General features: G+C 40.2%; 4 protein-coding genes and 2 pseudogenes across 5 annotated transcripts in view; 2 read left to right on the top strand and 4 right to left on the bottom strand.

Annotated features, from left to right (window-relative positions):
- The window catches only part of RIMS2 (regulating synaptic membrane exocytosis 2), a 649,263-nt gene extending 641,870 nt beyond the window's left edge, over positions 1–7,393 (bottom strand). The window contains exons 1-2 of the mRNA XM_029222530.1: positions 7,149–7,393; positions 5,542–5,620 (exon numbers count right to left, since the gene is read on the bottom strand). The gene's annotated coding sequence lies outside the window, so the exon portion shown is untranslated. The remainder of the gene's footprint in view (positions 1–5,541; positions 5,621–7,148) is intronic.
- An 8,886-nt stretch (positions 7,394–16,279) lies between these two features.
- On the bottom strand, positions 16,280–40,976 carry DCAF13 (DDB1 and CUL4 associated factor 13). Its single transcript, XM_029223282.1, has 11 exons — positions 40,807–40,976; positions 38,869–39,068; positions 38,186–38,293; positions 34,614–34,703; positions 32,879–33,034; positions 29,069–29,146; positions 26,878–26,960; positions 23,689–23,853; positions 19,745–19,880; positions 18,313–18,476; positions 16,280–16,453 (listed from the first exon to the last, which is right to left on the bottom strand). Exons 1-11 carry the CDS (start codon positions 40,874–40,876, stop codon positions 16,366–16,368), a joined length of 1,338 nt encoding a protein of 445 aa, XP_029079115.1. The 5' UTR covers positions 40,877–40,976; the 3' UTR covers positions 16,280–16,365.
- Positions 40,977–41,207: 231 nt separating this feature from the next.
- Positions 41,208–90,594, top strand: SLC25A32 (solute carrier family 25 member 32). Its single transcript, XM_029222418.1, has 7 exons — positions 41,208–41,550; positions 76,954–77,104; positions 78,937–79,022; positions 80,311–80,471; positions 80,844–80,957; positions 81,280–81,425; positions 89,269–90,594. Exons 1-7 carry the CDS (start codon positions 41,397–41,399, stop codon positions 89,402–89,404), a joined length of 948 nt encoding a protein of 315 aa, XP_029078251.1. The 5' UTR covers positions 41,208–41,396; the 3' UTR covers positions 89,405–90,594.
- Positions 69,848–72,034, bottom strand: LOC114895209 (annotated as a pseudogene).
- A 19,972-nt stretch (positions 90,595–110,566) lies between the features above and the next one.
- On the top strand, positions 110,567–116,551 carry LOC114895320 (annotated as a pseudogene). Its single transcript, XR_003793515.1, has one exon. The product of XR_003793515.1 is annotated as a histone-lysine N-methyltransferase SETD2 pseudogene (transcript).
- An 8,567-nt stretch (positions 116,552–125,118) lies between these two features.
- CTHRC1 (collagen triple helix repeat containing 1) lies at positions 125,119–137,404 on the bottom strand. The gene is made up of 4 exons (XM_029223022.1): positions 137,099–137,404; positions 131,855–132,076; positions 129,685–129,901; positions 125,119–125,655 (listed from the first exon to the last, which is right to left on the bottom strand). Exons 1-4 carry the CDS (start codon positions 137,372–137,374, stop codon positions 125,513–125,515), a joined length of 858 nt encoding a protein of 285 aa, XP_029078855.1. The 5' UTR covers positions 137,375–137,404; the 3' UTR covers positions 125,119–125,512.
- Positions 137,405–144,179: the final 6,775 nt, after the last annotated feature.

Below are 144,179 nucleotides of genomic sequence, written 5' to 3' on the forward strand. Positions count from 1 at the left end.
GAGATTATTTTAAAAAATAGGTTGAATAACAATCTGCTTCCTCTGGTTCTATCAGGTAAGTGTTCTGGCAGTGACTAAGTGGCAAGACTTAATAACCAGGTATTTGGGGCAACTTTTCTTTCCTGAGGAGCTACTGGAAACCCTTTGTATTTACTAACATTTCTCTATCTCCTTAAGCAACACTTTCATATCACCACCGTTCTTATTTTCTCCCTCAGCGTTCTACCCTAATAACCTCACTTCTTCAAACATCTCTGTGCATTTTATTCCAAAAGATTTTGACTGGAAAATCTACTCTTCAGAATGGTCGAAAGCATGTTTCCATTTCAAGATTAGTAAAGGCTCAAATTACAGGAAATTGCTCGTCTTTAACCAGTCAGGTTCTGTTGAGAGCAATTCACTGAGACGTCACTATGGAAACCACAGGTGGTAGCAGGAGGTCAATCCAGTGACTCAGCAGGTGGTACTTCCCTTCAAGTCAATAGTAGCCAGTGCCCCGACAAGATGCCAAGCAAACAGCACACTTTGGGTGTTGCATTTTTTAGGTGGTATACACACTGACCTTCACTGGGCTCAGGTGTAACCAAATTTTAGATGAGCCAAAACACGAGCAGGAAAAACAGCAAGAGAGAAAGATCAGAGTCAAGTGGTGAAAGAGAGAGAGAAAAAAAAGAGTAAACTTCCATTCTACTCAGCTTTGTAAATCACTTGAAAGTTGGCCTCAGTGACTGGAACTGATTACTCAGGGGAAGCTGTAAGGGAAGGATGCGCTTTCCTGTTAGGCTCATTCTTATGACCTGCAAGGATAAGATATTGCTAGATGATGATCAGCTTTGTTGCCTGGAATCTTTTTTTTTTCTTAATGAAATATAAACTGTTAAAAATTTTGCAGTTTTGCATTTTAATTTAAAAAAGAAGGATCCCTGGTGGCATTTTGGTAGCAGCTTGGCTAACTTTGACTAAAGCAGGCTCTCTTGACGATGGCACTATTGACATTTTGGACCGGATAATTCTTCCTTGTGAGGGTTCTGTCTTGTGCCTTGCAGGATGTTAGCAGCATCCATCTCTGGCTTCTACTTACCAGATGCCAGTGACAGTATTACCCAGCCCAAGCTCGCTCTGCTCACCACATTACAGGCCAATAAATTGGGAGACGAGTTGTTGGGGGCATGGGATAACGCCTTGAATCGGAAAGCCAGCAGACGGAGAAAATGGCAGACTTCAAAACACCGTCTTGCCTCAGTCCGAATTCGGGCTCCTTTTATACAGAGGAAGGGGAGGGGGAGAGGCCCACCTTGGTGCCAACCAATGGCTGAGCAGGACCGCTATCGGTGGCACCTGCCCCGCCCCTATTACAACAAACTTCTACCCCTACCCAGTTGGTTGTAACAATAAAAAATGTCTCTAGACATTGTCAGATGTCCCCAGGGCAACACAACTGCCCCCAGTTGAGAGCCACAGATCCAAAGGTAAAACGCCTTGCTCCCAGGTGTCTGGGAGCTGTGAATCCAGACTCTTCTTTAACATTTTTGAGGAAAAAAGTTTTTTAAATTGAACTTTAAGCTTCAGTGCCAGAGGAATAAGACTCATTTCAGAAGTTTTCCCCCTCCCTAGACATTTGCAATATATGTGCCAAGTATAATATATATATACTATATATAATTACTTTATACTGTTTTTTAGAAAATGCTTCTGTCCATTCATTTTATCGACCTCTCTCTTTGACTTCAAGTTGAGAACTCCGTCATCATACTTGAGAGTAAGCTCTGTGACCACTCACCCTCCATCATTTCCCTCTACACTGCCCTCAAGTAAACATGAGAAAGAAAGATGGCAAATATGGAAATTTTCAAAAGTGATCAAATGTCTTTTGGATAGGCCAGAACACTGTACTAGTACTAGGGTTTCCATCACTGAATACCCTTGCCCATCACCTTCAATAAGCAAAAAAATCTGTGGTCCTCCTTTATGTTTTGTAAAATTTAAGAAAAAATATAGCACAGTTAAAAAGAAATCAAGCAAAAGGGAAAACTGGGGCTTTGTTTTTTAACTACATGACCGGATATATGTACTCTCATCCCCTGTCCCTTAAGAGTAACGGCTGGGTCCTGTTTCAGTTACTGTGATTACTCTTCAACAGAACAATAACATCAGAAAGGTATCTTGTAAACATCTATTTGGCCTAACTTTAAATATTTGATTGAATTTTGGTATATGGATATATTTTCAATAATTTTAATCAATTATTTCAATTAATTTATTCAAATTGAGGTGTGGTATGGGTGACAAAAAATACCTTGAATATTTTCATCAAAATGAGTTTAACCAGGGACTTCCCTGGTGGTCCAGTGGTAAAGAAACCACCTTCCAATGAAGGGGACGTGGGTTCGATCCCTGGTCGGGGAACTAAGATCCCACATGCCACGTGGCAACTAAGCCCGCACGCCACAACTACTGAGCTTGTGCGCCACACTAGAGAGAAGCCCACGTACCGCAACGAAAGATCCTGCGTGCTGCAGCTAACACACGGTGCAGCCAAAAAATAAAATAAATAAATAAAATGTTAAAACACAACTTACATTGATTAAAAAAAAAGAATGTAACCAGCTATAATGCATAGTTCAATTAATTTAATCAACTTTTTGTTGTATCAAATATAATTTTTATTATTAGAACCATCAAAAAATTGAGCCACATGTTTTTTATTCATGCATGTGGACGATATTTTTTTTTTTTACTATTTCAGGACAAAATATATTTTAAGGCAGCATTCTCCTTACATAGGGACATTCTGCATTCCTCGGCTTATGGAGGACAAAGGCATTAAGGAAAAAGAGCTAAGTCATGAAAATACATAACTAAAATCATAAGCAAATATTCTACCAGGGACCCAAGTTTGGGTTTTATTTTATGTCAGCAAACACTTACTGAGCACCCACTATATGCCAAGTGCTAAGTGTTGAGCTTGGCTGCTTTCTCTCCCACGGTCACTCCCAATCACGTAACAGTTACTTTCACTTAAAACCAATATTAAATTAATATCACTTAAGTGAATATCACTTAAGACAAATATTTAAATAGCACCTTACAAATGAATTGCACTTTCACTTACATTAATTTCAGGATAAGTAAAAAACTTACTGTGCACTTAACAGTGATCTGAGATCTCCTATAGGAAAATACGAATCGGTATTAAATCATAATGACAATGGGAATGAAAGTGGGTGGCTGTAGCAGCCACAGGAATGTGCCACTCAGATCTCCTTCAAGAGAACTGGCAGTGGGGAGCGTCGTTTCCAAGAACCCCAGCTGCAAAGCCTCTGGATCCACCACCAGGCTCCTGTCGAGCTACACTTTCCTGGGCTGTTCCCAGCCAGTGACTGACCACAGCAGGGGTCTTAGTGCTGGCCTGTCATCAAGGGGCTCAGGGCTTCTCTGACAGGCAACTCTATCTCAAGGACTCCCCATTGGCTTGGCTAAAGGCCTCCTAGAGCTGCATTGCAGTCTAAGGCGCTTCCTACTCAGACCTTCTTTCCATCTCCTGTCACAGGTGTCAAGCCTTCAATACAGGTGGAAGGCTCTTGCCACCTACTCCTGTTCCCTCCCCTTTATCCTTCACACACAGTTCCCTCCGATAAATCTCTTGCTTGTCTAACCCTGATTGGTGTCTCTTTCTCAGAGAACCTGAACAGACGCAGGTGATACTGGGAGTGATTCAAGAAAACACATAGACAGTAAGATGGAGTTTGGAAATAGGCTCACTCACTGCCTGGCTGATAAAAACTATCCTGTGGCCCAATTGCTGAAGATTTCAGTGGTGATGACCTAGAAAAATATCCTGATGAAGGAAACTACCATTGCAGGTGTGATGATTCAAGCATCTGAAAGATAGGAGGGGCAAAAAGCCTGTAAGGATTGCAGAGTCACTGGTAATTAAATTGCATTGGTGCCCTGCAGAGCAACAAAGAGGGCCATTAACAATTAAATGTAAGTGTGAGAGCCAGAGACTAGAAGCTTTGCTGGCTTCCAAAGAGGCCCTCAGCTGCTGCAGTAAAAGTGCAGACAAAGCTGAGAAGCAGACAAAGGATTTGATAATGAGAGTTGTAGAGCTCCTGAGACATTTAAATGCTCAGCCAGTGTAGGTCTGTTATGTTGAGGACAGGGCTCTGGTAGAGAAAACAGGATTTTGAAATATGGGGTGGGAGATCTCTAAGGATGTCCCAAGGATTGGGGCACTGCAAACCTCCCTGAATCCCTAGAACTTGGAGAGGTGGTCCACCCAAGGGCTAGCACTTCCCCATATGGGAAGATACTGCAGAGGCTTCTCCCTTGCAACGCAGCAGGTATGGAGCTCTCCCCATCTACACTGCATGCTGCCAGCCCAATAACTGAAGTTAAATTCCAGCATTTCTTGTCTGGGGATATGTTGGCCTTGACAAGAGAGGGAAGAGTTTACACATCAAAGGAGCCATGTGTACACTGGCAGGAGCCAGGGGAGTGCTGCTGCAATTGGATTCTAAGGGGGCTTGATCAAGGCGGCAGGAACATAACACTGAAAAAGGAAGAACGCGTTGAACTGGGGGCACTTTCTTAATTCATGGGATTTACCACCCTGGCAAGGACTCAGGAGATGGGGCAAACGTGTGGCTCTTAGAAGCCTAGAGAAAGTGATAGCCAATGTTGAGCAAAGTGGAAACACCTGTGTTGCTTTGGTAGCCTATAAACGAAGAAATGAAGAGCTGAAGGAAGTTGGCATGCTGGATGGATATATTATTATGTTAGGCTAAAACCGATTATGTTCCATGGGAAAGCCTAGAAGACACACCATTCACCAAGGTCAACAGGAATGTGCTGGTGAGAGGAGCACTAACATCACCAAAATGTTCACTGCTGGCTCTCCTCTGCAGGCCAGAGCTGGGCTCATTAAAATCTATGGTGACCATACCTTTGCCCCCAAATATATACCAGTAATAGAGGTCAGGGCGTGGTGCTTCACCATTAGAAGCCAGGAGGCTGTAATGATCAGCAAGCCTGAGGGACAGCCAAATAGCCTTAATCTGCAGGGAACTGTGAAAACAAGGCATGGTGTCCTTTAGGCAAAACAGATGGGCATCCAATGAGGGTACTCCTTGATGCCTATAACCAGAAAAAGGCAAGACTGTAGGAGTAGGGGGGCCAAGTGTAGTCACAGTAACAAGCGCAAGCTCTTGCTCAGTTACCAGACCTGAGCCGGCTTTCATATCTGGAACCACTGACTAGAGAGGTGGCTGGGTCCCTAGGAGGAAGGACCTTGCGAAACCACAGCAAGTATGTGCAACAGTGGTTTCTCAAAAGGACCTATGACCATTTACTCGGGGAACTGTGAGAAAGGGGGAATAGCTAGATATTGCAAGGACTTTTGGACCCAGAGTTTGATTCCCAAAGACCTAAAGAGTCATCATGACCCTGTTAGAATGGAAGCTCATGAGGGCCATTTAATAAATGAAGATCTATCTAAAGTCTAACTTATAGACTGGGTAAGTTATAAGTCCAAGGACTTACCCAGTTGTCGTTTCCTCAGTTCCCAAATGCATAAATGGGAATGATGTAGCTGGAGTAAACACCATATTGAATCCCTGCCCTGTAAGGTAAGAGGGTAAGGAAAAACAAGTAAAAAACTTCTTAAATTTCACCCCATCCTCCCAACCAAGGTAAATCTAGCAAATAAAAAAAACACTGCATTGGGGGTGGGTAGGATAGGGAAGATTAGTGCCATCATTAAGGACTTAAAATATGGGGGCAGGGGGGCAGGGAGAGGAGCAGGTGTGGTTTCTTTCATATCTGTTTGTCAGTCTGACCTCTGCGCAAACCAGGTGGATTCTGCAGAATGACTGTAATGTCAATGCAAGCAGGCCCAATCACAATTGCTGTGATGGACATAGTACCGTTGCTAGAGCAAATGTGTTGCTAGGCCTCAGGTACATGGTATGCGCTTATTGATCTGGCAAATGCATTTTCTATTTCAGTTTAAAAAGAGGACCAGCAACAGTTCACATTCACATGGAATGAATACTATTCATTTAATTTTGCCCTTGGGCTGTTAACTCTCCTGCACTCTCTCATAGTCCAGAGAGATCTGGACTGACTGGACATCCCACAGAACATTACATGTATCCATTACATTGATGACATTCTGCTGATTGGACAGGACAAGCCAGAAGTGACTAGTACCCTTGAAGCCTCGGTAAGACATATGCAGTCAAGAGGGTGAAAAATTAATCCTATGAAAGTTCAGCGATCTGCCACTTCAGTGACTTTTTAGAGGTCTAGCGATCAGGGGCATGCCACGGTATCGCTTCCAAAATATTGCATTGGAAGGAAGCACTGTGCCTGGCAGGCCCCTTTGAGTTGTGCAGGTAACATATTCCACACCTAGGAATATTTATGCTCTGGCTCATATGTTGGGTAACATGGAAGCCTACCAGCTTTGCATGGGGCCCAGGGCAGGAAACAGTGCTGCAGGAGGCTGTGGTGCAAGCAACCCTGAAACTTGGGCCATAAGATCCAGCAGACCTTCCGGTATAGGAAGCATCACTGGTGGGAGAGATGCAGTGTGGAGTTTATGACAAGCCCCAGCAGCAGAATCACAACACAAGACTCTAGGATTCCAGAGCAAAGCCGTGTCATCTGCAGCGAATTAAGCCATTTGAGAAATAGCTCCTAAAACGTTGCTGAGCTCTGGTAGACACAGCATGCTTGACCATGAACACCAAGTAACCATGTGTCCAGAACTGCCTGTTATGAGTTTAGTCAGACTCACCAAGATATATAAAGTTGTATGAACTCAGCAGCAGTCCCTCAGAAGACAAAAGTGGTACGTATGTGATTGAGCCCAAGCAAGACCAGAGGATACAAGTAAGATGAATGAGCAGGTAGCTCAGACCTACACGTCAATCACAGTTGCATTAATGCTGTTTTCCCCATTTGTACCTATGGCCATATGGGGAGATGGGGTACAACCAGCTGAAGGAGGATGAAGCCCAATACCGGAGGGTTGGCTTGGCTCAAATTGTGGGTGTGAGACACAAATGGACCACGGCTGCATTAGAGACATATAAAGGGGTGGGCCTTGAAAGACAGTAGTGAAAGAAAATCTGGGAGCAAGGTACCTGCTCATAGTTTTATGTAGAAGTGGCCTTAGGTGAGATTCCTGGGAAGTGGTCAATGGCTGGCCCTCTGGTGAGGGTATGGGCATCCACCATAGAAGAGGCACTTTCATCAACAACCAAGTAGATAAAATGATCCCATCATTTGACACTGGCCACCCTAGAAGAGGCAAAATGGGCACATGGATAGAACTGCTTGTGGCAAAGATAGAGGCTATGATTGAGCCCAACAGATGAACTCCCACTTACCAAAGCTGATCTAGCTATTGTGTTTCTGACTGTCCGATCTGTCGGCAACAGAGACTAATGCTATGCCAATATGGTGCTACACCTTTAGGAGAACGACAGACCACTTGGTGTCATCTAGACTACACTGGATCCTTTTGATTCTAGAAAGGCCAGCAATTCAACTTCACAGGGATACCTATTCTGATATCCCCAGATACCAGAGCTACAAAGTCTCAGCCAGCACCACTATTTGGGTGTTAATAGAATGCCTAATTCACAGGCATGAATCCCACCCCAAAACAGTTTTTATCCAGGGGATCTATTTCAGCAAAGGAGTGAGAGTGGGCCCAACCACAGAACCCACTGATCATATCACATAAACACAATTTGCAGTCTCACAGATCACTGGAGTGGTCTACTGAAGACACAACGTAAGCACCAGCTCAGAGGCGACATGCTGAAAGGATGGGGTACCATGCTTCAGGATGCAGTATATGCATCAAATCTCTCGGATACAAGTGATGGCTCCAATTACCATCACTTCCAGTGACCCACTGGAGGACTCTGCTTACCATTCCTAAAACTCTGGGCTCTTCAGGGTTGCAAGAATTGGTCACCAAAGGGGGTACACTCTTACTAGGGTACACAGCAAAAGTCCTACTGAACTACATGCCATTACTGTCACCAAGGTACTTTGGACTTCCTATGTCCAGGGACCAGCAAGCTAGAAGAGCAGTCACCCTTCTGGCAGGGGTCACTGATGTTGCTCAACAGGAGTCGGGGGGATGGGAGAACTATGTGCAGAACACAGGTGACCCGTTTGGTGCCTACTGGTATTCCCTCGCTCCACTGCAGCTGTAAATGGATATGTGTAACAACCCCAGCCTGATAAGGGTGTGATTAGCAAAGGTTGGAACCCCTCAGGAATGAAGGTTTGGGTCACACCATTAGGTAAGCCACCAAAACCTGCTAAGGTGATAGCTGTGGATGAGGAACATTTAAAATGGATGATGGAAGACAGGATGAATATTAGATGTGGCCCTTCAGTGACAGGGGATACCGATGATCCAACTCAACTCCTCCTTAAGCAAAGTACATAGAAATCACGGAGTTGCTCCCCAATCCTGCAAGAAGTGGGTCTGTGGGGTGCAAGGGGTGCAGCTATAGGAATGTTCCGTTCAGAATTCCTTCAAGAGAATTGGCTGCAGGAAGCATAGCTGACTGAGTCCCTGCTGAGGGGTCCTGGCCTCCACCGCTCTGGATTCACTGCTGCATTCGCTGCAAGGCCAGGCTTCCCCAGGGCTGCTCCCTGCCACTGACTGAGCGCAGAGAGGGTACCAGCGCTGGCCCGGTCTTGCACAACATGGGACTCTTCTGACAAGCAGCGTGCGCTCGAGGACACCCCAACAGCCTGGCCCAACCTTTTTCAGAACTGCACTGCAGTCTGAGGCTCTTCCTAGCCGGTGCTCCTTCCTTCCTGCTCTCCTGTCCCAGGAGTCAAGCCTACAGTACAGATGGAAGGCTCCGCCTGCCTCCTCCCGCGCCTCCTCTTTATGCTTCAAAGACACTTCCCTCCAATGAATCTCTTGCGACATGTCTTCCATAGGCATCTGCTTCTTGATGGAATCAAACTGACACAGAAGCTCAGATTTACAGACCAGTATTTGCATTATTTTCTTTGAAACCACACCCAAACTAAGAGCAGTACAGATGCCCCAGAGAACTTTGTTCACCTTGTCAATCAAGTAATTCGAGGCCTACAATAGCTCCTAAGGATTAAAAGGGAAATGGGTGATATTATCAGCCTTGAGAAAAACATGATGAAATATTTAAGATATCCAAGAAAGCATAAAAAATAACAGAATGAACACACAGCTTAAAAAAGAAACCTTATCAGGACTTCCCTTGTGGTGCAGTGGTTAAGAATCCACCTGTCAATGTAGGGGACATGGGTTCGAGCCCTGGTCCAGGGAAGATCCCACATGTCGCAGAGCAACTAAGCCTGTGCGCCACAACTACTGAGCCTGTGCTCTAGAGCCCGCGTGACACAACTACTGAGCCCACGTGCCACAACCACTGAAGCCCGCGCACCTAGAGCCTGTGCTCTGCAACAAGAGAAGCCACCCCAGGGAGAAACCAGTGCACCGCAGCGAAGAGTAGCCCCTGCTCAACGCCAACTAGAGAAGGCCCGCGCACAGCCATAAAGACCCAAAACAACCAAAAATAAAATAAATAAATTTATATATATATAAATAAACCTTATCAAAAGAGTTGAAATCTCCTGTGTATCCCACTCTGACTGTACCCTTCTCCCACTCTCCAGATTTTGATCTTTAACATCGTTGTGCATATTATAATATTTTTACTACAAATATATGTTGTTTTTTGGGGGCTGTGCTATGCAGCATGCAGGATATTAGCTCCCCAACCAGGGACTGAACCCTTGCCCCCTGCATTGGGAGCAAAGAGTCTTAACCACTGGACAGCCAGGGATGTCCCTAAATATATGAATTCTTAAACAACATATTTTTGCTTTGGATTTTTAATTTCTTTTTAACTTATAATTTCCTAAAAATTAGACTTATATGTATTTATAATACAGTTTATTAAACTGATGACTAAAAAAAAACGAACCTTTGTACAAAGAACTATTTGCAATTCAGTGAGATTTAAGTGAAATTATTTAGCAGAAATGGATCAAAGTAACAATGCTGAGAAAAAAGATGTTTTATTATCTTGACTTGACCATATGTTATAAATTACTGTTTATAAAAGTTATATATAAGCTTCTAGACTAGGGCGGCACAAAAGCCATGTGAATGAAAGGCTCTTAGTGCTCCAGCTAGGAGTCAGTGCTGTGCCTCTGAGGTGGGAGAGCCAACTTCAGGACACTGGCCCACAAGAGACCTCAAAGCTCCACGTAATACCAAACGGCAAAAATCTCCCAGAGATCTCCATCTCAAAGCCAAGACCCAGCTTCACTCAACAACCAGCAAACTACAGTGCTGGACACCCACCCTATGCCAAACAACCAGCAAGACAGGAACACAACCCAATTCATTAGCAGAGAGGCTGCCTAAAATCATAATAAGGCCACAGACATCCCAAAACACACCACCAGACGTGGATCTGCCCACCAGAAAGACAAGATCCAGCCTCATCCACTAGAACACAGGCACTAGTCTCCTCCACCAGGAAGCCTACACAACCCACTGAACCAACCTTAGTGACTGGGGACAGACACCACAAACAACAGGAACTACGAACCTGCAGCCCGAGAAAAGGAGACCCCAAACACAGTAAGTTAAGCAAAATGAGAAGACAGAAAAACACACAGCAGATGAAGGAGCAAGGTAAAAACCCACCAGACCTAATAAATGAAGAGGAAATAGGCAGTCTACCTGAAAAAGAACAAAGAATAATGATAGTAAAGATGATCCAAAATCTTGGAAACAGAACAGACAAAATACAAGAAACGTTTAACAAGGACACAGAAGAACTAAAGAGCAAACAAACAATGATGAATAACACAATAAATGAAATTAAAAATTCTCTAGAAGGGATCAATAGCAGAATAACTGAGGCAGAAGAACAGATAAGTGACCTGGAAGATAAAATACTGGAAATAACTACTGCAGAGCAGAATAAAGAAAAAACAATGGAAAGAACTGAGGACAGTCTCAGAGACCTCTGGGACAACATTAAACCCACCAACATTCGAATTATAGAGGTCCCAGAAGAAGAAGAGAAAAAGAAAGGGACTGAGAAAATATTTGAAGAGATGATAGTTGAAAACTTCCCTAATATCACAAAGGAAATAGTTAATCAACTCCAGGAAGCACAGAGAGGCCCATACAGGATAAATCCATGGAGAAACACGCCAAGACACATATTAATCAAACTATCAAAAATTAAATACAAAGAAAACATATTAAAAGCAGCAAGGGAAAAACAACAAATAGCACACAAGGGAATCCCCATAAGGTTAACAGCTGATCTTTCAGCAGAAACTCTGCAAGCCAGAAGGGACTGGTAGGACACATTTAAAGGGATGAAGGAGAAAAACCTACAACGAAGATTACTCTACCCAGCAAGGATCTCATTCAGATTTGATGGAGAAATTAAAACCTTTACAGACAAGGAAAAGCTGAGAGACTTCAGCACCACCAAACCAGCTTTACAACAAATGCTAAAGAAACTTCTCTAGGCAGGAAACACAAGAGAAGGAAAAGACCTACAATAACAAACCCAAAACAATTAAGAAAATGGGGATAGGAACATACATATCGATAATTACCTTAAATGTAAATGGATTAAATGCTCCCAACCAAAAGACACAGACAGGCTGAATGGATACAAAAACAAGACCCGTATATATGCTGTCTACAAGAGACCCACTTCAGACCTAGAGACACAGACAGACTGAAAGTAAGGGGAGAGAAAAAGATATTCCATGCAAATGGAAATCAAAAGAAAGCTACAGTAGCAATTCTCATATCAGACAAAATAGACTTCAAAATGAAGACTATTACAAGAGACAAAGAAGGACACTACATAACGATCAAGGGATCGATCCAAGAAGAAGATGTAACAATTGTAAATATTTATGCACCCAACACAGGAGCAACTCAATACATAAGGCAAATACTAACAGGCATAAAAGGGGAAATCGAGAGAAACACTTTCATAGTAGGGGACTTTAACACCCCACTTTCACCAACGGACAGCTCATCCAAAATGAAAATAAATGAGGAAACACAAGCTTTAAATGATACATTAAACAGGATGGACTTAATTGATATTTATAGGACATTCCATCCAAAAACAACAGGATACACATTTTTCTCAAGTGCTCATGGAACATTCTCCAGGATAGATATCTTGGGTCACAAATCAAGCCTTGGTAAATTTAAGAAAATTGAAATTGTATCAAGTATCTTTTCTGACCACAACGCTATGAGACTACGTATCAATTACAGGAAAAGATCTGTAAAAAATACAAACACGTGGAGGCTAAACTATACACTACTTAATAACGAAGTGATCACTGAAGAAATCAAAGAGAGGAAATCAAAAAATACCTAGAAACAAATGACAATGGAGACACGACGACCCAAAACCTATGGGATGCAGCAAAAGCAGTTCTAAGAGGGAAGTTTATAGCAATACAATCCTACCTTAAGAAACAGGAGGAATCTTGAATAAACAACTTAACCTTGCACCTAAAGCAATTAGAGAAAGAAGAACAAAAAAACCCCCAAAGTTAGCAGAAGGAAAGAAATCATAAAGATCAGATCAGAAATAAATGAAAAAGAAATGAAGGAAACGATAGCAAAGATCAATAAAACTAAAAGCTGGTTCTTTGGGAAGATAAACAAAATTGGTAAACCATTAGCCAGACTCATCAAGAAAAAAAGGGAGAAGACTCAAATCAACAGAATTAGAAATGAAAAAGGAGAAGTAACAACTGACACTGAAGAGATACAAAGGATCATGAGAGATTACTACAAGCAACTCTCTGCCAATAAAATGGACAACCTGGAAGAAATGGACAAATTCTTAGAAATGCACAACCTGCCAAGACTGAATCAGGAAGAAATAGAAAATAGGAACAGACCAATCACAAGCACTGAAATTGAAACTGTGATTCAAAATCTTCCAACAAACAAAAGCCCAGGACCAGATGCCTTCACAGGCAAATTCTATCAAACATTTAGAGAAGAGCTAACATTTATCCTTCTCAAACTCTTCCAAAATATAGCAGAGGGAGGAACACTCCCAAACTCATTCTACAAGGCCACCATCACCCTGATACCAAAACCGGACAACGATGTCACAAAGAAATAAAACTACAGGCCAGTATCACTGATGAACACAAATGCAAAAATCCTCAACAAAATACTAGCAAACAGAATCCAACAGCACATTAAAAGGATCATATACCATGCTCAAGTGGGGTTTATTCCAGGAATGCAAGGATTCTTCAATATACGCAAATCAGTCAACGTGATACACCATATTAACAACTGAAGGAGAAAAACCATATGATCATCTCAATAGATACGGAGAAAGCTTTCGACAAAATTCAACACCCATTTATGATAAAAACCCTGCAGAAGGTAGGCATAGAGGGAACTTTCCTCAACATAATAAAGGCCATATATGACAAACCCACAGCCAACATCATCCTCAATGGTGAAAATCTGAAAGCATTTCCACTAAGATCAGGAACAAGACAAGGCTGCCCACTCTCACCACTCTTATTCAACATAGTTTTGGAAGTTTTAGCCACAGTAATCAGAGAAGAAAAAGAAATAAAAGGAATCCAAATCGGAAAAGAAGAAGTAAAGCTGTCACTGTTTGCAGATGACATGATACTATACATAGAGAATCCTAAAGATGCTACCAGAAAACTACTAGAGCTAATCAATGAATTTGGTAAAGTAGCAGGATACAAAATTAATGTACAGAAATCTCTGGCATTCCTATACACTAATGATGAAAAATCTGAAAGTGAAATTAAGAAAACACTCCCATTTACCACTGCAACAAAAAGAATAAAATATCTAGGATTAAACCTACCTAAGGAGACAAAAGAGCTGTATGCAGAAAATTATAAGACACTGATGAAAGAAATTAAAGATGATACAAATAGATGGAGAGATATACCATGTTCTTGGATTGGAAGAATCAACATTGTGAAAATGAGTCTACTACCCAAAGCAATCTACAGATTTAATGCAATCCCTATCAAACTGCCACTGGAATTTTTCACAGAACTAGAACAAAAAATTTCACAATTTGTATGGAAACACAAAAGACCCCAAATCGCCAAAGCAATCTTGAGAACGAAAAATGGAGCTGGAGGAATCAGGCTTCCTGACTTCAGACTATACTACAAAGCTACAGTAATCAAGACAGTATGGTACTGGCACAAACACAGAAAGATAGATCAATGGAACAGGATAGAAAGCCCAGAGATAAACCCACGCACATATGGACACCTTATCTTTGATAAAGGGGGCAAGAATATACAGTGGAGAAAAGACAGCCTCTTCAATAAGCGGTGCTGGGAAAACTGGACAGGTACATGTAAAAGTATGAGATTAGAACACTCCCTAACACCATACACAAAAATAAAGTCAAAATGTATTAAAGACCTACATGTAAGGCCAGACAGTATCAAACTCTTAGAGGAAAACACAGGCAGAACACTTTATGACATAAATCACAGCAAGATCCTTTTTGACCCACCTCCTAGAGAAATGGAAATGAAAACAAAAATAAACAAATGGGACCTAATTTGACTTAAAAGCTTTTGCACAGCAAAGGAAACCATAAACAAGATGAAAAGACAACCCTCAGAATGGGAGAAAATATTTGCAAATGAAGCAACTGACAAAGGATTAATCTCCTAAATATACAAGCAGTTCATGCAGCTCAATATCAAAAAAACAAACAACCCAATCCAAAAATGTGCAGAAGACCTAAACAGACATTTCTCCGAAGAAGATATACAGACTGCCAACAAACACATGAAAGAATGCTCAACATCATTAATCATTAGAGAAATGCAAATCAAAACTACAATGAGGTATCATCTCACACCAGTCAGAATGGCCATCATCAAAAAATCTAGAAACAATAAATGCTGGAGAGGGTGTGGAGAAAAGGGAACACTCTTGCATTGTTGGTGGGAATATAAATTGATACAGCCACTGTGGAGAACAGTATGGAGGTTCCTTAAAAAACTACAAATAGAACTACCATACGACCCAGCAATCCCACTACTGGGCATATACCCTGAGAAAACCATAATTCAAAAAGAGTCATGTACCAAAACGTTCATTGCAGCTCTATTTACAATAGCCAGGACATGGAAGTAACCTAAGTGTCCAGCAACAGATGAATGGATAAAGAAGATGTGGCACATATATACAATGGAATATTACTCAGCCATAAAAAGAAACAAAATTGAGTTATTTGTAGTGAGGTGGATGGACCTAGACTCTGTCATACAGAGTGAAGTAAGTCAGAAAAAGAAAGACAAATACTGTATGCTAATACATATATAGAGAATCTAAGAAAAAAAAAGGTTATGAAGAACGTAGGGGCAAGACGGGAATAAAGACAGAGACCTACTAGAGAATGGACTTGAGGATATGGGGAGGGGGAAGGGTAAGCTGTGACAAAGTGAGAGAGTGGCATGCACATACATACACTACCAAATGTAAAATAGATAGCTAGTGGGAAGCAGCCACATCGCACAGGGAGATCAGCTCGGTGCCACCTAGAGGGGTGGGATAGGGAGGGTGGGAGGGAGGGAGACGCAAGAGGGAAGAGATATGGGAACAACATATGTATATGTATAACTGATTATACATATCAGTATATGTATAACTGATTCACTTTGTTACAATGGTTGATTCACCATTGTAAAGCAATTATAATCCAATAAAGATGTAAAAAAAAAAGTTATATAAATGTAGGCTGATATCTTTAATGTCTCAAAAAGCCAAATATAAATAAAGCACAGAAAATAAATTCAAATGAAAAAAGTTCTGACATAATTCTTCTATGTGTTTATGAAATCCTAGGAAGAATCACTGCAATAATTATCTAAAGTAATATTAAAAGGTAACAAAAGAGATGTTTGGTCTTAAATGTAAATTCAAACGTAGAGTGTCTAAAGCAACAAATCAAAGCGAAAGTATATCTGCAATTTCTAACAGCAAAAAATAAGTTAGTTTGTAAATACTGTATTCTTTAATGCAGTAAGAAAGAAGATCAGGAATAAAATGTTGGATAGTCTTATTGACCAGGTCACATTTAAAAATAATTTTTCAGGATAGCAAAAATGTGCAACGATTAAGCTCTACACATACAACTGTAACATTTGTTGTTATACTAGAGCCAGTACTTTTATTTGTAGAGTTCACGAATGAAAACATAACAAATACTTATACATCAGTATTGGTAGGAATACCAAATATTATTTCACAACTGCCACTACGCGTTTCTTCTTCTCTGACACCCTCTGCACAGATCCAGGCTTGCTATGTTTGATACGATTCAGTTCCCTAGAAATAAAACAAAATACACAAAATATAAGCAAGTTTACAAGAAATCATCTTAACCAAAGAAAACTTCCTCAGAAAAATCACAAGACATTTTCTTTCACTGGAAAACCATCTATTAAAAAAAAAAGGTTTCACAATGAGATTAGGTAAAAAGCAGCTAGAAATCAAGTTTTGTTAACTTATTTATTAGCTTCTTCTCTTACTATCGGCGTCCTTTACTAACTTTAAAAACCTGCTGCAGTTGTTAAGATATTTAAAAGTGACCCAACCCCAACATCTACCCAAAGACAACAAAATAATCATTTGAATAGTCTAATTAAAAGAAAAAAAGAACTCTGTCTTAGAATTTCTATAATACTTCACATGAATTCAAAGACTGCATGGAGAAGAATATTCCACAGGGGAAATGGTGATGATGGTGGAATGCTACGCTTTAGAGCCAAAATGTTAGATTCCAAATGCTATGATGAAGCATATTAGACAAATTTTTATCTAACAAATGTTCTTCGCCGTCTTTAAGCTGGAAAATACACAATACCTCTTAATTCCAGCTACATTGGAAGTTATTTTTTACAAACATTCTCCATTTATAATAGTTTTTTAGCATGAGCAGAAGCATTTTCTTATTTTAAGTCACTGACATTGTCTGCCCTTTAAACATATGCTCAAAGATAGTTAATGAAAATTCTCACCATGTGAGATGACCATTGCCCCCCCTTTTATCAGGAAAAGGAAAAAGGCCCACAGAAGTATTCAAAAACACCTTTGACAACCCAATCAAAAAATGGCGGAAGATCTAACTAGACATTTCTCCAAAGAGGACATACAGATGGTTAAAAAGTACATGAAAAGATGCTCAACATCACTAATTATTAGAGAAATGGAAATCAAAACTACAATGAGATACCTCCTCACACGGTCAGAATAGCCATCATCAAAAAATCTACAAACAATGCATGCTGGAGAGCGTGTGGAGAAAAGGAAATCCTCCTACACTGTTGGTGGGAATGCAAACTGGTATATCCACTATGGAGAACAATATGGAGGTTCCTTGAAAAAACTGAAAATAGAGCTACCATATGAACCAGCAATCCCACTCCTGGACATATACCCTGAGAAAACCATAATTCAAAAAGATATATGCACCCCAATGTTCACTGCAGCACTATTTACAATAGCCAGGACATGGCAACAACCTAAATGTCCATCGACAGAGGAATGGATAAAGATGTGGTACACATATACAACGGAATATTGCTCAGCCATAAAAGAACAAAATAATGGCATATGCTGCAACATGGATGGACCTACAGATTCTCATACTGAGTGAAGTAAGTCAGAGGAAGACAAATATCATGATATTGCTTGTTATGTGGAATCTAAAAAAAGGCTACAAATGAACTCCTACAAATCAGAAATAGAGTTACAGGTGCAAAAAATAAACTTATGGTTACCAGGGGGGTATGGGGGGTAGGGATAAACTGGAAGATTGGGATTGACACATACACACTACTATATAAAACAAATAACTAATACGGACCTACTGCATAACACAGGGAACTCTACTCAATACTCTGTAATGGCCTACATGGAAAAAGAAACTAAAAAAGAGTGGATATATATATATTTATATATATATATATATGTGTGTGTAACAGATTCACTTTGCTGTACACCTGAAACTAACACAACATTGTAAATCAATTATACCCCAATTAAAAACAAAAAAACACCTCTGATGCACAACAGCACATAAACTATTCCCTTGAAAGGCATGTTTTTTTGTTTGTTTTTGGTGAGACGCAAGGCGGGGAGTTAGAAAAGGGTACTGAGAGAGAGTCAAATGCTCCAAAACATACTTTCGTCGACGAGCTTCTTTCATGATGCGCTGCTCCTGAATCTGACTGTAGATAGATTTTGGTAGATGTCGGTGACGAGAAATACGTTTTATGTGAGGATGATGTTGAAATTTCTCCTTTAATCTCTGGTTATAATCTGTGGCTGCTTTTTCTCGTGACGTAAGCTGAAAAAATGCATTTTGATATTTTAATGAATGGTGTGTTTGTTTTGCTTCAGTACAACAAAGTTAGGAGCAATGTTTCCCCAAAAACCTAAATTTTCATGATGTATGACCAAAATTGCTAATGTAACTATACCCTTTACAAGGTTATGTTAGTGATACCAGGTTTGCAAGCACTGAATCTCCTTTTAGGCAGCATGCCTACAATGTAGATGGATGCCACCAAGTGAAAAAGAGCAGTGCCAAGGGAGCTGGGCTCTGTGGACCACTCTAGGCATAGTAAAAGCACTTAAATGAATCACTCAAAAAAATTTTTTTCTGTAAAAGTAACTTCTGAAACAGAAAAGAAAGCATCTGATGCCGTAATAACTAGCCTTCGTCTAACAACTGTTAAGGATGATATGATTTAGAGGAACATTTAATGATGAGCTGAAACCTAGGCATAGTGTAGTACTTAGTAATCATTAAACCTAAAATAAAACTATCTTTAATTACTACTTATCATATCTTGATTTTCCTTCCAGAGCTAAGTAGAAAATAACCCACACTTAACCTTTCCTTCTTAAACTTAATATTTGTTTCAGTTACAAATACCCTGTATGAAAACATGAGACATTTAGAAAAACATTAAGAACAAACAAAAATCAACCATTACTCACAACCCAGAGGTAGCTAGCCAATGGTAATATTTGTTATATTTTCACTGAGTCTTTTTAAAAAGTCTGAAGCTGTGTATTTTTTTTAAGTGTTTCACTGTCTCTTTGATATTAAAATACCTCACAGAGACTTGCAGCCTTTGACTTGCCTGATTACTATTCCTTTAACAGAAGAAATGGGCGTTCTAAGTTCTAAGCCTCTAGTCCCTACATCTTCTCTCCCCACCTCAAGGAGAATACAAAAAAACAAGAAGGCTCAAATATGATCAAACATTTTAATTAACAAAAGCCTCTGGGGGAATTCCCTGGCGGTCCAGTGGTTAGGACTCAGCGCTTTCACTACCAAGGGCCCAGGTTCAATCCCTGGTTGGGGAACTAAGACCCCAGAAGCCATGCGGCGTGGCCAACAACAAAACAAACAAACAAACAAACAAAAAACAAAGGCCTCTGAAGGTGCCTTTGACATAATAAAAGTAAACCTCAGTACAACCCTGTTTTGTTGCTAGCCTTTTTTATCACAACTAACGCATTTCAAATAAATTCTCTTTATAATATAATGATATTCAATAAATCTAGAAACTAGCTTTATGACAATGAAAGAAAATGGGGTCTTACCACACCCAACTTTTCAGAAGCATTAGCTTTCCATAGACGAATGTTCATTTCATCAGATCCACACATAATGTACTTGCTGTCAGAAGTCCATTTTACACAGATAACATGTTGCATTCTCTTTGTGTGATAGACTTCCCTACAGAAGAGGAATTAAGTTAAAACTCTTAGGATTTTGGTACAGATTTTCTTTAACCACTGCCTATCAAGTATCAGGATAACATTTTTGAGTCATAAAAGAGTATAAAAGAGAAATTAAAATTCATTTAAATGTATTTTTATGGGACCAATCTAACAAGATTCTATTCTAAGTGTTGGGGAATTAAAAATTCCTGCCCTCAGAGATGCTGTAATACAATAAGAAAAATAAGTATAAACAAACTAAGCAAAACTAGACGCCCAGAAAAGATCGCAAAATAACTGAGGGCATATAACACAAATAAAATATGTTGACGCTGGAGTAATTTTGTAACAATAAGGTCAACCACCACACTTTTTTGGGATTTCTTTTCATTGAAAAATAAATGCAATGGCACTCTAAGAGCACATCCTAATACGTTGATCCTAATGTCTGATTTCTGTTTTGGTCAAATTGTTTAAAAAGCTCAATTGGGCTTCCCTGGTGGCGCAGTGGTTGAGAGTCCACCTGCCTATGCAGGCGACACGGGTTCGTGCCCCGGTCCGGGAGGATCCCACATGCCGTGGAGTGGCTGGGCCCGTGAGCCATGGCCGCTGAGCCTGTGCATCGGAGCCTGTGCTCCGCAACGGGAAAGGCCACAGCAGTGAGAAGCCAGCGTACCGCAAAAAAAAATTAAAAAATAAAATAAATGAAAAGCTCAATTAACTGAAGTGAGAGCTGATGATTTACATATGTGAAAAGAAATGGAGGGCTATAGAAGTGATGAGATAAGGATCATTTAATAAATGGAGATGTCAAATATCATACCTATTTGGAAGGCTGTGAAACATACTAAGTAAATTCACAGAAGATACTATATTAGGAAGTGTTAAGCAGGGCATTAAAAAGCAAGTAAAAGACAAGGTCAGAAAAAATAAAAGGATGAGAGTTCTAGAGAAGTAAAGTTTCCATATCTGGATTAAGTGATTCAAAATGCAGACTACTTGAGAGAAAGGAAACTCGCTCAGCAAATTCTGCACAGTAAAAGAAAACCCGTATGTGATGATGAAATCAAATAGATTTCATATATATAAAAACATCTCTGAAGTACACTCACAAAACTAGTCTATTACACTGCTTCTAACAGATACATTTTGAGCTCCTGAATGACCATGTAGCTAGACCATAAGAAATTTATTTCTAAAAGAGAGTATGGTTAGAAAGAACATCCTATTAAAAGGAAAAGTAGATGAGACACTGACTGCTTTTTCTTCTCTCAATGCTCTGCTTTTACAAGACTCAATCCTTATAACCTCTACCTATTTAAGATGTCTTTTTTCCCAAAGCAACGTATTGAATTTAAATATTAGGAAATTCGATTAGGCTTTGGTAACCATTAAAAATAACCTAGTCGGGAGACGCAAGAGGGAAGACATATGGGAACATATGTATATGTATAACTGATTCACTTTGTTATAAAGCAGAAACTAACACACCATTGTAAAGCAATTATACCCCAATAAAGATGTTTAAAAAATAATAATAATAATAACCTAGTCATGTATTACATCAGTTCATGTATTAGACCAGACAAATCCAATGGTTAGTCACTTAACCAACTTAGAATCCTCCTTAATGGTAAACTACACAGGGTTCTTAACTTCTAGATATGTTTATGCTTGTACTTAAAATAGATACATAAAGTTCATTATAAGTTATACTATTTGGGGATAAATACATTTAAAAACTTAAATTCTTTATATACGTAGTCAAGATAAATGAATTGTTCTGTGTGAATGCAACTGAATTTACTTGTTTGCTAAGTAAATACTGAATGAAATCCCAACAGAAGCTTACCTTCAAATATTCATTTAACTGTACTTTTTGAAAACCTACTCAAAATTTACTTTTAAAATACAATTTAACTACTTTAAGATCTTTCAAAGGAAAACATTTTAAAAATACATATCGGGCTTCCCTGGTGGCGCAGTGGTTGAGAGTCCGCCTGTCGATGCAGGGGACACGGGTTTGTGCCCCGGTCCAGGAAGATCCCACATGCCACGGAGCGGCTGGGCCCGTGAGCCATGGCCGCTGAGCCTGCGCATCCGGAGCCTGTGCTCCGCAATGGGAGAGGCCACAACAGTGAGAGGCCCGCGTACCGCAAAAAAAAAAAAAAACAAAAAAACGTATCATTCAAAGCATTGCCTGTGTTATTTGATGTCTGTAATGACAAGAAACTAGAGCAGACCACAGAAACAAACCAGAAGCAGCTTTCAAGCAGACAAAGGTCAGAAGGAATACCATTTATAACTAAACCCAACAGGAAGTAACACATATTAAATTGTGATTACAAAATCTCCAAATGACATCAGGAGGCAATTCCCTGGAAACGGTGTATAAGAACTCCTCACTTCATACAGTTTTGGAATAATCTGAGCTTTTAACTAGACTTGCATTTAACTGCCCACACTGGCTGCAGAACAATTCAGCTGGAGCTCAGCTGCAGGGCTCTTGGGATCATAGGTGCCTAAACATTCCCATTTCTCATCCTCTTCCTTTGTTCTTTATGTCTGTTTATACATCATGTTAGAAAAGTATTGTCCTACTTACTACCTTTGGAGGTCCTGGTGCCAAAAAATGATGGAGGGCCACACTCTCTTGATTCTTAATATTTTCCAGAGAGGTGAGAAGAATGGAAACTCTCAGGCTTGCCTTGGGCCTGACTGAACAATTCCCAACAAACCATTCATGACAGTTTGGAGAATATCAAGTTAGTTGTAACAGCCATATAGGAACCAACCCCAGGAGATGATGGAATGAAGATCAAAGTCACCAGAACACCCACTCACTCAGTATGCTTTTGATTCCAATTCAAGCACTTTTTAAATCATACACATGACGATGCTGACAATTATTTGCTAGCAATTCATGATTATACAAAAAGGTTTAGGAATTAATATGGTTTCCTCAAATTAGAGGGGAAAAAGATGCAACTATCACAAGTAAAAATACCGAAGAGTTAGACAAGCAGATTGGCTATGGCCAAAAAAAGAGCTGTGTGACTCTAAAGAAGAGGCTCTGTGTGAGAGGCCCGCGTACCACAAAAAAAAAATAATAAAAATAAATAAGTGAGAAATAACAAATGTAAGGTATTATTGTTATTAACTGCTCTTAAACTGTATTAGGGAAAACCTTATCTAAGTTCTTCATTATCAAATTAAAAAAAAATTTTAAGTTTACTATATTTTAGGGCAGTGAAAATACTATGATAGTATCATGATGAACATGTCATTATACATTTATTCAAACCCATAAAATACATAATACCAAAACTATGGATTTGGGGTGATTATGATGTAGGCTCATCTTACATTCTGGTGAGGTAACAAAAGTACCACCCCATAAGGAATGTTGATAATGGGATAGGCTCTGCATGTGTAGGGGCTGGGAATATATGAAAAATCTCTCTACCTTCCTCTCAATTTTGTTGTAAACCTAAAACTCCTCGAAAAAAATCAAGTCTTTATTTTTAAAAATTACTATAAAACACTTAAAGATAATTCTAAAATAAAAGGTTTTGCTCTAAGGCAAACACTAAGATTTCATATAAACAAATTATATAAAGATAATATCCTGTTCAATGAAGAAACTGCCCAGTAGGCTGATGTTTTACCCATAGGTGATGCAGTGGAAGTTGGTACCCCAAGTCACAACACCTGGGTGTGAGCTCCATCATATACACACAACCAAATAACCTTTCAAAAAAGATAAATGATAAAGACAAGGAAAAAAATCAAACAAAAACAACTGTTTATCGGTAGTAACATACCTGCTTCTACTTCTGTCCACAGGAAAGATTCGAATAGATTTATCAAAACTAGCAGACACAAAGTCTTTCCCAGTAGGAGAGTAATCCACATCAAGCACCGCAGACACGTGATCCATATGTATCATTACAGGAGTGTCCAGTGCACGCATATCAAAAGTATATAAGCTGTAAAAGAATTTTTAATTATTTTATACAAATTTCTATTAAAAAAAGCATATGTAGTACTAAGAGACACTAGTGAAAATAAGACTGCTGGCTAAATAATGCACATCTAAATAAATAGCTCAATTCTTTACACAGCAGGTAAGGGATAGGGAAAAATATCAACAGTTTTTATTATTCCTTAAGATTACACTTACACACTTTCAACCTTATAAACATAAATCTCATTGTAGAAAATGTGCAAACTTCAAAAGAATATGAAGAGTACAAAACTTACCTTTAATTCCACCACCCAGAGAAAGTCAGTTAGCACAGTGTAATTATTTCTAATCTTTTCACTATACTATTTAACTATGTACCTTTTAATAAAATTAAGATAATACTGTATATAGCTCTATATCCTGATATTTCATGTAGCATATTATGAACATTTATCCATTAAATAATCTGAGAATATTTTAATGTTTTCGTATGTAAATATGAGTTAAAATAATTATTTGTTTAAATAAATCTATTTATTAATAAAGTTTCCAACATTTTACTATAATTAATTCTTAAATGAAATTTTAATTTTTCATATTTAATTTTTAATTGAATGGGGCAGATTCAATTAGATCTGAATAGATTCCTACAAGTAGAAAAGACATGAGCATTTTTAAGTCTTTTGAGCTGACAAATCATTTCCAGCGAAGTTGCAATAGTTTATACTCCATCAGTGATATATAAGGGTGAGCACAGCTTTTCAAAGGGTATATTAAAATTAGAAAACTATACTTTGTGCACAACTGGCAAAAACAATGACTTCATGATTTTCGAGGTTTAAAAATTCTTAATCAACAGCTAAAAAAACAGTGCTTCAAATGAGCTAACATGGATGATGGAGAGTAGTAATAAAGCATTACTGTGACCAAGTTCCCAACATCAAAATACTTCTAGATGTGAAGATTAAGTTTGAGGAGAAACAAGATATCCACATAATTTCAAAGTATCTCCCCAAAGACATGTATTAATTACAAAAGGAAAAAATAGTAACTTTATAGTGGAGAAAACTGGCAGACAGTATGTTAACTAAGTGATCAAGGTTAACATCACCAGTAATATAATAAGATAAACTGACATTATGTACCTCTGATTTGATGCACCAAGAAGGGCATATCAATTTTGTGGTATTCTTGCTAAAGATGCATAATCTCAATGAAATAATGAGAAAACACCAGTTAAGCCCAACTTAAGGGCAGTCTACAATATAATTGACAAGAAAGTCCTTCTCAAAAGTACTAAGGTCATGAAAGAAAAGGGAAGACTGAGAAAGTCACAGAGTGAGCAGGCTAAGGAGACATGGCAATCAAATGCAATGTGGGATCCTGCACTGGATCCCAGAACAGTAAAAGAACATTAGTGGAAAGACCGGTGATGGGATAAAGTCTGTACTTTATAGTAGTGTACCAATCTTAATTTCTTGGTTTTGCTAATTGAACTGTGGGGATGTAAGACATTAACATTTGGGGAAATTGGCTGACCGGTACTATTTGTGTAACTTTTCAGTAAGCCTAAAATTATTTCAAAACAAAAATTAAAAAAAAAAAGACCTAACACTTCAAAAAGAATATTTTTAAATACGATTATTATGAAAAGTCACTGATACTAATGATACAAATTTCCAAATACCATGAAATTCTCATCAAGAGACAAGTCACTGTTCTCTTTCATAATCTTCAAACATACCACAGGATTGTCAGCCAAGGTCATACTGATCTTGGAGATTAAATTTCTGAGTTGACAACTGCTTTACAGTCCCTATCTAAGGCAGTGGTTCTCAACCAGGTTTGTTTTAGAAAATTTTGTTTTTTAGTAAATTCTATTTTAATTTCTACATGAGAAAAAGGCTAAAAAGGGCTTCAGTTAATGTGGTTTGGTATTGCTAGTTAATGAGAGTCCAACTGAGCTTCTTTTTAGTACAGGAAAGTCATAAGAGATGTTTTCAGTTGGTACCACTAAAACATCATGTAATAAGTCCTATTTCTGAGCTAACTTATGCTTTCATAAATAAGAGTAGTGGAAAGAACAAAGAACTTAAATACAGATGATCTAAAGTTCAATCTAATGACAAACTTCCACCTTCCCCAAAAAACATGTATTAAAAATCCATCATATGCATAGCACTACAATAAATGCTTGGATACAAAAAGATAAGACACTCTTTCCTCATCAAGAGATTAAACTCCCTACATCAATAGCCTCATCTGTAAAAAGGGAATAACATACATGTCCTATCCACCTTACAGGGATACTGCAAAGATAAAATAAGTTAGCTGATGACAAATGCTTCAACAAGTTTTAAAGCAGTATATAAGAAATCATAAAATTCCATCTAGGTCAAGAACATAAGGCTTCTATGTCACCTTTACATGAAGTCACAGAATAATATATCTGCAAATATTGAGGTAAAGGTTGAAACTTTATTTTTCCTTTTGTCTTACTGAAGTAATAGTGGTAGCTGATAACATGACCACATGAGTATCAACTACCTGAAGAGCTACACACTTTGTAGGCAGATATTTTTAGTTTCTTAAAACATGTATGATTCAGCCATTATTTATATGGTCTATGTCAGGGATCAGCTAATTTTTTCTGTAAACGGCCAAATAATAAACATTTTTGGCTTTGTGGGTCATATGGTCTCTGTTGCAACTACTCAACTCAGGCATTATAGCACAAAAGCAGCCACATTCCATACAGAAATAAATGTGGCTATACTCCAATAAAACTTTACAGAAACAGGCAGCAGACAGGATTTGGTCCACAGATCACAGTTTATCATCCCTGGTCTGTATCATTTTGAAAACTGAGAATACTTTTTAAGAAGCGCTTCTCTAATTTGGGAAATATTTTTTTTTTTAGCAAAACAAACAGCAATTTTCTAGAGTATATGAAGGAATATTACCTAGGAAAACATATTTATTAGTAAGACATACAACTGAGTTATTTCTGATAGAAATTAAGTAAGTTTTAAAGAGGGAAACTTACTTGTAATCTTCGTTTGCTGCAGTAAAAATGAAAGCTTCCATAGGGTTCCAGCAAATTGTATTTGTTCTCATATCTAAGATGACCTAAGAAAAGAAGCATACACTAACCCATTACTATGAAATTAAGTCCCTCTAAAATGGATAAATTCCCACTTCATTTCCCTTCCTTCTTTTCTCATTTGATTTAAGCAAGTACTTTAGTAAACACCTATTATGTGCACAGTACTTGGCTCAATGCAATAGGAAAAGAAAATCAATAATTGTTTACTGAACACACAGGCAGAGTGCTAAATACTGAAAAATATAAAAATGCTTAATAAATGGTCCCTTGACCTCAAAAAGCTTATAGTTTAGTCAGGAAAATGAGATACACATTAAGAAGAGTTAAAATATAAACAGTGAAGCAGCAAATAATCAAGTATCAAATCAGGGGCAAAATTAATGGTGAGCTTAGGGTTAAAGTGGAGAAGAAAGGTTTCAAAAGATAAGCATGATTTGAGCTGATCTGTGAAGGTCCAGAAATATTATCATGTTTCTCAAAAGGAACATTCTGGGCAGGATAATCTTTTGTTGTGTGTGACTGTCCACTGGAGGATATTTAGCCTCTCGGGAGCCGGCCCATTAAATGCGAGTTAACAGTCTTTTAAATGTCCCTCCCACACTTCCAAAAATACACTTGGTGGGGTGGTACAACCCCTGAATGAGAACAGCTACATTAAGGAGAGAAAAGATAGAAGAAACATTGATAGTCTAGTAGGTAGAACAGAGAAATAACAGAAAATAGCACGTCTGCATCCATCAACGTGACATACATGTAACAAACCCTGACTAAAGCAAATAAATAAATGGAATACAATTTGGGACCAGATTTTGGAGGCGCTTGAGAGCTACAGTTCTTTTCTTCAACCTAAAAGTAATGAAGCACTATTATTAACAACTGAGAATGGAGGAGTGAAGGAGGTAGAAATTACTATTATTAAACTAGTACTTCATGTTAGCATTCTGCTAAATGCTTAAGTATCTTGTTTTATTCTTACCATTGGGCTACAAGGTAGCTATTAATACCACCATTTCACAGGAGAAACACAGGTTAAGTTACCTGCTTAAAGTCTAACACCAAAGTTCATGCAGGATCTTCCCTCCATATCACATGACTGAGTGAAATGATTGGAGTGGTAGTATACTTTGGAAAGATTATCCTATTTATCTAGTTCAAACTTTAAGGAATATACTCTACTCCTAATATTTCTGAATTTATTACCTGTTAGGAACAAAAATATTAAAAACATTTCCATTACGTGTGGACATCGGACTTGTGGCACACGAACAAGGTCTAGCTCTTCTTGCTCTCTCTCAATTCTAGCACCTGAAATCAACTTTATACCTTTTTACTTATAATGGCACTCCCCTCTTTACCAACAATATTTCTCTCCCTCTCTAGAATCAACTTAAGGTTGTATTAACTTTGATATCTAAGTCCTGGAATGACTGCTTTAGAACTGTTGGGAAATCTGACACCTTGAACAGGACAGAGCTTGTCTAAATAAAACGTCAACCCCCTTGGCATGTAACTAAACAAATAAAGGTAGTTATGTGAATTAGTTATAAAACTTTCTGGAATAAAATACCATATGTGTCATATGATAATCACAGGGCCTGATGTAACAGGATGCAATACTTTTTTAAGAACTTCCAATTTGGGCTTCCCTGGTGGCGCAGTGGTTGAGAGTCCGCCTGCCGATGCAGGGGACGCAGGTTCGTGCCCAGGTTCGGGAAGATCCCACATGCCGCGGAGCGGCTGGGCCCGTGAGCCATGGCCGCTAAGCCTGTGCGTCCGGAGCCTGTGCTCCACAACGGGAGAGGCCACAACAGTGAGAAGCCCACGTACCGCAAAAAAAAAAAAAAAAAAAAAAAAGAACTTCCAATTCAGTAAGTACAAACTAGATGCCTAAAATCTGCTGGCATTATGGAAGACACAAAGACTAGGATACAGTACCTCATGGAAATTTAAGGGTCTCTAACAAGCAACAGGAAATTGAGAGAATGCCATTATGATCATTTTGGGTTCTAAGGATACCTCTATTAAAGAGTTTTTTAATTCTGAAAAAACATTTGCTCCATATTTTCAGTCACTCCACTTACAGGGGGATGCATTAACAACTGTATAAAGCAGAAGACAAATTGAAACTCACCTTTTTCAGAGGAGTAGCTTGCCTCATATCATATAGTACTATATTCCTGTCAGAAGCACAACTTCCCAAGAGAAATGTCTAAAAATAAGTATAACAATCATCAGTTAAAAGCTAGGCTTGGCAGCAAACCATGTCCATTCAGTGAACAAATGATTTAATTACCCTCAATGTTTATGTTTAAGATACAAAGTTATAACATTAAAGTCCATTTTCAGAGGGTACAATAAATCACTCATAATCTCAGCAACCTAAGCCAAGTATTTTCATTGTTAAATCCCCACTTTAGATGCCTGTGATGATACTGTACAGATAATTCTGCATTCTATTTTAAAACAACATATTTTACTTATCCATTCTTCAACTTAGACCTGTTTCCTGTTCTTCAGTATTATAAATAACACTTCAAAAAACATTTGCATACATTTAGCTCTTCTTTTTCTAAGGGTAAGATTTTAGTAGTGGTGTTACTCAATCAAAAAGTATGAACAATTTTATGGCTTTTGATATTTAGGAGTAATTGTTTTCCAAAGAGTTGTACCAATATACATTACAATGTAGAAATATATAAATTTTACTGCAACTGGGCAGCAATAGGTAGTGCCATTTAAAAATAATATCTGTATGGCAATATTTCCTATATACTGTCATCCTTTGGCATCTGTGGGGGACTGGTTTCAGGACCACCCACGGATACCAAAATCCACAGATGCACGAGTCCCTTGCCCTCTGTAACCACAGACACAGAACCCACGGATATGGAGGGCCTACTATATAAATTACTGCTTTATTAGCAGTTAAACATTTCCTCATGTTTATTAACTCTCTGTATAAACTAGGTGTGTCCTTTGTCCAACTGTTCCAAGATGTTTAAAATATTTATTTGTAAGTCAGTTATAAATGTGCTAAGTGCTTACATAATCCTTGGCATAAGTGAAAATAAGCCATCTACCCACCAGTGGAGTCCCAAATCCCACCCTTTGTAGTACCATTCCTCCTCACCCATGGTTCCTGACACAACTCTTGGCTTCTGCCTCCATTATTCCTACTGCAAGCGTTAACAGGAACTAGAAGAGTTATTTACTAAGCAGCTGTATGGCCTGCTACCTCCTACTACATGGGTGTATATAGTTCAAATAAAACTCATAAAGCCAATGCTACCATCACGATCTCTTCTCAGTTCTTTCCAAAACCCTCCTTCTTAAACCACTTCTTCTCTGAGCCTTTCCCCTAGTTAGTGACTCTCTCAACCTTTCTTAGTTTCTCATTATGTCACTCCAAAGTCTGACCAGGTTCTGTTTCTAAAAGTAAAGACTTTAATTTGAACAAAGCAAAAAATTCTACCTAGACGGAAAGCTGACTTTCATACTGTAAAATGTAGCGCTGCTCAGCATAAACTTTTGGCTTTATGAGAATTCTAGGCTTCAATATTTTAACAGAAAATTAATTATTAATGATTAGGAGACAAATACACTCCATTTGTTCATAGCAACACGCCCTTTCCATTAAGTTTAATACAGGGTAAGAGACATGCACACCATTTGCTTTTACCACTAAGTCAGTTCGTAGGTTAATAAAACACGCATTCACACACAGCTGAACAAATAGAGTTTTTATACAGGCAAATTTGAAAAACATGGTTGCTAGGTCATCACTAATAATTAATTATGATTTTACAATTGGCCATCAGCTCTTCTGACACAGGTGTTCACCAAAACAGAGAAACAAAAGATCTCATTTACCCTTTAGAGAACTAGGAATCAGTATCTGTCTGTTCCTCCTGTTTATTTTTTTTTTTAAATAGCAGTAACACCACCATCTTAAATTTGGGGAGAACCTTTTAAAAATATTCACATATATTATCACATTTTACGCTTACAACAAACCTATGACGCACAATGGAAGATATAATTAATCTCATTTTAAAAATAAACAAATACAGAGAAAAACTGTGACTTGCATAAGGTCAATGCAAAGGCATGCTGGCAGGAAATACAGTTCCAGCCTAGGTCCACCACAAGTAAGACATAAAATGTTCCCACAAGTTGCTTGTGTTTGTAACCTGCTTCTGCCTAGTGTCACCTTGGGCTGGCTCTGCAAAGCTGGCTTGCCCCTTCATGCCATATCTCACTTCTACAACCAAGGGGAACACAGGGAAGGTAGACAGAGGATGGAGTGAGGAAGATATAGTAGGGACAGATACCCTGTACCAGCGAGCAGCAAACATTTTCTGTAAAGGGCCAGAAAGGAAGTATTTTAGGCTTTGTGGGCCATATGGTTTCTGCAGTGCTTTCTTTACTTTGTAGTGCAAATGCCGTTACAAACAATAAATGAGCAAAAGGGCATAGCACGGCTGTGTTTCAGTAAAACTTTTTTTTTTTTTTTAACAAAAACAGGCAGTGGGCTCATAGACCATAGCTTGGCAACCCCTGCTCTAGACCTGCAGCCTCTCCCAGAAGTGTATATGCAGGTGTGTGCTGGAGGCAGGAGGGCATCCTCTGACTGACTTCTCAGCAGCACCTCAAAGCCAAGTTCACATCACACCGCAGCACCTCAGTCTTAATACGCTACTACTCTGACTTAACCTTTTTCCCTCCTTTTATCAGTTAGGGTCTCTAAGAGTGTAAAACTTGAAGATCAGGATTTTCTCTGATACCATCTAACAAGATAATCTCCTGATAATTTCTAAAATCAGCTTACACATGCAGTGATTTCCTTTTCTTTCTGCAGGAAAAGCCATCTTTACTGAGTCTTCTGGAAAATGAGTTCATCAATTGTTACGTATTCAGGGAAAGCTCAGGGAAAAGTCTGGAGTCCAGGGGATAGCTTTGCCTTCAGGGAAACCTCCTTTCCCAAATTCGGACCTGAATAAACAATAAGTAGGAACTTCCCTGGTGGCGCAGTGGTTAAGAATCTGCCTGCCAATGCAGGGGACAAGGGTTCGAGCCCTGGTCCGGGAAGATCCCACATGCCACGGAGCAACTAAGCCCGTGTGCCACAGCTACTGAGCCTGCGTTCTAGAACCCGCGAGCCACAACTACTGAGCCACGTGCCACAACTACTGAAGCCCGTGCGCCTAGAGCCCGTGCTCCACAACAAGAGAAGCCACCACAATGAGAAGCCCACACACCGCAACGAAGAGTCGTCCCCGCTCGCCGCAACTAGAGAAAGCCCACATGCAGCGACAAAGACCCAATGCAGCCAAAAATAAAATAAATAAATTTATAAAAAAAAAAGTAGGCTAATCTCTAACTCTTCCCTTAGACCTGGAAGAAATTAGGAATCACAGTTCAGACTTTTGAGCAAAGAAAAATATAACTAATTATCATGTAGTACAAAAATAACCACGCATATTATTTTGAAGCACTGGTGCCCCTGCCATGTACAAATAATTAAAGAAAACAATGCTCAACACTCCTTCTTCTGACCTCCAAGAGAGTTAAGAAAAATTAACATTTTCCTAAAGGTACAAAGATGTTAATCTGTGGAACATCGAGTGTTGAAGGCACAAATAAAACTGGAGTTTCACAGGACAGTGTGTACTTGGATTCTACCCCCACGAGCACATGCACACACCCACCTCTTAACAGTGCTGAACACTAGTATCTGGGACTATAACTGCAGGCAAACATGTCAAGACCTGACCAAAGATATAAGAACTCAGATATAATCTGGAAAATGGACCAAATGCTAGAACACCATTAAAATTCAGAAAATTCTTGTATGATACATTCAAAAGTTTCCTAAACAGAGCTGAAATTACTAGATAATAAGAAAACAATAAGCAGAACATATTTCAAAAAGGAACATTACCTCAATTGGGTTAAATTTAACACTGCTTATACTGTCAAATCCCCAAGTCATTGAACATATAGGACTGGTTCTTTGTTCATCCCAAATGTCTACTTGCTGTCCACATGTGGCAAAAACAGCTTCTTTCCAGTGATGATCAATTCCTGTATACACTGTCTTTTAAAGCAAAGATGTTGTTATAGATGAGTCTTTTCATTAGTACTTCAAATCTACAGAATATTTTAAATATATTTCTCTATACTCTCATTTGTTTAAGAAAATCCCAGTTCACAAAGAAGTTTCTTTGAAGCCCTCACTGAAAGGAGAAAACTCTACCATAAGAAATGATGTTTCTTATCACACATTCTGGGAACAAAGAAAAATGTTAACATGGGATGTATTTAATTAAGTTTGAATACATATCACTGAAGTAATTTTTAAATCATCATTGGGTATTGAAGGATCTTGGAACCAACTAATGAAACACAAAGGTAATTTCTAAAAAACTTAATTCCACATTTAACATATGAAGTACTGATTCCCAGGACAGAAACACAGATACAGACAACTGCATTAAAATTTATGGGGAGAAATAAAATTGGCGAGCGTGGATGCTAAGACTGTTAAAAGCAATAAAATCTCATAAATTTGGTATTATTTACTTAAAAATATGCGACTCATCTATTCAGGACCAGCTTAAAGTCTACCTTCGTACTGTATGGCAAAAAATGTTTGCAAAGCAAATTAAAGGGAACTATTTAGTCAATACTTTAAGCTTTTAAGAACTCTTATCAGCATCCACAGATTTAGAATTATTTTCTATTCATGAAGGCAAGTCCTACAAACTTTTCCATAATAAGAATTAACCCCCAATACCACAGAGAAGGGGTAACACTAAATGTTTCAAAAATCTTTGGAACTCCTAGAGAAAAGACATTTTACAAGAATGAAACCAATTTTCTTTTACGAATTACTAATTTTTTACCATCTGCAAATTATTTCCATTTCATACTAATATCCCACCTCCACGTCCCTTCAAGAACACTTAGATTGACCATTAGAACACAGGAAGGCCCTGATCATGGGCTGGACCCCTCATCTAAAGAAAGAACATTTAGAACTTCTTGAAACCTGAAAAGCAGAACCTAAATATATACTAAATATAATACTGAAATGACAAAGAGATTTTAAAGATGCGATATTTAAAGATTAATTCTAATTTCAGAATTTCACTTAGTACCAAAACGTAAGCATTAAAAAACATGGGTAGGCCAAATTATCTGAATTATTAAACTATAACTAAACTATATCATCTGATTTGCAGAATGTTAAGAAATGTAAGTAAGATTTATACAAAAACCACACTATTGCATTTATTCATTTCCTAAAGAATTCTTTCAAGTAAGAAATTCTGAGCTTTGTGAAAGATCCATGATGATATAAATCAGAAGTTGAAGCACTTTTTTCTGACCTTTACAGATTTCCTCCCATGTTCTTGCTATAGGAAATATTTCACTGCATCCTCTAGCTAAAAACAGAAACTGAACCCTACTGCAATGAACACCGAAGAACTGTTCAAATTCTTGAACTGCAAAGGACATTCATTGCATTAAATGTTGCTTAGAACAGGTCAATTATTGCAGCCTAAAGTGTCTGATTTCTTATTTATATCTTTTTTGAAGTTAAAATTATGAAATAATTGTAGGTAAAAGAGAAGAATTCTAATAGCCAAGTATGGGTCAATTTATTTTTGTACCTTTCCTAATATTGTATGCAATGGTTCCTCCTCTTCTCCATAGCTTGGTCCATCCATTTTCCACTGCTTCACAGTTTTGTCATCACCAACCTAGAAATATTTATGATGATGATGATAATGAACAAGTTATAAACTGTACACTTGCCAACACATACATCAAATTATAAACCTCTCAGTTTAAAAAATAACACATACCATATTCTTCCAGTACTGTATTTATTGATGCATTTATGTCCCACCTTGTTATAGTAAAGATTTGTGACAAACACATGAAGTACATAAAATTTAAAACAGCATGAGCAGAGCAAAAGAAGAGTAGGGTAGAAACAAAGTTAGGTCATAAACATGGCAAAAACTGCATTATTGTAATAAAGATGACTTTTCAAATTAGGGAGAAAAATGAATTACAATAAAATGGTATTGTGAGATCAGGTCGGTCATTTAAGAAGTATGAACCAATCTGACATCTTATATAAAAATAAAATTCCAGGTAATTTTAAAGGTAAAAAATGCAACAAAACCCATTAAAAATACTAGAGAGAAGGCATTTTTAAATTTTGGCATGGGTAAAGTCCTTCTCTTCATGACATAAAACTCCAGAAACTATTAAGTCAGAGGTTGTCAAACTGTGAAGTGTAGACTTCTGAAGGACCCTGAGAATTTTTCAGGGGTCCAGGAGGTTGAGACTATTTTCGTGTTAGTAAAGGCATTGCTTGTCTTTTCACTAAGCTGACAGTTGCACAGATGGTGAAATAAATGGTGAGTAGAACTGTTGGCGCCTTAGCCCAAATGAAAGCAAGGCAACAAACTATGGTAAATTAGACTTTGGTATGTGGCAGATACGTTCAAGATAGTAGGTAAACATCGATTTTACTAATTTTTTTTGGAAATGTTTCCTCAGGCAAGGGAAACAAATGGGACTCCATCAAACTTAAAAAACTTTTGTACAGCAAAGAAAACTATCAACAAAATGAAAAGGCAAACGATATTGGCAAACGATATAACCAATAACGGGTTAATATCCAAAGTATACAAAGAACTCATACAGCTCAGTATCAAAAAAACAACTCAAATAAAAAATGGCAGAGGCTCTGTATAGACTTTTTTTAAAGAAGACAAACAGATGGCAAATTAGACACAGGAAAAGATGCTCAACATTACTAACCATCAGGCAAATGCAAATCAAAACCACAATCAGATATCACCTTACACCTGTCAGAATGGTTATTATCAAAGCCAACAAATAACAAGTGTTGGTGAGGATGCAGAGAAAAGGAAACCTTTGTGCACTGTTGGTGGGGATGGAAATTGGTGTAGCCACTATGGAAAACAGCATGGAGATTCCTCAAAAAATTAAAAATAGAACTACCGTATGACCCAGCAATTCAACTCCTAGGTATTTATTGGAAGATAACAAAAACACTAATCAGAAAAGATATAAGCACCCTATGCCCAATGCAGCATTATTAACAATACAAGACAGGGAAGCAACCTAAGTGCCCATCAACAGATGAATGGATAAAGAAAATGTATTATATATATACAATGGAATATAACTCAGCCATAAAAAAAGAATGAAATCTTGCGATCTGCAAGAACATTGATGGACATAGAGGGTATAATGCTAAGTGAAATAAGTCAGACAGAGAAAGATAAACACTGTATGATTTCACTTATATGTGAAATCTAAAAAACAAATGAACAAACATAACAAAATGGAAACAGAATTATCAATATAGAGCACAAAAAGGTGGATGCCAGAGGGGAGGGGTAGGGGAATGAGAGAAATAGGTAAGAGAGATTAAGAGGTATGAACTTCCAGTTGCAAAATAAGTGTACAGCGTATATAGTCAATAACTATGGGTATCTATATATATGGTGACATCATAACTAGACTTACTGTGGTGATCATTTTGAAATGCATAGAAATATTGAATCACTATATTGTACACCAAGAACTAACAGTGCTGTAGGTCAATTATACTTCAAAAACAGAAAAACAAACTTATAGAAAAAGAGATGAGATTTGTGGTTACCATAGGTGGAAGGGGGAAACTGGATGAAGGCAGTGAAAGGTACAAACTTATTTATAAGATAAATATTAGAGATGTAATGTACAACATGATAAATATAATTAACATGGCTGTATGTTATATATGAAAGTTGTTGAGACTAAACCCTAAGAGTTCTCATCACAAGAAAAAAAATCCTTTTTCTATTTCTTTAATTTTGTATCTATATGAGATGATGGATGTTCACTCAACTTACTGTGATAATCATTTCATGATGCATGTAAGTCAAATCATTATTGCTGTACACCTTAAACTTACACAGTACTATATGTCAATTATACCTCCATAAAACCGTTTCTAATCCCCAAAATGAAAATGTTTCTAAACCTAACAATTACTTTCAACTGTTTTCACTCCCCAGGATTGACTATTATTGCTTATGCAGACTATTAAAACAGCCTCCAAACTGATCACTTACTGCTGTCAAAATCTCAAAGCTCAGCTTAGATTCTGTCATTCCCCTATTAAAAAGCTTTCAATGAACTTGAACAGGTATTTGTACATGATAGCATTATTCACAAAAGCCGAAAGTTGGAAATAACCCAAACGTCCATTGATGGATGAATGGATAAACAAAATGTGGTATATACATATAATGGAATATTATTCAGCCTTAAATAGGAAAGAAATTCTGATACATGCTACAACATGGATGAGCCTTAAGGACTTTATACTAAGTGAAATAAATGAGACACACAGAGACACAAAGTCCAACAGTGATTACCGGGAGCTCGGGGGTGGGAGGTAGGCATGGGAGATGTGGAGTTAGTATTTAATGGATACAGAGTTTCAGTCTGGGAAGGTGATAGTGGTGATGGTGTACAATGATGTGAATGTACTTAATGCCACTGAAATGTACACTTAAAAATGGTTAGAATGGTAAATTTTATGTTATGTATATTTTATCATACACAAAAATCCTTCAAATTACTCATCTTGTTTTGTTTTCTCTTTTTAAAGTGGCTTTTTTTTTTTTTTTTTTTTTGGCTGCCTTGGGTCCTCGTTGCTGCGCACAGGCTTTCTCTAGTTGCGGCGAGCGGGGGCTACTCTTGGTGCACGGGCTTCTCATTGCGGTGGCTTCTCCTGTTGTGGAGCACAGGCTCCAGAGCGCAGGCTCAGTAGCTGTGGCGCACGGGTTTAGCTGCTCCGCAGCATGTGGGATCTTCCCAGACCAGGGATCAAACCTGGGTCCCCTACATTGGCAGACGGATTCCTAACCAGTGTGCCACCAGGGAAGTCCCTACTCATCTTGTTTTAATCCCACTTCTGAGTGTCCTATAGAATATTAGTTCAGTAATATGTTAAGTAATTATGTATAAAAAGTATGGAAGAGGCTGGATTACGTAAAGAAAACCAGGACTTTTCCAAGTTTTAGTAAGTTATTTTGCATTGTGAAACTCTGAAAGGGCCTTGGACCATGTAAATGAACTCAGAAAATATTCAATTACATCAGTTTATACATGTTGAAAAGAGTTAATGATTTAATTGCATTATACTTACAGTAAAAAAGGAAGTCCCACAAAAGCGAGTACATATTCCTCGTACAAAACCTTCATGTGCTTGTATCATACGAATACATTTTCGTTTAGTTAAGTTCCAAATTCTAACCTACGATAAAGCATACTAGGAAATTTCAGTGACTTATAAATTAAAAACGTTCAGGCACAGGAGTACATTCCAAGAAAAATAAATTCAACACTGAAAAGGCTGTAAATCACTCTACCAGACAGCTAAACACAAAATCCTCTAGATTAAAATAATGCAATGTCTATGGATAAGAATATCAACAAGCAGAAAACTGAACCTGTTAAATACTCTGTTGATTCTAGTTTAAAGTGTTTCAAAGCTTTCTTTCTTTGCCAGAGTGGGGGAATTAAGTGTTGAATTGTTAATAACATTCTCTGTGGAAAAAAACTCACAGTTAAATATCTGTACTGTAAACATGCCTTATTACTTACTGTCAAATAGCCTTAAGTTATACATTTTAAATATCTTAGGTTTAGATAAGAAACTACTGAAATTACCAATTCAAATAGAATTTACTCTTGAGAATTAAAAGAAAACAGAACATAGAAAAATAAAATCAAAACAGTTAAAACCCACAGTAACGCACAACTAAAGGAAGAACATTTGTAATATAACTATTTTTAGTTTAAAATATCAACGTTTAGAGTGACACTTGCCTCTCCATCACATGCCCCAGAAAGGACAGTAGCCAGACTCTTCGGATGTTTAGCCAAGCAACTGACTCCGTCTCGGTGACCATCCAGGGAAGCAAGGAACGGTTTCGCAAAAACCCGTTCCAGTTTGGTGGCATTTAAAGCTCTTACATATTCTCGTGGGACCTCAAAAGGATGTAAGGTAGGATCATAGTTTCTTGGAACTGAAATAAGAATGATTCCTCTTAATAAAATAATTCACATTTAATATTTCCTGTGGTCTTCCTCAGCTAATCATTCTATTTGTTACTCAAAAAACGTTTATCAGGGACACTGTGCCTAGCACTGTGGAGAATACAAAAGTTGAAGACCCTTTGTCCAAAACCTTTCCGAAATTACCAGAAAAATCATGGAATTGTCTTCCTTATTTTATGTTTCACAGAGCTCCAATACTTCAATCTTTCCACTTTGTTATCTATTAACACTTCCATCCAGAAACTATAAAGAAATAGGAAAATGTTATAAGAAATAAGATCCCTAATAACAAGATCAGTAACTAATAACTTCCTAACCTCAAGATTCTGTGACCAGCCAGTCATTCACTCATTCCTTCATTCAGACATTAATAATGCAACTCCTAGGTACCAGGTGATGTCTAAATACAGGATATAGAACCAAATACAATTATACCACTCTCTGCAAGCTCAGTCTGATGGGAAAGACTGATAGTCACAATAATAACGAGACAATGTAATAAAAACTCTGATATTAGTATAAAAATATGTGACAGAAACATAGAAGGAGAGTGCTTAAGTGTGTACAGGATGGGGGGAAATGTGCAGGGGATAAGTTTGGAAAGACTATTGTTCAGAGAAAGCTTCCCAGAGCTAGGAGAGAAACTGGGTAAGGACTCGTGACACAGGATGCCTCAAAGAGAATGATTGAAATGCACTCAGACTGGCAAGAGTAAATGTAAGCTAGTTGTGGGAAAAGTAATCACTGGTGAAACTGAAGAGGAAGATGGGACAAAGTTCAAGGAATAGGGATGATGTCAAGTCCAAATGACACAACCTAATTTGCACTTTAGAAGCATTACTGTTTTGTTACTTAACCTGTAAACATTTTGTGAGCAGAGACCATATATTTACTTAGCATTGCATTTTATATATATATATATATATATATATATATATATAATCTCCACGACTCAATGATAGTGAAATATTGTTCCAGCCTCACCTTCTACGGCTTAACCCCTTACTCAAACTCCGAAGACATGGCCTTTTTTTATGCCTTAAGTTTATTCCTGCCTTAAGGCATTGCACCTGTTATTCTCTTCGCTTAGAATAGTCTGTTCATACATGGATGGTCCCTTGTCATTTAGGTATCACGAGTTATAATTCATAAGCAGTCAGCATGTTAATGGGGGAACAAGACACCCAGTAACAGAAAAATAAAGCTCATTAATTTCATTTTAGCCATTCCCACATCAAACTTCTCCACAAGTTTTTAAGAGAAAACTGATGGCTTTACGTTTCACCTTTATCTCTTCCCACATCCAGAAGGACGTAATTTTAAGGAGTAAATTAGCCAAAAGTTAGAGCAACGGGAAAGGTTTAAAGGTCTGCTCAATTGTTAAATCCTTCAATCCACGAGTTTGGCTCACTCAAGTTCCACTTTTCTTCAACAGGAACCTGAGAACAATCAGGGAGCAGCAGCTGGAAAGGGGGAGGTGGAATCATTTCCCCATATAACTAACTTTCCCTCTTACCACTAGAGAAAGTTATTAGAAAAAGTACTTGAAAACAAGGGTTCTGCTACCCAGTACCAGAACGGCTTTATGCCCTGGCGAAAAGGAACAGGAAAAGAACGAGAGTGGAACACCAGGCTCCCCTCCAGCTTTATTCGGTGGAAGCCGAGGCCAGATCCAAGCCTGGTGGACTCCCGACTAACTTGTCTCACCTCTCTGTAAGTCCAGTTTGGTTTCGCGGACATAGCTGTCCGGGTTCCGGCTCAACATCTTCACCTTCATCTTGCTCCTAGCTCTTCCCGACTCCACGACCCTTCCCCTTCAGGTTGCTGTTGCCGCCGCCTCCTCCTCCACGAACACACACCACTTCCGCTTCTTCTAGACTACTTCCTGTCACGTGACTTCCATGGAGCGGAAACCGGGTTTCGCTGGGCCCTGCGGTGCTCCGTAGTTTTGCGGACAAAGGTTGGCTGGGGGCGGTGTTTCAGTGGTGTTCTCCCATCCACGCCCTTCGGCCTAAGCCAGCCGCCGAGGTGGGCGAGGCGGGGCGGGGACTTGGCGGAGGCGCCCCGCCTCCTTCTCACTCTCCTCCGGGTAGGCGTGGCGTGCGGCAGCGCGCTTCTCCTGTACCCCTGGCTCCTGGGTCTCTAGGCTTCATCCCGCGCCCAGGCGTGTGATTCCACGCGCGGGTCCCGGAAGTGGGCTCGTGCCCTGCGGTTTCTGCTCCAGTGTGGCGACCGTCGCCACGGTGGCGGCCACTGCATCTCGTCCCACTTCCACGGCATCACCGGGCCCTGAGCCCATGACGGGCCAGGGCCAGTCGGCGTCCGGGTCGTCGGCGTGGAGCACAGTATTCCGCCACGTCCGGTACGAGAATCTGGTGGCGGGCGTGAGCGGCGGGGTCCTTTCCAACCTCGCGCTGCACCCGCTGGATCTCGTGAAGATCCGCTTCGCCGGTAAGAAACCGCTCAGACCCTGGGCTTCTCCTTGCTGTCACCCCGAACTGAGTGATAAAAGACGCAGTCGGAGGCATTGGCCTCTCCTGCCTCTTCCATACGGCAGGTGAGGCGAGCGTTGAAGAAGATGCTGTTTGTCCGGGCTCGCCTGGGGCCAGATTTGAGGGAGGGGAGTTTGGTAAAGTGGTCTGGCAAACGTCGTCCCCTTTCCCTAATACTGAGGGATGAGGAACATGGATATAAAAGTCTGAGAAAAGTTCTCATTGGTATAGAACGTGGGACTCAAATCCTGATTTATAAAATAAGAAAGGGTTTATCACATTTTAGGGCTTAACCCTCACAGGTGTAAATCATTCACCCTTGGAGGTACAGGTTTCTCCCGCTTTTCGAAAGTTCGCTTTACAGCATCAAGCCGCCATAACTTTGAACTGTGTCTGTGAGCATCTGTGCTTTATCTGGATTTATGTTGTGCATCCATTAGCAAGGTGTGTGTTACGGTAATTGCTTCTTCGCCTTATGCAGTTTTGGCTTATTAAAGCTTTCATGCTTTACTTTCGCATAGCCAGGGAAACCTGTACTTTGAAAGCTAAAGATAGTCACGTGTTTGGCCTCAGGGCTGAGAGGGAAAATGCAAGTGCTTGGAGTGGGGAGTAATCCTTAGCAGAGGGTTAGGAATGAGGTTGGGATAGAATTCTCTTGAAAGTTTGGTTTTGGTGTTTACAGTGTCCTGTGAAGGAATGTCCTGTGAAGGAATAAGTAGCTAGAATTCAAATAGTATTGTTCTTTATTTAGCTTTACTGAATTAATTTCATTGAGTTAAGTGAATTAAGTATATTGCAATTAACAAAGTACTTTAACAGATAAACTCAACGTTAAATTCTGGAAAAGATAGCTTCAAAGAAGGTCTTTGATAACTTTATTTGGAAAGTATTTTCTGTCATTTCTGTTCTCTTATTACTACTACCAAAAGTGGGGTCCGGCTGCTCGCCATTCAAAAGCCAATAAAGAGGCAAAGTTGGTGGAAGGGAAAGTTTGCTTTATTTCAGAGGCAGGCATCTGGGGACGGGAGGGCCGCTTGTGTCCAAAGGCTGATTCCCACACCCCCTTCCCGGACAGTCAGTGGGTAAGACCTTTTATAGGCGGAGGGAGGGAGTTACATGTAGAAACAACACAGGCAGCTCTGACAGTCATCTTGAAATTGGTCATGCAGCATAATCTTGATTGTTTTAAGTACAGTTAGTCTTCAGTTCCAGGGTCGGTTTGTTCCCATTTCTTTGAGGCCAGTTCTTGGAATCGTGGCAGCTTATGTCATGGCTAATCTAGTCATCATGTAGTTAACTTCTTCCACCTGGCGAGCATTTCAGTATCTACAAAACAGCTCAAAGGGTATGGCTCAGAATATTATCTACAGCCCTTGAAGAGGAACTAAAGGTCCTTGACTTTGCTGAATGAGTAAATTATTATTATTTGGTCCTGTTTGACCGTTTTCCTTTGCTTCCGTATTTTCTCAGTTCTCTAATTAAACTTACTCTTTTTTTGTTTGTTTGTTTGTTTGTTTTCCGGTACGCGGGCCTCTCACTGTCGTGGCCTCTCCCGTTGCGGAGCACAGGCTCCAGATGCGCAGGCTCAGCGGCCATGGCTCACGAGCCCAGCTGTTCCGTGGCATGTGGGATCTTCCCGGACCGGGGCATGAACCCGTGTCCCCTGCATCGGCAGGCGGACTCTCAACCACTGTACCACCAGGGAAGCCCTAAACTTATTCTCTGACCAAAGTTTTTCTACAGGCAAAAGGCAGGCGGAGGATGTGGGGGGAAAGGACCATAGGGTCCTGCTCTATTTCATTACTACAAGTTAATTTCTACCATGAGAATTAGATCAGAAGTCGATTATCTTAAAGAGTTAGGTAATTGTATTCTGTTCACCTGGTGTATATTGGTCTTTTAACATTTGTAGACTGCTGTATGGGATACAGAAGCACCTAAAGTTCTTGCCCTCAGGAAACTTAAATTCTAATAGTAGGTTTGAGACTTAGTCAAATAAAAAGTAATTGTAGACAACATAAAATTAAGGACAAAATGGAATAAATCCAAATACGAAAACATGAGTAGAGATAGACTGTTAAGAAAAGTGTAGGGCTTCCCTGGTGGCGCAGTGGTTGAGAGTCTGCCTGCCGATGCAGGGGACGTGGGTTCGTGCCTGGTCTGGGAAGATCCCACATGCCGCGGAGCGACTGGGCCCGTGAGCCATGGCCGTTGAGTCTGTGCGTCCGGAGCCTGTGCTCCGCAACGGGAGAGGCCACAACAGTAAGAGGCCCGCGTACCGCAAAAAAAAAAAAAAAAAAGTGTAGATTGGTGATGACCACAGATATATATGTGTATCTGTAAATGTTCCATTAGATCCTTTATTTTAATTATAAATTTATTTATTTATTTATTTTTGGGTGTGTTGGGTCTTGGTTTCTGTGCGAGGGCTTTCTCTACTTGCGGCGAGCGGGGACCACTCTTCATCGCGGTGCGCGGGCCTCTCACTGTCGCAGCCTCTCTTGTTGTGGAGCACAGGCTCAGTAGTTGTGGCTCACAAGCCTAGTTGCTCCGCGGCATGTGGGATCTTCCCAGACCAGGGCTCGAATCCGTGTCCCCTGCATTGGCAGGCAGATTCTCAACCACTGTGCCACCAGGGAAGCCCTCCGTTAGATCTTGAGGTTCCCCAGAGAAGGACTAAAATTTTTGACAGCTGGAGAGGAGGCAAGAAGCCATTGAAAATCAGTGGAAATTATGGAGTGTTCTCCCTAGAAGAAAACCCACAGAGGCCTATAATTTCCATAGTTTACCATGCACACACAAATAATAATTATGACAACAGGGAACATTCATTGAGCATTTACTTGCAGCAAGAGCAATGAACTAAGAACTAAGAACCTTACTTGCATTATATCATTTACTACTCTGAGCCTGTGAATTTATTATCCCCGTTATACAGGTGAGAATAATCGAAGCTGACTAACTTGCCCAAGTCACAAGTTTGTAAAGATAGATCTGAATTTGAATCCAGGCAGGCTAACTCAAGTACCCTCTGGCACTTAACGACTTACCCCAGTACCTCTAGGAATTCCTGGTATACTGTGGCTTGAACATGAAGGCAGGAATTCTGGACTTGGCTGCAGGTGCAGACCTATATGACTTGGTATTTCTCTTCTGCAGCATTTTATGTAAGAGTAGAAGAGGTGATGGTTGAGGTGATCATTGAGGAATAGTGTGGTTGGCCTGATGAGTTTAAGACAGTGCTGTGAAGCAAACTGTGCCTGAGAAAAGGGAATTCTTGGTACCTGAGAATATTGGTAGTCTTGGTGAAATGGTAAGAGTATTAGGAGACCAGTAGGGCTGACGTGATTGAGATAGGATTGGGGGACAAAATTAAAGATCTAGGAGTTGAAGCAGAACTTTGTAATAACAGGCCCATAGTGTGGCTGTGAAATGGTGATAAGAAAGAAGAAAACTTAGGAAGATGAATAACTGAAATCAAAATAGTTGCCTGGCCACCAGCATTAGTACTAGAGTTTTTATGCTTTCATAAAATTAAGCCCTTATAATAAAATTATAATACCTAGTGATGGGGGTGTTAGTCTTGACCATTAAACCAAACCTGCAATATTTCAATGAGTTCAGGTACAGATTGGAACTCAGAGGTGTCCAGAGTAGTCAAAGGATTAGAAATCATTTCATACGAGAAATGACTGGAGGAACTAGTTTAACTTAGGGGGTGGGAGGGACTTAAGGTATTTAGAGAACTGCCATGTGGGAAAGGGAGCTGCCTTATTGAAGGTGATCTGAAGGTCAGACAGAGGTTGGGTGGAAATTACAGGGAAGCAGATTTTGGCCTGGCAAAGTGTTGGTGCTCAGAAGTGAAACTGGCAATGACGGGCAGTGGTTCAGCAGTTGGATGACAGGTTAGAAAATATTCTTGTGTTGGGTGGAAAGGTCACTTGAGGTGATTATTGAGGCCCCTTATAACTTCAAGACTTAAAGTATTCAAGATGACACTTTAAGTCATCAAGATTGATGAGAGGGAGCCCCAACAAAGAATGTGAGTGAGGTATAAAAATAGTAATTTTCTAAAATAACCTGAAATCCTAATCTGTAGGTTAATCAAGGAACCAAAATGTAGAGCCCGTAACAAGAATAGCATACAGTCAAGTTTTGTATGTATGTGGTATTGCAAGACCCAGTAGCATAAATAAAGTAATACTTACCGAATGTTTGCTATGTGCCAGGCATGCTTTTAGGAGCTTTATATGTATTAACTCACTTAATTCTCTGTAACTTTTAAAGTCAGGTTCTGTTATTTTTCCCATTTTGTGGATGAAAAAACTCAGGCACAGAGTAATCTAGTAACTTACTCAGGATCACACAGTAAGTGTTGGAATTGGGGTTCAAACCCAGGAAGTCTGATTTCATAGCATATGCTGTTAGACTGAAACCATAAGTGGGTAGTTTGGTATAACTAAAGGGTAAAATGCTAAAGGTTGAAATGAAAATTATTCCAGAAAGTTAAGCTTCTGGATTGACACATCTTTTATGCCATGTAAAAATGGAAGCCAGGTCTGGATGTTAGGAATGACATCAGGACTAGAGATATAGAAACCATAGCGCAGGGATAGAAATTGAAGCTACTTAAAGATTGAGAGACTACCCCTGTTGAGTGGAAAGACTGCCTAAAAAATCAGCATTTAAAGGATGGGCAGAAGAGAAGGAGGCTGCAAAGGAAATTTAGTGGCCAAAGAAGTAAGAGGAAAATCAGGAGAGAGTGAAACTAGCCCAAAGAAGTGTGTTTTAGGAGGTAATCGATGTCAGGTGCTGCTCAAGGGTTAAATAGAGAGGAATCCCAAAGTGCACTTGGAGGTCTTTAACCTGCAGTAGCAGGTGGAGGCCCAAACCAGCTTGCAGTGGATTGAGAAGCAATGGAGGTGAGAAAGCCCATGCTGAGATTGTAGTTATCTCTTCCAGAAGCTTAACTGACATGGAGGCACTGGGATCTGAGAGGAGACACTCAGGAGATACTTTAGTGTTTACATTTTGATGGGAAAAAACTAAAAGTGAGAAAGAGATTGGAGATGGAGACAGGAAGATAATGAGTGAGAATTCTAAGGGGTTCTAAGCAGAATCTAGAGCAGTCTCTTTCAAACTTTTTTGGCCACAACGCTCAGTAGGAAATAAATTTTATCTTTGCTATCTGGTGCGAGCACGCATGTACACATATTACTGAAACAAGTTTCTTACGGTAATAGTTACCCTTACTACTTGTGATGTCATTTATATTGTCTTCTATTCCAGTCTGTTGTTGGTGCGGGTCTTTTGTTGTTTTGGTTTGGGGGTTTTTTTGTTTTGTTTTAATGATCTCCTCAATCAATTTCTTGACCCATCTGCAGGTTTCAAAATGCCGACATAGAGTACAGGTAGAGGGGATTGGTTTTACCAACTCTTCAGCGTAACAGAGGAAAGGAGGGGTAAAACTCATACCCAACAAATGAAACAGGTTGTAATAGGGTAGTAAAAATTAGTGTCCCCTGTCTTGGCTCCCTCCTGCACAGCAAACTTTTCTATCTTCCAACTGTGTCTGTTGACATCTTTTAGTACTATTGTAGGCCATTGTAACAGTTATGCAGGAGGTATTTAGATGCACCTACTAAATCTTCGGTGGCAAGTGTTTTTAAGACAATTATGAGGCCATTTAGGCCAAAAGTATTCACTGTCCAGTAAGTCCCCTACATACAAACCTTCAAGTCGTGAACTTTCAAAGATGCGAATGTGTGTTCAATGTCCAATCATGTAAGTTCACGTGTCTGGCATACATCGTCACGTGCGTGCATCCTCTACAAGTGGTTGTGCTTTTGTGTACTTTACAGTGCTGTGTAGAGTACAGTAGTATAGTATCTTTATTTCAAGCCCATGATGTCCAGAAGCAGGTGTAAAAGCAGTAGTGATGTAGCTGGTACTGCTAAGAAGCGCCAAGTAATAACGATGGAAACAGAAGTGAATAATTGAGAGAGTGGGGCGAGGCAAAAAGATGGTAGATGTCGCTCGTTCTTATAACATGAATTGTTCAACCATTGGCATGATTCTAAAGAACAAGGGCAAGATCACAGAACTTGTGAAGTCTGCTGTGCCCATGATGTTGACAATAATATCAAAGAAGCATGGAAAAGTGATGGAGGAGATGGAGAAACTTCTCAGTGCGTAGATGCAGGATCAGCATCAGCGTCGAGTCCCGCTCAGCTTAATGCTGATTCAAGAGAAAATTAAAAGCCTTTATGAAGACTTGAAGAAGAAACAGCAGAGAATCAGAGGGCGCATCTTTTAATGCCAACCATGGCTGGTTTCATCGGTTCAAGGCTAGAGCTAACCTTCACAACGTAAAAGTAAGTGTTGAGGCAGCGAGTGCAGATACGGTAGCTCCCTGGGAATTTCTTGAAACACTTTGAGAAATTATTGAAGGCATGTGTTTAACTGAGCAGGTTTTTAATGTGCATGAGACAGGACTGTACTGGAAGAGGATGCCAGACTGACATTACATCAGTAAGGAGGAAAAGTTGATGCCAGGCTATAAGGCACCAAAGGATAGGATGACTCTGTTTGGTGGCAATGCTTCCGGTGATGTGAAGCTGAAGCCTCTCTTAGTTTATCATTCAGAGAACCCAAGACCCTTAAAAACATAGCCAAGGGCTTCTCTTGTATGGAAGAATAACCCCAGAGCCTGGGTTACACAGGCCATTTTCCAGGACTGGTTTTTCCACCACTTTATCCCAGAGGTAGAGAAATACTGCTTGGAGAAGGATCTCCCATTCAACATTCTTTTGCTGCTTGACAGTGCTCCGGGCCACCCTCCATTCATGGACAACTTTCATCCCAAAGTCAAAGTATCTGCCATCTGCCACCGAATAGTACATCGCTTATCCAACCTGTGGACCAGGGAGTTATAGTGACTTTCAAAAAATATTTTTTACATCACACTTTTCGTTAGGCAGTAAAGGCGAGTGATGAATCGGGAACAACCTTGCAACAATTTTGGAAGGACTATAACAGCTACAAGGCCATAAAAAACATTGACTTTTCTTGGCATGAGGTTATGGCTGTCACCATGAATGGGGTTTGGAAGAACCTTTGCCTGCAGTTTGTTGATGATTTTCATGGGTTTGAGAAGGTGGATGGAGTCCAAAGAGCAACGTAGTGACTCTTAGCGAAAAGCTGGAGCTAGGTCTGCAAGAGGACGACTTCACTGAACTCCTTGCTGTGTAAAACAAGGAGCTTACTAATAAAGACCTGATGGAATTGGAGGCCCAGAGAAAGGATGAAGAGACAAGAGGAAGAAAGAGTAACTGAAGAACCAAAGAGATTCACGATGCAGGAAATGGCAAGGGGATTTTCTTTTCTTTATTTGAGGAGGCACTGTTCATTTTTGAGGCACAGGACCTGAATGTAGAACAGTACACGAAGGTTGCAGCAGGCATTCAGAATGCAATGCAGTGCTACCGTGTCATCTATGACAAGGGAAAAAGAGCTACTACCCAGACATCACTGGATCATTTTTTCAGGAGGGTAGATAGAATTGAATCCAGCAAGGAACCAGAACCTGTGCCATCAATGTCAGGTGTGAATGAAATTGCAGCTCGCCCTCCGTCTCCTATTGCTGAGGATCCTTCAGCTCTACCATTTCCCACCTCCTCTCCCTCCTTCAGTCAGCAAGTCTTCTTGCCTGTTCACTTGATGCCAGCCCCTGTAGGCCAGCTGTTGTACTGTACTACTGTACTTTTCAAGGTACTGTAAGATTTAAAATGTTTTCTTTATTTTTTGTTTGTTTTTTATGTATCATTTGTGTGAAAAGTATTATAAACCTATTACAGTACAGTACTGTATAGCCGATTGTGTTAGTTGGGTACCTAGGCTAACTGTGTTGGACTTATGAACAAATTGGACTTACAAATGCGCTCTCAGAATGGACCTTGTTCGTATGTAGGGGATTTACTGTATTTTATTTACATAGCAATTTTAATTCTACATTAGAGAGGCCCTAATTCAGATCCTCTTCATCTCAGTAACTTTGCAGCGGCCTCTTGTTTTCTTGCTTCCAGGTTTTCCACCTTCAAATTCATTCCCCCCAGGGTGCCTGGGTCTCCTTTCTAAACACATATTTGGTTATCTTAGGCACACTTGAACCCAAGTTTGAGAAATATGGGACTTTGAGATCATAGGCAGACTCTCTTTTGTGATTTTCAAGAACCTTTGCAATTAAGTTTATCTTAGTCTGCTAGGGCTACCATAACAAAATACCACAGAGTGGCTTAAACAACAGTAAATGATTTTCTCATAGTTCTGGGGGCTGGAAGTTCAAGATCAAGGGACCAGCAGGGTTGATTTCTTTCTGGGTGAGACCTTTCTCCTTGGCTTACGAATGACTTCCTTCTGGCTGTGTCCTCACGTGACCTTTTCTCTGTGCATATGCACTCCTAGTGTGTCTTCCTCTTTATAAGGACCCACCAGTCCTATTGAATTAGGCCCCACCCTTATGACCCCATTTAATCTTAATTATCTCCTTAAAGGCCCTATCTCCAAATACAGTTACATTGGGGGTTTGGGCTTCAATATATAAACTGGAGGAAGGACACAATTCAGTCCTTAAACAGGCCCTTACCCTTCTTTAGTGGCTGATTTCCTACCAACCTTTCCCTCTAACAGCTGTTTACTTCAGCTGAACCATGCCCCCAGTATTCTCCCCAGCAGTGCCAGGTGCTGTGATACTTCATGTATCTGTACCAGCTGTTCCACTTGTCTAGAGATAAACTTTCTCTCCTTTTCCCAAAGACAAGTTTCTAATCAATCTTCAGGGCTCTACCCAGTATCTGCTCTCCCACTTTCCCTGTCACCCTCCTACATCTCCCCAGTTCCTCCATACGCAAGTGTTGATCGTGTTTCCTCTATATTCCTATAGCACTTCATAGGTTTACCATGGTGCTCATAACTTTGTAATGAGATTGCTTGTCCATTTTGCCTTGCAGATTATATCTTCCTCAGGGTCAGGGTTTGTGTCCTACTTAGGTTTATATTCCTTCTTTGCCTGGCAGTGATAGTCAATAAATCATTTTCTTAATTTTTTTAAATAAATAATTATCTGTGAACAAGCAGACATCTTTCAAAATTAAAGATTTGATCCTAACTATATGATAAAGTAGATAAGATTATAGTATTAAGGAAGTATAGGGTACAGAATGTTGTTGCCTATTACTGAGATAGTTCATACTCTACACTTCTAGGGTTGACTTCTTAAAACAAAGAAATCATTGGTTCATATCTGTGAAAAGGAAAGATGGTGTTTTGTGATTTGTATTTTTTTTTGTTTGCTTTTTTTTAACCTCAAGAGAGAACTTGTGTTGTGAGCTTATTATTGAAAGGAAAATTTACTTAGAAGACATTTATACAGGAGAATGAGAGCCATAAAATCCAAGGGAAGCATCAGAAAGATTATAAAGAACACAGCAAAACATTTCTTGAGAACCAGTAACTCTGCTACTTGCTTTTAAACTTATCTTTTATAAACCTCACGACAACCTGCAAGGTAGGTAATATTTATCCGCACTTAAAGAGGACACTAAAGCTCAGGAAGAAAAGACTAAGTAGCTAATTAGGGAAGTTAGATATCAAACCCATTTCTTCTAACAAAGCCTAGTGTACTTCACTCTCATTTCATGGTGTAACATTGTCAGATTAATGATGAAAGAGATTGACTTTTCCCCCTTTGCCTGGCATTGGTAAACAGTCAGTGGTTCTTTGCCAGGCTGCAGTATGCACAGTAAAGTAGTGGCAAGGGGACAGTGAACTGGGCATGCCTGAGTATGACTAGTGGACTGTAATTTGTATAAACTTTCTGGGGGGCAGTTTCTATGTGTATTTGAACAAATTTATACTCTTTGACCCCTTCTAATTCCCATTCTAAGGATATAAGAAAAAAAATTGTTGAACAGAATTTTCTTTAGAGACCTTTTAATAATAGCAAAGAGAAAAAAACAATTCACATGTCAACTAGAGGGCTGTTTGTACAAATGATGGGATATCTGTGAGAGGCAAAACCATCATGTCATTGTTGAAATCGTTTTTTTTTTCTTTTGAGTCTTCTGGAAACCTTATTTTACGATATACCAATTTTATAAAAAACATAATTAAGATTATAAATTTGGCATTCTCTTCCATGCCATTTCCCTGTAGGAAACAGAAGACACATTCAAAATAGTATAGCTCTGGGCCATGGGGGGGCCTAAAAGGATTGTTTACAAAGATGTAAGCAGATCATAGGAAAACCGTAAGGAATAATGTAGTATTTGGGGCTAGAAACAGTTTGGGCCGCTGTCACCTGAAGGGCCAAAGGACAGGGAGAAAGAGTCGTTGAGAGAGGGCCACCTTGAGAGGAGCTGTGACCTTCAGTAGAGGAACGCAGCGTGCCCAAGGCAACCCCTGCAAGAATAAATATCTGCGTCTGCTCTCTTCCATCCCTTTGATCTGCCAGGGCTCCCCACTAACCCAACTCAGCTAGAAGCTAGAAGGCAAGATCAGGCTTCTGGAGCAGGGCGTGGTTGAGAGAGGTGGACCCTGGATCTGGAAAGGAAACAGAAGATATTCAGGCTATATTAATTGAACACATATATATTGAGAGCCTGCAATGTACCAAGCACTATGATAGGAGTAGGCATATTGCAATGAGGAAGTAGTAGTCTCTGCCCTCACAGAGCATCTTGCTACTGAGAAGCCGTGATAATTGAACAAAAAAACTAATAATTGCAATGAAGAGTGTTTTATTATGGTAGGGAAAGTATGGTGTGCCATGGGAACAGAGAAACTTGACCCCATCTAGAGGGTAGGAAAGGATCCCCAAAGGAAATGATTGTTAAACTGAGACCTGAAAGAGGAATCAAAGTTAACTGTGGGAAGGAATAAGTAAGAAGAGAATGTTCATGGCAGACAGAGTAGCCTGTGCCAAAGTGTTAAGGTCAGAGACTGTATAAGAGCTGAAAGTTGTTGAACATTCTAGCAATTTTCATCACATATTTTGAAGCGTAAACTTCAATGAGCCAGGCACTATGCAGTAAGTTCCGTAAGGCAGCATCACTGAATGCAGGGAGAGAATAAAGAGGAGACTGGGGCTTGTTGCAGAAGAGTGATGGAGGGCCTTATGTACTATGTTAAGGAATATGTTCTTTATTGTTTGGGGTGTAGAATAGTTTTAAGTGGATAAATGACTTATTGAAATGCATGTTTCTAGAAAGATTACCTAACCTACAGTGCAATTAATGGGGGCGGGGCAGCAAAACTGGATATAAGAAGGCTATTTTAAATTCTGTTTCTAGTTGAGAAATGGTGTCCTGAAGTAGGGTGATGGCAGTGTGAACTGAGAGATGTGAATGGGTCCAGGAGAGACTTGTGATACAGAATCAACAGGACATCTTAATTGGTAAGAGGTTGTAAAAGGAGGAGTGTTCATGGATGGTCCCCAGGTTTCTGTCTGGAGCATCTGTGTAGATGGTAGTTCTGTTTATTGACCAATATGGATCAGCAGAATAAGAGCAGCTGCAATAGGGATAGGGAATACTAGTTCAATTTTGGATATGTTCAAACTGCAACTTTTGTTAGTTGCATTTATCTATGTAGATCTGAAGATAAGCAAAAGATCTGGTCTAGGGATAGAGAACTGGCATTTATATCCACAGACCAAAAAAAGAAAGGGAGGAAATATACCACCATAAGGGTAGTCATCTTGGAGTGGTGGCATTGTGGGTGATTTTATTTTCTTTATTCCTTCTATATTTTGTAAATGTTCTGCAGCATACACGTTTTGCTTTTCAAAAAGCCATTTTTAATTATTGTATGCTGGTTTAATATTTATTACATGGAAAAGGTTTTAAAATTACTCTATTTCAGTTGCAGATATAAAGCATCTGAAAATGTTCTTGAGTGAAGGATAACAGAAATAAAAATTTTTTAAATTTCCCTAGGGCTGCTGTTTTATTTTATTACAAAAGGTATATGTCATCTTTGTTTACTTTTTACCTTATGAAATTTGTATTGTTGAATTCTCTTTATCATTCTCCCCCTACAACCACTCACAGCCAGTCTCGTTCCCTGCAGATAGCTACTATTAACCATATGCAGTGTTTCAATCTATTAGTTTCATAACTCTCAATTTTTCTAAATATTCAGAGTAGTCCACAGTATACATGTATCATAATTTATTTAAACATTTCCCTATTGGTGGATGTTGAAATTACTCTCACTTTTGCTGTTGCAGAAGGCGCTTCAGTGAACATCGTTCTATGTGTATCTTTGTAGATTTGGGGCTATATTTCTATAGGATATATTTTTAGAAATGGAACTGCTAAGTCAAAGAATAATTTGCATTTGAATTTTTATTGGTGTTAAACTGCTCTCAGAAAGGCCATGAAAGTGTCTATTTCCAAATACCCACACCAACACTGGGAATTAACAAACCTTAAAATTGTTTTCCGTCTGGAGGGGAAAAAATAAAAAAAGCTACCTTGTCTAATTCGTATTTTATTGGTGAGGTTGAAAACTTTTTCAGTGCTTCTTTTTTTTATTGAGTAGTTGATGTACAATATTACATGTTACAGTGTACAGTATAGGGATTCACAATGTTTAGAGGTTATACTCCATTTATACTTATAAAATATTTGTTTTATTCCCCATGTTGTACAATATATTTTTTTAATATTACTATTTCTTTTACAAATTTTTTATTTTATATTATAGTTGATTTACAACGTTGTGTTAGTTTCAGGTGTACAGCAAAGCGATTCATTATACATATACATATATCTATTCTTTTTCCATATACGTTATTACAGAGTATTGAGTAGAGTTTCCTGTGCTATACAGTAGGTCTTTGTTGATTATTTTATATATAATAGTGTGTATATGTTAATCCCAACCTCCTAATTTATCCCTTTCCCCCCACCTTTCCTCTGTGGTAACCATAAGTTTGTTTTCTAAATCTCTGAGTCTATTTCTCTTTTGTAAATAAGTTCATTGGTATCATTTTTTTAGATTCCACATATAAGCGATATCATATGATATTTGTCTCTCTGACTTCACTTAGTATGATAGATCCATCCACATTGCTGCAAATGGTATTATTTCATTCTTTTTTATGGCTGAGTAGTATTCCTTGTGTGTGTGTGTGTGTGTGTGTGTGTGTGTGTGTGTGTGTGTGTGTGTGTGTGTGTATACCACATCTTCTTTATCCATTCACCTGTCAGTGGACATTTAGGTTGCTTCCATGTCTTGGCTGTTGTAAATAGTGCTGCAGTGAACATTGGGGTTCATGTATCTTTTCAAATGAGAGTTTTCTCCGGATATATGCCCAGGAATGGGATTGCCGGATCATACGGTAGCTCTATTTTTATTTTTTTACAGACCCTTGATAATGTTCTCCATAGTGGCTGTACCAATTTACATTCCCACCAACAGTGTAGGAGTTTTCCCTTTTCTCTATACCCTTTCCAGCATTTATTGTTTGTAGACTTTTTGATGATGGCCTTTCTGACCGCTTTGAAGTGATACCTCATTGTAGTTTTGATTTGCATTTCTCTGATAATTAGTGATGTTGAGCATCTTTTCATGTGCCTGTCGGCCATCTGGATGTCACCTCTGGAGAAATGTCTATTTAGATCTTCTGCCCCTTTTTTGACTGGGTTGTTTGTTTTTTAATATTGAGTTGCGTGAGCTGTTTGTATATTTTGGAGATTAATCCCTTGTCGGTTGCATCATTTGCACATATTTTCTCCCATTCTGTGGGTTATCTTTTCATTTTATTTATGGTTTCCATTTCTATACAAAAGCTTTTAAGTGTAATAAGGTCCTCTTTGTTTATTTTCTTTTTCATTTTATTACTTTGGGAGGTTGATCCAAAAAGATATTGCTGCGATTTATGTCAAAGAACGTTCTGCCTATGTTTCCCTCTAAGAGTTTTATAGTATCTGTTCTTACATTTAGGTCTTTAATCCATTTTTAGTTCAGTTTTGTGTATGGTGTTAGAGAGTGTTCTAATTTCATTCTTTTACATGTGGCTGTCCAGTTTTCCCAGTGCCATTTATTGAAGAGACTGTCTTTTCTCCATTGTATTTTCTTTCCTCCTTTGTCATACCTAATTGACCATAAGTGTGTCGGTTTATTTGTGGACTTTCTATCCTGTTCCATTGATCTGTAAGTCTGTCTTTGTGCCAATACCATGCTATTTTGTTTACTGTAGCTTTATAGTATACTCTGAAGTCAGGGAGCCTGAAGCCTCCAGCTCTGTTTTTCTTTCTCAAGAATTTGTGTTTCCATACAAATTTTAGGATTTTTTTTTTTTGGTTCCAGATCTGCAAAAATGCCATTGGTAATTTGAGAGATTGCATTGAATCTGTAGATTGCCATGGGTAGTATAGTTATTTTGACAATATTAATTCTTCCAATCCAAGAACATCATATATATTTTCATCTGTTTTGTGTCATCTTTGATGTTTCATCAATGTCTTATAGTTTTTGGAGTACAGGTCTTTTGCCTCCTTAGGTTTATTCCTAGACATTTTATTCTTGTTGATGTGATGGTAAATGGGATTGTTTCCTCAATTTCTGATCTTTCATTGTTAGCATAAAGAAATGCAACAGAATTCTGTGTATTAATTTTGTGTCCTGCAACTTTACCAAATTCATCGATGAGCTCTAGTAGTTTTCTGGTGGCATCTTTAGGATTTTCTATGTATAGTATAATGGCATCTGCAAATAGTGATAGTTTTTCTTCTTTTCCCATTTGGATTCCTTTTATTTCTTTTTCTTCTCTGATTGCCATGGCTAGGACTTCCAAAACTATGTTGAATAAAAGTGGCAAGAGTGGACATTCTTGTCTTGTGCATGATCTTAGAGGAAATACTTTTAGCTTTTCACACGTTAGCTGTGGGATTGTCATATATGGCCTTTATTATGTTGAGATATGTTCCCTCTATGCCCACTTTCTGGAGAGTTTTTATAATTGGGTGTTGAATTTTATCAAAAGCTTTTTCTGCATTTATTGAGATGATCATATGGTTATTACTTTTCAGCTGGTTAATGTGGAGTATCACACTGATTAATTTGCAGATATTGAAAAATCCTTGCATCCCTGGGATAAATCCCACTTGATCATGGTGTAGATCCTTTTAATGTGTTGTTGGACTCAGATTGCTAGTATTTTGTTGAGGATTTTTGCGTCTATGTTCATCAGTGATATTGGCCTGTAATTTTCTTTTTTTGTGGTATCTTTGGTTTTGGTATCAGGGTGATGGTGGCCTCATAGAATGAGTTTGGGAGTGTTCCTACTGCTGCAATTTTTAAAAATAGTTTCAGAAGGATAGGTGTTGACTCTTCTCTAACTGTTTGATAGAATTCACCTGTGAAGCCATCTGGTCTTGGATTCTTGTTTGTTGGGAGGTTTTTGTTTGTTTTTAAATTTTAAATATTTATTTATTTATTTTTGGCTGTGTTGGGTCTTCATTGCTGCATGCAGGCTTTCTCTAGTTGTGGCGAGCGGGGGCTACTCTTCATTGTGGTGCTCGGGATTCTCATTGCGGTGGCTTCTCTTGTTGCAGAGCATGGGCTCTAGGCACGCGGGCTTCAGTAGTCGTGGCTCATGGGCTCTAGAGCACAGGCTCAGTAGTTGTGGCACAGGGGCTTAGTTGCTCCGCGGCATGTGGGATATTCCCAGACCAGGGATCGAACCTGTGTCCCCTGCATTGGCAGGCAAATTCTTATCCACTGCGCCACCAGGGAAGCTCTTTTGGGAGTTTTTAAATCACAGTTTCAATTTCAGCACTTGTGATTGGTCTGTTCATATTTTCTATTTCTTCCTGGTTCAGTTTTGGGAGATTGTACCTTTCTATGAATTTGTCCATTTCTTCTGGGTTATCTATTTTATTGGCATATAGTTGCTTGTAATAGTCTCTTATGATCCTTTGTATTCCTGTGGAGTCTGTTGTACCTTCTCCTTTTTCATTTCTAATTTTGATTTGAGCCTTCGCCCCTTTTTTCTTGATAACCCTGGCTAAAGGTTTATCAATTTTGTTTATATTTTCAAAGAACCAGCTTTAAGTTTCATTAATCTTTTGTATTCTTCGTCTCTATTTCATTTATTTCTGCTCTGATCTTTATGATTTCTTTCCTTCTGCTAACTTTGGGTTTTGTTTGTTCTTTTCTCTATTTGCTTTAGGTATAAGGTTAGGTTGTTTATTTGGGAGTTTTCTCGTTTCCTGAGGTAAGATTGTATTGCTATAAACTTCTTAGAAGTGCTTTTACTGCATCCTATAGGTTTTAGATCATCGTGTTTTTGTTTTCATTTGTATCTAGGTATTTTTTGATTTCGTCTTTGATTTCTTCAGTGATCCAGTGGTTGTTTAGTAGCATATTGTTTAGCCTCCACGTGTTTCTGGGTTTTTTACCGTTTTTTTCTTGTAGTTGATTTGTAATCTCATAATGTTGTGAAATTCAATAAATTTCAATTTTTTTAAATTTACTGAGGCTTGCTTTGTGGCCCAGCATGTGGTCAGTCCTGGAAAATGTTCTATGTGCACTTGAGAAGAATGTGTATTCTGCTACTTTCAGATGGAATGCTCTATAAATATCAAGTAACTCCATCTGGCCTAATGTGTCACTTAAACCTGTGTTTCCATATTGATTTTCCGTCTAAATGATGTGTACACTGATGTAAGTGGGGTGTTAAAACCCCCCCACTATTATTGTGTTACTGTCAATTTCTCTTTTTATGGTTGTTAACATTTGTGTTATATATTGAGGTGCTCCTATGTTGGATGTGTGTGTGTGTGTGTATATATAAGTGTGTGTGTGTGTGTGTGTATATATGTATGATATATGATATATATCTTCTTGAATTGATTCTTCGATCGTTATGTAGTGTCCTTTGTCTCTTCTAACAGTCTTTATTTTACAGTTTATTTTGTCTCATGTGAGTATTGCTACTCCAGCTTTCTTTTGATTTCCATTTGCATGGAGTACCGTTTTCTATCCTCTCGTGTTCATTCTGTATGTGTCCCTAGATCTGAATTGGGTCTCTTGTAGACAGCATATATACGGATCTTCTTTTTATATCCATTCAGCCAGTCTTTGTCTTTTGGTTGGAGCATTTAATCCATTTACATTTAAGGTAGTTACCAATATGTATGTTCTTACTGCTATTTTGCTAATTGTTTTGGATTTGTTTTTGTAGGTATTTTTTTCTTCCTTTCCTTTTTTGTTCCCTTCTCCTGTGATTTGAAGACTATCTTTAGTGTTGTGTTTGGATTCTTTTTTCTTTTTTTGAGTATCTGTTGTAGATTTTTGGTTTGTGCTTACCATGAGGTTTTGCTATAGCAGTCTTTATATATACAATATTGTTTGAAGTTGCTGGTATCTTAATTTCAAATGGATTTCCAGTATCCTTCATTTGTTCTTTCCTCGCAGTTGCTGGTTTTGATATCATATTTGTGTGTGGGTGATTTCCTACCTTTACTGTATGTTTTCCTCTACTAGTAAGCTTTCCATTCGTAATTTTCTTGTTTCTAGTTGTGGCCTTTTCTCTTCTGCCTAGTCAAGTTCCTTTAGCATTTTTTTTTAACATCTTTATTGGAGTGTAGTTGCTTTACAATATTGTGTTAGTTTTTGCTGTATAACAAAGTGAATCAACTATACATATACATATATCCCCATATCTCCTCCCTCTTGCGTCTCCCTCCCACCCTCCCTATCCCACCCCTGTAGGTGGACACAAAGCACCGAGCTGATCTCCCTGTGCTATGCGGCTGCTTCCCACTAGCTATCTGTTTTGCACTTGGTAGTGTATATATTTCCATGCCACTCTCTCACTTCATCCCAGTTTACCCTTCCCCTTCCCCATGTCCTCAAGTCCATTCTCTATGTCTGCATCTTTATTCCTGTCCTGCCCCTAGGTTCATTAGAACCTTTTTTTTTTTTTTAGATTCCATATATATGTGTTAGCATATGGTATTTGTTTTTCTCTTTCTGACTTACTTCACTCTGTATGACAGTCTCTAGGTCCATCCACCTCAGTACAAATAACTCCATTTCGTTTCTTTTTATGGCTGAGTAATATTCCATTGTATATATGTGCCACATCTTCTTTATCCATTCATCTGTCCATGGACATTTAGGTTGTTTCCATGTCCTGGCTTTTGTAAATAGTGCTGCAGTGAACATTGTGGTACATGTCTCTTTTTGAATTATGGTATTCTCGGGGTATATGCCCAGTAGTGGGATTGCTGGGCCGTATGGTAGTTCTATTTTTAGTTTTTTAAGGAACCTCCATACTGTTCTCTATTAGTGGCTGTATAAATTTACATTCCCACCAACAGTGTCCTTTAGCATTTGTTGCAAAGGTGGTTTGATGGTGCTGAATTCTCTTAGCTTTTGCTTGTCTGTAAAGCTTTTGATTTCTTCTTCAAATTTGAACGAGATTCTTGCTGAGCAGAGTATTCTTGGTTGTAGGTTTTTCCCTTTCACCACTTTAAATATATTGTGCCACTCCCTTCTGGCCTGCAGAGTTTTTGCTGAAAAATCCGCCAATAACCTTATGGGGATTCCCTTGTATGTTATTTGTTGCTTTTCCCTTGTTGCTTTTAATATTTCCTCTTTGTCTTTAATTTTTGTCAATTTGATTAATGTGTCTTGGTGTTTTCCTCCTTGGGTTTATCCTTTGTGACACTCTCTGTGCTTCTTGTAATTGGGTGACTGTTTCCTTTCCCATATTAGGGAAGTTTTTGTTTTTGTTTTTTGTTTTTTGTTTTATTTATTTATTTATTTTTGGCTGCGCTGGCCCCACCAGCCACGGCAAGCAGGGGCCACTCCCCGCCACGGTGCGTGGGCCTATCACTGCAGCGGCCTCTCCTGCCGTGGAGCATGGGCTCTAAGGCACACAGGCCTCAGTAGTCACGGCACATGGGCTTCAGCAGTTGTGGCTCTCGGGCCCCAGAGCGCAGGCTCAGCAGCAGCGGCGCATGGGCCCAGTTGCTCCGCGGCACACGGGATCCTCCCAGACCAGGGCCCGAAGCCACGTCCCCCCCACCGGCAGGCAGACTCCCAACTGCTGCACCACCACGGAAGCCCCTAGGGAAGTTTTCAGCTATTATCTCTTCAAATGTTTTCTCAGATCCTTTCTCTCTTTGCCTTCTGGGACCCCTATCATGTGAATATTGGTGCGTTTAATGTTGTCCCAGAGGTCTTTTAAACTGTCTTCATACCTTTTCGTTCTTTTTTCTTTATTCTCTTCTGTGGCGATGATTTCCACCATTCTGTCTTCCAGGTCACTTATTCATTTTTCTGTCTCATTTATTCTGCTATTGATTCTTTCTACTTTATTTTTCAATTCAGTTATTGTATTGTTCAACTCTGTTCTTTATCTCTTCTGGTTCTTTGTTAAACATTTCTTGTATCTTCTTGGTTTGTACCTCCATCCTTTTTCTGAGATCTTGGATCATCTTTACTATCATAACTCTGAATTCTTTTTCAGGTAGATTGCCTATCTCCACTTCACCTAGCTGTTCTTCTGAGGTTTTGTCTTGTTCCTTCGTCTGGAACATATTCCTCTGCCATCTCATTTTGTCTAACTTTCTGTGTTCTGCAGCCTGCAGGATTATAATTCTTCTTGCTTCTGGTGTCTGCCCCCTGGTGGGTGAAGCTGGTCTACGAGGCTTGTGCGGTCTTCCTGGTAGGAGGAACTGGAGCCTGCTCTCTGGTTGGTAGAGCTGAGTCTTGTCCCTCTGGTGGGCATGGCCATTTCTAGGGGTGTGTTTAGAGGTGCCTGTGGGCTCCAGAAGACTTTAGGCAGCCTGTCTGCTGATGGGTGGGACTGTGTTCCCACCATGCTGGTTGTTTGCCCTGAGACATCCCAGCACAGGAGCCTACAGGCTGTTGGGTGGGGTCAGGTCTTGGTGTCAAGATGGCTGCCTCCAGGAGAGCTCACGTCAGTGAGTACTCCCCGGTACCTCCTCCACCAGTGTCCTTGTCCCCACAGTGAGCCACAGCTGCCCCCTGCTTCCCCTGGAGACCTTCCAAGACCAGCAGGTAGGTCTGGCCCAGGTTTCTGTGAAGTAACTTCTTTCTCCCTGGGTCCCAGTGTGCATGAGACCTTCTCTGTGCTCTTCAAGAGTGGAGTTCCTGCGATGAAACCCTGCTGGTCTTTAAAGCCAAATGCTCTGGGGGGCTTCTCCCAGTGCCTGACCCCCAAACTGGGGAGCCTGACGTGGGGCTCAGAACTTTCATTCCTGTGGGAGAACCTCTGCGATACAGTTATTTTCCAGTTTGTGGGTCACCCACCCAGCAGGTATGGGATTTGATTGTATCGTGAATGTACCCTTCCTACTGTCTCGTTGTTTCTTTGTCTTTGGGTGTAGAATATCTTTTTTGGTAGGTTCCAGTCTTTTTTGTCCATGGATATTCAGCAGTTAATCGTGAGTTTTATGTTTTTGTGAGAGGAGGTGAACTCAAGTCCTACTCTGCCATCTTCTATTAATATTTCTTTAACTTTCAGCGGGCTGCCTCAGAGCCCATGGTGTACTGCCTGCTGGCTGTGCCCTCAGCCCCTACCCCCACGGCAGAAAGCAGACCTCAAGACTCTTTCAGCTAATTCTTTAAAGCTTCTATAACAAGGTCCCCTGCTTCAAGCTCTCCTTTGATAATACTCAGTAGTGTTAGGAGTTCCAGCTTGCTGAGGTTTTCCAGATTCATCCTGAAAGCCTGATAATTGGCAGTCATGCTTTAGTCCTTAAGCATAAATTCTTAAGGCTTTCTTCAGTTAAAATTTGGGAAAACTGACAAATATATTTAGAATGCCATCAGCATGGTAGAAAAGTGTCCAAGCTTTTCCTGGCACTCTGGGCTCCGCTTCCTACCGCCTCCACCACCCGCTCCATCCAGAGTCCCCCAAGGCCCTGCCCCTCAAACTACAATATATTCTTACAACTTATACCTGATAGTTTGTACATTTTAATCCTCTACCCTTATATTGCTCCTCCCCCCTTCCCTCTACTCACTGGTAACTGCTAGTTTGTTCTCTATATCTGTGAGTCTGCTGCTTTTTTGTTATAGTCACTAGTTTGTTGTATTTTTTAGATTCCACATATAAGTGATATCATACAGTATTTGTCTTTGACTTATTTCACTTAGCATGATGCCCTTCAAGTCCATCCATGTTGCTGCAAATAGCAAAATTTTAATTTTTTTATAGCTGAGTATTCCATTTTGCAGATATATTGTATTACAGCTTCTTTATCCATTCACCTGTTGATTGACACTTAGGTTGCTTCCATGTCTTGGCAATTGCAAATAATGTTGCTATGAACATTGGGGTGCCCGTATCTTTTCAAGTTAGTGAGTGTTTTTTGTTTTTTTTTTTTTCCCCTGGATATGCACCCAGGAGTGGAATTTCTGGGTCATATGGTAGCTTTGTTTTTAGTTTTGTTATTTTTTTTTTTTGAGAAACCTCCATACTGTTTTCCACAATGGCTGCACCAATTTGCTTTCCCATTGACAGTGAAAAAGGGTTCCTTTCTCTCCACAACTTTCCCAACATTTGTTGTTTGTGTTCCTTTTGATGCTTGCCATTCTGATGGGTATTAGGTAATCGCTCATTGTGACTTTGATTTGCATTCCCCTGACGATTAGCGATGTTGAGCAGCTTTTCGTGTGCCTGTTGGCCATCTGCATTTCCAATTTGGAAAAATGTCTGTTCAGGTCTTCTGCCCATTTTTTTAATTGGGTGTTTGGTTTTTTTGTTGTTGAACTGTATGAGGTGTTTGTATATTTTGGAAATTGAGCCCTTGTTGGCTGCATCATTTGCAAATATTTTCTCCCAGTCCATAGATTATCTTTTCTTTTTGTTTATCATTTCCTTTAATGTGCAAAAACATGTAAGTTTGATTAGGACCCATTTATTTATTTTTGCTTTTATTTCTTTTGCCTTGGAGACTGACCTAAGAAAACAGTGGTATGATTTTATGTCAGAGAATGTTTTGCCTATGTTGTATTCTAGTAGTTTTATGGTGGCATGTTTTATATTTAAGACTTTAAGCCAGTTTCAGCTTATTATTGTATATGGTGTTAGTGAGTGTTTTAACTTCATTGATTTACATGCAGCTGTCCAGCTTTCCCAAAACCACTTGCCAAAGAGACTGTCTTTTCTCCATTGTATATTTTTGCCTCCTTTGTCAAAGGTTAAGTGACTGTAGGTGTGTGGGTTTATTTCTGGACTCTGTATTCTGTTCCATTGACCCATCTGTCTGTTTTTGTGCCCATACCACACTGTTTTGATTACTGTAGCTTTGTAGTAGTGTCTGAAGTCTCGGAGGGTTATGCCTCCAGTTTTGTTCTTTTTCCTTGGGATTGTTTTGACAATTCTGGTTCTTTTGTGGTTCCAGGTAAATTTTAGAGTTATTTTTTCTAGTTCTGTGAAAAATGTCATGGGTAATTTGATAGGGATCTCATTAAATTTGTAGATATGGCCATTTTAACAGTATTGATTCTTCTAACCCAAGAGCATAGGATATTTTTCATCTTCAGTTTGCTTTATCAATATTTTATAGTTCTCAGTGTATAAGTCTTTCATCTCCTTGATCAGGTTTATTCCTAAATATTTTATTTATTTAAAAAAATGATTCAGATACATATATTTTTTTCATATACTTTTTTCCACTACACATTATTACAAGACACTGAATATAGTTACCTGAGCTATACAGTAGGTCCTTGCTGTTTATCTCGTTTATACATAGTAGTGTGTATAGATTAATCCCAAACTCCCAACTTATCTCCCCACCCCCCTCCCCATATCCCCTCTGGCAGCCTCAAGTTTGTTTCCATGTCTGTGATTCTATTTCTGTTCTGTACATAAGTTCATTGATAGCATTTTTTTGGATGCTACATATAAGTGATATCATAAGTTTGTCTTTCTCTGACTTATTTCACTTAATGTGATAATCTCTAGGTCCATCCATGTTGTTGCAGATGGCATTACTTCATTCTTTTTTATGGCTAAGTAATATTCCATTGTATGTATGTACCACATCTCCTTCTTCCATTCATCTGTTGATGGATACTTAGGTTGCTTCTATGTCTTGGCTATTATAAATGGTGCTGTTATGACCATTGGGGTGCATGTATCTTTTCAAATGAGAGCTTTCTCCGGGTATATGCCCAGGAGTGGGATTGTAGTATCATAAGATAACTTTATTTTTTTAAGGAACGTCCATACAGCTCTCTGTAATGGCTGTACCAATTTACATTCCTCCCACAGTGTAGGAGGGCTCCCTTTTCTCCACACCCTCTCTAGCATTTATTATTTGTAGATTTTTTAATGATGGCCATTCTGACTGGTGTGAGGTGGTACCTCATCGTAGTTTTGATTTGCATTTCTCTAATAATTAGGAGTGTTGAGCATCTTTTCATGTGCCTGTTGGCTATTTGGATGTCTTCTTTGGAAAAATGTCTATGTAGGTCTTCTGCCCATTTTTTGATTGGGTTGTTTATTCTTTTGATATTAAGCTGTATGAGCTGTTTGTACATTTTGGAAATTAATCCCTTGTTGGTTGCATCATCTGCAAATATTTTCTCCTATTCTGTGGGTTGTCTTTTCGTTTTGTTTATGGTTTCCTTTGCTGTGCAAAAGCTTTTGAGTTTAATTAGGTCCCATCTGTTTATTTTCGCCTTTATTTTCATTACTCTAAGAGATGGATCCAAAAAAATATTGCTGCAATTTATTTTAAAGAGTGTTCTGCCCATGTTTTCCTGTAAGAGGCCTTACACTTAGGTCTTTAATACATTTTGAGTTTATTTTTGTATGTTTTGTTAGAGAATGTTCTAATTTCATTCTTTTACATGTAGCTGTCCAATTTTCCCAGCACTCCTTATTGAAGAGACTGTCTTTTGTCCATCGTATATTCTTTCCTCCTTTGTCATAAATTAATTGATCATAAGTGCGTAGGTTTATTTCTGGGCTTTCTATCCTGTTCCATGGATCTATATGTTTGTTTTTGTACTAGTACCATACCGTTTTGATTACCGTAGCTTTGTAATATAGTCTGAAGTCAGGAAGTGTGATTCCTCCAGCTCTGTTCTTCTTTCTCAATTGTTTTGGCTATTTGGGGTCTTTTGTGTTTCCATACAAATTTACAAAATTTTTGTTCTAGTTCTGTGAAAAATGCCATTGGTAATTTGAGGGATTGTATTGAATCTGTAGATTGTCTTGGGTAATATAGTTGTTTTGACAATATTGATTTTTCCAATCCAAGAAGAACTTGGTATATCTTTCCATGTGTTTGTATCATCTTCAGTTTCTTTCATCAACATCTTACAGTTTTCAAAAACAGTTCCTTTGCCTCCTTAGGTAGGTTTATTAGTAGGTATTTTTTTTTCTTTTTGATGCAGTGGTAAATGGGATTGTTTTGTTAATTTCTCTTTCTGATATTTCATTATCAGTGTATAGAAATGCAACAGACTTCTGTATATTGTATCCAGCAACTTCACCATATTCATGGATGAGCTCTAGCAGTTTTCTCGCAGCTTTTTCAGGATTTTCTATGTGTAGTATTATGTCATCTGCAAACAGTGACAACTTTACTTCTTCTTTTCCAGTTTGAATTTCTTTTATTTCTTTTTTCTCTCTGATTGTCATGGCTAGGACGTCCAAAACTATGTTGGATAAAAGTGGCGAGAATGGACATCCTTGTCTTGTTTCTGATCTTAGAGGAAATGCTTTCAGCTTTTCACTATTATGATGTTAGCTATTGGTTTGCCATATATGGCCTTTATTATGTTGAGGCATGTCCCCTCTATGTTCACCTTCTGGAGAGGTGTTTTTTTTTCTTATAAATGGGTGTTGAATTTTGTTAAAAGCTTTTTCTGCATCTATTGAGATGATCTTTTGGTTTTTACTCTTCAATTTATTCATGTTGTATATCACATTGATCTGCAGGTATTGAAAAATCCTTGTATCCCTGAGATAAATCCCAGTTGATCATGGTGTATGATCGTCTTAATGTATTGTTGAATTCGGTTTGCTAGTATTTTGTTGAGGGTTTTCCTATCTATGTTCATCAGTGACACTCACCTATCATTTTCCTTTTTAGTGATTTTTTTTTGTCTGCTTTTGGTATCAGGGTGTTGATGGCCTCATTTAATGAATTTGAAACTGTTACTTCCTCTGCAGTTTTTTGGAACAATTTCAGAATGATAGGTATTAACTCTCCTCTAAACGTTTGGTAGTATTCATCTGTGAAGCCATCTGGTCCTGGACTTTAGTTTATTAAGTGTATCTTTTCTTTTGGAAGAGTTTGAGAGGGATTGGTATAAGTTCTTAGTATGTTTGATAGAATTCCCCAGTGAAGCCACCAGTCCTGGACTTCTGTTTGCTGGGAGGTTTATGGGTTTTGTTTGGTTGGTTTTTTTTCTATATAGTTTCTATTTCACTTTTAGCGATCATTCTGTTCAGAGTATTTATTTCTTCTTGATTCAGTTTTTGGTGGGCTGTATGTTTCTAGAAACTTGTCCACTTCTTCTAGGTTGTCCAGTTTGTTGGCATATAATTGTTCATAGTATTGTCTTATGGCCTTTTCGTATTTCTGTGGTGTTGGTTATTTCTCCTTTCATTTCTTAATTTGTTTATTTGTGTCCTCTCTCTTTTCTTCTTGGGGAGCCTGGCCAGAAGTTTGTGGATTTTGTTTACCCTTTCAAAACAGCAGCTCTTGGTTTTATTGACTATTTCTATTGTTTTTTTAACCTCTGAATTTATTTCCTCTCTTATCTTTATTATTTCCTTCCTTTTGCCACCTTTAGGTTTTGTTTGTCCTTTTTTCTTTTAGGTGGTAGGTTAGGTGATTTGAGATTTTTCTTGCTTTTTGAGGACGACCTCTATTGCTGTGAGCTTCTCTCTTAGGACTGCTTTTGCTGCATCCCATAGATTTTGTATGGTTGTGTTTTCATTGTCATTTTTGTCAAGGTATTTTTAAATTTCCTCTTAGATTTCATCGTTGACCCATTGGGTTTTTAGTAGCATGTTATTTAATCTCTATATAATCTCTATATAATTGTGGGGTTTTTTTCTTTTTCTTTTCTCTTCTCATTACTCTTTCTGTGGTTGATTTCTAATTTCATACCATAGTGGTCAGAAAAGATGCTTGAAATAATTTTTTTCTTTATAAATATTAAAAATGTGATTTTTAATGTAAGTACAAAATTTTATTTCTTTATACAACTGTAATGGGATTTGGATCAAACTGCTAGAATTTATTTAAAAGACAAAATAAAACAATGATATAAAAACTGCAAGAAGGTTTGAATCCAAAGGTTTTCCTCTAACAGTACCAAATACCACAAGGAACAGATTATACAAATGTGTACAAATTTTAAATACAAATACAATAGGGTTGGATTTTAAAGGAAAACAAACAAACAGAAATCAGGTCCTCATCAGGACTTTATTAATGTGTACAAATGACAATGGTAGGATTGACTTCTTTCTGTACTAATCCATGTCTCTGAGACCCTTCCTTGATACTCTATGTCAAACAGGAAACTGACATGGGTACAGAGGAGGCGTGGGACAGGTGCTAACACACAAACTCAAACCAGGATTTCTGCTCTTCGTGATTTTGGTTCCCAAACATTCCTGTTTCCTTCTGTTTCCCCAGTTAAATCTCAAAACTGCTCTGAGGTGAGAATGGCATTCAGCAGCCAGAATACCTTTAAGAAAAACAGCCCTGTGACCACACTGGTGGGAAGAAAGGAAGGAATTAAATAGGATACAGGATGGCGGCACTTTCCTCAAAGATCTACTTTGGTACTGCGGTGCTCCATCCAGGCCAAGGGAAGAAAGCAGTCACCTCAGAGTCTGGTTTTGACGTGGACTCTCAAACCAAATTTAAAAACAACCCTGAAGCCCTCAACTGTTTTCTTTGGAACTGGGAAGCAAAAATCTGGTTCTTTGGAAATAAGGGCAGCTGGGAATGGTAACGTTCCTTTTTATTTAGTTTCTTGACACTGTTCAGTTGTAAAGAACTAGAATCCCAATATGATTCCTTTCCGAGGCACAGTACCTGAACGTGTAGATGATTTGGAGTTTGCAGAGGAGACCAGAGGAAGGAGGGGAGGCAGAAATGACAAATCTGTATCTTCCACATGCTGTTGCTGGTGGAGGCTCTTGTTTTTAAATTATATATACAGAAATTTACAGGATAAATTAAAATCTAAGAGAGTTTAAAGAGTTAAATACACATAATTAAAACACATCCACACATGCACATAAACAAACCTACATGAGAATAGAGTACTTTTTTCGCAATTTGCTTAAGTGTGGAATGCAGAACACTGTGTATCTGCCCAACAGGGGAGCCAATGAGATGAACCCAGGAATCAGGCTGGGCAAAGCTCACCTTCCACACCCACCAAGCCTAAGCAGCAGAACTGTGAGCTAAGCTGACGCTGCCAATGGAAGATAACAACTCTTAGCTCTGCAGACCAAATGCTGTGGGTCAGCTCACAATATAGTCCATTCAGCTGGTGGCATTAACGGCCTTACCCTCTCCAGGGCTCACAAATCTCCTTGGCTCCGACTGAGGCTGCCAATGGCACCAATGATTACAATAAGTTTTGAGACATGGACACTGGTAGAGCAGGAATTGGGATGAAGCCCCCTACTAAGTTCACTTAAACCATCGCAACAACTTTCAGATGGGAACGATGTTATCACCTCCCACCTAGGTCACTTCAGGTTGAAAAGCTTTGTACTTTCAGTTAACTGACGTCTTCCCATAATCTTTCCCATTGCATTTCAGACTGTAAGACAGGTAAGGCAAATGGTCAGTGATGGGTCTGGAGGTACAACTGAGTTTGGAAAAAAATCACATTTTGGCTGACCTTAAAGCGATGCACTTGACATCCAGAACAAGCCCCCAGCCCCCAAGTTACATTGGTTTTTAAGGCAGATTTATCCACCACAGGAGAAGAAATAATCCCAAGCCCATATTCATACCAAGGTTTCCTCTTGGCTAAACCTTTGCCATTTCATAAAATTATTAAAAGCAAAGTAGTTACAGTCCTATGTATATATTATACATTATACATATATATATACACATTATGCATATATATAAAAATTTAAAAACCTACACCCAGAGGCCAGTGAAGGGATCTGCAACAGTCACATATACACAAGCCAGCAACAGGCAAGATAAGGTTTCTGTCCCAGGAGTCTTTGCTGTCACTGTCCAGGCATGATGTAAGCGATGTGGTCCAGCGTGTTTGACAAGACCTGTTTGGGACAGCCATTCAACTCAGGTAGTTGTGTGGTCACACACGCTAAGGGGCCAAGCACACAGATGATGGAATCCAGAAGCACTGACAAATTGCCAGACACAGCCACCATGCCCTCGGTTTCCTGCAGGTGGTGTCCAGTGAGGCTCAGGGACTCTCCCACCAGCTGGAGATGAGCGGCCACGTCGACAGGCTCTGTCTCGGGGGCTTTGTCTGGCGAGGCGGGTAATAATAGCATGTTGGTGGGTGGGCATTTCTTCGGGGCGACAGTACTCCTGCAGAGGAAGCTTTCACTTTGATGGAACCTTCTGAGCTGGATGCTTTTCTTTTCACAGTTGTAGCTTCTGCTTTGTTCTGTTTGTGTTGAAGATGCTGAGGTTTTTGCTTCCAAATCAGTTTGTCCTTTTCTGGCAGTTGCTTCCACACCTCAGCCAGGTTTTTGGGTTTTTTTGTGTTTTTTTTTTTTTGCGGTACGCGGGCCTCTCACTGTTGTGGCCTCTCCCGTTGCGGAGCACAGGCTCCGGACGCGCAGACTCAGCGGCCATGGCTCACGGGCCCAGCCGCTCCGCGGCATGTGGGATCTTCCCGGACTGGGGCACGAACCCGTGTCCCCTGCATCAGCAGGCGGACTGTCAACCACTGCGCCACCAGGGAAGCCCCTCAGCCAGTTTTTTACTCAGTTTCCCAAAATCTATGCCTAGATGGTCAGACAAAGGTTACACGATACCCCTTAAAGAACACCTGGTAGGCCGACATGTTCTTTTTTGGCTTTTCTTCTCTCTCTCTTTGTCCTTCTCTCTTTTTTTTCTCACTGTGCCTATCCGTGTAGAGGCCAGGAAACGGTGGGGGAGGGGCGGCTGCTCCAGTGTACGGGATGCTGGGCGGAGGGCCGGGCGGCTCTGGGACCTGTCCCGCTGGTGCAGGAGGAAGTCCCGACCTTCTCTTGGACTTGGAGTGTCACTTCTCTTTATGCTTCTCCTTGTCCTTCTTTTTTTTTTTTTTCCGGTATGCGGGCCCCTCTCACTGTTGTGGCCTCTCCCGTTGCGGAGTACAGGCTCCAGACGTGCAGGCTCAGCAGCCCTGGCTCACGCGCCCAGACGCTCCACGGCATGTGGGATCTTCCCGGACCGGGACACGAACCCATGTCCCCTGCATCGACAGGTGGACTCTCAACCACTGCGCCACCAGGGAAGCCCTCCTTGTCCTTCTTTTTGCTCTTCTTTGACTTCTTTTTCTTCTTGATTTCCCAGTAAGAATCATAAATCACTAACTCCCCAGCCTCCAGCTCCCCGCCAGAGGAGGAGCCTGATTCTACTAGAATAGGTTCAAGCCCTGAAAGATCAAGGTTAGCACTGTGGGATTCTGGGAACTGGGAGGCATCAGACCCATAGCCTTCAGGGCCAGGAGACGAACGTGAATCTGAGAATGACTTGTGATTCTTCCAGGCTGTTTTCAGAAAGCTCCGTAACTCGTGTCGTAGGAGTAAAGCACCTTGCTCATCTCAAGCTGACGTCTTAGAGGATTTTTTCACAATTGCTTATTGAGAGGGGTACTGAAAAGACTCCTCATCAACTGAGCTGCTTCCCTTCTCCTTTGGTGAGAGAATAAGTTTCATCTTTAACCCATCAGGCTCCCAAAGGGTCTGTGTCTCAGTGTTCACATAGAGTAGTTTCATTTTTTTGGATTTGTGGGAACCACCATCCTCCAGGGACAGCTCCCCACTGCTTCTGCTGACTTTCTTCCTGTGGTGTTCCTTTTTACTCTCTGAATGGCTTGAAGAACTGGAGGACTTTTCTCCTGTCTTTTGGGGGGGCTTGGTGCCTTTTGCCAGAGGGGAAGTGATCCCTTTCAACAGGTCCATAGTTGTGTCAGCAGATTGCGGGCTGGACTTTTTCTTCAGTGACAATTCCAAAGACAAAATATCTGGTGTATCACAAATGAAGACCGTTCTTCTATGCTGAATCTTCCAAAATACCAGCCCTCCACCTCTCTCCTCCTTCACCCTGGTTTATCGGCACTCAGAACAAGAATCACTGTCCTCCATAGTAGTAATCATCAGAGGAGTGCTTCCTCTTCTTGTGCTTGTCCATCCCCAAGAAGTAAAGTTCACTGTCCTTTAACCTCTTCTTGGAAGAATTCCTTACCTGAGCAGTGATTTCTTCCTCTTCCCTTAAAAAATCTTTGTAAGAACGTTTCTTTTCTTCTTGGCTTTGGCCAGCAGCTAGCCCTATGTCCTCAAAGCTGTGATCACCATCAAAGCAATCTTCACGAGGCTCGCCCAGATCCTGCCTCAGTGCGCTGACTGCCGCCATCTTGGAGAAGGAGCGAAAAGCGCAAGCGGCCAGGGAGCCTTAGTCGAGCCCAGAGCGCAGACCTTGAAATAATTTCTATCCTCTTAAATTTGTTGAGGCTTGTTTTGTGTCCTCGTATGTGGTGTATCCTAAGGAATGTTTCATGTGTATTCTGAAATACACATGCTTGAAAAGAATGTGTATTCTGGGGTTTTTTTGCATATAATGTCCTGAAAATATCAATTAAGTCTACCTGTTCTATTGTATCATTTAGTATCTCTGTTGCCTTGTTGATTTACTATTTGGAAGACCTGTCCATTGACGTCAGAGGGGTGTTAAAGTTTCCTACTGTTATTGTATTCCCAGCAATTTCTCTCTTTGTTAGTATTTGTTTTATGTATTTAGGTGATCATATTGGTTGCATATATATTGAGTGTAATATCCTCTTCTTGTATTGATGCTTTTATCATTATATACTGTTCTTCTTTATTTTTCTTTGTGGCCTTTGTCTTAAAGTCTATTTTGTCTGATATGAGTATTCCTACCCTGTTCTTGTCATTTCCATTTGCATGAATATCTTTTTCTATCCCCTTTTTTTTTTTTTGGCTGTGTCAGGTCTTTGTTGCTGCGTGCAGGCTTTCTCTAGTTGTGGCAGGTGGGGGCTACTCTTTGTTGTGGTGCGTGGGCTTCTCATTACAGTGGCTCCTCTTGTTGTGGAGCACGGGCTCTAGGCGCGCGGGCTTCAGTAGTTGTGGCGCATGGGCTCAGTAGTTGTGGTGCACAGGTTTAGTTGCTCCGTGACATGCAGGATCTTCCCGGACCAGGGATCAAACCCATGTCCCCTGCATTGACAGGCGGATTCTTTTTTTTTTTTTTTTTTGACAGTCGGATTCTTAACCACTGCCTCACCGGGGAAGTCCCTGTCCCCTCACTTTCAATCTATGTGTGTCCTTCGCTCTAAAGTGGGCAGTATATTGGAGGTTCTTGTTGTTTTTAATCCAATCTGCCACTCTGTCGTTTGATTTGAGCATTTAGTTCATGGACATTTAAGGTAAATATTGATAGATAGGGATTTATTCCAATTTTAAACCTTGTTTTCTAGTTGACTTTGTATTTCTTCTGTTTCTTTTTCTTTCTACTTTTTTGGTTTGATGGGTTTTTAAAAATTATGCACGAGTTCTTTTTGGTTTTTGTGAATCTGTTGTGTTTTTGATTTGTGGTTTCCCTGGTTTTCAAGTACATTAACCCATTACTATATACCTGCTTTAGACTCATAGTCATATAAGTTCAAACACATTCTTAAAAAAAAAGAAATCTATGTTTTCTTACTCCCCTTCCCCACATTTTATGATTTTGATGGCCTCTTTTACATCTTCATGTTTATCTGTTTATAGTTATAATTGCTTTCACAAAAAACATTTATCTTATTTAAATGATTTACTTTCCAATTGTGATTCTCTTTCCTTTAGATTCTTGCTTTTTTTCTATTTAGAGAAGACCTTTCAATATTTCTTTTAGCATAGGTTTAGTATTGCTGTATTCTTTTAGTTTTTGCTTGTCTGGGAAATTGTTTATCTCTCCTTCTATTTTAAACAGTAATCCCACTGGGTAGAGTATCCTAGGTTGTACGTTTTTCCCTTTCAAGACTTTGAATATATCTTGCCATTCCCTTCTGGCCTGCAGCATTTCTGTAGAAAAATCAGCTGATAGCCTTACAGGAGTTCCCTTGTAATCAACTTTTTTTCTCTTTCTACCTCTAGAATTCTCTCTTTATCTTTAACTTTTGCTGTTTTAATTATAATATGTCTCGGTGTAGGTCTGTTTGGGTTCATCTTGTTTGGGACCATCTGTGCTTCCTGTACCTGGATATCTATTTCCTTCTTTAGGTTTGGGAAGTTTTCAGCCATAATTTCTTCAAATACATTTTTGATCACCTTTTCTCTTTCTTCTCTTTCTGGGATCCCTATTATGCATAGATTGCCATGCTTTAAGTTATCCCATAGGTCTCATATATTGTTTTCTTTCTGTCTTTTGTTCTGATTGGGTGATTTTCATTATTCTGTCTTCCAGATCACTTATTTGTTTTTTGCATTATTCAGTTTGCTATTTATTGCCTTTAGTTCAGCTTTCTTCTTGGCAAATGAGTTTTCTAATTTTAATTGGCTCCTCTTTATAGTTTCTATGTCATTTTTACAGTAATCTGCATTTCTGTTGGTATCCTTTCTTAATTCCTTCAGTATTTTTATTACCTCCTTTTTGAACTCAGGGTCTAGTAGACTGGCAAGGGCTATTTCATTGTTTGTTCTTTCAGGGGAAGTCTCTTGATCTTTTAGTTATGAGTGGTTTCTCTGTTTCTTCATTTTATTTATATTTCTCTGACTATGAGTTTAGGAAAAACAGTTATCTACTGTGGTCTTGAAAGGCTGTTTTTATGTGGGAGCATCCCTATGTTGCCTGCGTGAGTCTAATATTTTTGGTGCAAGGGCTGTTTTTAGTATGGATGCCTGCTGCTGCTTTTTCTCAGTGTGTGCTGGCTGTTATCCCCTTGAGAGGGGGTGTGATTGTTGTGGCGGTAACCAGAGCCTGCACTGGATCATGAACGGGACCTCATGTTTGCTCTGTGGTTGTCACAGCCCTGTCAGGGGCAGGGTCTGCTCCCCAGTTGTTGGAGGAGAAGCCCCCATATTCGATTCTAAGCTACAGTGTGAGGTAGGTGGGACTGGATTGCTCCTGCTGGGATAGGAGCCGCTGAGTATTGCTCCTCCTCAGGAGCTGTCCACCAGGAAATGCACTCTGTGGTGTCACCTGTGTAAGCTCGCAAAGTACAGTGTTGTTGGTACTGCCCTCAGCCTTGGGAATGCAGGCAATTGGCCAGGATGTCCCTCAGGTGCTGTGCTCACAAAGCCGCCAGCACAGAGCCACTGAAGTCCAGCACGGGGATCCGCCCATGGGAGCTATGGAATCAGCCCAGACCCCAGCCCCACCTCCGCATGCAGGTGCCCACAAAGCCCACCAGTGCTAACACCAGACCTGCTCCAGTGCCAGTAATATGCTCCAATGTCCCACAGGCACTACACCTTCAGAGCCCCAGCAGCATAAATCCACACAGCTGCTGGGACACGGCTCAGATTTCAGCCCCACTTCTGAAATCTCCAGCACTAGGGATCTGCTCAGATTTTAGTCTTATCTCTACGTGTGGGCACTTGCGCACTCCCAGAGCTCCTAGAAGCGGAGCCGCACCTGCTGTGAGCACACTGAGAATGAGGCTGCTATGGCGGGGCCCCACCCCCTCACTCTGTGTGTGTGTGTGTGTGTGTGTATTAACAATGGGGCTTTTATGGCAGATCTGGGCTGCACCCTACACACACCCTGTTGTGGCCCAGACCACACTTCAGTCCCTTTGGGCAGTCTCTGCACAGCCAACCCCAGTCCTCTCCCCCAGTTTGTTCGCTGCAGCCCGTGTTTCAGCACCCAGCCCCTGTGCCATGGGTTGTTTGTTTTTTTTGATGTTGAGTGATAGGAGCTGTTTATACACGTTGGATATTAACCGCTTATCGGTCATATCATTTGCAAATATTTTCTCACATTTGGTAGGTTGTCTTTTCGTTTCATCAATGGTTTCCTTTGCTGTGCAAAAGCCCTTAAGTTTAATTAGGTCCCATTTGTTTGTTTTTGCTTTTATTTCCTTTGTTTTAGGAGAAAGATTCAAAAAAATGTTGCTACAATTTATGTCAAAGAGTGTTCTGCCTATGTTTTCCTTTAGGAGTTTTATGGTATCTGGTATTACATTTAGTTCTTTAATCCATTTTGAGTTTAGTTTTGTATATGGTGTTAGAGAATGTTCTAATTTCATTCTTTTACATGCAGCTGTCTGGTTTTCCCAGCACACTTACTGAAGGGACTGTCTTTTCTCCATTGTATATTCTTACCTCCTTTGTCATAGATTAATTGACCATAAGTGGGTGGGTTTATTTCTGGGCTCTCCATTCTGTTCCATTTCTGTTCCATCCACAGAAAATTACTATGTGTAATTACACATAGTAATTTTCTGTGAATTGATAGTTTATGTAATTTGCCTATAAGTTTTTTAGAGGCTGTTTGTCATTTTCTTATTGATTTGTGAATCCTTTTTGTAAATTAGATATATTAACCCTATACTACAAATTTTTTTCAATCTCTTATTGGCTTGTGGAGTCTTTCATGAAATAGAAGTTATTTTAAATAAGCATTATCTTTTAAACTTCCAAAACAGATTTGAATTCTCCTTATTTAAGTAACACAGAATGTGTGTAGTATCAGTTTTTGTTTTACCCTATCATGTTTTATTAATTTAGAACTTTTGAGAGTAAGAAAACAATGGGATTTTCTACTTTCTATTCTGATTTGTGTATGTGTGTGTGTGTGTGTGTGTGTGTGTGTATGTATGTGTTGGTGGGGACTGTGGCAAGAGAATTTCCAGGAAAGTTTATCCCATTCTCTACATTTGCTTTATCGTTCCTCACATCTTTATCCAAGTTTTTATTGAGGGTATACTACACACTTAAAACTTAGATAAATATATTAATTTATTAATTTAAAAATATCAAATCCTGGAAAATAATTTTATCTACCTAAAATTTTTTTCTTTTGAATTTACCTCCTTTCTGTGATTGATTGTGTGATAGCTATATGTTTATATATAATTCAGAGCTAGAACTTTGCTCCCACCTAACTCTGTGTATCCTTTACTGCAGTGAATGATGGATTGGAACTGAGACCGAAATATAAAGGAGTTTTGCATTGCTTGACCACCATTTGGAAACTTGATGGACTACGGGGACTTTACCAAGGAGTAACCCCAAATGTGTGGGGTGCAGGCTTATCCTGGGGACTCTACTTTTTCTTGTGAGTAGGTCTGGGAGATTTTACAGTAGTAAATAAAAAGGAATTTATGTTTTTAATGATTTTTTTAAAAATCAGTTGGTGAAGCAAGGTGAGTCATTTAATCAGTTTCTCTGCATTGGAAGGGCTAGAAAGAGCAGAATGGCATATTAGTCTCATTCTCTGTAAGCTATTATCAGAGGCATTTAGTCTGGAAAAAAGTTACTAATAAGAAGGTAAAAGGATGAGATGGAGAAACACTCTTCCAGAAGCTATTTCTGTGAGATGGATTCAGGAAGGTGGCTTCCCAAAATACATTGATTCATAATGAAGTTGGAAAAGCAGAAGAGGACAGATCTTGGAGTCCTCATAAGAACATGTATCACAGGATAGCCCTATGGGAACAGAAAGCCAAAGCCAGTGCATGACTGAAAGAGTCTGAGGCATGTTCTTTCTTACCTCCTATTTGACCTGCTCCTTCATCTTTGTAGTTCATTCATTTCCTCACTCCTTCACTGTCAGGTATCATTACCGTTTGTAATCACTGATATTGGATGCTTACTGAAGAAGCCACAGAAAGCACCTGTGGCAGCCATATTCAAGTTGTTGAGTGTACAAGGGCATGGACACAAAGTATTATCACACCGCAGTGGAGGAGTGCGTGCTGTTCTGAGCTTGCCCCTGATATCTGAAACTGAATCCATGAATGGGGAGGCTTTTGTTTTAATACAGGGCATTTTTAGGAAAACATCAATACCTGGTATATTTGCCTTCTTCTCTTTTGTGTCTTACATTTTACTTGATCTCTCATAATCTTTTGGCAATATACAAACCAACCTTAAAATATTTCCTAAGTGAAATCAAAATATAAATCAGCCTTAATATTGTTTAAATATTTTTCCTATTTTCAGTTGTAAGACATTCCTAGATGGGTGAAACCGTATGTATAAAATTTATTATGTTAATAATTTCAGAGCTGTGTGGGTTCTTTAAAGAGAGTTTCTAAGGGCAAGCCATGTAAGGTTTATGTGTTGAAATTATCATAAAACAGTATACTTGTTTTATGATAGAATGGATTGGTCAAGTTTGGAAAGATTTATTTAGTTGAAGTCTTCTTCCTGGAGGAAAGTGGAAATTGGAGTTTGACAAAAAAGGTGATTTAACTCCCTTACTCAGAAGCATTTTGTGGCTGTTTTCTGCCAAGTAAAGCGTAAATGTCAGTGTGCCACTCAAGTGTAGCTCAGTTTGCCCTGTCTTCCCATCCACCCCTATAACTTTTGCTCATGCTTGTGTTTCCCTATTGAAACTGCACCTGTCTCTCCATACCTGGCTCCGTGTTGCCTCCTACACAAAGCCTTCTCTGATCTCAGTAATAGTTCCTGAATCTCTCATGGTACTGTTTGTGTTATCTTTTGTTATGATTTCTTGTGTGCCACTATGGTCCTTGTTAATCTGTTAGGTGGGATCCGTGGAGTGTTTTAGGTATCAGAATTGCCAACCACAGTATCTGAACGTAATAGTTAGCTGCCCTTTTTTTGTCTGCCCAATTGCTGCACCAGTACACCCTCCCGCTTCCAGTTTTCCTGTTTGCTGTTTTTACTAATGGTTGAACATGTGATGAAAATATTTTACATATGTATTGCCAGCTACATATCTGGGGGGAGAGATGGTATAGTCTTACAGTAAACCATTTCCAGTAAATCCATTATTTGAAAAAGGTCTTGTTTTGTAGTTGGATTACGTATTGACTTCTACTTTTGAGGTATTTTTAAGTTACCCACACTTTAAAATAGAATTTACTGCTTTATGTCACCCATTCAAATATTTATACAACTGTTCATGTTTAATTCTTTTAGTTACAATGCCATCAAATCATATAAGACAGAAGGAAGAGCAGAAAGGTTAGAGGCAACAGAATATCTCATCTCAGCTGCTGAAGCTGGTAAGGTAGTGTGTGAAATATAAAACATCAACTTCCAACTTGATTTTCACTTTTGTTCTTTATTTGCTTTTTTTCCTATGAACACCTGAGTTTAAATATGCTCATCTAACTATACTAATCAGTTATCACATGAAATTTCTTAGAAGGCAAGTATTCTGATGGATTACTCTGGATAGATTTCAAGAATTTTACTTGTCTCAAAGGGTATAATATTTAGAAAGGTTACGACTCTCTAATGATTTAAGATGATTTGGTATAGTGTTTCTTCCATTAAAATATGATTTCAGTTTTCAAATTAAACAATTTAATAGTCTTGTTTAATTGCCTTATGTATGTGTAATATTCAGAAGGAAAAACAAAGTAGGACTCATAAGTCTTTTAACTCCTACTTTGATACCTTGTTACCTTGGTGGTTTTTTTTTTTTTCTTTTTGGCCGTGCTGCACGGCTTGTGGGATCTTAGTTTCCCAACCAGGGATTGAACCCAGGTCCTAGGCCGAGAAAGTGCTGAATCCACTGGACTGCCAGGGAATTCCCCACCTTGGTTTCTTAATGTTTACTGATTGTTTTTTAAGGCAAGAATTATCTTGCTCATTTTGAATACCTAGCTGCTAGCAGAGACCTGACTCACAATAAGACTCCATAAATACTTGTTGAATAAAGGACTACTTAGGAAACTTGGCAAATGAGAAACTTAACCATTTGAATTTTTTTTAACAAAATCATCACTCTCTGTAAAGAATGTAAATATTTCTTTTGATATTACATAGTTATTTAATTTTTGAGGTGTTGTGGCTACTTTGAGTGGGTTTGAGGAAGAAGGTGATAAAGTTGGGGTGGGTATACGTGTGCACATGCACAGATGATTGAGGTGCTGGATTGCCGGTCCTTTCCCCCTAATCTTCAGCCCCTCTGGGTTGTACTGTGTCCTCCTCCTAAGTATATGTATCTCCTTATCAGCATCTGCTTCCCAGGACCTCGATCTGTTCTCCACACTAGGCCACTTTGTTTAGGAGCCAGGACATCTTTGCTACCCTCACACCTCAAAGGGAAAGTGTTTCACATTTTCATCACCTTTTAAATTTACTTCTCACTAACCACATGGGGAACTTTTTAAGACCACCAAAAACTATGTCTACCCATTAACCCTAGGTCTGTGCCTCAGGGACCACACCTTGCTGTTGCAGGTACAGCCCCATTCTTTATATAAATGGACTGTTCTTAATTCAGCTTGTCAGAAGTGAGAAAGTACCTGTATGCTGAGTAATATTATTTAAATCTGATTTCAGGAGCCATGACCCTCTGCATTACCAACCCATTATGGGTAACAAAAACTCGCCTTATGTTACAGTACGATGGTGTTGTTAATGCCTCACAGCGACAATATAAAGGAATGTTTGATACACTTTTGAAAATATATAAGTATGAAGGTGTGCGTGGATTGTATAAGGTAATGAATTATTATCAACATATTTTAATAGCTGACAATTGTAATTTCCCTTGGCTCTATTGTCTGAGTTCGGAATGACCTGTACTCAGTCCTGAAAAGAAACCAGACTTAGGCAAGGAACAATTTAATGACAACCGAAATCTGTATTGAAATTGTACTTTAAACTGTTTATCCTCATTACCATAAGAAGTATCATCGTGACACTGGTGGGTGTGAGAAGGACTGTCTAAAATAAAACTTTGTTGAGTAACCATTTCTCTAAGTCACACATTGAGGTCACTCATTCCTTACTCCCCTCCCCGGAAGCTGTGGTCCCTTGGAAACTCGCTTAGTTTAGCTTTTTTTTTTTTTTCTTCACTTGTTCCTTTCTAGGGGTTTATTCCTGGGCTGTTTGGAACATCACATGGTGCCCTTCAGTTTATGGCATATGAATTGTTGAAATTGAAATACAACCAACATACCAATAGATTACCAGAAGCACAGTTGGTAAGGTGATACTTGAAAAAACACTGGTATTTATTTTTATGGGCATTTAATAGATGGAAATTTTGTCACGTTTACTTTGGTAGTATTGCTATGATGATAAGTACTGATTCTGCCACTAATTTAATTTATAGTTAAATATTTTACAGGATAATGGCACACAACTGTAAAAAATAGAACCCCATTGAACGACCTTGTTTCAAGAGGGGAAACAGTATTTTTCACTTGTGGATCCACTTCAGTGTTGGTTTCCCTATGTAAATTTTACTTCTATATTTTTAAAGAAACCCTACCTAAAGAAAAATGTTTTCTGTTGTCATTTTAGAGCACGGCAGAATATATATCAGTTGCAGCATTATCCAAAATATTTGCTGTGGCAGCAACATACCCATACCAAGTTGTAAGAGCTCGTCTGCAGGATCAACACATGTTTTACAATGGTGTATTGGATGTAATCACAAAGACATGGAGGTAAGAGTATGTGGTATATCAAAATGGCTCTTAGGAGGTACCTTGTAAATCTTAAACCGTGCAGTTGACATCATTAGTTTTATAGCAAAGACCAGTGTCTGTGGTGAAAACATGGCTGATGGACCCTTCCTCCCCATATCCCATTTACTCCATAGAAAACCATGAGCCTCGACTTCTTCATCTATAAAATTTGAATATCTAGTTTGACAGAGTTGTTTATAAAAATCAAATGAGATGTGTGAAAGTACCTTGACAAATTAATTAAAATTTAGGTATTATAGAATATTTGAATGGCATTGAACATAGGAAGTCATAAAAAACCTAGTTTAATAGAATTAAGAAGGCCCCAAGGGGGGGGCAGAGTCAAGATGGCAGACTAGGAGGACGCGGAGTTCGTGACTCCTCACAACTAGGACACCTACCAGGCACTGGTGGGGGACCACAGACACCTAAGGGGATGAGAGGAGCCCCCGAGCAACCAGACCCCAGGGAATATTAATCAGGGTGAGGTCTCCCAGAGGTCCTGATCTTGGCACCAAGACCCAGCTGTACCCAACTGCCTGCAAACTCCAGTACTAGACACCTCAGGCCAAACAACCAGTAAGGCAGGAACACAGCCGCACCCATCAAAAAGGACGAGACAACAAAAAAATGTTATGAACGAAGGAGCAAAGTAAAAACCTACAAGACCAAATAAATGAAGAGGAAATAGGCGACCTACCTGAAAAAGAATTCAGAGTAATGAGAGTAAAGATATCCAAAATCTCCGAAATAGAATGGAGAAAGTACAAGAAATGTTTAACAAAAACGTAGAAGAACTAAAAGACAAACAAACAGTGATGAACAACACAATAACTGAAATGAAAAATACACTAGAAGGAATCAGTAGCAGAACAACTGAGACAGAAGAGCAAATAAGTGAGCTGGAAGGTAGAATGGTGGAAATAACTGCCAAGGAGCAGAATAAAGAAAAGAGAATGAAAAGAAATGAAGACAGACAACCTAAGAGACCTCTGGGACAACATTAAATGCACCAACATTCGCATTATAGAGGTCCCAGAAGGAGAAGGGAGAGAGAAAGGACCCGAGAAAATATTTGAAGAGATTATAGTAGAAAACTTCCCTAACGTGGGAAGGGAAATAGCCACCCAAGTCCAGGAAGCACAGAGAGTCCCAGGCAGGATAACCCAAGGAGAAACACACCAAGACACATAGTAATCAAACTAACAAAAATTAAATTCAAAGAACAAATATTAAAAGCAGCAGAGGAAAAGCAACAAATAACATAGAAGGGAATCCCTGTAAGGTTATCAGCAGACTTTTCAGCAGAAGTTCTGCAGGCCAGAAGAGAGTGGCAGGATACATTTAAAGTGATGAAAGGGAAAAACCTACAACCCAGCAAGGATCTCATTCAGCTTCGATGGAGAAATCAAAAGCTTTACAGACAAGCAAAGGCTAAGAGAATTCACCACCACCAAACCAGCTTTACAACAAATGCTAAAGGACCTTCTCTAGGCAGGAAACACAAAAGAAGAAGCAGACCCACAAAAACAAACCCAAATCAGTTAAGAGAATGGTAATAGGAACATACATATCGATAATCACCTTGAATGTAAATGAATTAAATGCTCCAACCAGAAGACACAAACTGGCTGAGTGGATACAAAAAGGAGACCCATATATATGCTGTTTACAAGAGACCCACTTGAGACCTAGGGACACATACAGACTGAAAGGGAGGGGATGGAAAAAATATTCCATGCAAATGGAAATCACTGGAGTAGCAATACTAATTTCAGATAAAATAGACTTTAAAATAAAGACTCTTATAAGAGATAAGGAAGGGCACTACATAATGATCAGGGGATTAATCCAAGAAGAAGATATAACAATTATAAATATATATGCATCCAACATAGGAGCACCTCAACCCATAAGGCAAATAGTAACAGCCATAAAATGAGAAATCAACAGTGACACAATAATACTGGGGGACTTTAACACCCCATTTACACTAATGGACAGATCATCCAGACTGAAAATAAATAAGGAAACACAAGCTTTAAATGACAGGATAGACTAGATAGACTTAATTGATATTTCTAGGACATTCCATCTGAAAGCGGACGAAAACACACTCCAGGATAGATCACATCTCGTGTCACAAATCAAGCCTCGTAAAATTTAAGAAAATTGAAGTTGTATCAAGCATCTTTTCCAACCACAATGCTATGAGATTAGATTATAGGAAAAAAAACTGTAAAAAACACAAACACATGGAGGCTAAACAGTGCGCTGCTAAATAACCAAGAGATCACTGAAGAAATCAAAGAGTAAATTCAAAAATACCTAGAAAGAGTAAATTCAAAAATACCTAGAAACAAATGACAACGAAAACACGACGACCCAAAACCTGTGGGACACAGCAAAAGCAGCTCTAAGAGGGAAGTTTATAGCAATTCAGTCTCACCTCAAGAAACAAGAAAAATCTCAATCTAACCTTATGCCCAAAGCAACTAGAAAAAGAAGAACAAAGAAAACCCAGTTAGTAAAAGGAAAGAAATCATAAAGATCAGAGCAGAAACAAATGAAATAGGAATGTAGCAAACCATAGCAAAGATCAATAACACTAAAAGTTGGTTCTTTGAGAAGATAAACAAAATTGATAAACCTTTAGCCAGACTCATCAAGAAAAAAAGGGAGAGGACTCAAACCAATAAAATTAGAAATGAAAAAGGAGAAGTTACAACAGACACCACAGAAATACAAAGGATCATAAGAAACTATTACAAGCAACTCTATGCCAATAAAATGGACAACCTGGAAGAAATGGACAAATTCTTAGAAAGGTACAACTTTCCAAGACTGAACTAGGAAGAATTAGAAAATACAAACAGATCAATCACAAGTAATGAAATTGAAACTGTGATTAAAAATCTTCCAACAAACAAAAGTCCAGGACCAGATGGCTTCACAGGCAAATTCTATCACACATTTAGAGAAGAGCTAACACCTATCCATTTCAAACTCTTCCAAAAAACTGCAGAGGGAGGAACACTCCCAAACTCGTTCAATGAGTCCACCATCACCCTGATACCAAAACCAGACACAGATGTCGCAAAGAAAGAAAATTACAGACCAGTGTCACTGATGAACATAGATGCAGAAATCCTCAACAAAATACTAGCAATTCAAATCCAACAATACATTAACAGGATCATACACCATAATGAAGTGGGATTTACCCCAGGGATACAAGGATTTTTCAGTATCAGCAAGTCATTGTGATACACCATATTAACAGATTAAAGAGTAGAAACCATATGATCATCTCAATAGATGCAGAAAAAGCTTCTGACAAAATTCAACACCCATTTATGATTTAAAAACTCTCTGGAAAGTGGGCATGGAGGGAACCTACCTCAACATAATAAAGGCCATATACAACAAACCCACAGCAGACATCATTCTCAATGGTGAAAAACAAAGCATTTCCTCTACAATCGGGAACAGGACAAGGATGTGCACTCTCACCACTATTATTCAACATAGTATTGGAAGTCCTAGCCACGGAATCAGAGAAGAAAAAGAAAGAAAAGGAATACAAATTGGAAAAGAAGTGAAATTGTCATTGTTTGCAGATGACATGATACTATACATAGATAATCCTAAAGATGCCACCAGAAAACTACTAGAACTAATCAATGAATTTGGTAAGGTTGCAGGATACAAAATTAATGCACAGAAATCTCTTGAATTTCCTATACACTAACAAAGAAAGATCAGAAAGAGAAATTAAGGAAACAGTCGCATTTACCATTGCAACAAAAAGAATAAAATACCTAGGAATTAACCTACCTAAGGAGACAAGAAGACCTGTATTCAGAAAACTAAGACACTGATGGGCATTTCCGTCTTTTCCCTTATGTTCTTCTCCTCTTACACCAAAATGACTGCTGTTGCCAAAAACACAAACACAACCCGTGAGTTAGAATCTAGTCCAGCATCATCTGTCTCTGGCAACCTGGCCTCTAGCTGCTGCCTGGTTTAGCATCTTTTCATGTAGAAACCCTCTTTTCTGTTCTCAAAATCAGTAAATGCTTTGTTTCAAAAGCTTCTTATATTTCTGCTGCAGGTCAGTGGACCTGGCACAGATTTTCTTACCCTGGCCTCATCGTACCTTCCCTGACTAGAGGAAACATTTGGATTACAACAGGCAGAGAAAGAAAAACCCCAGTGGGATGTTTTCTCGTTGAATACAAGGCCCTCGGTTGAAGGATTTTAGATCCTCTCTTCATCCAGAGGAATCCCCTTTACACCTCACATAGTGGGTAACCAAAACTGAAGTGTACCGGCTTGGGGTATCATAGGGAACAGAAGAGCATTGCTTCCAGTACAGGTCACAGACATGGGATGGGAGAAAGGCTTCGTTGTCTGTCGTCTTATGGAAAGAGGATCTTAGCATAAAAGGCTGCCTCGCTGTGGCTGGTGCATGACCTGCATGGTCACCTTTGGGTTCCATAGTTTGGATGCTGAATGAGCCATTAGGAAATGCAGGCTTTTCCCACACCAGCTAGAATAGCCACGCGGTACGATCCTGGGTTCCTGCCATCAGGAGGAAGTTACGAGATCTTCCCACTGCTTCCCAAGCCCTCTTCTCTTATAGGCATTTCTGGAAAGCCTATTAGAAAAGCAAAGAGAATCCGAATCCAGCTTCCCTCCCCAACCCTACCCCAAGAGTCAAAGTAGATGGTGTTGTGTGAACATTTATATATATATATATATACACACACATATGTTTGCACTGGTTTAGTTTCATATATACAAGTACACGTTTATGTATTGTGCCCTAAATAATAATAACAATACTAGTGAAGGTTTTTCCCAAGCTTCTTGTTCCTTGGTTCTGGCTTACATTGGGGACTGTGCCACTGACCTGGCTTAGTGTTCCGGTCGGGGTTTGGGGAGAGCAGAGTAGCCAGGCACCCTAGGGGAGGTGGGGACCGCAGGGGCAAGTGTCTCAGAAAGTGAGCACTGCACACTCCCAACCCCAGAAAGGTGACTTAGACAAACCAGGGGAGCAGGGCTCTTGCTCAGGAACCCCAGGGGACCGCTTTGCTTTCAGGCCTGTGTTTGCCCCTTCCCCCCACCCCAGGTCTGTTACCACAACTCCCTGGTGTCTCTTGGTGTTTAGTATGTCTGTAGGACAGTGGAATCCTTAGTCTCTCCAGAAAGGGGCCTCAGCATGGCCTTGAAGACCTGACCAGTGAATTAAGGGATTCTGCACCCCACTTTTCCTGGTCCATTAAGCTTGGGGTAGAGGGCGGCAGGCGGGTCCCCAGGCGTGGTACAGAGGTCAGAGCTGTGCCAGAACGGTGTGCCTGTCCACCTCCAGGCTTCCTGCTGTGAAGCCTTGCGTTTGCCTCTGTTTTTAACCTGTGCTGTTGTGAGATTTGGTGTGTTTCTCTGTGAGTTTTTATTTAATTGCGTAACTTTGTTTTTCCGTTACTGTGAAAGTAAGGTGTTGTACTTTTAATTTTTTTTTAACAAATGTTACCATTCTTATTTAAGAGAGTAAATTCCAAACAGTCTTAAAAACAAAAAAAAGACACTAATGAAAGAAATCAAAAATGATACAAACAGATGGGGAGATATACCATGTTCTTGGATTGGAAGAATCAACATTGTGAAAATGACTATACTACCCAAAGCAATCTACAGATTCAGTGTAATCCCTATCAAACTACCAATGGCTTTTTTTTTTTTTCACAGAATTAGAACCAAAAGTTTTACAGTTTGTATAGAAACACAAAAGTCCCCTAATAGCCAAAGCAATCTTGAGAAAGAAAAACAGAGCTGGAGCAATATCAAGACAGTATTGTACTGGCACAAAAACAGAAAGATAGATCAATGGAACAGGATAGAAAGCCCAGAGATAAACCCACGCACCTGTGGTCATCTAATCTATGACAAAGGAGGCAAGAATATACAGTGGAGAAAAGACAGCCTCTTCAGTAAGTGGTGCTGGGAAAACTGGACAGCTACATGTAGAAGAATGAAATTAGAACACTCCTTAACACCATACACAAAAATAAACTCAAAATGGATTAAAGACCTAAATGTAAGGCCAGACATTATAGAACTCTTAGAGGAAAACATAGGAAAAACACTCTTTGACATAAATCACAGCAAGATCTTTCATGACCCACCACCTAGAGTAATGAAAATAGAAACAAAATAAGCAAATGGGACCTAATGAAACTTAAAACTTTTGCACAGCAAAGGAAACCATAAACAAGACGAAAAGACTAACCCTCAGAATGGGAGAAAATATTTGCCAACGAAACAACTGACAGAGGATTGGTCTCCAAAATACACAAACAGCTCATGCAGCTCAATATCAAAAAAACAAACAACCCAATCCAAAAATGGGCAGAAGACCTAAATAGACATTTCTCCAAAGAATATATACAGATTGCCAACAAACAAACACATGAAAGCATGCTCAACATCATTAACCATTAGAGAAATGCAAATCAGAACTACAGTGAGGTATCACCTCACACCAGTCAGAATGGCCATTATCAAAAAATCTACAAACAATAAGTGCTGGAGAGGGTGTGGAGAAAAGGGACCCCTCTTGCACTGGTGGTGGGAATGTGAATTGATACAGCCACTTTGAAGAAAAGTCTGGAGGTTCCTTAAACTAAAAATAGAACTACCCTACGACCCAGCAATTCTACTACTGGGCATATACCCTGAGAAAACCACAATGCAAAAAGGCACGTGTAACCCAATGTTCATTGTAGCACTATTTGTAAATAGCCAGCTCATGGAAACAACCTAAATGTCCATGGACAGATGCATGGATAAAGAAGATGTGGTACATATATACTATGGAATATTACTCAGCCATAAAAAGGAACAAAACTGGGTCATTTGTAGAGATGTGGATGGACCTAGAGTCTGTCATACGGAGTGAAGGAACTCAGAGAAAAACAGATATTGTATATTAATGCGTGCATGTGGAATCATAGATGAACCTATTTCCAGGGCAGGAATAGAGACACAGATGTAGAGAATGGACGTGTGGACATGTTGGCGGGGGGAAGGGGAGGATGGAATGAATTGGGAAATTAGGTTTGACATAAATACACTACCATGTGTAAAATAGCTAGCTCATGGGACCCTGCTGTATAGCTCACGGAGCTCAGCTCCTTGCTCTGTGTTGATGTAGATGGGTGGGATGGGGGGGGGTGGGAGGTCCAAGAGTGAGGGGTATATGTATGCATATAGCTGATTCACTTCATTGCATAGCAGAAACTAACACAACATTGTGAAGCAATTATACTCCAATTTAAAAAAAGAAAAGGAGAAAAGGCCCCACATCTGCTACTGGTAGCAGAACTTTTGCAAACACTTGTTTCCATGTATGGAAGACATGCATGTCTTCAGTGTGGGGATGTTTAAATTGTTATAGGTATACATCCCCACGTTTCTTTTTAATTCTAAAAGGCCAGAACAGAGTATTTAAACATTTAAATTCAGTTCACTTTAGTAAATATATATATTGAGAAAGTAAGTGAAAAGTTTCAAGGCTTTATTCCAATTCTAGGCATTAAGAAAATAAAGTTTTATTTTTGTGTGCTATGTTTAGTGTTGTCTAGCATTTTTATTAGTTATGAGATGTTTAATGCCTACATTAGATCAGCTAATACTGTTACATGTTCACACATTTAAAGGCATTTGAAAGATGTTTATGATTTTATCTTCAGGCTAGCTCTGTAGGAAATTAAGTACATGTGTGTATATATGTATATATCCTTTTTTTCTCTCTCTGAAGGAAAGAAGGCATCGGTGGATTTTACAAAGGAATTGCTCCCAATTTGATTAGAGTGACTCCAGCCTGCTGTATTACCTTTGTGGTATATGAAAATATCTCACATTTTTTACTTGGCCTTAGAGAAAAGAAAAAGTAAACTAAAAGAAGATAATTCCAGTACATCTGCCCAAGGCAGCCATGTGCTCCTTTGTATTTGAGACATGTAACTCAGAAGAATACTGCACAGCAACATGGCTCATAATTGAATTCGGTCTATAATCATTAGAAGTCACAGAACTGCTAAGCCTTCACAATGTTTTTCTGCTTTTGCTTTCCCCATACGTATGGGACTTGGCTTCCTCTACCTGAAATGGTTGCCAGCAACACAACAGTAAAACTGACACCAAATGGAGAGTTTCACAGATTTTCTCCATTTCATTGTCCAAGTAGAAGCTGATTTGCAGCATTTGCTGAATGGATTTGAAGACCGCTCCTTTTTCTGAACTCGTTTGTCTGTATTGGCTTTAAAATCAACCTCTGTGCAATAGCAAAAAAAATGGCTTCTTAAAAGATGTCATTGTTGTTTCAAGTGTTTGCTGGGAAAGATGTTGCCCAAATCCTGACCATTTTTGAAACGGGAAAGTTTGGTGGGGAAAAAAAATCCACTGTAAATGTGCTTTTGTTTTAATTCATTTGGAATGCAGTTATGTACTTCTCTTAATTTGAGAAGTACCTGACACCTGTTGTCATTCCATCACTAATTTTTTTTCCCAGAAGCTCTTTCATCATTTAAAATGTAATCCTGGATTCACATTATTTTTCGGCATAGGTACTTAGTGTCTTTTTATAAAATCTGAACTAGGATCCAGCTGTGTCAGCCCTTACTTAGCATATTTGTCTATAAATCACTTTACTGGTGTTGCTAATAGATCACCTTATATAGATACTAGAATGACTGGGGTACATTTGTTGACAAACTGTATGGAAATGAGAAGCTTTAGCTTTCTACTTCAGATTTCAGATATGTGGGTCCAGATCCCAAATAAGTTACCAATCTACACTGGTTGCTCAAATTCAGGTTTAAATACAAATTACACTAAAGGCCATTATTGATTTTACTTTTTAGTTATGGTAATTTTTCTATAAATATAAAGGCCTGCCCCAAAAAGGTGCCAGAATGATACTAACATTTTTATTTACGTAAACATGTATGAATGCTTTTTGCAGTACCATCTATTTGTTATAAATAAAATACTGTGGCTGTCAAAGCCACATTTAAATGGTTCTTTGAAAAGAGGTCTATTTTTTTAATATTTTGAAAATGGCTTTGTTTTAAAAATAAAGATAAGTACCTAATTGTATTTACTGTATCTCGTTACATGCAGAGGAATGCATTATAAATTAAATGTGATGTATTTTCCTCCTTCTGAATAATACTGTTATTCACATGAAATCCTGATAATAGTCCCTGTATGGAAAGACAAGTTACAGTTGATATTTGGAGTTTTAGAGGTAGTGCCATTATTTGAATGCCTCCTGTGTACCCCTAAATTAATAAGCCATAATTCCTGTCCTCTGAGAGCATACAGGCTTGTGGGATGAATAAGCATTAAATAACTACAGTTCCAGATTAAGAACACGCAAGAAGATTTCTACAAGCCCTGCACAAGTTCTGAGAAGAGAATTCATTCCACTCGATCAACGGTTACAGCACTCCTTCCTGCGCTGTGCCATGTATGTTACCAGGCATTGAGGATATGGCAGTAAATGAGCTACAAAACATTCCTGCCCTCAGGGAATTTTCATTTTAATGTGAAGTGACAAAATATAAATATGCATAATTTCAAATATTAAATGCTAGAAGTAAAACTAAGGAGTTGGGAATAGTGTTGCTATGCTAGGTAGGACAGCTGGGGTCAGGAAAGGTCTCTGAGGAGGTAGTATTTGAAACATTTTGACATATGGGAGGAAGCAAGCCACTATGAGATGTTGACAAAAATCAGTCAACCTAAGGAATGGAAACTGTTATTCGAGCCAAATTTGGATATTACAACCCAGGAAGAGCATCTCAGAAAGCTCTGAGAAGTGAAGTAAAGGCACAGTTATAGAATTTTGTTGAGACAGAAGGCTATACATTTGGATGACGTGTTGTTGACAGTTTACACAATCCAAGTCTAAGCATCATCTTGGCCCCTTACAAGATCAAGAAGGAATACTATCTTTTAAGGAGTTGTCTTTCTGATGCTAGGAGAGTGTTGCTCTCTATGGTTGAGCAGGTATCTCTGCCAATGGGGAAGGTTTGGCCGATGCATAATGCAGATACACAATGCATAGTAGTGGGGAGAGAGGCCACCAAAGGGCAGAGAAAAGTTGTAAGTTTTTCTTGTCTTGCCATAAAATATGACCTTTAATGATCAATGGGGGGAAATTGTGAAATAATCTTTCAGTAGAAAGTGTTAGGTGATCAAATATTTGGTCCCTCAAAACCAGGATGGCTGCTTGCCTGTCCCTTGATGCCTGGTCTTAATGGCCCGATTCTCTCCTTTCGGGGCAGTTGTACTAGCAGGATGTTTGGCAAGGACTGACATTCAATTCTAAGTTGTCCAGTAAGACTTAAGCCAATTTTCCTCACATGGGTGTGGGGTATGTCCATTATTTTATATAGAACTACAGATGTGATCTATAGTTTCAAGTCATTTAGACACTATCTTAGTACGAGTAGGTGACACAGCATGAAAGGCAGGAAAGTATCAACTTATAAGTTCCACAAACTAAATTGGTAGTAGTAGCAATATCATTAGCAAAGATTTAAGCCAAAATCCTCCTGAACAAAACCATTTTCCTAGTATTTCCCCTAAACTAGGAAGAGGATTGTTCAGAGCAGAAATCTGACACTTCATGGGTCATAAGATGAGTAAACAAATATCATGGATAAATGTTCATGCCATTTGGAAAACTGATAGTAACCAGAGTACTCACATTACAGATTGACAGGGGCTGTTTCCACGGTAGCCATAGGTGACCTTGAGCCCAAGGAAAACCAGTTTTTTATCTTCTTAACCAACCTGGGGAGAGAGCCAAGGTCATAAACTTGTTCAGTAAATCCATTGGGTCCTGTTAGGAGCTACCCAATATTCAACATCTAATAAAAAAGGAGTATTACGGCCAGGTTGAGAACATGCACCGTTAATTGGCCAGGTAAGAGGGTATCAGTTAGTGATATTGGTGGCAATGTTAGCTTGCATGGTGCTAGAGTTTCGTTTGAAATAAAATGTCTAAGAACCATCCAGTTAGAGCTTTGGAGAGGAGAAATCCACCAAGGCAACCTGGGAGTACTGGTACTTGGCCACAAACCCAGCAATTGGATTGATTTTTTTTTTTTGAAACTTGCATGGGATTGAGCCCAAGAAATACATTTGGTTCATTAGCAAAAGTATGAGCAATTGTCAAAGTAATCAGTATACAGACCTGCTCTGGCATCTTGGGTCAGCTGTCTACTTCTGATGTAATATTCTCATCCTGGTCTGGTAGTGCTGGTCTTAGTCTAAGTCAGGTGTCAGAAATTGGAGTTGCAGTTCATTCAGTTGTAGAGGTCTGATAAGGTCCCCTCCGAAGTGGCCCAAAAGAGTCCTTTATCTGATGTCTTTTCCAGTATGCATAACGGTTGCAGGTCATGATGCATCTTGATCTTCTTCCAAAGTTAGATTACTGTGATAAACTTCAGAAACAGTGTCTTTTTAATGACTAAATTAACAAGGAGTTATCTGGGAAGTGAGTCTTCGCCAGTAAATACAGACATCAATTAACAAAACTATAATTCTGTATTCACTGAAACAATCTTTTTCTCTCTAAAAGTACCCTCATTTCTACAAAATATAGCCAAATTAAGACTTATTTGTTTGCAAAATAAGTCTAGGTAATTGACCACATAGACTTTTAAATTGGCTGTGCTGGAACTTTTCATAAAGAACCTCAGATTGAACTTTAAAAACCTCAGGGCTAGGAAACCCATACCAAAGGTATGTCATACATTCAACCTGTGATATCTATAGATTTGGGTGATGGATTTAGGCGAATTCCTCTCTTCTCAAGGTCCCCAAAATACAGTGAGTTTCCTGTACCTTTTAGGAGGTGGCCTTCCTTACAGGCCTGATAAAGCTGCTGGGAACCTAAGCGTTTCCAAATTCTGGAGGCATCTGGTAGAGAGAAAAGATAAGGTTTCAGTTCTACTTACAGAGGTATATTTTAAAGGTTTCCTTATATCTGGAAAACAGATTAAAACCCAGTAATATTTCAGACAAAAACCAAAAATTATAACCATAGTCTGTTCACCCACTCCTGTGTGAGACTAGTCCTTGATCTTAATCTTCTGGTAACAGTTACATGAAGCCATCCAGTTTATTAGAATTCTAATTTCTTACCCAGTTCAGCAGTATGATGTGAAAATTATCAGAAATCTGTTCACGTCAAAAAGTACTCTCTGTGGATCTTCTTGAAGATGAAGCATTTTGCAAAAAGAGTACAATGATAACTGCCTATAAATGTCAAAAGACTTAAAAAGTCAAGGTTAAAGACCTGATTATAATGCAATTGGAAAACTTGGTTACTGCTGTGACACACAACAATTTAAGATAATTACTAAAATTATGACTGATATAATTTTTACCAGGACCTACCAGAATTTTAGGAGTTCCATATAATTTCTAGAATATGTATGTTGGTAACATTTACCCATAGGGTACAATCTAAGAAGTTTCATCACCACCTATTTGACAATGCTTCCCATGTAATTTAACATACCAAAGAAGCCTAAGTAGTTTAATATTCCTCTCTCTGAGATGGAGAGAAAACAAATATTTTGAGGTATTCTAGGGACCCTTTGGAAAACTTCAAAATTAGCTAGAGGTCAGATGAGCTTCATTTAGGATTTTATCTTTGGGAAGTTTGTCAAAAATATCAAGAAGTTTTACAACACTTGGTCAAATAGAATCACAGGTCACTGTGAAACAACACCCATTCACTTAACTAAAGTGACAATAGAAGATCTCACTAGCAAATACAGATCACTTAAACACAAAGAAACTCACAATCTATTATCAAAAACAGTTCAATATTTTAAGAAAACTTTGTCCTTTCAGAGAACCAAATTCAGGTTTTGTACCACTTTACTTTTAAAATTCACTTTCTTAATTAAGTTCAATCTTATCTAATTTAGGCCAATCTTGATCATGTACAAAACTCTCAGTGTTCCCTTTCCACAAACATTTGACAACTTTATGTATCCATTTAGAAACAACCAGCTCTAGGACAAAATGACCTTTTTTTAACAAAATACATTTTCATTCCTCTTTTTTTGGCTGAAAACACACGTCCTACTTTCCTTGCATACTGAAATGTTTCCCTTATAATTCTTAACCTTAGAATCTTAATCTCTAGCAAAAACCAAGAAGCAAGTAATTATAAACTGTCATACCAGCATTTCCTGATTGACAATTATGAACGTATTTTATAACCTCTAGAAACATACACCTTCTTATAGAATTTCTTTCTTCAATGTGATACAAGCCATGTATCTAATAAACATCTTCAGTTTCTCATAAGACAAAAGTAGGTAAACTTAGGCCTGCCCATCAATTAATGTTCTAGTATTTTATTCTACTTGTAATCACCCAGATAGTGAAGAAATTCTCGTAGTTTAACTTAGTTTTGTTTCAGGTTACCAAAATCTGGAGATATTATCCTTAAAGTAGACATTCCCAAAACAGTTATTCCTAAAGAGTTTACCTAAAGCTCTTATTTACCTCTATTTTATTTACTTAAAACGTTTTCATACCATTATTTTTCTTGCTGACAAACTTTAACAGTAATAAGGTCTTATTTGATTTCTAGTAAACCTAGGTACAGTGAAAGTATTATATTTAATATTGATGACTCAGACAGGAAAGGGGCAGGGCACAACCTTTAAAAGAATGACATAGCCCAGGGATGCATCATAAACTGGTTAGAACCAACTAGGTCCAAGATGGCAGACAAGTAGACTTGAGCCTCAGTATACGCTCACTGTGACACATCCGCAGGTGCCATGACAGTTCCAAGGCCAAACATAAAAGGTCAAAAAAGTGGGCAGTGGCCCAATTCCTGGAAGTCCCCACCTCTTCCCCAAAATAGCCGGAATACTCCTCCCATTAATTAGCCTATGAAATTACCCACCCCTATAGAAACTGACAGCCCTATATATACCCTGGGACCTCTCACCTTCCAAGAATGCCCACACTGTTTGTGGAGTGTGTTTCTCCCATGGCCTCTTGCCTTCTGAGATGGCCCACACTGTGTCTATGGAGTGTGTATCTCCCTGAATAAACCTTTCACTTTACCATGGCTCGCTCTTGAGTTCTTTCCTGAGCGAAGCCAAGAACCCACACTCGGTGGCCATTCCAGAGACTCGCCCGAGACCTGGGACATGACCATCCTTTCGTGCCCCATTCCTTCCTGCAACATCTTTTCTAAAGACGTGTCCATATTAATCAAACCAACAAGCTTAGGCTAACTTTAATACCAGATATTAATTCAATACTGAACATTTTTCAGATCACATGAACCTGAAGTTCATTCTGGCCAGTTTCTTTTATATTTCCAAGTATTTTTGTAAACACTTAATTTCCTTTAAGCCAATTAAGTAGAGCTCTTTTACAAATTAATTTTGGCAATACCACACATCTGCAACACACATCTGCAACACACATATAGCTACGTACAAACACTCACAGAGACCTCAGCTCCCATTCCAAAATTTCAGTCATGAATCGTGTACAACAATATAAAATCGATCAGTTACAAAAGAGGTTGGATACACACTGGGTTTCCAGCAGATGCAACAAATCAAGGTCACCTGTCTATGGCTAAACACTTTTTACTACTATTTATGGAAAAGACACTTAAGATTTCTATTTGTCCTTGATAAGTTCCAAATTACCTACCCCCTTTCCTGGAATTTGCATTTTAAAAACATAGCAGAGATAAGCATTCCTGGAAAAATCAGGTAAAACATTTGCATCTCAAAGGCATAGGAGGAGAAAGGCAAGCTCCTTCTAGGATGACTTTGTTCCCATAAGACCAGAAAACAAATTTTTTCCCTCAACACTTACAAGCCTCTTATGATAAATAGGGGAGGTTTGGGGAGTGGTAAAAGGATTGGTAGGCTTTGGATTATTTCTGGATCCACACCTCTGGTCCTGTAAAGACTAGACTTGTAAAACAAGGACAGTTTTTTTTCCTCAAAGAATTGGGTGGCCACCTCAATGATATCAAAGGACTGACAACACCCATTCATCTATGTTAGAATGTTTTACTTTCCCTCATTTAGCTTAGGGGAGAAGTGCCCCTCCCCCAAAAATCAATTCCTATCAGGCTCCAATTCCTATCAGGCTCCACCAGTCACACTGGTGGCCTCCCATTTTGGGAATCCACTTACAAACACTTTTGAGGATCCTCCCCTGGGTTTAACTATGACCCTCAGTTTGGCCTTTGATACGAAGAGGCTTGCCTACAGCCTCATGTGGTCCCATTTCTAAAGGTAACCACTTAATAGTGTCTTCAGACTGGAAAGGCAATTCAGAAGATTACTAGAATGAGTACTCAAAGAAGGATAGAGAGAAACAGTAGTTAAAGTTTTAGGTACCTTTTATATCATTACTTTCAGTAGCCTTCTACAACAAATCTTTCAATGAGGCTATTTTGGAATTTTGAAGCCTTTTGGGGCATCTACATACCAATTAGAATAGGTACAACAGCTTAAGAGCTCTCTAAAATTTTAAAAACTTGGATGTTTCTCCAAAGGATCCATGGAGCTAGCCCTACAAATATTTTCCCCTGCTAATCTAATTTTAGAAAAATATTACCACTGTTGTTTCTGGTAAACGTTGCAGGCACAGATCCAGAAGACTGCCGGCTTTAACTTCACACTCAAAATCGTTTTGGAGTGTCAAAAGGACCCCAATTTGGCCATTTCAGGGCCCGATTTCCTTTAGTGCCCAACTGAGTACTTGCAAGCATACATAAACCCAGCTGGTATTCCCACAGGTGGCTGTTTGCACGGGCACAATTTCCCAGTATTAATTTCGTAGCCTAATTCAGATATGAGATATGATCTGAACAACTTTCTGAGGACAGTGTGGTGGATCACATGTGTGCTGCTTCTGAGTCTAGCTCCCCAAGGAGTTATCCTTGGATGGGTTCGACTTCTTTTATGTGGCTTGGTTTCTCCCTATGATGGCCTAAAACCATGATGGGTGGTTGGGGGGCTGGGTTATCAGCCTCTGTTGTGCCCCCTGGTTGAGCAGTACTTACTTTATGGTCATAGTGGGGTTCCCCTATAGGACTGCCTTGTGGCCAGAAGGAGCAATATGTCCCTTTATTCTTCCAAGGTGAATAATTCATTACTCAGTCTCTTATTTCAATAGTAAAAGTATTGTTCAAACCATGCATCAACTCATTCTTTAAAATTTAAGCCAAATTTAACAAAAACCCAGCCACCTATGAAAGGAGGTGGCCAAAAAGGAGGTTGGAGAAGTAGTCATTACACTGGTGGGGAAGAGTGCAGGCTGGGAGCCAGATTGTCTGGCTTCAAACTTCAGCTTTCCCATTTTCTGTTTGACCTTAGGCAAATCACTTTACCCTTCTCTGTCTCAAGTTTCATCATCTGTAAAATCAGCTCCTCTGGAGCCATGCCTGAGATGGGGATTCTTGGGCAAGTATTTATTGAGGAAGTGCCCTTAGAAGAAATTTATAAGGGAGTAAAGAAAACAGCATTTGGCAGGGGAAAGAGAGTTTTCAGAAGTTCAGCCTCAGCCTGACCCAGCAGGGCACTCTGCAGTATGGATGGACCACAGAGGTTGTCCTGCCCAGAGTTGAGGGGCTGGGCTATTATGTTCCCATATCAGGCAGTCCTTGACTACCCATGGTGTGGGAAGGAGGAGTTGGAGGGCTGGCTGGGTGCCTCTCTTCAGTCAAGGGCAATCCTCCAAGTAAGGTGGAGGTATGAACTATTAAGCAACACCTGCAGCAGCTGGGCTGTGGGTGCACCAGTCCTGTAAAAGGGATCTGGGTGGGTGGTCAACAGTATCTACTGCAAATGAGGATATTAAAAGTATGTAGCTCGGGAGACCTTCAAGATGGCAGAGGAGTAAGACGTAGAGATCACCTTCTTCCCCACGAATACATCAAAAATACATCTACATGTGGAACAACTCCTACAGAACACCTACTGAACGCTGGCAGAAGACCTCAGACTTCCAAAAAGGCAAGAGAATCCCCAGGTACATAGGTAGGGCAAAAGAAAAAAAAAAAAAGAGAGAGACAAAGGAATAGGGATGGATCCTGCACCTCTGGGAGGGAGCTGTGAAGGAGGAAGAGTTACCACACACTAGGAAGGCCCCTTACTGGCGGGGACAGGGGGTGGGGAGGTTCAGAGCCACAGAGGAGAGCACAGCAACAGGGGTGCAGAGGGCAATACATCCACACGTGGAACAACTCCTACAGAACTCCGAGTGAACACTGGCAGAAGACCTCAGACCTCCCAAAAGGCAAGAAACTCCCCCACGTACCTGGGTAGGGCAAAAGAAAAAAGAATAAACAGGGCTTCCCTGGTGGCCCAGTGGTTGAGAGTCTGCCTGCCGATGCAGGGGACACGGGTTCATGCCCCAATCTGGGAAGATCCCATATGCCGCAGAGAGGCTGGGCCCATGAGCCATGGGCTCTGAGCCTGTGCGTCCAGAGCCTGTGCTCCGCAACGGGAGAGGCCACAACAGTGGGAGGCCCGTGTACCGCAAAAAAAAAAAAAAAAAAAAGAATAAACAGACACAAAAGGATAGGGACGGGACCTGCACCAGTGGGAGGGAGCTGTGAAGGAGGAAAGGTTTCCACACACTAGGAAGCCCCTTCACGGGCAGAGACTGAGGGTGGCGTAAGGGAAAGCTTCGGGGCCGCAGAGGAGAGCGAGGTAACGGGTGCAGAGGGCAAAGCGGAGAGATTCCCTCACAGAGGATCAGTGCCAACCAGCACTCACCAGCCCGAGAGGCTTGTCTGCTCACCCGCCGGGGCGGGCGGCGGCTGGGAGCTGAGGCTCGGGCTTTGGTCGGAGCACAGGGAGAGGACTGGCAGCGTGAACACAGCCTGAAGGGGTTAGTGCACCACGGCTAGCCAGGAGGGAGTCCGGGAAAATGTCTGGAGCTGCCGAAGAGGCAAGAGACTTTTTCTTCCCTCTTTGTTTCCGGGTTCGCGAGGAGAGGGGATTAAGAGCGCGGCTTAAAGGAGCTGCAGAGACTGGCGCCAGCCGCGGCTATCAGCGCGGACCCCAGAGACCGGCATGAGACGCTAAGACCGTTGCTGCCGCCACCAAGAAGCATGTGTGCAAGCACAGGTCACTATCTGCATACCCCCTCCTGGGAGGCTGTGCAGCCCGCCACTGCCAGGTTCCCGGGATCCAGGGACAACTTCCCCAGGAGAACGCATGGCGCGCCTCAGGCTGGTGCAACATCACGCCGGCCTCTGCCGCCTCAGGCTCGCCCTACATCCATGCCCCTCCCTCCCCCCGGCCTGAGTGAGCCAGAGCCCCCGAATCAGCGGCTCCTTTAACCCTGTCCTGTCTGAGCGAAGAACAGACTCCCTCCGGTGACCTACACGCAGAGGCGGGGCCAAATCCAAAACTGAGCCACCGGGAGCTGTGAGAACAAAGAAGAGAAAGGGAAATCTCTCCCAGCAGCCTCAGGAGCAGTGGATTAAAGCTCCACAATCAACTTGATGTACCCTGCATCTGTGGAATACATGAATAGACAACGAATCATCCCAAATTGAGGAAGTGGACTTCGAGAGCAAGATTTATGATTTTTTCCCCTTTTCTTCCTTTTGTGAGTGTGTGTGTGTATGCTTCTGTGTGAGACTTTGTCTGTATAGCATTGCTTCCAACATTTGTCCTAGGGTTCTGTCCGTCCGTTTTTTTTTGTTTGTTTTGTACTCAAAAAAATTTTTTTCTTAATAATTATTTTAATAACTTTATTTTGTTTTATCTTTATTTTATTTCATTTTATTTTATTTTATTCTCTTTCTTTCTAATTTTTCTCCCTTTTATTCTGAGCTGTGTGGATGAACGGCTCTTGGTGCTACAACCAGGAGTCAGTGCTGTGCCTCTGATGTGGGAGAGCCAACTTCAGGACACTGGTCCACAAGAGACCTCAAAGCTCCACGTAATATCAAACGGTGAAAATCTCCCAGAGATCTCCATCTCAACAACAACACCCAGCTTCACTCAACAACCAGCAAGCTACACTGTTGGACACCCTATGCCAAACAACTAGCAAGACAGGAACACAACCCCACCCATTAGCAGAGAGGCTGCCTAAAATCATAATAAGGCCACAGACACCCCAAAACACACCACCAGAGGTGGACCTGCCCACCAGAAAGACAAGATCCAGCCTCATCCACCAGAACACAGGCACTAGTCCCCTCCACCAGGAAGCCCACACAACCCACTGAACCAACTTTAGCCACTGGGGACAGACACCAAAAACAAAGGGAACTACGAACCAGCAGCCTGCAAAAAGGAAACCCCAAACACAGTAATATAAGCAAAATGAGAAGACAGAAAAACACACAGCAGATGAAGGAGCAAGATAAAAACCCAGCAGACCTAACAAATGAAGAGGAAATAGGCAGTCTACCTGAAAAAGAATTCAGAATAATGATAGTAAAGATGATCCAAAATCTTGGAAATAGAATAGACAAAATGCAAGAAACATTTAACAAGGAACTAGAAGAACTAAAGAGGAAACAAACAACGATGAACAACACAATAAATGAAATTAAAAATACTCTAGAAGGGATCAATAGCAGAATAACAGAGGCAGAGGAACGGATAAGTGACCTGGAAGATAAAATACTGGAAATAACTACTGCAGAGCAGAATAAAGAAAAAACAATGGAAAGAACTGAGGACAGTCTCAGAGACCTCTGGGACAACATTAAATGCACCAACATTCGAATTATAGGGGTCCCAGAAGAAGAAGACAAAAAAAAAGGGACTGAGAAAATATTTGAAGACATGATAGTTGAAAACTTCCCTAATATCGCAAATGAAATCGTTAATCAATTCCAGGAAGCACAGAGAGGCCCATACAGGATAAATCCAAGGAGAAACACGCCAAGACACATGTCAATCAAACTATCAAAAATTAAATACAAAGAAAACATATTAAAAGCAGGAAGGGAAAAACAACAAATAACACACAAGGGAATCCCCATAAGGTTAACAGCTGATCTTTCAGCAGAAACTCTGCAAGCCAGAAGGGACTGGCAGGACATATTTAAAGTGATGAAGGAGAAAAACCTACAACCAGGATTACTCTACCCAGCAATGATCTCATGCAGATTTGATGGAGAAATTAAAACCTTTACAGACAAGGAAAAGCTGAGAGAGTTCAGCACCACCAAACCAGCTTTACAACAAATGCTAAAGGAACTTCTCTAGACAAGAAACACAAGAGAAGGAAAAGACCTACAATAACAAACCCAAAACGATTAAGAAAATGGGAATAGGAACATACATATCGATAATTACTTTAAATGTAAATGGATTAAATGCTCCCACCAAAAGACACAGATTGGCCGAATGGATACAAAAACAAGACCCATATATATGCTGTCTACAAGAGACCCACTGCACACCTAGGGACACATACAGACTGAAAGTAAGGGGTTGGAAAAAGATATTGCATGCAAATGGAAATCAAAAGAAAGCTGGAGTAGCAATTCTCATATCAGACAAAATAGACTTCAAAATAAAGACTATTACAAGAGACAAAGAAGGACACTACATAATGATCAAGGGATCGATCCAAGAAGAAGATATAACAATTGTAAATATTTATGCACCCAACATAGGAGCACCTCAATACATAAGACAAATACTAACAGCCATAAAAGGGGAAATTGACAATAACACAATCATATTAGGGGATTTTAACACCCCACTTTCACCAATGGACAGATCATCCAAAGTGAAAATGAATAAGGAAACACAAGCTTTAAATGATACATTAAACAAGATGGACTTAATTGATATTTATAGGACATTCCATCCAAAAACAAGAGAATACACATTCTTCTCAAGTGCTCATGGAACATTCTCCAGGATAGATCATATCTTGGGTCACAAATCAAGCTTTGGTAAATTTAAGAAAATTGAACTCGTATCAAGTATCTTCTCCGACCACAACGCTATGAGACTAGATATCAATTACAGGAAAAGATCTGTAAAAAATACAAACACATGGAGGCTAAACTATACACTACTTAATAACGAAGTGATCACTGAAGAAATCAAAGAGAGGAAATCAAAAAATACCTAGAAACAAATGACAATGGAGACACGATGACCCGAAACCTATGGGATGCAGAAAAAGCAGTTCTAAGAGGGAAGTTTATAGCAATACAATCCTACCTTAAGAAACAGGAGGAATCTTGAATAAACAACCTAACCTTGCACCTAAAGCAATTAGAGAAAGAAGAACAAAAAAAACCCCAAAGTTAGCAGAAGGAAAGAAATCATAAAGATCAGATCAGAAATAAATGAAAAAGAAATGAAGGAAACGATAGCAAAGATCAATAAAACTAAAAGCTGGTTCTTTGGGAAGATAAACAAAATTGAAAAACCATTGGCCAGACTCATCAAGAAAAAAAGAGAGAAGACTCAAATCAATAGATTTAGAAATGAAAAAGGAGAAGTAACAACTGACACTGCAGAAATACAAAAGATCATGAGAGATTACTACAAGCAACTCTCTGCCAATAAAATGGACAACCTGGAAGAAATGGACAAATTCTTAGAAATGCACAACCTGCCAAGACTGAATCAGGAAGAAATAGAAAATAGGAACAGACCAATCACAAGCACTGAAATTGAAACTGTGATTCAAAACTTCCAACAAACAAGAGCCCAGGACCAGATGGCTTCACAGGCGAATTCTATCAAACGTTTAGAGAAGAGTGAACACCTATCCTTCTCAAACTCTTCCAAAATATAGCAGAAGGAAGAACACTCCCAAACTCATTCTACGAGGCCACCATCACCCTGATACCAAAACCAGACAAGGATGTCACAAAGAAAGAAAACTACAGGCCAATATCACTGGTGAACATAGATGCAAAAATCCTCAACAAAGTACTAGCAAACAGAATCCAACAGCACATTAAAAGGATCATACACCATGATCAAGTGGGCTTTATTCCTGGAATGCAAGGATTCTTCAGTATACGCAAATCAATCAACGTGACACACCATATTAACAAATTGAAGGAGAAAAACCATATGATCATCTCAATAGATGCAGAGAAAGCTTTCGACAAAATTCAACACCCATTTATGATAAAAACCCTGCAGAAAGTAGGCATAGAGGGAACTTTCCTCAACATAATAAAGGCCGTATATGACAAACCCACAGCCAACATCATCCTCAATGGTGAAAATCTGAAAGCATTTCCACTAAGATCAGGAACAAGACAAGGTTGCCCACTCTCACCACTCTTATTCAACATAGTTTTGGAAGTTTTAGCCACAGCAATCAGAGAAGAAAAGGAAATAAAAGGAATCCAAATCGGAAAAGAAGAAGTAAAGCTGTCACTGTTTGCAGATGACATGATACTATACATAGAGAAACCTTAAAGATGCTACCAGAAAACTACTAGAGCTAATCAATGAATTTGGTAAAGTAGCAGGACACAAAATTAATGCACAGAGATCTCTGGCATTCCTATACACTAATGATGAAAAATCTGGAAGTGAAATCAAGAAAACACTCCCATTTACCATCACAACAAAAAGAATAAAATACCTAGGGAGAAACCTACCTGAGGAGACAAAATACCTTTATGCAGAAAATTATAAGACACTGTTGAAAGAAATTAAAGATGATACAAATAGATGGAAAGATATACCATGTTCTCGGATTGGAAGAATCAACATTGTGAAAATGACTCTACTACCCAAAGCAATCTACAGATTCAATGCAATCCCTATCAAACTGCCACTGGAATTTTTCACAGGACTAGAACAAAAAATTTCACCATTTGTATGGAAACACAAAAGACCCCGAATAGCTAAAGCAATCTTGAGAATGAAAAACAGAGCTGGAGGAATCAGGTTCCCTGACTTCAGACTATACTACAAAGCTACAGTAATCAAGAGAGTATGGTACTGGCACAAAAACGGAAAGATAGATCAATGGAACAGGTTAGAAAGCCCAGAGATAAACCCATGCACATATGGTCACCTTATCTTTGATAAACGAGGCCTGAATGTACAGTGGAGAAAGGACAGCCTCTTCAATAAGTGGTACTGGGAAAACTGGACAGATACATGTAAAAGTATGAGATTAGATCACTCCCTAACACCATACACAACAATAAACTAAAAATGCATTAAAGACCTAAATGTAAGGCCAGAATCTATCAAAATCTTAGAGGAAAACATAGGCAGAACACTCTATGACATAAATCACAGCAAGATCCTTTTTGACCCACCTCCTAGAGTAATGGAAATAAAAACAAAAATATACAAATGGGACCTAATGAAACTTCAAAGCATTTGCACAGCAAAGGAAACCGTAAACAAGAAAGAAAGACAACTCTCAGAATGGGAGAAAACCTCTGCAAACGAAGCAGCTGACAAAGGATTAATCTCCAAAATATACAAGGAGCTCATGCAGCTCAATATCAAAAAAACAAACAACCCAATCCAAAAATGGGTGCAAGACCTAAATACACATTTCTCCGAAGAAGTTATACAGATTGCCAACAAACACATGAAAGGATGCTCAACATCACTAATCATTAGAGAAATGCAAATCAAAATGACAATGAGGCATCACCTCACACCAGTCACCTCGGCCATCATCAAAAAACCTATAAACAATAAATGCCGGAGAGGGTGTGGAGAAAAGGGAACACTCTTGCACTGTTGGTGAGAATGTAAATTGATACAACCACTATAGAGAACAGTATGCAGGCTCCTTTAAAAAACTACAAATAGAAGTACCATATGACCCAGCAATCCCACTACTGGGCATATACCCTGAGAAAACTATAATTCAAAAAGAGTCATGTACCAAAATGTTCATTGCAGCTCTATTTACAATAGCCAGGACATGGAAGCAACCTAAGTGTCCATCGACAGATGAATGGATAAAGAAGATGTGGCACATATATACAATGGAATATTACTCAGTCATATAAAGAAACGAAATTGAGTTATTTGTAGTGAGGTGGATGGACCTAGAGTCTGTCGTACAAAGTAAGTCAGAAAGAGAAAGACAAATACCATATGCTAACACATATATATGGAACCTAGGGGGAAAAAGATGTCATGAAGAACCTAGGGGTAAGACGGGAAAAAAGACACAGACCTACTAGAGAATGGACTTGAGGATATGGGAAGGGGGAAGGGTAAGCTGTGACAAAGTGAGAGAGTGGCATGGACATGTATACACTACCAAACGTAAAATAGATAGCTAGTGGGAAGCAGCCGCATAGCACAAGGAGATCAGCTCGGTGGTTTGTGACCACCTAGAGAGCTGGGATAGGGAGGGTGGGAGGGAGGGAGACGCAAGAGGGAAGAGATATGGAAACATATGTATATGTATAACTGATTCACTTTGTTATAAATCAGAAACTAACACAGCATTGTAAAGCAATTATACTCCAATAAAGATGTTAAAAATATATATACAAGCAGCTCATGCAGCTCAATATCAGAAAAACAAACAACCCAATCCAAAAATGGGTGGAAGACCTAAATAGACATTTCACCAAGGAAGACATACAGATGGCCAACAAACACATGAAAGGATGCGCAACATGACTGAATCACTAGAGAAAGGCAAATCGAAACCACAATGAGGTATCTCTTCACACCGGTCAGAATGGCCATCATCAAAAAATCTACAAACAGTAAATGCTGGAGAGGGTGTGGAGAAAAGGGAACCCTCTTGCACTGTTGATGGGAATGTAAATTGATACAACCACTATGGAGAAGAGTATGGAGGTTCCTTAAAAAACTAAAAATAGAACTGTCATACGACACAGCAATCCCACTACTGGGCATATACCCTAAGGAAACCATAATTCAAAAACAGATATGTATCACAATGTTCACTGCAGCACTATTTACAATAGCCAGGACATGGAAGCAACCTAAATGTCCATCGACAGATGAATGGATAAAGAAAATGTGGCACATATACACAATGGAATATTACAGTCATAAAAAGAAACAAAATTGAGTTATTTGTAGTGAGGTGGATGGACCTAGAGTCTGTCATACAGAGCGAAGTAAGTCAGAAAGAGAAAAACAAATACCGTATGCTAACACATATATATGGAATCTTAAAAAAAAATAAATAAAGGTTCTGATGAACCTAGGGGCAGGACAGGAGTAAATACGCAGACGTTGAGAATAGACTTGAGGACACGGGGCGGGGGAAGGCGAAGCTGGGACGAAGTGAGAGAGTGGCATGGACATATATACACTACCAAATGTAAAATAGATAGCTAGTGGGAAACAGCCGCAAAGCACAGGGAGATCAGCTCGTTGCTCTGTGACCACCTAGAGGGGTGGGATAGGGAGGGGAGGGAGGCTCAAGAGGGAAGGGATATGGGGATATATGTATACGTATAGCTGATTCACTTTGTTATACAGCAGAAACTAAAGCAACATTGTAAAGCAATTATACTCCAATAAAGACGTAAAAATTTAAAAGAGTATGTAGCTCATAGGATTAAATGGATTAATTCAAGTAAAGTTCTTAGCACAGTTCCTGGGCCAATAGACATTAGCAGGAGCAAGGTCTTAGAGGCCATGATGAGGGGTTCAGATTGTATGAGAGACAGTTCTAGTGGTAGTATGGAGAAACAAGTAGAAGACAGGCAAGAAGCAGGGATACTAGCTAGAGAGCTTTCGCAAATATTCGGTCAAGAGCTGGTGATAGAGCATGGACCTGGTTAACGGAGTTGGAGGTAGTTCAAGTTTGGAGGAAACTAGAGCAGGGGTCATGGAGGAAAAATATTTAAGCTGAGCCTTGAAGGAAGATATTTCCAAGGGAACCTTGGAAAAAAGCACAGATGACATGTCTTGAGCAGTGAATAGTCAATGTGGTAATGGAACAAGAAGTGGAAGAGGAAGTTGAAAGATTGAGACCAGAAAGATGAGTACTTTCAGAGCCTTACTTAACCTGTCTATTTGATGCATAAAAGAGCAGTGAGAGAAATTAATAGAACAGAAAGACATGACTATGTCTTAGGACTGACAGAGGAAGACCAGTCAGATAAGAGGATCAAAGAAAAAGGGGTTATCAACCATGTAAATATTTTGGTAGGATGAAGATTAATGCCACTGATAACTTGAGGCAGATTCAAATTGTAGCAGCTGAAGACAGATTGCAAGCAACTAAGCAGGTGGGGAAAACTGCAAGTCTTCATCTCACTACAGGCTCTTTCTTGGATTTCAGCAGATAAAGGTAAAGAACTTTAGCTTAAAAAAAGTACTAGGAGTCTAGGAGGCAGAGGCTGACAAAGGGAAAACCAGAACATGACTGTAGGAGAATGCTTGAAGGTTAAGATGCAGGGCAAGAGAAAAAGAAAAAAAGCTGCTGGAGCTCTGTACCAGAGAATGAACATAAGGTACAGTGTGATCCAAGGCAATGATGGAAACCATGCTTTGTGAAAAAAAGGCTATCAAGCTTCAATATGTGTTTTTGCCATGGCAATTTTAAAGACCCATGTTTTTATATAAACACCACACTAAAGAAGGAATATCACAAGTGACTTCATGAATCATCAGAATGGGAATTTGCTCTTGAATGTGAACACTTTACTGAATATAAAATCCTCTAGATAAAGTTTCACTTTTGTAGCAAGGTCTCTTTGATTATAAGATCACTTATAGAAATTAAATCGTTTCACATTATTTTACCTTTTTATTTTCTAAAAATGTGTTAGGTAACATGCAGAAAATATGTGAATTTCGGGGTTACCTAGAGTCTTAAATTTCTTTGAGTAAATAGGAAATAGACTCTGGAAGTACCTATAATGAATACCTGTTATATGGCTGCCCAGTATCTATTTTTCTTCCTTCTTGGAGTAATAGCCTGAATTTCTTTTCAGTACCTACCCTGTCTCTCCATTCTCACCGTTGTGATTTAGTTGGAAAATGGGCCTCACCTGCCCCAGAGAAAGGCCCTAATTCATAGAGCCAATCTGAATGTGCCACCTCTGAATGTTTTGGAACTGGCACGATTACCTAAGTTGGTCCAATCAGTGACTCTTAGACACTTTCGCTGAATATATGATATAGATTCTCTGTTTCACAAAAAGATGTAATTCTTAGAGTTCCTCAAAGTCAGTTTAGGATTATGAACTGGGGGGTGGGGGGGAGGGAGGGAGTTTGTCCAAAAACAGTCAACACCAGGGAAGTGACAGTTAAAAACTGAAAGAAACTAGGTTCTAAGTCACATTATGTGAGCGTCTAGTCTCACTCCTAGCCACACGTTTCTCTGTGGTTTCAAAGGAAGTTAATTGGTTCGCTCTATGTAAGCCATTCTCAGTTGGGTTTTTCTATTACTTGCTGTACTTGAAAGCTTCCTAGGTGACAGAATCTGTGATCTAGACCCTAAAGCCTATGTGTCACTTTTCCATCAGCTGTCAGGATGTTGGTGAACTCGTCTATGGAAATAGATGTCATTTTTATGAAAAGTGAGCATTTTGGGACCCTTATGTATGTTGTGTAGGTTCTTTAAAACGTTTAGTTTTACAGAGAAACTTTTTTTTTTATAATAAAGATATTCAACTCACCATGAAAAACATAAGAGACTTAGAAAAATAACTAAAACCTGCTTATAGTTGAAGGCCCAACTACACAAAAGTTGGATTTGAAGGTTGTCCCTTATCTATTTTCTGACAGCAAATATTGCAGGATTGTTTGTTTATATTAATGTAAGTTTCAATATATGTTAATTATGAATAGAACAAGCCTAGAAAGTGATAAAACCAATTCACACTCAACTTGTCAAAAGAAATAGTAACAAGCTTCTTCCCTTAAGTGAAGCATGTTAACCTCTTCCCCACCCAGGTTCTAAAGTAATTCATAAGTAGACAAGAGGTATGTGGAACATGATGTATTATCTTTATTACTAATAACCCTCATTCTCTAATTTCAGCCTTATATCTGTGTAAAAGAGGGCTTCCTTACACTGAGCCCCATAATGATACAGACATACGCATCCAGCCACAGACAGCACTGGGCCCAGACTATTTTGCCGCCTGCCCTTGTAAGACTTATGGAGAAATGGGGCCCAATGCATGCTTTCTGTGAGCAGCTTATTCCCAAAGAGAGGGGAGAAAGTGCTACTCATGCTCACTTCTTTGTTTCAAACTCAAGCTAGTCATCACACCTCTACCAATCTAGGTCCAACCAGGAGACAGAACATGGTAAATTTAACCAGAATTGTTAAGCTATAATAGAGTGAAATAAATACAATTACCCCTCTGTATCCACGGGTTCTACACCCCGGATTCAACCAACCGTAAATTGAATAGCAGTAGATTGAATCCTCGTATGCAGAATCCTCCAATGTGGAGCCCCGGGGTACTGAGGGCAGACTGTACTACTCCATTTTACATAAGAGACTTCAGCAATCGCAGGGGACTGGCGGGGCAGGGGGAGCCTTAGGACAAATTCCTTGCTCATGCTGAGGGATGACTGCGTGTTGAGAACTCTTAACAGTACCCTAGGGCAGAGGGAGAGTACCCAAGGAAAGGCAAGCTTGGAAGAGGATCCCCCTCTGGCATTCATACCTCTGATGGAATAAAATTTAAAGGCAGGACAAAAAAAATTAAACACGGAATTTTGTTCGGGGCTTCTCCCTCCCTAATGCCCAGTGTGCATCTGCATTACACATTAAGCAGAGCTCCTGAAATCTTCACGATCTAAAACAGAGAGATGATAAATCTTTTAGCTACTCAAAACTTGAAAGAGATACTCGTTATATATCTTCTCGCTGTAGATCAGAGAGAGAGCGAAGGCGGAGCAGATCTCGTTTAAATCTGACAGAGGTTCTAGAACTACTTCATCCTATTCTCGGTCAGAACGGTCCCATTATGACGACTCTCATTATGATGGTCGTTACCATAGGAGCTCCCCTTATCGAGAGAGGGCACGCTAGTCTCGGCCATATACCAATAACAGGGCAAGACTGATGGATACTGTAAAACTGAGTCCTCTTACTTAGAGATGGAAAAAAGAGGAAAGGATTCTTCAAAATTAGAAGGAGAATCCAAAAGGACTTCAGAAAATGAAGCAATGAAAAGATGTTATTCTCCCACTAATGAACAGGGATTCCGACGCGGGTCATCATATTCTAAGCACGGTAAGAGTGCTTCCCGTTATAAATCTGCCCCTTCAAAACCTGCACCCAAGTCTGATAAATTTAAAAATTCTTTCTGTTGTACAGAATTGAATGAGGAAATCAAACAGTCTCATTCCTTTAGTTTACAGACTCCTTGCTCTAAAGGTAGTGAATTAAGAGTGATTAGTAAAGTTCCTAAAAGAGAGAAGATTGGGTCTCCATTCTCCATCAAATCGATTAAATGATTCACCTACTTTTAAAAAGCTAGATGAATCACCTGTTTTTAAGTCTGAATTTATAGGACATGATAGCCATGATAGTATTAAGGAATTAGACTCTTTATGTAAAGTGAAGAATGATCAGTTAAGAAGTTATTGTCCCACCGAATTTAATATAAACGGATCTCCTGGGGCAGAATCTGATTTGGCAGCATTTTGCGCTTCTAAACGTGACACTGTTTTGATGTCTTCTGATGATAGTGTGACTGGATCAGAGGTTCCCCTTTGGTCAAAACGTGCATGCTTTCATCAAATGGATTTCAAAACATTAATAGATGTAAAGAAAAAGACTTGGATGATACTCGCATGCAGCATAGTAAGTCAGAAAGCACATTTAGAGAAACAGAACCTCCAGTGTCGCCACACCAGGATCAACTCATACCTTTGCCAGTTATGACTATAGATTATTCCGAAACAATAGTTAAAGAACCAGTTGATGTGAGAGTTTCTTGCTGTAAAACCAAAGATTCAGATATATACTGTACTTCAAACGACAACCGTCCTTCTTTGTGTCATTCCAGAGCTGAAAATACTGAGCCTTTAGTAACGAAGATTTCTTCAAATAGCTTTATGAATGTGCATTTGAAATCAAAAACAGTTATATGTGATAATGGAAGTCTGACAGATCAGCACTCAAAATTTGCATGTGGAGAATATAAGCAGAGTGTTGGTAGTACTAGTTCAGCTTCTGTTAATCATTTTGATGATTTATAACCACCTACAGGGAGCTCATGTATTGCTTCATCTCTTCAGAGTCTTCCAGCAGGGACAAACGTAGACAGTTTAACTCTCTTGCAATGTGGAGAGAATACATCTCCAGTTTTGGATGCTGTGCTGAAGAGTAAAAGCGCAGAGTTTTTAAAGCATGCAGAGAAAGAAATAATAGAAGTAGCTAGTGGCCTTCCTGATTCAGGAAGAGGATTTGCTTCCTGGGAAAACAGGCATAATAATGGACTATCTGGGAAATGTGTGCAAGAGGCTCAAGAAGAAGGGATCTCCATACTGCCTGATAGAAGAGGAAGACCAGAAATCTCTTTAGATGAAGAAGGTGGAAGACGACATGCACATACTTCTGATGACTCAGAAGTTGTATTTTCTTCTTGTGATTTGAATTTAATCATGGAGGACAGTGATGGTGTAACATATACCTTAAAATGTGACAGTAGTGGTCATGCCTCAGAGATTGTATCCACTGTCCATGAAGACTATTCTGGTTCTTCTGAAAGTTCAAGAGATGAAAGTGATTCAGAAGATACAGATTCTGATGATAGCAGTATTCCAAGAAACCGTCTTCAGTCTGTTGTGGTTGTGCCAAAAAATTCTACTTTGACCATGGAAGAAACAAGTCCTTCTTCTTCTCGGAGCAGTCAAAGTTACAGACACTATTCTGACCACTGGGAAGATGAGCGATTGGAGCCAAGGAGGCATTCATTTGAGGAAAAATTTGAGAGTATAGCAAGTAAAGCCTGTCCTCAAACTGAGAAGTTCTTCTTTCATAAAGCAACAGAGAAGAATTCAGAAATCTCTTTTACACAGCCCAGCCGAAAACAGATAGATAATCACCTGTCTGAAATTGCTCATCCTCAGAGTGATGGGGTTGATAGTACAAGTCATACAGACATAAGATCTGACCCTCTAGGTCACCCAAATTCTGAGGAAGCAGCGAAAGCCAAAATAACTTCTAGGCGGCAAGAAGAGCTGCCAGTTTATTCTCCTGATGATTCTGAAGATGTCTCAAGTAAGTCTCGGCAACAGACCACTTTCCCTAACAGGCCAGATAGTAGACTGGGAAAAACAGAGTCAAATTTTTCTTCTTGTGAGATCTCCCGAGTGGATGGTTTCCGTTCATCATCGGAAGAGCTCAGAAATCTAGGGTGGGACTTCTCTCAACAAGAAGAGCCTACTACCACATATCAGCAACCTGGCAGCAGCTATGGAGCCTGTGGTGGACACAAGTATCAGCAAAGTGCAGAACAGTATAGTGGGACACGTAAGTACTGGCAAGGCAATGGCTACTGGGATCCAAGATCAGCAGGTAGACCGCCTGGAACTGGGGTTGTGTATGATCGAATTCAAGGGCAGGTACCAGATTCCTTAACAGATGACCATGAAGAGGAGGAGAATTGGGATCAACGTGGAGGATCTCACTTTTCAGGCCAGTCCAATAAATTTTTTCTGTCCCTTCAGAAGGACAAGGGGTCAGTGCAAGCACCTGAAATAAGCAGCAATTCCATTAAGGACCCTTTAGCTGTGAATGAGGAGAAAGATCTTTCGAAAAACTTAGAAAAAAATGATAGGAAAGATAGAGGGCCTCTTAAAAAAAGGAGACAGGAATTGGAGAGTGATTCTGAAAGTGACGGTGAGCTTCAGAACAGAAAGAAAGTTAGAGTGGAGGTAGAGCAGGGAGAGACAGCAGTGCTTCTAGGCTCAGCATTGGTTGGGACTTCGTGTGTCATGGAGGACTTCAGGGACCCAGAGCGGTGGAAGGAATGTGCCAAACAAGGGAAGATGCCTTCTTACTTTGATCTGATTGAAGAAAATGTTTATTTTACAGAAAGAAAGAAGAATAAATCCCGTTGGGATTTTAAGCGAATGCAGTGTGAGTGTACAACCCTTTCTAAAGATGAAAGAGCTCAAGGTGAAATAGCATGTGGGGAAGATTGTCTTAATCATCTCCTCATGATTGAATGTTCGTCTCGTTGTCCAAATGGGGATTATTGTTCCAATAGACGGTTTCAAAGAAAACAGCATGCAGATGTGGAAGTCCTACTCACAGAAAAGAAAGGCTGGGGCTTGAGAGCTGCTAAAGATCTTCCTTCGAACACCTTTGTCCTGGAATATTGTGGAGAGGTACTTGATCACAAAGAATTTAAGGCCCGGGTAAAGGAGTATGCACAAAACAAAAACATCCACTACTATTTCATGGCCCTGAAGAATGATGAGATAATAGATGCCACTCAGAAAGGAAATTGCTCCCGGTTCATGAATCACAGCTGTGAACCAAACTGTGAGACTCAAAAATGGACTGTGAACGGACAACTGAGAGTTGGGATTTTTACCACCAAACTGGTTCCTTCAGGCTCAGAGTTAACATTTGACTATCAGTTCCAAAGATACGGCAAGGAAGCACAGAGATGTTTCTGTGGGTCGGCTAATTGCCGGGGTTACCTGGGAGGAGAGAACAGAGTCAGCCTCAGATCAGCAGGAGGGAAAATGAAGAAAGAACGATCTCGGAAGAAGGATTCGGTGGATGGAGAGCTAGAAGCTCTGATGGAGAATGGTGAGGGTCTCTCTGATAAAAACCAGGTGCTCAGCTTATCCTGGCTAATGGTTAGAATTGAAACTTTGGAACAGAAACTTACCTATCTCAAGCTCATACAGAACACACATTCACAGTCTTACCTGAAGTCCTTTCTGGAACGTCATGGGCTGCCTTTGTTGTGGATCTGGATGGCAGAACTACGTGATGGCAGGGAAAGTAACCAGAAGCTTCAGGAAGAGATTATAAAGACTTTGGAACATTTACCCATTCCTACCGAAAATATGTTGGAGGAAAGCAAAGTACTTCCTATTATTCAATGTTGGTCTCAAACCAAGACTGCTGTCCCTCAGCTGAGCGAAGGAGATGGGTATTCTAGCGAGAATACATCACGTGCTCACACACCGCTCAACACACCTGATCCTTCCACCAAGCTGAGCATAGAAGCTGACACAGACACCCCCAAGAAGCTAATGTTTCGCAGACTTAAAATTATAAGTGAAAATGGCATGGACAGTGCAATTTCTGTTGCTACCAGTGAGCTAGAAGGCAAGGATGGCAAAGAGGACCTTGACCAGTTAGAAAACGTCCCTATAGAAGAAGAGGAACAACAGCTACTCACACAACAGCTACCTGAATCTAAAGTTGATAGTGACATTGCTGTGGAGGCCATTAAGCTACCCACATCTGAACCAGAGGCTGACACTGAAATAGAGCCTAAAGAGAGCAATGGCACAAAACTAGACGAACCTATTGCTGAGGAAGCACCATCCCAAGATGAAGAGGAGGGTGTATCTGATGTGGAGAGTGAGAGGAGACAGGAACAGCCACATAAAACAGTAGATATAAGTGATTTGGCCACCAAGCTCCTGGACAGTTGGAAAGACCTAAAGGAGGTATATCGAATTCCAAAGAAAAGGCAAACTGAAAAGGAGAGCACAATAACCAAACGAGGAAGGGATGCTGTTGGCTTCAGAGATCAAACAGTTGCCCCAAAGACTCCTAACAGGTCAAGAGAGAGAGACCCAGACAAACAAACTCAAAATAAAGAGAAAAGAAAATGAAGGGGCTCCCTCTCACCACCACCTTCTGCCTATGAGCGGGGAACAAAAAGGCCAGGTGGCAGATATGATACACCAACTTCTAAAAAGAAAATACGAATTCAAGATCGCAATCAACTTTCTACAGAGGAGCGTCGAAAGTTGTTTGAGCAGGAGGTAGCTCAGCGGGAGGCTCAAAAACAACAGCAGCAGATGCAGAACCTGGGAATGACGTCTCCACTGCCCTATGACTCTCTTGGCTACCATGCCCGTCATCACCCCTTTGCTGGCTACCCACCAGGTTACCCCATGCAGGCCTATGTGGATCCCAGCAATCCTAATGCTGGAAGGGTGCTCCTCCCCACACCCAGCATGGATCCTGTGTGTTCTCCTTCTCCTTATGATTATTCTCAGCCCTTGGTGGGACATTCTACAGAACCCCTTGCTGCCCCTCCACCTGTGCCAGTGGTGCCACATGTGGCAGCCCCTGTGGAAGTTTCCAGTTCACAGTATGTGGCCCAAAGTGATGGTGTGGTACACCAAGACTCCAGGGTCACCGTCCTGCCAGTGCCAGCCCCAGGCCCAGTCCAGGGACAGAATTATGGTGTTTGGGATTCAAACCAACAGTCCGTGAGTGTACAGCAACAGTACCCTCCTGCACAGTCTCAAGCGACCTTATATTATCAAGGACAGGCTGCTCCAACTGTCTATGGTGTGACGTCACCCTATTCACAGACAACTCCACCAACTGTACAGAGTTATGCCCAGCCAAGTCTTCAGTACATCCAGGGACAACAGATTTTCACAGCTCACCCACAAGGAGTGGTGGTACAGCCAGCCACAGCCATGACTACAATAGTTGCACCAGGGCAGCCTCAGCCCTTACAGCCACCTGAAATGGTTGTGACAAATAACCTCTTGGACTTACCACCCCCATCTCCTGCCAAACCAAAAACCACTGTCTTACCTCCCAACTGGAAGACAGCCCGAGACCCAGAAGGGAAGATTTACTACTACCATGTGATCACAAGGCAGACTCAGTGGGATCCTCCTACTTGGGAAAGCCCAGGAGATGATGCCAGCCTTGAGCATGAAGCTGAGATGGACCTGGGAACCCCAACATATGATGAAAATCCCATGAAGACCTCAAAAAAGCCTAAGACAGCAGAAGCAGACGCCTCCAGTGAGCTGGCTAAGAAAAGCAAACAAGTATTCAGAAAAGAGATGGCCCAGTTCATCGTCCAGTGCCTCCATCCAGATTCTTTACTGGTAGAATGATTCAATCCTTCCCTTCTGAATGGTCTGAATCCTCAATTGTCCTGCCTTTTTCCAGTTCCTGTAGCTTTCCATTGATCTTTACTGTTGGCATGGAAGTATTGAAGGGAACCTCAGAAAATCTCCTGGGTTCCAGAGAAAATCTCCTGGGTTCCAGAGAAAATCCTCCTTGCTTCCATTATAAAGGCAACCAATTTCCTGCGGTAACTGAGATCATAACACCAGTAGATTAACCTTTTTCACCTGTTGGTTCAGTGGTATAAGGAGTGTAAGATGGCCAGGGGGCAGTCTGTGGTAGGCAGAATTCTAAGATGGATCCCACAATTCCTGCCCCCTGGGGTAAACACCAGTGTAATTTCCTTTGAGCACTGTAGGGACCTGTAAATACCATTGGATATCACCTTCATGATTATACAACAATATGGCAAAAGGAACTTTGCAGATGAAATTAGGGTCCCTAAACAGCTGACTATAATTCAATGGGAGATTATCCTGGGTGGGTCCAACCTGTCTAATCAGGCAAGTCTTTTAAAAGCAAAAGTTCTATTCTCCAGGATAGATCACATGCTAGGCCACAAGACAAGTCGCAGTAAATTGAAGATTAAAATCATATGTTGGGCTGCACCCCACAGGCCTGCAAGGCTTGTAGTTGCCAGCCTCAAGACTGAAGAAAGAGCCTAGAGACAGCAACAGAGACATCAGTGACTTATCGGACAAGGGATCTTACACACCTGAAGCAAGGTCCTGGAGCAACACCTCACCGTTTGCGGCAGACAGCAAGCAGGACATGGCAGCAGTCTTTGCTACCCGGGGGAGGAGGAGGCTACCATTTATAGGGGGAATTAACGGTCAGGTTGGCTCATAAATCACCAGAGAGACCAGCAGCTGGGCCAGGAAGCAAGCACATAGGCAGTTACTAATTAAGCCCTATAATTAAGAAGATTGGATAGTCATGTGAGTGAAGCAGGTACTGGCTGAACAGGGGATATACAGAGCAAGAGGACAGTCATCTTGAATGGCATGGTCAAACACTCCACCCTTACATACCCTGTATGACCTCTATAATCTTGGCCCATACTTCTTCTGCTATATCCCTGAGGACAGGTAGGTAGAAGTGCAACTGCAACCAAATACCACAAATGCAATAGAGACAGTCCAACAGGTGGGCAAGCTTTGGAACCAGGAGCTTATCAAGTCAATTTTTCATGGACTCTCAGAGGTTGACAATGGCATTTTGCTGTAGAGCCAGCAATCAAACTCACTTCTCAGTGAGGCCACCATTGTCACCCAGTCCACAAACAGATTCCCTTCACTCAGAGTAGGACAAGCTGCAAGATGACTAACAGGCACAATATAGGGAAGATCATGACCATTAAGCAAAATACAAGCAGTAACATCATTCTGAGGTAATGCCACCCCTGTCTACTCATTTTGTCCTGGCCTGCAATACCATACGACCTGCCCACCCTCAGTCTCCGTAGCCAGTGCCGAATACTGGAGAGGTGGTGTAACAGTACACAGGGTTAGCATAATGGTGCCTTTCGACAGTAGAGGCCTGGATTAATTACCTTAGTAATCTGAGGTGGGGCTGGGTAGAAGACAGGTGAAATCTGTAAATCCCTTTCTGATCCTATTCCCCAATGGGACAGCAAACCCAAACCACTGAGGACTTACCTGCCAGTCCTCAGGGCTATTTATAATATGTTCCCCTGGGGATAGATCCTGTGAAGGGCAAAAATGAGTTGCTGTCCAGACCTGTAGTTGGCAACAGTCCTTCGGTGGTCAACAGTTGAACTCGAACAGTGTTGACTAGTTACCTCCGGGTTAACGTGGCATCGGCACTGGGATAAATGCTCCTGGGATGTGTCCACGTGTTAAGAGTGAGTTTCCCACCTCAACTGTTGTTTAAGTAGTCTCTTCATAGCCCAGTAGCAGTGGGGTTGTAAGGCAGGTGGAAATGTCCCTATACGTCCTTTGTATCGGCCCATTCCTGAACTTCATGGCCAATAAAGTAGATTCCTTGGTCACTATTGATGTCCACGGGGATCGTATATGTTGCATACAAATGAATAGTGGTTTTTTGCATGCTCAAAGAATCAGATAGGTTTTTTGTAATGTCTCCCACCTGTTGTAATGTATCGTAGACTGCATATAGCTGTTGTTCCATCACACTCTTATCATTGCTCTGCCCCCTTCCATAGTTGGGACCAAAAGCCCAAGGGCACTCTTATTATTTTGCTGTTGCCACAGACCTCAACCAAACACTCCCGGGTAATGGGCCATGTTAATTCACAAGTCTGTCTCTGAATTCATATCCCTAAAGCCTGTGTCTCTAATTCTTTAGGGGTGGTAGGTCAGGGGTATGCTTGTATTTTGTAGATAATCCAGGTCCTTGAGTTTTGTCTCTATTCACCAGCCACCCCCATGTAGTCAGATGAATGAGGAGTACTGGGCTGCTACTTTTAAACTGGGAAAAGACTGAGGTTAACAGGATATCATCAACATAATGGAAGAAAAAGACATCTCTCATGGTACACAGCTACCACAAGGCCCCACATGCTAGTAGACGGCCTCCTCCTGATCCCCTCCACAACTTTCTGTTTCCCGTCCTTATGTCCTGACATCTCAGCTCCCAGGAGTTTTCTCACCCAGAGACAGCAACAGAGACATCAGGCATTTATTGGACAAGAGAAACTTACACATGAAGCAAGGTCCTGGAGCGACACCTCACTGTGCGTGGCAGACAACAGGCAGGACATGGCAGCAGTCTTCACCACTCCGGGGAGAAGGCGGCTACCATTTATAGGGTGAATTGATGCCAGATTAGCTCATCAATTACCAGGGAAACCAGCAGCTGGGGCAGGGGGCAAGTAGGTAGGCAGTTACTAATTAAGCCCTATGATTAAGAGGATTAGAGAGTCATGTGAGTAAAGCAGGGACTGGTTGATGAGGGGAGGTACAGAGAGCAAGAGAACAGCCATCTTGAGGGCCTGACCATACATCATAGCAAGCATCTTTTCTGACCACAGTGCTATGAGACTAGAAATCAACTACAAGGAAAAAACTACCCAAAACACAAACACGTGGAAGCTAAACAGTATGCTACTAAACAACAAATTGGCCATTGACGACATCAAAGAGGTAATAAGAAAATACCTGGAGACAAATGAAAATGAAAACACAATCCAAAATCTATGGAATGCAGCAAAAGCTGTTCTAAGAGAGAATTTTATAGTGATACATGTTTACCTCAGAAAGCAAGAAAAATATCAAATCAACAATCTAACCTTACATCTAAAGGAACAACAAACAATACCCAAAGTTAGTTAAGGAAAGATATCAAGATCAGAGCAGAAATAAATGAAATAGTGACTAAAAAAAAAAATAGAAAAGATCAATGAAATTAAGACCTGGTTCTTTGAAAAGATAAACAAAATCGATAAACCTTTAGCCAGACTCATCAAGAAAAAAAGAGAAGGCCCCCCCAAATAAAATCATAAACAAAAGGGGCAGTTACAACAAACACTACAGAAGTACAAAGGATCATAAGAGATTACAATGAACAACTATATGTCAATAAAGTGGACAAACTAGAAGAAGAGGACAAATTCCAATAAAGGTACAATCTCCTGACTGGATCAGGAAGAAGTAGAAAATATGAACAGATGAATGACCAGGAATGAAATTGAGTCTGTAGTAAAAAATCTCCCAACAAACAAAAAATCGCAGACCAGATGGCTTCACAGGTGAATTCTACCAAACATTTAAAGAACAGTTAACATCTACCCTTCTCAAACTAGTTCAAAAAACTGCAGAGGAAGGAACTCTTCCGAACTTATTCTACGAGGCCAGCATCACCCTGATACCAAAACTAGACAAACAGAACACAAGAAAACAAAATTACAGGCCAATATCACTGATGAACACAGATGCAAAAATCCTCAACAAAATATTAGCAAACTGAATTCAACAACACATTAAGAGGATCATACACCATGATCAAGTGGGATTTATTCCAGGGATGAAAGAGATTCAATATCTACCAACCAATCAGTGTGACACACCACATTAACAAACTGAAGAATAGAAATCATATGAGCAGCTCAATAGATGAAGAAAAATCTTTTGACAAAATTCAACATCTATTCACACACAAAAAAAGGCCACCTACTGAATGAAAGAAGATATTTACAAAGACAAATATTGTTCGGTTTCACTTATATGTGGAATTTAAAAAACAAAACAAATGAATAAGCACAACAAAACAGAAACAAGAGTCATAGATTCAGAAAACAAATAGCTGGTTGCCAACCAGACTTATCATGGCGATTATTTTGAAATGTATAGAAATATCGAATCACTATATTGTACAAAAGGAACTAACACAGCGTTGTAGGTCAATTAGGTTTCAAAAAGAAACAGACAAACTTATGGAAAAAGAGATCAGATTTGTGGTTACTAGAGGTGGGGACTGAGGGGAGGGGGAAGTGGATGAAAATAGTCAAAAGGTACAAACTTCCAGTTATAGAAATAAGTACTAGGGATGTAATGTACATGATAAATGTAATTGACACTGCTGTATGTTATCTGTGAAGGCTGTTAAGAAACTAAGTTCTAAGTTCTCATCAGAAGGAGAAAAATATTTTTTTCTCTTTCTTTTATTTCGTATCTGTATGAGATGATGGAGGTTCACTAAACTTATTGTGATAATCATTTCAAGACGTACTTAAGCCAAATCATTATGCCATGCACCTTAAACTTATACAATGCTGTATGTCAGTTATATCTCAAGGAAACTGGAAGGAAAAAAAAGTTTCATAAGATCCCATGCTGGCTACGGTAGGGAGAACAGAAATTCTCCAACACTATTGGCAGGAGTGAAAATTGTCATAATAATTGAGGGTAAGTCAGTGATATATCAAAATTTGAAACATGCTTCCTCTTGGACCCAGGGGTACTTTGCCCTACAGGCACTCTTGCAGAAATGCCCCAGGACATACTGTGTGTGCAAGGAAATTTCACTGCAGCATTGTTTGAAACAGCGGGAATAGAAAGCAATGTTAACCGTCAGTCAGTCACTAGGGTCTAGCTAAATAAATGATGATCTATTACTACAATGGAATGCTGTGCAACTGTTTACGAGGATGAGGTAAACATACATTTGTCTACATGAAAAGACATTCTTGGGACTTCCCTGGTGATCCAGTGGTTAAGACTCTGTGCTTCCACTGCAGGGGGGAACGGGTTCGATCCCTGGTCGGGGAACTAAGATCCTGCATGCTGCACTAGTGGCCAAAAAAAAAGACAAAAAAACAAAAAAAATCCCACAAAACAACAACAACAAAGATGTTCTTAATGTTAAATGAAAGATAAAAACATGCTTCACAACAATAAAAAAGCAGAAGAGTTCTCTTGCTAGTCTGGAAGCAAAACAGCCATGTTGAGATAGGAGGGGCCGCGTGGCAAGGCCCTGAGAACGACCTCCAGGTGCTGAGAGCCATCCCCAGCTGACAGCAAGAGAACAGGGACGTTAATCATGCAGCTGCAAGGCACCGAGTTCTGCTAACGACCACATGACCTGTGCAGAGGACCCTGAGCCCCAGATGAGATTGCAGCCTCAGCCAACACTTTGATTTCAGCACGGTGACACCCTGAGCAGAGGACTCAGCTAACCTGTGCCGAGATCCTTGACCCACAGAAACCAGGGGATAAAGACATTTCTGTTATTTTAAACACATAGTCTCATCTTCCAATTCCATGGAAACATTGTTGTATCCCCTGGCAGAAGCATTCCCTTATTGGATTCCAAACCAGCAGAGCTCAAAGTTGTCAGGACAGGAAGCAAAAATCTGCAAATGGGTTATAAGATGTAATAGTGAGAGAAGCCACTTCCACTTCTGCCATTTGTACTCTGGCTATAGGAGCGAGAACACCATGTAATGCTTTCTGATCCAAAGCATATACTGCACCTGTAAGACAGAACCCCATTCTTTCAGGATGTTGTCTACCAACTGGTACCATCAATGAGTCCTCAGTAAGCCATTTCCCCTCTCATTTAGGCCAGTCACTCCCAGGTGATGGGGGATGTGGAAAGACGAGTTAATTCCATGGGACAAGCCCTATCGCTGCACTTCTTCGCTGTGACATGAAGTTTCTTGATCAGAAACAATGCTGTTTAGAGACTTACCTGGTGGTCCAGCAGTTAAGACTCCGCGATCCCAATGCAGGGGGGCCTGGGTTCAATCCCTGGTCAGGGAACTAGATACTGCACATCGCAACTAAAGATCCCGCACGCGGCAATGAAGATCCCACATGCTGCAACTAAGAACCAGCACAGCCTAATAAATTATATATATATATATATAAAAGAAACAATCCTGTTTAGAATGTAAGGTGGTGGATAAGGCATTCTTGAGTCCATGAATGGTAGTGCTAGCAGAAGCATTAAGGGCAGGGAAGACAAATGTGTATCCAGAATATATGTCTATTTCCATGAGAACAGATCTCTGCCCCTCCATGATAGAAGTCCAGGGTAATCAGCCTGCCACTAGGTGACTGGCTTGTCCCCCTGGGAATGATGCCATATTAGAGACTCCAGGCTGGACTCTCTGTTGGCCCATTAGGCACTCAGCAGAAGCACTAGCCGGGCCAACCTTAGTAAGGGAAATTACATGTTGTTGAATCCATACATAACCTCCATCCTTGCCACCTCAGCCTCTTTGTTTAGGGGTCTATTGAACTAGCACTGGAGTGCTGGGGAAAGAAGGTGACTCACATCCATAGCGAGGTACTTTGTCCACCTCATCATTAAGAGCCTCTTATGCAGTTGATGTCCTTTGGTGGGCATTCACATGGGACACAAATACCTTCACAGTCTGTGCCAATTCAAAGAGGTCTTAACTAATGTTCTGGTCTCCACTCAATATGTCCTTAATCCCAGTCCCCACTTGTCACAATTTTTACCCATCTTGGTTAATTTCTACCTGTCTTCAACATGATTTCATCTAGACCCCCTCTCACCCACTTTTCCTTTCCAGGTTATTCTGAAGCCAATTCCAGACATCATATCACTTTATCTTGAATATTTCTGTATCTCTAAAATATAAGTGCTATTTTTAAATAACCACAATACTACTTCACACCAAACCCCCAAATCATTTTATATCAAATATCTATCAATGTTTAAACGTCCTGCACTACCTCAAGCACCCAAATAAAGTCAAACACCGAAAAGAGTTGATATCTATTCAACCTTTTAATCCATGTTTTCCTTTTTCTCTTTTGTTGCAGTATATTTGTTGAAGAAACCCAGCTGTCTTTCAAGTTTCCCATAGTCCTGCTTTGCTGATTATAATCCTGATATGTCAATTAACATATTCTTCTATCCCCTGTATTGCCTAAAATTTAACGGTTGTATCTGGAGGCTAAATCAGATCTAGGTTTGATTCTTTCTTGCAAAACAACTTCTCGGGTAGTGTAACGTGCTTTCCTTAGGGGGCACGTAGTCTTCTTCTCATGCTGGAATGTTATCGGTCATTGATGATCATTGCTAGAGCCCTAAAATCATGCAGGGTTGAAAAGAGGGATATCCTATCACTTTCTTCATTTGTTATCTATACCAATATATAGTGCTATAAAATACACACACACACACACACACACACATTCTATAGAGAAATTTTCCTTCATCAACAAGTTGGTTACCCAGAAGTACAGTTCATGTAGAGAAAGCAGAACAAATGCTTTGCTTTTTCCCCCAAATTTCAAAGTAACAAGTTGATTTCCTGGCATCCTCTAAGTTGACCAATGAATTTTATTTTAATATCATTATGAACTCATGCATTTAAACATACCTGATGTGTTTCAAACCATTCCAGTTGTTATCTTCATTGATGCTTAAATCGTATCATCTCTGCCAGTGAGAACCAATCCACATTGGCTCTTGGATCCTGTTGAGTTGTCTTTCATAGTTGCCAAATGGTATATAGAGATCACAATCTGGGCATTACTAGTTTGGTCATTATTTCTAGGTCTTTTCAGTAAACAAAGCTAGGAGATTCTATTGTTAATTGTTTTATAGCTTTACTTAAGACAAAGTAACTTATGAGTTCATAGTGACACTTCCAAGTCAAGCCCAGGATTTACTTAACTTTATCAGTCTTACACCTGTACTTACTTCTTCATGAATTCTTTCTGATCACCTCAGCCAGAAGTGATAGGTCTTTCTTTGAATTATACCACCTCTTCAACAACTTTTGTCACAATCAACATATTAATCTTTGATTTGTTATTTTTGTATCTTAGTTTCCCTACCAAATGGTAAGCAATTTGAGACCAGAGTCCCCGTCTTTTTACTCTTTGTTAAATTAAGATAAAATTTCTCAAGTGCTAGTGCATTTCCTGACACATAAATATCACTTTCTCTTTGAATCCCTCAAAATATGGAACAGGACTATTGTACTAAAAAAACATGATTGTCAAACGGATAAATACAAAATCAGGTTTATCCTCAACTCTCCAGATATAAAGTACCAGAAACCCTGATTTTAGTGGCAATTACGTTACAGATATTAAGGTTGTTTGAGATAAGTTTTATTTCACAGATATTAAACAATTCTGAACATTTACAACTTATACAAAGACTGGTAGCTTTTATATTTTAAAAAGTGCTACACTAAGAGAACAGGAAAGAAACGGAGACCACAATAACATTCCAAATTATAGGTTCAGGGAATGGGAATATGAAGAAAGTATTTTAATCTTCTACAAAATCCCAAAACCAGTTTTGATGGGAGGAAAATGAATACTGGATCTAAAAACAGTGTGAAATCACACTTTGGTCTGTAAACACATTTAATTTTGTTTTTTCATTCAGATGTACACATAAAAATTATATAAGGGGTCACAAAAATGAACCATTCAAAGGTATAATACAAGAGAGGTAGGGAACAAAAATGAAAGGATTTATTTTGGTAGCTCTTCAATAATGATACGAGACACTGAATTCCACCCCGTAGAGGCATCTCCTTTCGGGTAATCTGAGCAAGTTCCAACCCAGATAGCAATGTCCACTAGTCCGGCACCAATTCCTTCACAGAGTCCTTCCACTGCAAAACAAGGTGAGAATTACAAATCTCTATAGAACAAAAAGCAAAAACCTTTAGCTCAACTGTATTACTTCAGCAAGCTAGGTTAAATCTACTTAATGTACAGGGAATTAAAAATGCTAATACTTAATAAAGGTCTCATAAAGATAAGTTCTCTTTTTCTTAGCACATAAATATTTTTTAAAGATGTATACATATCCATTCTGTGAAATAAGCTTCACGGGGAATTTTCTTAGAGGTTTTAATCATAAAGGGAGACTTTGTTTAGTTATAGAGATGACCTAAAACAAAAAAAAAGCAATTTATCTGACTAAACAAAGGAAGCCTACACTTTTGTTTTTTTCTTTTTGTGGTACTCGGGCTTCTCACTGTTGTGGCCTCTCCCGTTGCGGAGCACAGGCTCCGGATGCGCAGGCCCAGCGGCCACGGCTCACAGGCCCAGCCGCTCCGCGGCATGTGGGATCTTCCCGGACCGGGGCACGAACCCGTGTCCCCTGCATCGGCAGGTGGACTCTCAACCACTGCGCCACCAGGGAAGCCCAGGAAGCCTACACTTTTAAAAGCCAAGACTTTGACGTGATCTATAAGTCTTTTTTAAAGAAAGCCCTTTCCAACACTTACCTGTATACACTTGATGGTATTCAACTAGAAAAAAAAAAAAAAGGGCTTTTATAACATTAAAAGTAATTCTAACGTAATCATTATATCAGTCCTTCAATCTGGAATTTCCTCACCATGAAAAAAAACAAAAAACTAAGTAAATCCTGTTTTTCCTCTGTGTTTTTATTCTTTGTAAACACGTGCCTTTTCACAGGTCCTCTCAACTTTCACATACTAATATATATAAGTTGCATTCCTTATCAAGGCTCTTCTCCAACATTAAAAAATTCCCCCAGGGGCTTCCCTGGTGGCGCAGTGGTTGAGAATCTGCCTGCCAATGCAGGGGACATGGGTTCGAGCCCTGGTCTAGGAAGATCCCACACGCCGCGGAGCAGCTAGGCCCATGAGCCACAACTACTGAGCCTGCGCGTCTGAAGCCTGTGTTCCTCAACAAGCAAGGCCGCGATAGTGAGAGGCCCGCGCACTGCGATGAAGACTGGCCCCTGCTTGCCTCAACTAGAGAAAGCCCTCGCACAGAAATGAAAACCCAACACAGCCAAAAATAAATATAAAAATAAATTAATTAATTTTTAAAAAAAGACCTAAAGAAGAAATACATGGTTAATATCCTAAAAAATAAAAATTCCCCTAGTGTTGATTTTAATAGGCAAAAGGTACAACCCCTTTGACGTCTGTGTCAGGGGGAAAATGTTGGCAGATTGGCACATTCTTTAAGAAAACCGGTTCTTACATATAAGTAGGGTAGGGATGACCACATGTGACTGGTTAGTTTTCCTATCTGGTTAAGGTTAGTGCATTTGAACCGAGCCAGGGGTTGCAGGCCTAAAGCAATCTGCTTCCACCAGCTGTGACATCAGTGAATTGAAGGCAAGTCCCTCTGAATCCGGGGACCTGTGACTGGTTCAGGTCCCTTTCAAAGTTGGGAGAACTAAGCTGTGCGTGCCCACAGTCCCATTTAATCTAGAATTCTCAGTATCATGCCAGGTGAGAAAGCCTAGAAATCCTCATGTTCTCCCAAGGTCTTGACATCCACGGTCTAAAAATTTGTTCACTTCATCCCATAGGAGGTCAGACAAGTTTGCATTTAGTGTCAGCCTCACACGGGGAGAGTCAAGTGGTCACTTTATGGTCTTTAACAAATGAAATAATGTTTTTTGAATGAATGAACATTTTCACTGTGATAAGGTAGTATTGCAGCTTATTAAACACCTAAACTATGTTGGATTAGGGGTTCTCAACCTGTTTTCCTCCTAGATCCAGGTAAGAAGATGACATCCTAATGTATATCAAACTCCCATGGACATATCCAAGGCTTAACGTCATCCTCTGATGTGCAAACTGTAAGTGCATCCCTTTCCTTTCCCTCAAGAAAGAGTACCAGCATGCAAGGGAATTTATTATAGAGGTAACATTTAACTCATCTTAAGACAAAAACTGTTATGAATAACAAATTACTTCTGACATTCTACCCAACTGATCACACCAAATAAGTTTCCACAACATGGTTGGGAAATGCTATGTTAAATAATTTACAAAGTATATGTATGTATAGGTCACAGTTCCTAGGCCTGAGAGCTTCTATTATAGCAAGATATTAACACACACATTTAAAGATACTACAATAGAAAGTAAGTTGCTTATATCAACTACTATTTAAACACATATCATTTCCTAGTCAAATTTTGTATTTTATACCCAGATTTTAAAAATTTTAGTGACTGCTTCTCAGATGGAAAGCACCTCTTTGTTTACAGCACAGAACTTAGTGAAGAGGCTTTTTCATCTGATCAAACCTTGTCTTGGGAGACAAGAGAGCAGGGCTCTGGTTTCTGCTCTCCAGGACACTGAGCCTACTGTTCAGGGTAAGATACTTTATTTCCCTGGACCTCCTCTATGTGCAGAGAGAAGGGGTTAAAGTATCTTCTTTACATCTTGAGGATATTGTGGGGATCTGAGGAAGAAAATGGAAGGGATGCCCTTGATTTCTTAGGGATAAATGTGCTCTATTAATTTGGGGGATCAGTATCTGACTTGATCCCTAAGAATGCTGAAATATTTCTTCTGGTTAGTAGTGAGGGGATCTCTTCTCTTCCCTCTGACATTTTTAAGTACAAGATTCGTGAGAAATCCTTTCAAGAGATCAGGGAAATGAAGCTATCGCTATGGACACCTTGTGATTCTCTCGGCATGTGTTGTTACGGTGTGCCACACTCCCAGCTCCTGCCACACAGCAGCTCAAGAAAGCAAAATAGCTGGCAGCCAAATACTCATAGTGGTGTGTTTGGGTGATGACATTAATAGGTAGTTTTTTCCCCTTCTACTTTTGGTAGCTTCTAAACTCTTTCAATGAACCTTAAAATATAGCAAAACAAACCCCCCAAAACTCAACAAAAACAAAACAAAAAACCCAATAGTTTTGGGTTTTTTTGGCCACGCACAGCATGAGGGATCTTCCCTGACCAGGGATGGAACCCGTGCCCCCTGCAGTGCGAGCGTAGAGTTTTAACCACTGGACCACCAGGGATGTCCAAGGTGTTTTTTTTTTTTTAACAGCTTAAGTGACCACTGGTTTAATCGAATGTCGTTTCTTTTATAGGAGGTAGAAGCAAACAGAGAATGCAGGAACCATATAGAAATGTTCTCTTCTACAAATGCAGCAGACTGTACCTACCTTTTTAAAGAACAAGGCAGAGAAATCAGCCTTCTTATCAATCTAAGCTAGTGGTTCTCAAGCTTGGCTGAACATTGAGATAACCAGGAGAGACTTTGTTTCTGCGGTACGCAGACCTCTCACTGTTGTGGCCTCTCCCGTTGAGGAGCACAGGCTCTGGACGAGCAGGCCCAGTGGCCATGGCTCACGGGCGCAGCTGCTCCGCAGCATGTGGGATCTTCCCAGACCGGGGCACGAACCCGTGTCCCCTGCATCAGCAGGCGGACTCTCAACCGCTATGCCACCAGGGAAGCCCCAGGAGAGACTTTGGAAGTTCCATTGCCTGGGGTGCAACCAGACCCATTAAGTCAGCCTACATGGAGGAGTGTTACCCAGGCACGGTGATTTTTTAAAGTTCCCCAGTTGAACACAAGGTACAGCTAAGGTTGAAAACCACTGCTCTACGGCATTATTGGCTATTTCGCCATTTCATCTAACTCAGTGATTTTCAACCTTGTGATCTTTAAAAAAATACAGCTGCTGGGGTCTTACCCCAAGATTCTGATTCAGTTGATCAGAGATGAGACCCAGGCATCCACATAGTTTTTAAAAGATCTATAAGAAATTCTGAAGTGCAACCAGGATTGAGAATTATGCACAGAAAGCTTGCTATGACCTACCATGATAGTGGACAGAAAACTAATCTTTGGTCTCTAAAGATCTGAGGCACAATTCTGTAATGTCCCCATTCTACGTACCAGAGGAAGTGCGATGAATATTAATTGTCGAATTCAGTTCAGGGCTTCCTTGGTCCAAATAAATTATGGCTTCAATAGGAAGAGGTCCTGAACATTCAGCTCCATTGAACGTGAAATACCAACGCTGACAGCATGCGCTTCTGCATTTTAACCGAAGCGAGCCACTGAACAAGACTCTTAGGGCGCTGTTCGAACGCATCTTTGTGAATGTACACTCCTGTCACAAACAGAGAAATAGGACTTAATTAGCATTTTCATTTTAATTAAAAAGATGCTTTCAAATTGTATTGTGCATTTTATTTAATGATCCTTTTCCCCAAACTGCATTTAAAAAGCTTAGCTTTTACAGAGGGAAAGCAGTTCTCTGCAAGATGGAAGAGACTCTGATATTAGAAACTCTAAGAAAATAGAATTATGGCTTTCTTAGAATTATTCACTCCATTGAGGGTATCTTTCAGTTTTTACCAAAAACAGCCAGTCTTCAGTATTTTAGACCAAAACAGTCTATGTATTTACTTTTCTTTTTATTCCAAAATTATTTCCTATGTTCTGGATACTACAGATACAACAGTAAACAACACAGAATCCCTGCCTAGCACTGCCCATATATATTACTTTGACCTGTTACTTTTTTTTTTTTAATATTTATTTATTTATTTGACTGCACTGGGTCTTAGTTGAGGCATGAGACATCTTCATTGCCTTGTGCGGGATCTTTTAGTTGCAGCATGCGGGATCTAGCTACCTGACCAGAGATTGAACCCAGGCCCCCTGCATTGGCAGCACGGAGTCTTAACCACTGGACCACCAGGGAAGTCCCTGACCTGTTTCTTTTTAAGCAACAGAAAACAGTATCAGGAGTAAAGCGTAGGTGGGGTTTTTAGTCTTTACCTACATGACACAATGATAAGACCCAGGTCTTTGCAAAATTTGTTTGTCTATTGGCTCACGGTCCTACTATCTTTTACCCGTAGAAGGCTCCCAAACCCATTCTGACCACTGCTAAAAGGAACTTTTGAAAACATATTGCATTAATAATCCAGAGTCCATAGGGCAAGTTTTTAGAGAGAACTCAGCCAGCAACTTTTGATGAACTATAAATAAGCAACCAGTCTATCAACGTCAGGTGTTTAAAGAAGTAGGCAACATTTTAACAAAATGCTTTCTAAGAAATCACATGTGAAAATATAACTGGTCACAGTCACCAAACTATGGAAGCTATATGGAAATTTGACCACACAGAAATCAAATCAAGACAGTCTCAAACATTTTTATAGATAATAGAGCAGACATTAAAGAGCTGAAAGAGGAGCAGGGATAATACACAGATTGCTACTTAGAACCTGAGAATTTTATGAAAATAAAATCTCTTCTATTTGCCTGGTGGTAGTAGTGGTTAATATCAAGGAATAATATATTGTGGATATAGAACCATGTACAGAGTTTGTCAACAAAAGAAGAAAGAGGCTTGAAATGGCACCAACTTCAACTCTGTGCCATCCCAGTGGACTTGCCAGTTACTTTGGAAGCAAACACTAATCAAAGTGACGCAGTCATTAATCCAAATGCATTGCCAGACAGGCTATTTTGAGTAATTTTTCTCCCTAAATATTACAGAATAATTTTAAATGGTCATTGTAGTGTATCTCTGGTCCATTCTACTTCGCTTAAGCTTAGCAATTTTAAGCTGGGTCTGCTACCCAGAATAAGGACAAATACCAATGGACTCCCCACCTCTAGATAATTCCAATCATGTGTTAATTTCTTGGATATTTCTTTCCACCTTTATATCTGGAGCCACAGCAGAATTTCTTAGACTAATTTAAAATCACTTTAGGACAAGATTGGAAAGTTGCTTACTTGTCCAACACAGACACCTATGCTCTCCCTTTTTGTTTCCATTAAAAAAAAAAAAGAGTAAGTTATTTTAAGTATTGTTAGGGTTAAAATAATATGGTGATATATTTATCTCAGAAATAGCTTTATAAAGTTAATTCTGAAATGTTATCAATGTTTTCACTAATTCTAAGTTAGAAGTCACACGGTACCCATTCCTTAATACTTTTTGTCTTTTAGTAAAAATAAAATAAAAGCACACTTAAAATTACCACTCAACTATGAAAGCCTTTAAGTTTTACTTCAACTTTAAAATAATTCAGACTTTACTTACCGCAATTTTTCCAAGGTCTATGCCATAATTCAGTGAACTCCACGAACACTGCTTATAGTTAGGCGTCCAGGGCTCCTCAAAGACTTCCCTCAGGCATTCCCCCTTTTCTCCTTTGAATCCATCTCGACCTGGGACCCCAGGGGTGCCAGGGATGCCATTGGTCCCAGGGCTCCCATCTCGCCCAGGCACCCCCGCGGGCCCTTGTAAGCACATGCCATTATACTGCATCAGAAAAAAGAACGGGGGAAAAACTCCCTTCACTTAAGATTCAAAGACTCAGTCTGATCAGAACTGCATTTATTTTGAGGCCTTGGAGTCAAGAATCCCTTCATACCACTTGCCCATGTTCCAGATGAGTTATTTTTTATATATAAAGAACCAATTTTTAAAGTCATTTCTAAAATATTGGGATTTCTTTCCTATTCTTTTTTTTGCAGACTTTACGCACACAAAGAAGAGAAAATGATTTCATTTGCTTGCTTTTTTCTACTGCTCATTAAAAGCATACATAAGTTTTAAATGGCTGTATTATAAGGTAGACATAATTTGATATACTGCTCTTTTCTTCTAACCCTACATATTGTAAAGAGACTTGGATTTCAGAATTATACTTTTACAATTTTATGCAAACACTGCACTATTTGGGGATCGTTATTTCTATTTTTTTCTATTGTTAACATTATTGTAAAGAAAATCTTTATCCACATAGCTTTTTTCTTCTTTTCAATTATTTCCCTAAGATAAATTCTCAGAGAGATAATTATAAAATGAAATCTTAACTCAATAGTTATCTTACACTGGCAATATCTCTAAGTTGGATAAGCACACCTGCTTCTCCTCCCTATTTTCATGTGGAGGAAGTGTTGGAACACTTCTGGCCTCCCACCCCACTCAGCCCTCCCCACCAAGAAGGGATAAATAATCTCATTGCAAGTGACCATTAGTCTTAAATAGGGTGGCAGTAATCTAACAAACTCTTAAGTGCTAGGATTATCTCTGTTTTCCTTGGGGTGGTGGTACAGTAGTATCACGTAGAAGTTGAGTGATAGATTCTAGAGTCATATACTCTGGATTTTAATCCTGGCTCCACCACTTATTAGCTATGTGAGATAGAGCAAGTTATTCAACATTTCAATGCCTGTTTCCTTAACTGAAATATGGGGGAAAATAATAAAGATTCTTACCTTGTAGGAGATTTAAGTGAGATAATACATAAAATGTACTAGAGCAGTACCTGGCACATAGTATAGTCAGCCATGATGATTCTCATTATTTCCTCAAGACCATGTGAGATAGTGGCCCAGAGCAAGTGTGTCCACTCCCTTGAGTGGACTAGGACTGGGGAAGAGAGCATTAGCAAACCTGCTGGCTAACACACATAGCCATAAGCCACACACAGCAATATAGTTGCATCGGTGGTAAAGCTGGATCTCCATCTGCCTAATTCTTGTGCCTGTCCCTGAATTGGTCCATTATTAGACCCTTCAAACCACACACCCAATTCATTTAAATTTTTACTTTAACAATCCCTATTTGTATAAATGATCTAACACTATCATTCTCTATAAATATACTGTCCAGTGAGAACAAAAAAAATCAAGATTCCTTATATATTAAAATAACTTCAAAGCTTTTTTTTAAACATCTTTATTGGAGTATAATTGCTTTACAATGTTGTGTTAGTTTCTGCTGTATGACAAAGTGAATCAGCTATATGTATACATATATCCCCATATCCCCTCGCTCTTGCATCTCCCTCCCACCCTCCCTATCCCACCCCTCTAGGTGGTCACAAAGCATGGAGCTGATCTCCCTATGCTATTCAGCTGCTTCTACTAGCTATCTATTTTACATTTGGTAGTGTATATATGTCCATGCCACTCTCTCACTTCGTCCCAACTTACCCCTCCCCTTCCCCGTGTCCTCAAGTCCATTCTCTACGTCTGCATCTTTATTCTTGTCCTGCTCCTAGGTTCATCAGAACCATTTTTTTTAATTTTTAGATTCCATATATATGTGTTAGCATACCGTTATTTGTTTTTTTCTTTCTGACTTACTTCACTCTGTATGACAGACTCTAGGTCCATCCACATCACTACAAATAATTCAATTTCATTTCCTTTTATGGCTGAGTAATATTCCATTGTATATATGTGCCACATCTTCTTTATCCATTCATCTGTTGCTGGACACTTAGGTTACTTCCATGTCCTGGCTATTGTAAATAGAGCTGCAATGAACATTTTGGTACATGACTCTTTTTGAATTATGGTTTTCTCAGGGTATATGCCCAGTAGTGGGACTGCTGGGTCGGATGGTAGTTCTATTTTTAGTTTTTTAAGGAACCTCCATACTGTTCTCCATAGTGGCTGTAACAATTTACATTCCCACCAACAGTGCAAGAGGGTTCCCTTTTCTCCACACCCTCTCCAGCATTTATTGTTTGTAGAGTTTTTGATGATGGCCATTCTGACCCGTGTGAGGTGATACCTCATTGTAATTTTGATTTGCATTTCTATAACAAAGCTTATTTTTTAATTTCACCATCTAGGATTGGATATGGTCATATTATTAAATTCAGTAATGACACTGCCTAGGAAAGATCCTTATGTATCTAATGTTTGCCAATCAATCTTCTCACAACACCAATTTGATCTTTATTTTGCTAAATGATTTTTTTTTTTTTTTTTTTTTGCGGTACGCGGGCCTCTCACTGCTGTGGTCTCTCCCGTTGCGGAGCACAGGCTCCGGACGCGCAGGCTCAGCGGCCATGGCTCACGGGCCCAGCCGCTCTGCGGCATGTGGGATCTTCCCGGACCGGGGCATGAACCCGTGTCCCCTGCATCGGCAGGCGGACTCTCAACCACTGCGCCACCAGGGAAGCCCTGCTAAATGATTTTTATGACTTTGACCAGTGCTATTTTCCTGACTTTAAGAAAAAAAAAAAAAAAAGACACTTCTATTTATTTGCTGCCAGAGAAATAATAAGAAACGTATTTAACAAAATTGCAAAAGTACTCAAAGACATGCTAAAGTATAAAACATTCTAGTTGGCTTTATTTTATACTTAATTTTCATTTTGGTAGATATACTTTAATTTTACTTGGTAGATTTAAATTTAGTAGATATACTTTAATTTTCATTTAGTAGATAGGTAACTTTCACTAACAGATATATGCAATGTTTACACAAAGATTTCAAGTGGGAAGGGAGAAACAATAAAACTTCTGGTATTCTTTGATTTTTTTTTCACTGTTATTCCCCTCAGAGCAAAGTTTTATTTTTCTATATATGAGCAGTTTTTAACGGGGACAATTTTGTCCCCCAGAGGATACCTGGCAATGTCTGGAGACATTTTTGGTTGTCACAGCTTGGGAGGGAGAGATTGCTATTGGCACCTAGTGGGTAGATGGCAGGGATGCTGCTAAGCATGCTACATGCACAGCACAGTCCCCATAACAAAGAATCATCTAGCCCCAAAAGTCAATTGTGCCATGGTTGAGAAATTTTATTCACCTTTTTATCTAAAAACTGCATTTCAGAGACCACATAATTTTACTGAATTCGATTCCACAGGTATCACATCTGCCTTCTTTCACTTCTTTCACTAACCCAGCACATGATTAGTATCAGGTAGGGGTTCCATAAATGTCTGTGGAAGGAACCCCTGTTTCTTTCACTGGCCACCAGGGGGCAGAGCTTGTTGCACGCTTGAAAGGAAGGCTTTGAAAGATCCTGTACAAAGAAGCTGCTTTATAGAATCCGTTGAAACCTTAATGACTGTGTGGATTCTTTTCCCCCAGCAAAACCAAATCCAATTACAGGATGCACCTGAGCCAGGCTGCACAATAAAGTTTTCCAAGTCGGGATAGAGTTGTGGGAAACCGCAGGTACTGTAAATCCTTGGAGGGAAAGAAAAAAAGTTGCTAGCTTTATAGGGAAAGGGGGTATTTTGTGTATCATAACGACAGATTCATAAAATGCAGACTGCACATGAACCACATTCATTTGGTACAGTTTTAAACAATTTAGGCACTAAAAATAGAACTGTAGCCCTGAACACACAGTCTGCTTTGTGGAGCAAAATTACATAGCACCACACCAAAAAGTGCAGTGTGGAACGGCAGGAATTTTTTTACAGAGCGTTTGAATCTGGCATAGAACTAGCTTCCAGGGAGCTTGGCTTATTAGCTCAGTTTACAATGGCAGCTTAACAAATTTGAAACAGTTTTTTATCAAAAAAATGCCCCCTCTTATGTCCTGCAACGCCTGTAACACTATATTTGTCTGCTTAAAGATTGAAGTTTATCATATACCAAGGAATATAGTGGTTTTGAAAGAATCACTCTTGCTCCAGGGTAGAGACCCACTCTGCCCTTCACTGGGTTTGTTGACTTTTAGAAGGAAAGAGCTTTAAGTAAACAGGCCTTCCCATAGATTACCCCTTCAGAAAGCACTTGGGCTATTTATTTGCTCTCCTGGTAACTGTCTTCTCCCCTTGGTTCGGCTGTGATGCTCCTACCTGGTGCTCACAGGCTGAAGACCCAGGGTGTCTGGAAGGGCTGCCCATCTGTCTAAACAGAACAGTGAAATGGGTCCTTGGAGGGTTAGTGCTGGGCCCCTTCATTTCCCCTTCTGATCGTAAACCCTCTGAACAATTCCTGGCCCAGCTGTGGTCGTCCAACAAAGTAAACTGCAGCCCATACTCCCTAGGAAGATGGCCCAACATGACTCACTGTCATCAAGTTACAAAGAGTTGGACGGATGTTGGGTGAGGATTGTTATTCTCTCCCGCTGGCAGACGTGGTCACCAGCCCCAACAAAGGACACGTTGCAAGTCCCTGGCCCAGGCCCACCCAGGAGATCAGTTAGCCCAGGGTGTCCCAGGCAGCTCCCTGGCCCACGTTCTAACCTACCCAAGCTCCCCATTCTACTCTCATTGCAGCCCTAACCCTCTCCATCCCTGCGGGGGGTGGGGGTCGGGAATCGATGGGGGCTCAGAGGTCAGAAATTATTGGGCGACTCTTTGTACTCTGGGGAGTCCCACACGACCCGCGGCGCATCTCTGGTTCACGATGGCCCTCTCATACCGGTCTACCTCGCCAGTTCCAGGACTCCACTACCCGCAAAGCCCAGGTCCTTCCTTCCCTGGAGACTCAGACAAAGCGGGACCCCCAGGCGCACGCTAGACATACCCCCCTCCCCCGTCCCCGCTCGGGGCTCTGTCCCGTCCACCGGACTCACCAGGTCCACCACCTCCCTCTGCCGGAGCACAGCCTTTTGCTTCCCCTTAGGGGTCTCGGAGGCGCTCGACGGCGCCTGCAGCTGCAGCAGCAGGAGCAGCAGGAGGCCGAGGAGCCGCTGCGGGGAGCCGGTGGCGGGGCCCTGGAGGCGCATGGCGCGCGGCGGCCCCGGGACGCGCGGAGCAGGCGAGGAGGAGGAGGAGGAGGAGACGACCCGGGAGCCGAGACGTGATCCCAGTCCGGCCCCGCCGCGCTCCGAGGCCACCGCCGGCTGCATCAATGCGCCTTTCAGCCGCACGCTTCCCTCCCGCCCCCCGGACACAGGAGTTTCCCTCCCGTCATAGGTCGGAGCCCTCACCCCGAGCCCGACGCGGGGCGGGCCGACAGCCGGGCCCGCCCCCTCCTGCGGCCGCTCTGCCCGCGCGGACCCTCGGGGGCTGTGCAGGCAGCTGGGATCAGCCCCCCTGAAGAGGCGGGGGAGGGGGTTGGGGTTGGGAGGGGTGGTGCGGATGCGGGTGGCCGTGTTTAGTGAACCACAGGTGGAGGCTTCGAGAACCAAGTGGAGACGGCACAGTTGAAGTGCGCATTGAAGAGGCCCGTGCCTTCACCTGGGTCCAGGAACACCTGGGTCAAACCCTGGCACCGTGGGCGAGCTCTTTTGAGAGATGACGTTTTTGGGGGGCGTAGGAAGGGCTGGGAAGGAGTCATAGATAGCATCAGGTTCTCCCAGGGGCCCATGACCCACACAATCACCTGCTTCACAGGGTGCTAATACAAAGCTCCAGGAACCACACAGTCTTTAACGCACACTCTCTGTCCTCTTGGCAGTACTGTGGAAGTTGATACCTCCTCTGCTTGCCCCATTTACAGACGGGGAAACTGAGGCTTGGGTGGTTAGGCAACATTCAGTGGTAGAAGTCCACTTTTGAGCAGTCATTCTTGACCTCTGATTGATAATTAGCTTTTTCTAACCCCCTCTGTCCTCCTTTGTCCATTCTGGAAGGAAGCATCCTCAGAGACCCAGGCCACCCACCAGCTAGGGTCAGGCTAGAGCAGGAGTTCCTTTATACACCACTAGCTGGAGTCAGGCAGGACAGGAGTCTTGCCACACCACAACCTCTTGGCAACCACAGAGGTTGCCAACAGAATGGTGATGATGCTGAGGTCAAATTCAGCGCAGCAGGGTTCTCTTTACAGACCCAGCAAGGTTCTGGGTAGTTATGGTGGGCGCAACAGATGGATATGAAAAAGAAGGAACAGTCTGGCAGGGGAGCAGTTAAGGGCAGTTCTAGGAGTGTTCACTCCTGGGCCAGTGCCTAAATCAGGTAAATTCCATTTCTGTTTGTCAGAAGAAACAAACATCCTAATGGGTTCTACAGCCAGGACTGGCTGCATAATATGTGGAGCCCGGTGCACATAAAAATTCAGGGTCCTTTGTTAAAAAATTATTAAGAATTTCAAGACAGTGTTAACAGAGAAATACAACAAGCATGGGACCTGCCTTAGTGCAGCCACACGGGCTGCTCACCCATGAAACCAGCCCTGTGTAAAGCTGAACAGGCTCCCAGCTGATGCCCTTTTGTAGCCAAACCAGTGTAGTGGCAGCAGTCTACAGGCTGGAGAGGAGAAGAGGGCACCACCAGAGTCTGTCTTCTATCCACAATTCTTGCTGCTGTTACTGCCGCCGCTACTACCACCCAGTGACTTCAGATGGTCCCTTTCTGTGTGAATTTGGGTCAAGATTAGCAATTAGCTAATCCTGTGTTAACATCCATGTGTTTTTAATCTACACATTCACATAGTTAATTAAGTTACACTGCAAGATAAGTAAACCAGATACTGTTATCTATATTTCAAAGATAATATATAATAATGTATAAGTGCTTTACAGCATACAGAGGGCTTTCATATACCCTGTCTCTCAGATCCTAAAATTATCATAAAAGTACTCCCACTATGGGTTTGATTAACTTCACTCTCTCTATGCTTACTTCTATACGTCTGTGGGTTTGCAAAGTCATTTTTCCTACTACCTCTGGAATTTGAGTTTTCTTGGTTTAAAACTTAGACCCATTCTACCATTATAGATTTTTAGTTTATATTGGGGATTATGGATTAAAGTCCTAGTTGCTATTTCCAGAGTGATCTTTCCTGAAGATTTCCAAATGTTCTACATATTTTCTGTTCAAATATTTAACTTTTTTTCCTATCGATTTTTTTTAATTAAAAAAAAATTTTTTTTTAATTTTTGGCTGTCTCACGTGGCATGCAGGATCTTGGTTCCTCAACTGGGGATAGAGCCTGTGCCCCCTGCAGTGGAAACACAGAGTCTTAACCACTGGACCACCAGGGAAGTCCCACTAGTGAACTATTAATGCATTTCTTATGTCATAAAAACGCCTTTTTTTATAGACTTTTTTTCATACAGTTAGTAACTTTTTTTTTAAATTTTATTTTTGGCTGCATTGGGTTTTTGTTGCTGCATGTGGGCTTTGTCTAGTTGCGGCGAGCGGGGGCTACTCTTTGCTGCGGTGTGCTGGCTTCTCATTGTGGTGGCTTCTCTTGTTGCAGAGCACGGGCTTTAGGCGTGCAGGCTTCAGTAGTTGTGGCTCGCGGGCTCTAGAGCGCAGGCTCAATAGTTGTGGCGCACAGCCCCAGCTGCTCCGCGGCATGTGGGATCATCCCAGACCAGGGCTCGAACCCGTGTCCCCTGCATTGGCAGGCAGATTCTCAACCACTGCACCACCAGGGAAGCCCCCTAGGTGTATCTTTGATGCATCAGTTGATGATAAACATTTCAAAGTATCACATAATCACCGCCTGTCAGTCCAAAATTTCATTTCAGCAGCATTTCTATCTTTGTAAACAGTATCTGTGCAATTATTTGATAATTTTTTCGTATCTTCTAAAAAAGTAGTGATAGTAATGATAAGAACTCTTAAACTTCGTATAGTTGAGATACATATAGAAATAAATGGGCTGAAAGTGCCAATTGTTTAGAATCAATGGGACACTTACTAGAATTAAGGTGGAAGGACTTTTGTATTAGTCAAGGTCAAGGTCTAGTCAGAGTAACATAAACCATGCTAGATATTTCAACCAGAGGAGATTTAATACAGGATATTGTATTGTATTTCCAGATGTTGGAAAGCCAGGATGCTGAGGTAAACCAGACAGTTACTGAAGGAAGCAGCTGCCACACCTAGGGCTGGAATCCAAAAGCGAAGAGTCTCTGGGGGAGGTCCTAGAAGGTAGAGCTTGGAAGAAGTCCCAACCCCAATTCTAGGGTGCCTAGTTGGTCCTTAGATTTCTGGCTGGAGCGCCGAATGCATAGTATTTGGACCACCAAGGAGGTCATGGGCAGCTGGTGCTGGTACCTCCGAGGGAGTATAACATGGCTGCTGCCAAGAGAAGCTGGAGGCTGAAGCTGGAGGCTAAAGCTCTGGCTATCCTCCGCTGAGTTACTTACTCAGTACTTTTACCTGGTACTTATAAAGTGCTCAATATACATTAGCTATTATTATTTTTATTATAAAAGTAGGGGATTCTGTATAAAATTAAAGGAAGCCTTGATTTAATAGATGACAACCTACAAAACAATTGTATCATTCAGGATCAAATTAGGACACAGAAACCACTCTGGGTATTTAAAACAGAAGGAATTTAATGTAGGAAGTTGACCACAAAGGCTAGAAGCTCAGCAGGGGACAGTGAAGCAACCCCAGACTGGTCATAGCTATAAGCTGCTACCACTCCTAAGCTGGAGAGACATAGGTGACCAGTCAAAGCTGGGATCATACTGGGCTTGTCCATTGGAAGCTGGAACCAAGGAAGAGATGAAGCCACTACCAGAGAGGGAAGATGATCAGTACTCTGGCTTCTCCCCTTTTGCCACCCTCCAATTTCTGATGGACCAGACCCAGCTAGAGGAAGAGAAAGGAAGGGAGGGAGGGAGGGAGAAGAAAGGAAAAGTAGTGATATTAATGATAAGAGCCTGGGAAACAGACAGAAGCCTGGAAACAGCCTGCAGAGGTCAGCCTCCTGGGATACAGAGCAGGGCAGGAGAAGCACAAAGAACGGTACTGAGGGCACACAGCACTGATAAGTCCTGAAACGGGGGACTGAATTCCTCCCTCCACTGGCTCAAGTTCACACATGCACACACAGTCAGCAATAAAATCCAACAGTGTAGTGGCTTCATCTACATTCCTAAATCCCTAGATTACCAGACTGTTCAAATCGGTATTAAATGGTTAATCTACCCACACCCTGCACTGATAGACATTAAATACACATTTCCCTTACCAGCTCACGAGTGATTGGAATTTTTATAGTCCTAAAAGAATAAAATTTCATGGAAAATTATAGAACCAAAATCATTGATGAAAAATGAGTAAGAGTCCCTTGCCCACGATCATGGCAAGTACATTCTACATGCATCCTGTTTTATTTGTGCATATGTATACAGCTGGAAACTGGCATCCTTTGCAGTGCTTGAGGGCAAGCCCTGGTCTGTGCTAGACCAGAAGAGTTACACTTCGAGTTACATTTCCTTTATTCTGAGTCACAGCATGCTACATGCTTTCTACTTGGGTAGTCTTGCATTTCCTGTCAAATCTTCTTCCTTTTTCTTAAGTTACCCAAAGCTGTGGACTTTCTTTCCCTCTTCATTATGCCCTGTGTACAGAGGTTTTAAAATCAGAATCCTCTGAACAGACTCTGCATTGTAAGAATTCCTTAGAAAATTCTTCACCGTGGACATCTGTGTTTGAAAATGGTCAAGATTAAAGACATTTCTGGACAGTTCAGATGAGTCTTTGCAGCCTGTGTCTCTTTCCAGGCACAAAGCACTGTCTGTTTTATGACAAAAGAAAGCCAAAGTAAGCAGGATATTTGGAATTACATCTTAAAACATTTAGGTTTACAAAATACATCTAGGTCTCCTGTCCCCCTCCACAGATATCCAACCCCAGCAACTAAAACGTGGATTCTGGTTACTTTTTTTCTCCAGCTCCCCTGATATGATTGCTTTGTTGATATAAAGTCAGACCATTGCAATGGAAATTGAAATAAGCCAGTAATATTAATCTCCTCCCTCACCTATCAGAGTTTTTATCAAATGACAAAGCAAGCTGAATGCAGTTTTACAACTCCCAAATCTGTCCAATAGAGGATGCTAAACAGTGACAAAATGGGAATTGACTGGTGACAGGTGAGAGAAAGAGATCAAGAGGTTTGGATACAAAACACGAAATGGGTAAATGTCCAAAGAAAAAACAAAAGTTAATGGAATAGGGGACTTCCGTGGTGGTGCAATGGTTAAGAATCCACCTGCCAATGCAGGGGACACGGGTTCAAACCCTGGTCCGGGAAGATCCTACATGCCACAGAGCAACAAATCTCGTGCACCACAACTACTGAGCCTGCGCTCTAGAGCCGGTGCTCTGCAACAAGAGAAGCCACCACAATGAGAAGCCCGCGCACCACAACACAGAGTAGCCCCCGTTCGCCGCAACTACAGAAAGCCGGTGTGCAGCAACAGACCCAATGCAGCCAAACATTAATTAATTAATTAATTAATTTTTTAAAAAGTTAATGAATAATTCATTGTCAATTATGGCATAAAAGTTAGTGGTCATAGGACTTGCTACCCACTGTGTAGAATTTAAGTCTAGACAAACTCCCTTCCCATGTTCCTTACCATGATTTGAAAATAACCCTTTGGCAACATTAATAATACTTTGGCAGTATTATCAGAATCATCAGAATTACAGAATTATCAGTGTTGTCAGAAACATCCTCTTACCACTTTCCCTTCTAACTCTTGGCTAGATTAATGATTCCTATTTTTATGGACACTGCCCCCCCCCTTTATTTATGGATTCTATGGAAAGCATGTTTGAAATTTATAGGTGACCCAAAGCTGGAAGAGATAGCTCAAGTTGTCTGCACTAAAGCCAGATGGGAAAGATCAGCTTTGCAGCAGTTTCTGAGAAAAAGATCAGGGAGGATAGATCTGGGGGTGAGGGGAGCAGGGCGGAATTAGCCACTGGCTAAGTGAAAACCAAAGAGTTGTTATACAGAGGAAAGTCATCTGACACTGAATAATGAGAGAAAATAAAAAGTCTCACTTATTCATTAAACAGATATAAAAGTCTACTCACCCCATCCATATACAAATTTCCTTTGGATCTTAAATTCACCGATTAGATGCTGCCACTAGTTGTGTGTGACTCCCATACCAGGGGTGATAAGAAACACCCTGGAGCTTGACCTCCTCAGGGTTTCATTGTGAAATCTCTTCATTAGGTAACTGGAGTCTTTGGCACGGACCTTAATTTTTAAGTGACCGCTCCCTCAAGCATCACAGGAAATCTGTACTCGTGTCCTAGTGCTTGCTACCACTTCCGTTTAGGTAGAGTTCTTCTGAGAGCCGGGTCACAACCTCAGCATCTGCTAGGTATGTCTCCAGGAGCTTCAGCTTCTTGGTAATCCTTTGTTAAGTGTCTGATGACACGTCAGGGTTGTGTTTGGAATGTCAGATTCTGGGGCTACCTCCCAGTCCCCTTGCCTCCCCAGCCCATATTCATGCACGTAGACAAAGGCAAAGTCCTGAATTTCTGCTCTGATTGTAATTATATGGCTCCATATTTCACAAGTATCAAGGCCAGGATGATGTAGCTACTATAAACAAAGGTAATCTTAGTGGCATTATAACCACTATAAGAAACAAATCCACTGACAGACATACACTGTCCTGCATGGTGAAGAACTTGCTGGAGTACTGTATTCTCGTCTAGGCAACATGTTTAAGAGGAACATGGGCAAATACAGCACAGGAATGTTTCTAAGTAGAATGAGCATGAGTGTAAGGGGGTTTAGAAACCATCTCAAAGAAGGAACAGTTGAAAAAATCAGAGCATGGTGGCTTAAGAGGAGACAAGATGCAAAAATCTGAAGGGCTGTCACAAAAGGGAGAGAAGAGCCTTGGTCTATTGCACTAATAGGGTGGTGTAAACTTCTCTGAGAGTCACTGCTACGTTCCAGGAAGCGCGAAGAGTGGAAGTGATCATTGAGGATGT

Source organism: Monodon monoceros, unplaced genomic scaffold (assembly GCF_005190385.1).
Source record: "Monodon monoceros isolate NGI ecotype Baffin Bay Population unplaced genomic scaffold, NGI_Narwhal_1 Super_Scaffold_14, whole genome shotgun sequence".
NCBI classification, from domain to species: domain Eukaryota; kingdom Metazoa; phylum Chordata; class Mammalia; order Artiodactyla; family Monodontidae; genus Monodon; species Monodon monoceros.

What these genes read in the sequence shown, in the direction of transcription:
- DCAF13 (XM_029223282.1), bottom strand. Translation starts at nt 40,876, where the DNA reads ATGAAGGTGAAGATGTTGAGCCGGAACCCGGACAGCTATGTCCGCGAA. An exon ending in TGCATACAATATTAGGAAAG is followed by an intron (nt 33,035 to 34,613) that starts GTACAAAAATAA and finishes TTGCTTTAAAAG; the next exon opens with ACAGTGTATACAGGAATTGA. An exon ending in GTGGACAGAAGTAGAAGCAG is followed by an intron (nt 19,881 to 23,688) that starts GTATGTTACTAC and finishes CCTCTTCTGTAG; the next exon opens with GGAAGTCTATCACACAAAGA.
- SLC25A32 (XM_029222418.1), top strand. Translation starts at nt 41,397, where the DNA reads ATGACGGGCCAGGGCCAGTCGGCGTCCGGGTCGTCGGCGTGGAGCACA. An exon ending in CATCTCAGCTGCTGAAGCTG is followed by an intron (nt 79,023 to 80,310) that starts GTAAGGTAGTGT and finishes ATCTGATTTCAG; the next exon opens with GAGCCATGACCCTCTGCATT. An exon ending in GTAATCACAAAGACATGGAG is followed by an intron (nt 81,426 to 89,268) that starts GTAAGAGTATGT and finishes CTCTCTCTGAAG; the next exon opens with GAAAGAAGGCATCGGTGGAT.
- CTHRC1 (XM_029223022.1), bottom strand. Translation starts at nt 137,374, where the DNA reads ATGCAGCCGGCGGTGGCCTCGGAGCGCGGCGGGGCCGGACTGGGATCA. An exon ending in TAGACCTTGGAAAAATTGCG is followed by an intron (nt 129,902 to 131,854) that starts GTAAGTAAAGTC and finishes TGTTTGTGACAG; the next exon opens with GAGTGTACATTCACAAAGAT. An exon ending in TATTCATCGCACTTCCTCTG is followed by an intron (nt 125,656 to 129,684) that starts GTACGTAGAATG and finishes CTTGTTTTGCAG; the next exon opens with TGGAAGGACTCTGTGAAGGA.